Source organism: Phasianus colchicus, chromosome 22 (genome assembly GCF_987193195.1).
Source record: "Phasianus colchicus chromosome 22, bPhaCol1.hap1.1, whole genome shotgun sequence".
Lineage (NCBI taxonomy): Eukaryota > Metazoa > Chordata > Aves > Galliformes > Phasianidae > Phasianus > Phasianus colchicus.
In genome coordinates, this window is record NC_143457.1 from 4,240,448 (window position 1) to 4,351,091 (window position 110,644).

The 110,644-nt window shown below is 47.7% G+C and overlaps 5 protein-coding genes and 1 long non-coding RNA gene across 8 annotated transcripts; 4 read left to right on the forward strand and 2 right to left on the reverse strand.

The window, feature by feature from the left end:
* Positions 1–5,914: 5,914 nt before the first annotated feature.
* H6PD (hexose-6-phosphate dehydrogenase/glucose 1-dehydrogenase) lies at positions 5,915–16,776 on the reverse strand. Its single transcript, XM_031613351.2, has 5 exons — positions 16,637–16,776; positions 14,355–15,008; positions 13,072–13,189; positions 11,200–11,469; positions 5,915–10,528 (listed from the first exon to the last, which is right to left on the reverse strand). Exons 2-5 carry the CDS (start codon positions 14,976–14,978, stop codon positions 9,171–9,173), a joined length of 2,370 nt encoding a protein of 789 aa, XP_031469211.2. The 5' UTR covers positions 14,979–15,008; positions 16,637–16,776; the 3' UTR covers positions 5,915–9,170.
* A 1,305-nt stretch (positions 16,777–18,081) lies between these two features.
* On the forward strand, positions 18,082–43,274 carry LOC149915262 (uncharacterized). The gene is made up of 3 exons (XR_016459390.1): positions 18,082–18,204; positions 37,173–37,243; positions 39,137–43,274. It is a non-coding gene; the product is annotated as an uncharacterized LOC149915262 (long non-coding RNA).
* A 9,219-nt stretch (positions 43,275–52,493) lies between these two features.
* On the forward strand, positions 52,494–62,093 carry GPR157 (G protein-coupled receptor 157). Its single transcript, XM_031613250.2, has 5 exons — positions 52,494–52,953; positions 57,667–57,880; positions 58,857–59,051; positions 59,460–59,723; positions 60,895–62,093. The coding sequence occupies exons 1-4, from the start codon at positions 52,577–52,579 to the stop codon at positions 59,679–59,681; spliced, it is 1,008 nt and encodes a 335-aa protein (XP_031469110.2). The 5' UTR covers positions 52,494–52,576; the 3' UTR covers positions 59,682–59,723; positions 60,895–62,093.
* Positions 62,094–65,381: 3,288 nt separating this feature from the next.
* LOC116242475 (solute carrier family 2, facilitated glucose transporter member 5-like) lies at positions 65,382–75,598 on the forward strand. Its single transcript, XM_031613249.2, has 12 exons — positions 65,382–66,462; positions 67,780–67,878; positions 68,337–68,497; positions 68,929–69,053; positions 70,785–70,937; positions 71,022–71,147; positions 71,420–71,607; positions 71,965–72,075; positions 72,370–72,471; positions 72,806–72,881; positions 73,240–73,367; positions 73,746–75,598. The coding sequence occupies exons 1-12, from the start codon at positions 66,406–66,408 to the stop codon at positions 73,977–73,979; spliced, it is 1,560 nt and encodes a 519-aa protein (XP_031469109.1). The 5' UTR covers positions 65,382–66,405; the 3' UTR covers positions 73,980–75,598.
* CA6 (carbonic anhydrase 6) lies at positions 75,596–85,750 on the reverse strand. 2 transcript variants are annotated; one of them, XM_090123026.1, is made up of 11 exons: positions 85,551–85,750; positions 84,843–85,013; positions 82,919–83,003; positions 81,658–81,840; positions 79,393–79,541; positions 79,173–79,268; positions 78,925–78,991; positions 78,660–78,817; positions 77,535–77,658; positions 77,037–77,135; positions 75,596–76,560 (listed from the first exon to the last, which is right to left on the reverse strand). In XM_090123026.1, exons 1-11 carry the CDS (start codon positions 85,737–85,739, stop codon positions 75,947–75,949), a joined length of 1,935 nt encoding a protein of 644 aa, XP_089979152.1. In that variant the 5' UTR covers positions 85,740–85,750; the 3' UTR covers positions 75,596–75,946. The 2 variants fall into 2 exon arrangements, with proteins under 2 accessions (XP_089979152.1, XP_089979153.1); XM_090123027.1 differs by having other exon boundaries at positions 84,843–84,951; positions 85,551–85,587.
* A 761-nt stretch (positions 85,751–86,511) lies between these two features.
* On the forward strand, positions 86,512–98,847 carry ENO1 (enolase 1). Of its 2 annotated transcripts, none has more exons than XM_031613318.2 (12): positions 86,512–86,611; positions 89,568–89,661; positions 90,706–90,801; positions 93,204–93,262; positions 94,154–94,223; positions 94,419–94,552; positions 94,711–94,933; positions 96,314–96,511; positions 96,688–96,889; positions 97,260–97,368; positions 97,800–97,858; positions 98,384–98,847. In XM_031613318.2, the coding sequence occupies exons 2-12, from the start codon at positions 89,577–89,579 to the stop codon at positions 98,451–98,453; spliced, it is 1,305 nt and encodes a 434-aa protein (XP_031469178.1). In that variant the 5' UTR covers positions 86,512–86,611; positions 89,568–89,576; the 3' UTR covers positions 98,454–98,847. The 2 variants fall into 2 exon arrangements, with proteins under 2 accessions (XP_031469178.1, XP_089978964.1); XM_090122838.1 differs by lacking the exon at positions 86,512–86,611 and adding an exon at positions 87,382–87,420.
* The last annotated feature ends 11,797 nt before the right edge of the window (positions 98,848–110,644 follow it).

Here is a 110,644-nt window from a genome sequence, read left to right on the forward strand (position 1 = left end):
TGTGAGAGAGGAGCAAAGGCTAACGTGAATTCATAACCTAGGAAGGCAGTTGCTAATTAGCTGGCTGACAGGAACTCTTGATGCCTAGACATGTGGATGGGGAAATTTCCTCTCACCCTAAGACTTTTCCCTGCCCATCTTCTGTGCCACAGGGCATAACAGAGCAGTGACCAGGGCTAGAAGCCTTCAGGAAGCCCCAGGTCTCACTCATGGGGATTCCAAAAGCAGGTTCTCCTCACTGCAGCTCCCCAGTTGGCTCATCAATTGGTCAGCACAGCACGAGTACCTTGTGCAGCAGCAGAGACATGTCAGCACCAAGTCCAGGAGATGTTAATGAGGTCTGGGAACTGTGTAGAAAACTCAGCAGGCTTCAGCTGCCCACAAATTCAGCTGCTCTGCTGCTCCACCGCAGTGGTGGGAGCTGCCTCCCTGCACAGCACACATCTGTTTCTTGAGGCCTGAATGGTGAAAGCAAGGTAAGAAAGGTTACTGCCAAAGCAGAAAGGAAAGCAAAGAGAAAAGCATGAGGTGTGATGTGATTCCTTCAGCCTGAATGTTGGCTCCCCTGACTTTTCTGTGTTCAGGGTGGAGAGAGCAGCATTCAGAAGCTGAAATTTGGGCCGGCTTCTTTTATAGCAGCTGAGGTGGAGACAGTCTTGTTCAGCTAAACACGGATATTCCAGATAAAAAGGAAGGATCTATGAGCTGTCATACCTTTCTTCTGCAGAAAGAGATCAGGATCAGATTAACTGGAAAAAGCACAATAGGATTTCACTCCGCCTCTTCCCCACAGACAGAGTTTTGTGTCTGAAAAAATGTCAGAAGGCAACTAGTGATTATGGGTCCAAAATTCTCTTTCATGTGGCAAAATTATATAAGTGATGTGTGAAAAGCAAGGTCTTCTAAGGCATCGGAGGGATAGATAATTAAAGCTGACCATTAAATCATAGACCATTATCATCCACAGCAGGGCTGGGCCAGCTCCTCTTGGCCCTTCTGCTTCCAGTGACCTCTGACAATTGTTTTTTCCATCTATGAAATTAGAGTATGGCTCCACACTCGCTGTGAAACTTCTTTAAATATCTTTAGAAACATTGTGGTGCATTATGCACTTCCTTATCTTGCCAAGAGCACATTACATCCCTCACAAGTAGAGGATATTCTTGTTTTCAAACTGAGGGATGACTTGTCCAAGGTCGCACGCAGGGGATCTGTGCCAGCAATGGGAATGGAAGAGAGGTCTCCCAGGTCTCAGGCTGGTTTTGTAAAACCCATTAACCTGTCTGGGGCTGAGCAGGCAGCCTCCCCCAAGCAGATAATAGCCTGAAAAGGGAATATTGAAGTATTTTAGGCCCTTTTCCCAAGAAGAACGTTGAAGATAAACTAAGAGAGAAACTAAGTTGTACCTGCAGGTGGGACTGATGCTCCTCTCACATGAGGACTAATCATCTCACCATGCTCTGAGTGCTGCTCTGTGCAGGATTCTCTTATCCTCTTTTCTTTATGTGATTTCCAATTATGGACACAAGTGCACGAAAACATACCCATGGCAACAGAGTATTTTGTTCCACAGCTAACACTGCTTAAGTTCATCTCTGGTTCACACTGAGGCAGTCACACTCAAGTTTGGGAAAACAGCAGGTTAACAAGTGCCATATGGTGGGTTGTATTGACCCACCCTGTAAATAGAAGTCCGTTTTAGTTTACCCAAGCTGCTGCATCCATTCCACTGAATCACTGCGGAAATTCAGCCTGTTTCCACCAGCACCACATAAATCCTGCCAGACTATTGCAAAGGTGGCTTTCTGAAACACATCTTGTCACTGAAGGGAGTTAGGTTTGATGGTAAGGAAGTATTTTGAGATCTGGTGCTGATGAGCCCAGAAGGGGCACCTGAACTATTGCCAGCTTGATCTTCTTTGTCCGAGGGCTGCCTCACAGTCTCACATGTTCTCGTGTGCTCATTCCAGTTGTGCAAGGCTTTCCTGCCCCAACAGAAATTGCTGTCCCTTAAAGGGATGAGAGTTAATGGGGTGGAGGGGGATAATAGCAGTGGGGAAGCTGGAGGAAACCAGATGCAACAAGTGCTGAAGCAGAACTTTTCAGCTTCGTGGTGGCTTCCAGCCAGATGAGATCACAGCTCCTTCAGAATCTTGTCTCCCATTATTTCCTTAATATTTTACTCTCTTCCTTAAGAAGCAGGAATTGCTAATCATCACTTGCTTTGAATACCCTCTGCATTTGAAGCAAATAGTAGCAGAGGGGGGTGGCGGACAAACGCTGGTGTTTATGGCCTGCAAATGGAATCCCTGTAAGCCTGTTTGAAAAACTAACAGGGGATGAAGTCTGGATTAAAAGAGACTTTTCCACCTCTCATCCCTGTGAATTTATGCTAAGATAAAAGGCGGGCAAGGAGAAATGACTTGGCAAGCCTCTCTTCTTCTGCTCAGCATTCAGTGTCACACATCAGCCATGGGGTCTGGTGGCAGGCAATAAATAGGACTGTTTGAGTATCTGAAGCTAAGCATCAAAATCCTTCCTAAGATTCCTAAGCACAGCTCTCGGCTGCTGCAGGTCTTGTAGGCACACTGTATGGCTGGCTGATAGTAACCTTGCACTAGATTGACAGACCGTGTCCAAAAAGTTGATCCAATTACTCTGCATCTGGGGATGAGCATGAAGACAGACAGGCAGCAACCATGCAGCTTTCTGGAGAGACAGAGAGACTAAACACTGCCTGGAAACATGTACGTGCTACGTGCAGGCTCTGCCTGTGGGAATTAAGGGAGACAATGCGACAGATAGGGAACAATGAGTGTCTGTAATGTACAGCAACAAAGCCAAAGTAGCCCAGTGTGCTGCAGAACAGAGAAAGAGACTGTTAAACAGCAGCCCCATGAGGTAGAAATCCTGCCAAGCTGCTTAGAGGACAATCGACAGGCCTTCCTCAGCTGGAAGGTGGCTCAGTGCAATGGAAAAGGCTGTGAAAGAGTGGGATGATGGAGGGGAAAAAAGCATCCTCGAGGGATCCTTCACAGGAAAAGAAAACAAAGTCGTCTTCCTTTTTGTTACTCTCTTCTCGTGAGTTCAGGCCTCAGCAGAGGCAACACAACACCTCACCCACTGCAACACAGATAGATGAGGTGAGGCTGTTGTATGAAATGAAACCCTGCCTCAGAAACAAAGCAGATTTCAGGTATTTTGCAGAAGGCCAGAAGAGTGTTTCACGTTCACCTGGTGAGCAGGGATGTCTGATTCTCCAAACCTCCAGTTTTATTTGAAGCAACCCTTCCAACACCACCTGGCCACCCAGCTACCTCTGAGCTAGCCATACTGACACAGCTCCATGCAAGCACTCCCCTAAAACCACAGCACCTCTATGAGCTGGGACAACACTTGGCAGTAAGAAGGATGTGGCGTAATGCTCCCTTCGCTTCTTGCACTGAGCAGCACAAGGCTGCGTGTGGGAGGCTGAGCACACATCACAGCCTGTGCACAAGAAGCCAGCAGGAGTGGGGAAGCAGAAAAATTAGTTCCTGGCCATTTTGATGGGATAAAGAAAGGAAGGCATGAAAGCAGACTGAGAAGAGCCAGCGCAGTGCTCAGCCCTGCTTGCTGCAGTCACTCGCAGCGTAGGGGAGCAGCACCCTCTGCTGCTGGCGTGCTGGTCTCCAATGCACTTTTTTTTTCTTCCAGAGACCTAAGAACTACGAGAGAGGAGCTCGGAAAGGAAATGTCCCTCTGCGAGTCAAAACACTGCAGCATGTGGGTGGTTTGTTTGTCAGACGGTTTGGTCATACAGCTGTTGGGAGAGGCGATGCCAGGCAGCATCTGCTTGCAACAGATAATAACGATGAGGAAAGGCCCTGGCTTTGTGCTGAAAAGATTTTGACTGTTGCTGCTCCCTGGCAAGTTCTCTTGCTGGTATTGTTTGATTAGTGTGACTCAACACACACAACAGGGAGCCTGTGGACTAAAATCTCCCCATTCCTCTAGCAGCCTCCCTGCAGCCTCTTTGAAACACCCCACATCCCTGCAGGGCAGCTGATTTATCATTGCTGAGCACTGAGAGGGAAGGGGAACTTGGCAAGCAAGGTGACTCACTTGCAGGGAATCAGGGCAGAGCCCTGCACACAGCTCCTCCGTGCCAACCCTGGGCCAGCAGGACCACAAAGGAGCAGGAGGTCCATGCATGGATAGGTGGGACCAAGCAGGAGCCATGCAGCCACATGAATCCCAGCTGCCCACAGTTTTTTCCCTCCTGTTTGCTTTTTGCTTTTCCCAGATCAAGCTGTTCAATATCAGGTTCATCCCACAAGCATTGTCCCAGATGAGATATGCACACCCCAGGCATACTGAGAGCATTGAGTCTTGTCTTCATCTTTCCTCCCTCTCCCTGCTTGCATCCCTAGCATCCAGCCCCAGGCTCCCTTCCTTTAGGACAAGTTAGCTGAGTGATGCCCACTGCAGCTTCAGTACCCCACAGATCATCCAGATACACAATCCTCTTCCTTTCTGCAGGCAGCAGGGGGGAGTTTCTCCAAATCTTCAAGCACACAAGGTACTCTGTCAGCTCATAAAATACACCCAATGTAAGAAAAGTAACATGCAAAAGAAAAAAAAAAATGCCCAAACCCTGCTAAAAATAGGCAGGGATCTACAGAAAATAACCTCCTTGACTGTTTGTCTTTGTGCACAAGGTCTCATTTCAGCAACGCTGCTCAGAGCCAAACACCGCTCACACAAGACCCAAATTGTTTTGTGGGTAGAGATGCCTACAAAAAGGCAGCCCTGTTTAAGGAAAAAATGAAGCGATGTCTACTCAGAGCACAATCAGGACATAGTCAACGTGGGAAATTCCTCTCCGTAGAGCAATCTGTCAAACAGAGACAGCGGTCCTGCTGCAGGGAGCAGTGCGGGGCCACGGCCAGGCACAGCCTGCAGGGATGCTCATAGGAGAGCCTGTGCTGCATTGCTACAGCACAGCGTGCCAGCATCTGCAGGGAACAGCATCGAGTCGTGCTGCCCACAGACATCTCACAAAGCAGATTGTCTCGGGATCTTGTTTTCAATCCCCACCATCTCCCTTATTTCCACTTTTAAGGTCATCCATTTGCTGGAAAGGAAGCAATAAACCAAATCTCTGCTAAGGAAAGCAATGAGGCTGGAGGCACAGATCCTACTGAGGGCTGCCCTTAGCTGTGGTTGAAGGAGAAGTCAAGAGCAGCATCACAAAATTTGTTTTCAAAATAATTGAGACACTGGAGGTTTTGCTGCTCTTACCACCTGCCTCTGCTCACTGTGTCTGGGGAGGATCCAGCGATGCTGTAACTGCTCAGAGCATCTCTCTACAGTGACGTGCACTGACATCTCAACTAGAATAAAACTTTCTCTAAACTAGAATGAAAGCATTTCTGACCTGGGTAAGAAAACATTGTCCTGGCCCTACAGCACGATCACTAAGCCTCCTCACCTGGACATCATCTCCAAACACAAGGGCTGCCCAGATAATTCAGCATTGCTAACAGCACTGGAGAGTACCAGAACCACAGCAGGACAGAACTGCCAGCTGGAGACTTGCCTCGGGCACCAGCAGGACTGGGCATTTCATGTCCTGGTGCTGCGTCCATCTTCTCACCTTGAAACAGCCTTGGCTGTTCTGAAAAGCCCTGGCCTTGTTCAGATCATACAGACAAAAAAAGACTTGGCCAGTGAAAGCAAATAATTAAGACTCCTGTTTTTAAACTACAGAACATTCAATAATGCCCTCTTTGCACAAGGAGAGCTTTAACACTTAACTCACCAATAGGATTGGGGCATGGGAATAAATCAAGCCCACAGGATGACTGTCAAGCTTTGAAAGAACTTAAAAGACATTAATGCTAAAAAAATATTTATTTTTTTATAAATATAAATCTCTATTCATGACACAACATGAAAGGAAACATAAAATTTACTCATGGGAAAATAAGATTTTACAGCTTGAGTTATAAAAGTTACAGTGAGGAAAAATGAATTCCAGTGTTAGTTTTCTGTAAAACAGTAAATATCACACCAGTGAATCACAGGAATGCAACGAAGAAACCATTTGTCATTAAAAAAAAAAAATTGGAATTGTTATCAATATTCACTTAAGAGAGACAGACTCCAAGCAGTTACTCCATGGATTTGCTTCTGCAGAGAAAGGTTAATACACAATCCCTCAGGAAGGTGCACGCCTCCCATTAATAGCTTTCACAAAATAAAAATAGCACTGCTCCTTGGCCTATAGCCCAGTGGATTTCTACCATTCTTCTCCATCAGATTTGCTGCTGGTTCTGCCCTTCTTCCCATCCACAGTCTCTCTTCCCAGTCACAAACGTTATACATCGCAAAATATTTATTTCTCATTTGGCAAATGCTAAGTATTAAAGAGTTTGAAAGGAATGTCCATGGAAAAAATATATATACAGTGCAACCCCGACAGCTATGCTCACACACAAGTTTCTAATGGATTTTTGTAAAATCAGGATGGTGACCCACTGCAGATTTCCCAAATGATTCCCATCTTCAGCTCTAAAGAACAGCTGCTCTTGGGCTGGCAGTGGTAAGAACATTATTTAGAAGTGCAAATAAACCCCTCTAAAAATAAAGATCAGTGTTTATTTTGAAAGGTATCAGCCAAATGTTATAGAAGAACGTGCAGAAACGAGAAAACACAAATGCCAGTCATTTGTAAAGTAGGAATAGATTCTGCCCTTTGTAACAACGTATTTATTCCCACATGGGTCCATCTTTCACTATAACTTGTTCCCCCACCCCAAGCACACAAGAACTAGATTCAAGTTAACATGGCTACTTTTGTTTAAAGAAGGAAAATGACGTTTAAATTTATGGACATACCAGACCTAACACATCTTCCTCCGCACAGCTGTTTCAGCCACTGTGGTATATTTTAGAGCCAGTGTTTGCTAGCACTCATCCACTTATTCCAGTTAACTTCTCTTATTCCAGACTTCGGTTGCACCAAGGTGCCTGCAGTGCTTGCCTTCCTCCTGCATTTCTATGCTATTTTCTCTTCCCCTGCAATTTATTCTCACCCTTTTGGTTTCTGCTGGTAGTTAAGCCAGCTGAAACCGCAAAGCAGGCAGCAGCAAACGTACTGATGAGCACACAGGGAATAAAGGGATAACCAACCATCCCAGCTGTTAGAGCAGGCCAGGTAAGGCGCTTGTCTTTCTTCTGCAGATGATACAGCTACACCAGGAGAAGTCCTATCCTTTCCCATGCAAGAGCCAAGTGATGTGCATCGGGACAGCTCAGCTCTGCTTAGTCAGCTGCAGTACACAAAATGCCATTTTTCAGCACCATCTGCAAGCTTGGGAGGGGGCTGCCAGAAACCACAGCCAGTCCCTGAGCATTTGGCCTCTTCCTGCAGCCCAGTTTCTGCCAGCTCATGTTCTCCCTGGCCCTGTTTGCCTAGGGACTGCTGACAACTAACAGGCTCTCTGGAGTTTGCTCGGTACTCTTTTATCTGCACAATTAGCAGAGGATAAGAATTCCGATTTCTGCATTAAAATGAGCATTATGCTGAAAGGCAAGGACTTGAGAACCTGGGAGCATGGGCCATTCAAACTGTTCTATGTTCTGCCAGGCCACAGCAATTATTTGCAGCCTGATCTGCATCCTCATTACCAGGATTCAGCAGATGCCCCAGGCAGGGAAGGATTTGAGGCCAATGCCTATCATCCAGCTGTTTCAAACAAAGTCTCCTTCCTTCCACATCCTGTGGAACTGCAGGTCTGTGAAATGTCACCAAACTCCAGGTGCAACTACTGAGGATCCCACTTTCCCCAGGAGGCTACAGGGCTGTGAAGGGTGGCACAGCCCCACGCCACACAACTCACTGCTGCTTCCTGGAGCCCAAGTGCCATTTCATGTCAGCACTGGGGTCCCTGCATCACCCCCAGCCCCACCACCTCCATCCAGAATATCCCAAGCTGGAAGGAACCCATGAAAATCATCAAGTCTAACTCGTGGCTACACACAGGACCATGCAAACATCAGAACATACGACTAGAAGTGGATGTATGGAGAAAATTCCCTGCCATTCTAAGTCAGTGTCCTGGAGCTGAAATCAGCTGAAATCCCACCACCCCCATCCCCAAACATGTAACTACCTTAATGAACAACGTAACAAGGGACACATGGATGGTTTTTAAAGCCGTCTCCCACAGAAATTTTATAAGCCACTGAATGGCATGGCAAGCTTCAGTTCTGAGGACAAACAAACGTTTTAGAGAATGATACAAACACAAAAGATGGAGAAGGAAAACACCGCTCCTTTGCTGGGTAAACACAAATGACTATTCTGAACACCAAGGTTTTCCCTCAATAATTATTGTGCTGCAGGGAAATAACAGCTTTGTAAACTGCCATGTTCCTCACCCTGTCCCCATTACTCTACCAGCCTAAAAAGCAGTGTGGTTTCCTTCTCCATTCCCCACGGTACTACCTACCCACTTAAGAAAAGCAGCAAATTACTGCATATAGACTCAGCCCCTGCTGCTTGGCAACTGGCAAAGACCCAGAACTACAGGGACTTCACAAATTGGTGTCAGCATTTAGGGGACACATGCCATGAAAGCTGCAGGAGAGCCCAACCACGGTCTGTGCTGGCTGCCATCACGATAGGCTGCATGAATAAGACAACAAACTCATGTGCACGCGAGACTTATTTAGCTGAGGCCACACCAATGTCCCAGACAAAGCTGAGCAGAAGACGGACATGTCATTACCACGTCCACCTTCAAACCTGAGAATAAAAAAAGAAAATTTATGGCAGGTATTTAATTTAATAAGTCCCCCATTGTGTCTGTGAGGTAGCTCAGTGTTAACAATCATAAAAGCCTGAGAGGAGAGAACTGAGGCACTTCAAGGTGAGGTAATCTGTCCAAAGTCACGGTTCAGTCCTGGCAGAGCCAGCGATGCCGCACTGGGCTCTTGGCTCTTGCTTAGCTCTGCACACTGAGCTGAGCTCAAATGCCAGAGGCACTGCAGGCCACCAATTTCCCAGAAGGTGACAGCACTCTGTCAGAAACTGCTGCTGGCAACAGAAAAACATGGACACTGTGTAGGAAAATCCAAGCTGTAAGAGCCAGGACAACCACAGAGAAGGGACACTAGGAACATCATCCAAGCAGAGCTTCATAATCCACGTACCACACCAGCTGTCCCGAGCTGGGGCTGACACCCGAGATAGGCCATTTCCTTGGCTCACGGCCCACCCTGCTGATCTGCGTGGTGATGTCATGTTTGCCCTTCCCCATAACTAGGACAAACACCTGTTGGGCCTTGTTGATAAGGGGCAGGCTGAGGCTCATCCTCTGGTGAGGTTTAACAGGGCTCTCAGTCAGCACCACAGCCTGAGCCCCTTCCAGGCCGTTTTCAGAGTGGGGGAACAGTGATGCAGTATGCCCATCAGTGCCCACCCCCAGCAGCACCAGGTCAAAGCTGGCGTTGGCCACCAAGGCCACAATCTCCTTGGCGTACAGCTCTGTGCCTCCATCCTCTTCCACACAGAGCCGCTGGTGCAGGTGCACGGGCATGGGGTGGACATTGAAGTAGGGAACTCTGATGTTCTGCAGGAGGTGGTTGTGCAAGCTGAAGAAGTTGGACTCTGGGTCAGTGAGTGGGACACAACGCTCATCCACCAGCCAGAGGTGGGTGTGCCTCCACGGGAAGTCATAATGGTGTCTTGCCAGCCGTTGGAATAGGGCCACTGGGCTTGAGCCGCCCGAGAGGGCCAGGTGGAACTGCCCAGAGCGTGCCACGGCTCTGCTTGCTGTCTTCTCAACATCAGAAGCCAGCTGGGAAATCAAGTCCTCGGACCACGCTGAGACCAAGGGACTTTTTCGAAATTTCGACTGGATCGTCTTGTAATCACTTGGCATCGGCCCACTGGGGTTCAGCAATTCCACTGGCTCTGCCACCGTGAATGCCAGTTCCCCACTCACCATTTCAAAGTCTAAGAAGTGCTGGTTCTCCACTCCACCAGGGTAGAGGCGTGGGGCCTGGTGGGAAATGCTGTTCAGCAACGGTGTCCAGAATGCCCAGGAGGCCAGCAAGTTCTCTGTGGTTATGAAGAAGTCTTTCCTGCCATGGTAGATGTTGGAGATGAGGACAGAATACGCATCTCTCTCTTTCACAGGGCTGTACACGTAGTAATCAGACAGCAGCTGTCCAAAAATGTGCAGGTCAGGCTGCCCTACAACTTCTCTCCAACTACTTTCTGGCATGATGGGCCTGAAAAGGTTCCTGCTCACCAGCACTGCTGGGGTGTTGAGCACTCCATGTCCAATGTAGAACACAATCTGCTTGGGTTTACACTGGCTGTGCCCTGCATCCCTCAAAGCTTCACTCTGTGTGCAGTAGGCCCGGTTCTTGAAGAGAACACGGACATAACCTACCCGTTCATCCAGAGCTTTTCCAGAAGTAAGGAGGAAAGGAATCCCTTCCCAACGCAGGCTGTCACTGTGGACGAGCACACCTGAAATGACACAGCGATCTCAGCTACCAAATTCAACTTGACACCTAAACAGCAAGCAGATTTGTGAGGAGCTGTCATCTAGCCATCACTCTCCTGCCTTACCTCCCAGAAACCCTGGCACTCACTGTGTCTCTTGCTCCACATTTAGCTCTTTAACCAACAGCACAGGATTAACTGCTCTCCAGGTACCCTCTGTGCTCCCTCCCAAGTATCCTACTTGCTTAACCTCTTTTTGTCTTGAAGGAAAGGTATTTCTAAGCATGAATATCATTCAGACCAAAGCTTTGATGTTAAGAAAACACAGCACAGCTAGAGGTGGCCTGGTGGTCTACCAACCAAAGAACCCCTAATGCTTTATCCTTGAAATGTAGAGAACAACTAGATAAGAAAGCAAAGGAGTTTGCAGGCCACTTCTAAAAATAACACACAGACCTTAGCAAGAATAAAGGTACTTTGCTCTTATGCAGTGCTTCCCATTTGTAGCAGTATTCGTTAACAAAAATGACGATAGTTCCATGTTTTCACAGGTCCAAGGTACCATGTTTGTGGATGCCTGGAGTTATCCCCAAGTCAGCTGTGAGGTCCAGTATCATGGAGTGAGGATTCTCATCTCCTGCTCTCCTTGGCTCTAGAGTACTCCTCCTCTCCAGAACCCAGAAGAGGAAACTCACCTGCAAAGGTTGGTGTTGTGCTGACATAGTTCTGCCCCTTCTGCAGCTCCTCCTGTACATGGCTGGCATACGCCTGATACTGACCCAGCACAGCACTCTGTTTCTCCAGGCCTCGCAAGGACTGCAGGGCCTGCAGCTTGCACTGCAAGACTTCCTCAGCCTTGCTCAGATTGCTTGGGAGCTCCATGGTCAGGAACATCAGGGCTTCAGTGAGGTGGTTCTGCAGCACGTCCCGGATGACGCCATACTGCTCATAGAAACTGGTGCGGCCTGAGGACATTGAGGAGGTAAGATACTGATAAATGAACTGAGTGTTTTGCAGCCCTGCCTTCTGCTTGTGCTACGCACGCGCCCAGAAGACCAAAACTGGTTTGCACTGCTCTCCTTCTGATCTAAAAGTTACCATGAACCTATCAAGCCTCTCCTTTCCCTTCAGAGGGGCTTCTGAAATGCCCCTGCTACCAAAATGAAGATTCCACCCTGGCAGAAAGAGCAGCACTCTGCCTCTTTTCCCCTGATTTTCTGTCCTCAGGAGGCTCTGGCTGGGCCATGCCCTTGAGAGACAAAATTTTGTGCACAAACCTCTGCTTCTCCCCTGCTTGACTGCTCATTCAGAGGAAGAAAGACAATGTACTTTTAACAAACGTGACTCAAGCAGACACCTTTCTGTAATCCTTCAGCAGCAGGCTGCACACTGCAGACTACATCATGGCCATAGGCTTCCCCTATTGACTGATACATTTATCTCCCTTGCTCTAATCCAAAGGCACATTCATTAGCGTAATCAATGCTGCAGACTTGCTAGGAGCCAGGCTGCAGCTGAAGCCACACAGAGGAAAGAAGATGTCAAAGGAAAAATGACAATGTTTTTCAAAGAGGAGAGGGCACAGGGAGTAGTTGGGACTACTCACACACAGCACTGTTCTCCCCAAACCTCTCTGCAGTGCTTTCCTCTCCCAAAATCAGGTCCCAGCTGAGGTCTAGGCTGCCAAACCAAACATTCTGCAGAGCCTGGTAAAGTCGCATTAATTGAGTTTGTGGTTGCTGGGGGTGAGAAGGAGGGAGGAAGGTAGAAGAGGTGGTTGGGGGAGTGGAAAAGCAACCCTGATGTTGCAGAACTGAGGGCACCTGACATCCCAAGAACTGCTGCGGGTGGCAGTCCTTCCCCATTGCTTTATGCTGAGTACTGCAAAGCAGATGCTGCAGGACTGCAGGGAGATTGCAGCCATGTCCTTCAGCAGGATATCCATGCTAGAAACTCTGGACTTCAACTTTCTCCCTGCCAAGGCTCTTAGTATCCAGAGAAAATGAATGAGACAGACAAAACCAGGCTGACCTGGGTACTGACAAGCCAGTTTGAGCAATGACCAAGCAAAAGATACAAGAGCATCTTCCAAAGAATACTAGAAATGTATACTCAGTACTAGCTTGATAACTAACAGGATGGGAACAAAAAAAAGATTGCCAATAAAATGGCCAGATTATCGCATCACTAAACAGAGGTGGTTTTAGATTGATCAATTCCAAATGCAATGCTTCTTACTGAGATCTAAGATCCCTGAATTGCATAAAGCTCCCTGAAATTCCTCCAAAGCTCCATAGCAGAAAAAAGGTGAAGCTTCTACTGACCTGCAGTTGAATTTCAATGGGAATCTTTTCTTGGAAGCAGCAAAACTACCTGGAAGGTGATTCAGTCCCTAGCACAGAAAGTGTAAGACAGTCTCTCTCCATTTCCAGGGAGCAGCATGTCATCCACCTGCACTTTTGTTTCTGCACCAGCACTGCCTCAGGGAGCACTTTCACATAGTCAATAAGCCTGCTAGTTCTCCCTCTCACCTAGCTACCCCAGCTTTGCACACTCGCTCCACGAACCTTTAGCATCCACAATCTCTTTCAAGACGATCTCCACTCTTTCCACATGATGTCGGTTCCAAATCGGATCCAGAAACTGACGGTTCTGATCTCGAAAAGGCAAGATATGGGCTACAGCCTGCAAAAAGAAACATCAAAGATCCAACAAAAACTTACCACATCTCTATCTCCTCCTCATTGCCCATCCAGCACTAGGATGAGGCCAGCTCTAGGGGGCCACACAGCAGAGAGCAGAGTGAGCAAGATTAGGGAAAAATCATCAAGAGCCTGTGATGGTACACAATCACTGTCATGGTACAACACTACTGGCTGTACATTAAAGGTTTTGCTGAAACATTGAGGTTTCATGTGAAAAAGGCTGAAAAGCAAGCTACAGTGTTCTCAGTTTACAACCCTAAAAAGACAAAGAGCTGAGTCAGCCCATCCTGGGACTAACATATAGCTCCAAAGAGCTGAAATACATCAGATCAGGTGCTGAGAACACTAAAGCCATCTGGGAGAAAAAACAGTAAAAAAGGGGAAAAATAGAAAAAAGAAACAACAACAAAACCAAATCAAAACAAAAACCCTCTTAGCAGAGATGGTCTCCTTATATTTGTTCATGCACCTTTCTGAGTATAATCTGGTCACAGGGCCACAGCTGGAGCAAACTACTTTCCAAATGTGCTATTACATTTCTCTAAAACAAGGATGGCACATCCTTGGATGCATCTCCTCTGGGACAATGCAGTGCTGCACATCCTGAGCCATTCTTACAGCAGGCTGGAGCACAGGACAGGATGAAGCCTTCCAATCATCCCACAAAGCTAACGTCCCATCAGCTTCATACCATCAAATTAAAAACTGCTTCTAGAAGAGCCATGGCTAGCAAAGGGCCTGTGTGTAGTGAGATGGAAGAACTGTGAGAGGGAAAGGGCATTACTTACTCAGCAAAACCAAAGCCCTGACCTTGCTGAGAAGACCAGACGAATTCTGCACCTCTCCCTTATGCACACACACAGTTTAACCCTACACCCTGACTTCCCACTAGAGAGGGAACCTTCATCACAATTGGAAAAAAAACCCATCTGCACATTTCCTCTGCTCTGTGAGGGGACAGACAGCAACACACTACAGGGCATAAACAACAGTACAGAGCAACATAAACCAATGGATCTTGGGAGCACATTCAGTGACACTGCCTGCATTTGAGAGGGGACCATCCCTCCCATCAGATGCAGAGCTGATGCACTCTCCCAGCCACCCTCAGCCTTGGAGGGGGCTGAGCATTGCATGCTTCTTACCTGTTTGCCAAGGTAGTGGTCCACCCGGTACATTTCCTCTTCCCTAAAGAAGCTCATCAGCTCTGCAGCCATCTGCTGGGCTGATTCCAGGTCATGGCCAAAAGGTTTCTCCAGCACCACACGCAGCCAGGCACCTGGAGGTGGCCTGCAGCTGCTGTTGATGTGGCGAGCAATCTCTGTGTAGGCAAATGGTGGTACTGAGAAGTAGAAGATCCTTCCGGCCTCTTTCAGCCCCTCCTGGTGAAGCAGCATCTCAATCTCCCTGTTCAGTGCAGTGTAGTTTTCGGCAGTTTTCAGCTGGTGGTATTGGCTCAGCTTCAGGAATTGGTCCTTGAGCACAGCACACCTGTTGGGAGGTTCATCTGGGGGACAGGTGACCTTCTTCAGCACATCAAACATCAGCTTCTGCCCTGGCTCCAGATCTGTCAACGCAGCCCCATGGAAGGTGAAGCTGTGGCCACTGCTCACTTGGTCTATGTAGAGCTGGAACAGACCCTGCCACAAATATTTCTTGGCTAAATCCCCTGTGGCTCCCAGCAAGACCACAGAGATGTGGCCCTGGGACTCAGCCAGCGATGGCAAGGCTCCCACGAGCAACATGGTACACAGGACTCTTCTCAGCATCTTGGGAGAGAGGAGGCAGGCTCAGGAACACTACAGAGAGCAGGATTAAAGAAGAAAATCAGTCAGTCCACATTATAACACTGCAAAACACAATGTGATGTGCCTCTTCTCCCATGGCTCGAAACCCAGGACTTCTGCCTGGATCCCCCACCCAACCACAATCCTTTCCTCCTCCACGATTTGAATCACAGCAGAAAATGGAGCTCTTGGAAAGACTGCAGCCTCTCCTTGTGCATACCAAGAAGTGGAAATCAGTCTGTGCCTAAGATCTTTTAGTAGCACAAGAGTTGCTTCCAAAGCTGAGTTAATGAGGGGATATCAATGTCTTCAGACTGTGAAACTGAAATCCATTCTAATGCAGATTTCAGAGCAGGCTACAAATGAACATACATGCTAGCAAATTCAGGCTGCTGCTTTCAGCAACATCCTGTTTAGGACTTTGCTCAAGTGGCATTATGCTTTGTTGGCACTGCTTCATGTCAATATTGTCAGAGCAGCTCAGAGACAAGCACGACCACTGGCAGGCTCAGTTCACAGGCTCTCCTTTAACACACAGCACTTTCATGACTCATGTGGACCACCACTCATGAACACAGCTGAATTAGGTTCCAACAAGCTTCTGGGAGACAAATGGTCCAATAAAACAACATGGGAAGAAGTAGTTTAGTCCTTAAAACGAAGTCTAGACATGAGCCAGTCTAGATGCTGTCTCATGACAGTTGTGTATGCAGCCAGGAAACAATGCTGGGTTTGTGTTCTGCCAAGTGCAGCTTTCTGTCAGAGAAGAGCATGTGGGCACCCACTCACTGCTGCAGCTGGTAACAGCCAGTCTCCCTGGCCAAAAAAACCCTTTGCTTGTTCTTATTTAGTCTTGTTTCCCTAATTCAAAATAAAGCTCTCTTTAAGAGAAATGGCACACCCAGTTCTTACACTTCGAAATGAGGCAAAGACCTTTGATCACAAAAAAAATCCTGAAATAAGTGAATATACCCACCTGCTCTTCTCATTACAAGTATTAGTTCTGGTCAACAGATTTAGACCGTTTATCTGTATAGGAAAACATACCCACATAGCATGAATGCAGGTAGGAAAGACCTTTAACAGCATTTCCTTAGCATAAGAAAAATGTAGATGGCTCTGTACTGCAACTGTAGTCTCACTAAGCTTTGCACTGGTATGATTACATCATTTTAAAATGACAGCTTCATGAGAGTACAACTGGAAAATGGTCTTGGGAAAGAGAATGAATGCAATGTTCTTATCCTTCTGTGGGCAAGGGGAGACAGAAAAGCATATCCTCAGACAAAAACATTCACAGCATGCCTGAAAACACTTCACTGGCTCTATTACAGTAACAGCTGCACAAACAGAAGCTCTTTGCTTCTACCTGCCCAGACCTACTTAGGATTGTTGTTTCCTAGCTGGAGAAAAAGGCCTGGTCCTTACTCCTCTTGAACAGAAAGGATGAACCAACCACAGATGCTGTCCTAGTTCTGACTGGTTCTTCCACTGGAAAACTCCCACAAAAATCACTATTCCATCACAGAGCAACATAGGAGCTAAGTCAGCTAGAGAATAGCAAACAAAACTTCTGAACATCTCTCCCTAGCTTGAATTGGTCTTCATAAATCTCATGTTTCTCTACCCAGCAGACTCACCTGAGTAACACAGGAGCTTTACAAAAGATGCAGTAGCAAAAGCAGCTGGAAACTCATCTTCCTCACAGCCCCAACTGCAGATCTCTCTCCTCCTGTGGCTGCAGACTCAACGATCAATGGTCAGGTGAGCAGGATTTTGCAAGCAAGATAAGGCAGCTTGTTCCCCTTCTGATAAATGGAAGGAAAGGCTCAATTACAGCAAATAAAAAATGACCAAACTCACAGAGCAACATTCTAGCTCTCAGCCCATCCACAACTGCTGTTTTTGAGTGGGCAGAATGCAGGCAACTCGTGACTCCTCTGCTTTCCCTAGAAACTCCATAGTGCAACTCCTCTGTTGTGACTGCCTCCCCTCTTACCCCTTCCTCTAACCTCCACACATGCACTTAAATCCAGCAAACAGTGGTGGCAGCTGCACAGGGGCAGATGTGTGGCTCTGAAGCTTTTGCCTACGCTAGAAATAATTATCATACTAAGCAGAGGTTTGGTTTTCTTTTACCCACCAGGGGGTTACAGTGTAGATGACAAAGTTCCCCAGTGCAATAGGGTAACAGTTACACTTACTTAACCAACCTTTGCTCCAGGCAGTTAGACAGGCAGCTGCCCAGAGCACAGCTGAGGTGCAGCTACCCACCATGGCAGGGGAAAGGCTTGGGTGGGTCATTCTTTTCCACATAACCAAAGAAACAAGTGAACTAGCCATGGAGCTTGCGGGCAGATTCAGCCACACAGTCACATGGCATTTCCAAGCCAACTCAAAACCAGTTTCACAACACTCCCAATTGCAAAACACTGCTACACAGCCCAAAAGCAGCACAGTAAGCGCAGGGCTGTTTGTTTACTGCTCTTGTACCAAATAATCACCAGAATTCACGTTAAAGAGCAATAACCTTTACGAATTTCCCAACCAAACAGGACCAAGTTACTCAATCAGGTTGCAGGGAAAAGGTGCCTGGGCCCCATCCATGCAAAGCACAGAGGGTTTAATGGGGCAGCATGCCTCAGGGCACCGACCTGCACAACTGTGATAGCCCTGATTTGACAGCAGCTCGTTTTAAATCTCGCATATTATCCCGCTGTTTGCTAAAATGGAAGGGATCTTGTTTGCTACTGCTGCATCTCCACTTTAAAAAGCAATTAACAGATGCACGGCGTGGCCCGGAGCTCCTGCAAGGCCGTGCACGTGTAACGCATGAATTACCGAGATGCTCCGAGAAGCAGAAAAGAGCACTGCCCTCCTGCGTGTGCGGGCAGGAGCGACACCGCCGGCTCCCGCAAAGGTCAGCGGCTTACCGCGGAGGCTCCCGTTACGCGCAGGCTGAGACACGGCAGCGCCCGGCCGAGCTCAGCGCGGTGCCGTTCCCTATCGCAGCGCAACGCGGAGCTCGGGCCCAGCGCACGGACCGCCGCTCGGCTGCTCCGGATCTCCCGGTCAGCGGAGCCGGGCTGCAACGGGAACGAACACCGAGCCCACGGTGCGAGATCCCACCGCCCGACCTCAGCTTCCCGGAGGCGCAGGAAGGAACGACAGGCACGGAGCGGAGGGGGACGGACGGAGCACCGGCGGGGTAAGGACATGGGCTGGGCACGGAGCATCGGTGCGTGAGCCGAACCCAAAAGCACGGAGGATGCTGCGGGAAGCTGCGCTAGGCGCTGCCCTCCGCCTCCCTCCCTCCGCACGGCCCGTCCGGGGGGTCCCGCCGGTTCCGGGATGCCCGGCCCAGCACGGGTACCACCACTCCACCCGCTCCGGGAGAAGCCCTGCTAGGGGCCAAACCCCCCATCTCATCTCATTTTATCCCATCATCTCCCCTCCCGCCCCGCAGAGCCCCACTCACCTCCCGCCCACCCAGGGTTGGCCGGCGGGGCGCGGTGGCGGAGCGGAGGCTGCGGGCGGGCCCGGCACAAAGCCCCGCCCCGCGCTCCTCCCTGCGCTCAGAGACTTTGTGGTTGGCGGCGGCTGTCGATGGTTTTAACGGTCGGGAGGGAGGGAATCTCGGGACAGCTGCGGGCTGTCCCACTGAGACTGGAGAAGTTCGTAATGCACCGTGAGAACAAGGCTTTTACTGAGGCCAGGAGCATCTCGAAACTAGGGAAAACACCACTGTTTTCTTCAGTTTCAATTTCTTGCCTATCTGTATATATATCCACATCCTTGTAGGCCTATGTTTACCTGCAGAACTTGCATTGCTCTGTGTTCTGAAATTACTGTGACTGCAGCGTGCTACCTTCTAACCAGGTGTGCACCCACAGCACCAGTCTTGTATTTTCTAAACAAAGGAGGTACGTCCTGGGGTATGGTGCAGTGCAGCCTGACAGTGCTTTTGGACACATCAGGTTTGAGAAAAGTGGAGTGAAAAGAGACAGAAATGAAACTGCCCCAACCAGTGGGAATGCATACAGCAAAATGCTCCTGTGGAATGTCCTGCTGCAATGCAAAGCTTTCACTGGAATTCAGCTGCTGTCTTCTAATTCACTTGAGTGAACAATGCCATAGGTATCATTTCCCTGGATGGAAATTCCATTAGCATATAGAAACCTGCACAGCTGCTGTTGCTCAAACCCAAGCAGGCTGCAATCAGACTCAGGGACTGCCAGCATTGGGCTCAGTGCTGCACCAAGGCTCTCATTACAGGTGACACCAACTTGTATTTGTGATATAACTGAACTATATTTACTGTGTAACTTCCTGATGTCATAACCTTCTCTACCGTCCTGTTCTGGAGGCTCATCCCTCCTTCTCCATGTGTGTCCAATTCCATAAACACCCTCTGTGGTACTGTGAAGGTGCCAGTGACTGTCAGCAGCAAGGTTAGTCTGCAGGATGCAGGTCCAAATTAGGGATAAAGGAGACTGCTTCATTCACACTGCTCATTGCTTTGTGACTCTTCCTGTGTTACCGGTGCTGCTGTGGGCTGGGTAGAATGCCTCTAGCAGTGGCTCTATTTCTGAAACCCAGCAGAGGGTGGATCACAAGCAAAGCTCGAGTGATGAAATTTAACAAATTCAACTTGGGGAGGGGATAAATAACACATCTGAAAGAGCCAGCTGGACAAAATAGTCTTGCACCAGAAATCTCCCCTAAGTACAGTGTGTGATGTTACTACACAGCATGCTTAGCAAGAAGCTTAGGGGAGCCATGCTATATCCCATAGCTGTGTGCTTAACCCATTAAGGACCTGCTGACAAGGCTGCATAGCTTGCAGGAGCTAATCTGAATCTGGTGCAGCAGGTGGTAGGAAATGGGAGTCCCTGTTACAGTTTGCTCTGTGCCCTGGAAGAGAAAATGGCTTTTGCCATCTACTTGAGCAGAAATGATTGAGGTGCACATCTCCCTTCTGCATGCCTCTGCCACACTGAATGGGACGAACAGCTGAAGCCCTGCTCACTTGAGCCTGCTATTATTACAGATAGAGCTGGAAGTTGTGAGCAGTTGTTTAACATCTTCTGCTGAGAGTCTACAGCTAGCTACTATGCCAAACTTGAAATATTGAAGAAGGAACTGTATGTGGGGGCTCTGCTTTATGCAGTCTTTTTCTTTCTTTCCTTCTGTCTTTCCTTCTTTCCTTCTTTCCTTCTTTCTCCTTTTCTTTCCTTCTTTCTTTATGCAGTCTTTTTCTTTCTTTCCTTCTTTCTTTCCTTCTTTCTTTCTTCTTTTCTTTCCTTCTTTCTTTCTTTCTTTCTTTCTTTCTTCCTTCCTTCCTTTCTTTCTTTCTTTTTGTTAAGTCTCTACAAAAAATGGTGCAGCTATTTCTGAGCTGAAGGTCAAGATAAAATAGGTTTTTTGACCATGTTAAAAATATCTCAGCTTTTTCATTAAGGAGCTCTAACATCTCATAATTTGGGGCAAGGAAGATTTTATCTGGATGATGGTTTGGATCAGAACGTACTTTTGTCAAGAAGAAAGCATGCTTTTGTCAGTGCCTTTTCAGGCATGCTCAGCTGCATGCTCCTTTAAGGGAAGTAGGTCTGGTGTGACAGCTGACACACGTGATGCCAATAAAGGAATAAAGGTTTGTTAGCAAGGAACAGGCTATTAAGGAGCTAGATGTTCTATAAGCAAATAAAAGTGCTGTAGAAATAGGTTCTGTTTGGTCTTGAGAGAAGGTGTTTTAGAGTAGGAAGCAGGGACCTGACAAGCCTGGCTTATCAGTTTGGGAAATTCTTATGTGCTATAGGTGAAGGCTCTATTTGAGTGTTGCAAGTGGTGTTTTTTCATTTTATTCTTAAAGATTGGGAATAGGGAAAGCAATGTAAAACTGGAGTTGAGTGTAGTGGAACTGAGTTGCCTTTCAGTGCTGCTCTCCCAAGCCAATTTCAGGATGCAGAGTTTCAGGATGCTGAACTTGGCTAGGAGGGGGTTTGTGCCTCTTGGAGAGGTAAGGCACGCTTGTGATGATGTAGCCTAAAAGTATACTTAAAAGCTATTGCTCTGCTACTACTGACTTACAGTTAATAACTGAATAAACTCTGCAGATTTTTGATTCTGCAACGCTTCTTATGTGCTGCTCACTAAGCCAGGAGCCCTCCTTGGTTATGATGCTGCAGCCTGGTCTGGGGCTGGGCTGGGCACGTTAAGCCTTAGGAAAGCTCTGAAGGCCTGGCCTGGCAAGCTTGTATTGTAGCAAGGCTGTTAACTGCTGCTGTGAAGCAATAAAGAACAGCTGTATAGCAGCTGGGGTTCTTATTAGAAAATAAAGTTAAACTAGCTAGTGGCTTCTGGAAAACCAGCCTGTGCTAAGATAAAAGTCGTAACAGCAGTCCCCAAACTGGCGTAGGAAAGAGTAAGAGAAGGGGTTTTTGTTACAGCTCCAGGTTCAGGTCAGTGGCTGCAGTACTTAATGAGTTCTGGGTCTGCAGTGCATGGTTAAACATCCTGTCTGGAAGCCTAAAATATCCCTGAAAGAGGGAAATCCCCAAATTCCATTTTAAGAAAAAGCTTAGAGACAGTAATTAAAGCGATGCTGGGAGGCTGGAGGGCTGACCCAGTGCTGCTCACAGCAGCCTGTTGCAGTGAGGACAGGTGTTGTTCCCAAGACCTGGCTGCTCTGGTTCTGCCCGGGTAGCTTGGCTCCTAAAGAGCTTATCATCAAAGCTGAGACACTCCAAGGTGAAAGAGTATTAGAGTAATACTGAAAGCTTCTGGTTCTATTGCTTGTCTGCTCTCCTTTTTTTTAACTGTGGCTTTTAAGCTGCAGAGATCGTGGCCAGTGAGTGGCTCACAGGTGTGCCACCTGAGTGGAACAGCAAAGTGTCTTAATGCAGCTGGCTTGCTGGGAGGCTTGAGTAAATGGCATTACTAGCTAATGCAATTACCTCTCTGCTGCTGTCCTCAGGCAGCCACGGGAATAAAACATGACTTAATGCCCTGCTGTAAGCTTCTGTCACAGACGCCAGGCGAGTCCTTCAGCAGCAATGCAGCACTGCCGCAGCAAGGATGCGGTCTGCATCCCTCAGCAGCCAGGATGCAACTGCAGCGTGAGCACTTCACAGCAGTGAGGAGGGAACAGGAGTTGGTGGGTGAGAGGAGAGCTCGTGCTCCAACTGAATTGGAACAGAACTGATCAATTTAGCTGTGCCTACTTTCTGTTCTACCAAAGTGATTCTCTCATCAGCTTGGTCATCAGATGAAAGATAAAGCGCTGGCACCTTCCCCAGATATTTCTGCTCTGAGATGAGCTGCCTCCAGTCTCCCATTTGGTCTGGGGCTGAGTGGGGCTAGAAAGGGGGCTTGGAATTTGTAGGACGAAATGTTTTTGTTCATTGTAGTGTAGGGGAATATTAGCTTTCTCTTGTGCATGAGGACTGAGGAAATGAGCAGCTTCACCCAGAGCTTTCAGTAGTGGAAGGCTTCACATGTGGCTTCCAGAATGATTTGGAACTCCAGTGTTTCTGAGTCTATACTGTAATGGGTTAAGACATTTTGGAAAGAAGCAGAGGCAGGTAATTTGCTGTGTCGCTGTCAGGCTGTGCCCAAGCTTTTGCAGTGCTCAGCTCCTGAGCTCCTAAAGACCTGGCTGTGCCGTGGTGATGCTTTGTCCACTGAGCAGTGCAGGTGTGCTCTGAACTTCAGGGCTGGGTGTGAGAGAAATCACTTCTGGTTTGTAAAACGTGGGGAGCACTGCAATTACAGAGCTACCTGAAGGTCCCCAGATGTACTTAGAAGTTAGAGTTAGGGTACCTAAAGTAAATATTGACTGGCTGATGAGCTTCTGAAGTCAGCATGCTGATTCCCATTGCTGGTAATCGGTTTCTTTACTAACTAGTATTCAACATTGGTTCAGATTTAAAGCAATAATCACAAATAGTACATAAACAGCCCATTTCTGGTTGATTAAAACTTTAAATTAATGGAGGCTTCCTAAACTAGGCAGATCTTTGCTCTTTTGTTTTCCACATCTTCAGGCCCTTGTTTTTATCAGGACAACAATTTGACTGTGTCCCCTCTTCCATTGGTTTCTCATTGACTCATACAAGGCTTCCTATAGCACCATGGTTACTTTTCTATCCAGGAAGCTTTGGAAACTATTTAATGGAGGCAAAACCACTTTCTAGAAATCACCTTTATGGTTTAACACCAAGAGTGGCCCAGGCAGCACCTGATGGCACAATGCAGCATGGAGCTGTGCTGCACTGCATGTCAAACTGCTGATCAGCCCAGCACTGCTGCACTCAGAACAGCTGAGCTGCATGAACACAGCTGAGGAAAGTCAAAGGTTCTCTGTGCTATCTGATAGCAGCATGGGAAAGCAAAGTCTAAACGATAGCCCTGTGCTCTTATCTCAATGCCACATTACAATTAAGTCGATAGTTTAACGACAGAATCCTTCTTGATCGTGACATCTTTGTCCTCCTATAACGAAATGAAATGCACTGTGATGCATAACTGTGTTGCTATTAATGGACTGCGTTGCAGCAGTGAATTGGCGCAGTGTTGGGATGATGTATGCTGCTCAGTGCATTCTTTGGCATATTGCAATTGGAGCTTTGTTTCATTACAGCAGCGTTTTTGCTCATCTTATCCACTATAGATTAACTATGTGCTGCTGGTTTGAAGAGTGAATGGCCTTGAAGTATTGTGAAACGCTGAAATAAAGCAATGTTTCCAAACCTTGGCAGTGATATGTCAAATCTCAGCAAAGGCTCTGATATTCAGGGGATACTCTTCTTGCTGCTGGTTTTAGCCTTCTTCTGGGTGTCTTTGAAAGTTGCAGAGGAAGTGGTTTCTTTATGCTGAGTATCTCCTCCGTGCTCTGCCATGCAATAATTGCAGTATAATACTGTTAGCAAAGTGTAAGTAATTACAAATACTGAGTGCCCAGCTCTCTCTTTGCTCTTCTGTTGTAAATTGTTGAGAATTAAGCATACATTAGTGTAATAAGCATACAATAGTGGGAAAAAGTAGATCCAGGACTCAGTCCCCTGAATCCTAAGCTAGATCTCTCCTGAGCAAGTGTCAGTGATGCCTTGCATGCTGAATGCAAACCTCCATCTGCACACAGTGCACCTTACCTGGCACAAACAGGGACCCTGTGCATTTGGGTTATGAAACAGCTAGGTGGTCCAGTCAAAAACTAATCCCCAAATGGAAGAGCAATGAAGGTGAAAAGGAAGGGAAAAGTTTTTCAGTTGGTGCCAGGGCTTTTGGATGAAGCTAATCAGCATATCTGAAAACTCGATCCAAAAGCTTTCAAGAGTGGTACCAAAAGGCAGCAGTAAATTTAGTTTGACCCTCGTGTGCACTTGGCATTTTGCTGTGGTGCATTGGAGTATGTGGATGAAAAATTAACATGTTTCAAAACTGTCACTTTGCAACTGGTTCCAGGGCCCGTTCACTGCAGGGCACTTAAATATTACAAATGCTGCCTGGTTCAGCTGTGTCCCCTTGGATATGGCAATACCCTGCCGTAACCTTGAGCGTGAGTTGTTTTCTCTGTCATGCTTAGCACTGGAGCTGGAATAACAGAAGTAGAAACCACCAGAAACTGGGACCTTCAGCAATCTCTTCTCTGGGTTATGGTGCAAACTTTCCCATTCAGGCAACACAAGGAGAATGGACTGGCTTGTGTTGTCTCTGTCATTCGTTGCATCTCTCAGCCATGAAAACAGCAAATCCACTGTAAAACAGGGCTCTTCAGCTCCATCAGAGGTAACCTTCACTGGCTTCATGAGTGGAGTAGTTGAGAGAGAAATGATGCAACCTGCCATCCAGTAAGGGGCAGGAATTAAATTTGCACAGGGCAAGAGGCTTTCCTGGGCCTCAGCTCGTTTAAGGCAGGGTGGCTGCTGAAGTTAGCAGTATGTCTTTGGATCAGGTTTTGCTCTGCTTTACGTCTCAGGAGGAAAATGAGACCTGTGAGATGTTTGTGGAAGCCGTGCGCTTCTTGGCATGTTTGTTAATTTCGTGATAGCTTTTCAGATGTAATACTAATACTTGCAGCTTCTGTCTAGATTTTTGATTTGGTTAAGACCTGCCTTGGCAATATCATAGGGAGGGTAAATCCTCCATTCTTTTTCTCATGTCCTGTCCTTACTGAGTGAAGTTGGGGTGTTCTCTCTGCACCTTTCCAGCTGTTGTCTGCCCAAGGCATTCTGGCTCCTGAATGGGTTCCAGGCTGCCCCCCAAATTCAGACCAGCTTAGATGAGAGCAGAGCACGCTTGAGAGGCATCTGCAGATGTCTGACTCGCTTTTCATTTCTTCCCTTGCGAAGAGCAACATCACCAGGTGAGAAAACCCAGCAGGCAACCAACGAGTCTCTCCTCATCAGGAAATGGGGCTGCACAGAGAGAGCGAGCGCTTGCTTTTCAGACACGATCCTATAGGATCAGGGTTCTTGCAGTGTCAGGGATTTAAGACTTTTTAACTCCCCCTCCCCCCCCCCTTTTTTTTTCCCTGCTTGTCTGAGCAGCTCCGGGCTCCCCCGGCATCGCTTCAATGCGAGGACCCGTCTGGCACTACTTATGCCAGGTCCTGCCTCCCTCGCAGGAGCAGCAGTCTGCAACTTTTGCTGCTCTAGACAGCACTTCATCTCTGAGAAAGCAGAGCTCTGCAGAGTGGAATTGGGGTAAGAGAGGCAACTTTGGAGGGAGGGAAGGAGGGCTTCCTAACCTGGTTTAGCGGGAGATCTTTCCTTTGCATGCTTTTATTGTTGTTGTTTCCCTTTTTTTTAGGAAGGAGGCATTTTAAAGGGAAATCCTCCCTCCTCTCTTGTAATTGATATGAGATTAAACCAAGTCCAACTTATGGTGGGTGACTCCTAATTAAACTTAATCCATTTCATTTCCATTCTACCTTTTTAATTCTCCTTGGGACCGATGCGAGGGAGGCTGAATCAGAACAAATTATGATGATGATTTTTTATTTTTTATTTTTTTTAAATCCGCTTTTTAAAACGATAAGAAAACAAGCAAATCAAACCCACTGCAATTACTCGTCGGGAGCTCTGTTTCTGCATTCTCTGCCGATGGCTCCTCCAGTCAGGTGGTGGGATTTCAGTGCCGCTGGGCTGGTGCAGTTGTGCTGCAGTCCGAGCCCCGTGCTGAGCTGCAGCGCCTTTGCAGGAGTGCATCAGGACGCGCCGGCTCGCTGCTGATGCAGCACTTCGCGAAAGGAAACTTCCTGCATCCCCCTCCTTCCCGCACCTCTCCGCTCCGTCACCCCTCAGCCGGGGGCTGCGCGGCGAGATCGGGGTCGGGGGGGGGGCGGAGGGGAAACGGGAGCCCGCAGGATCCTGCGGCTTTAAGGGTGCGGCGGAGCCGGCGCTCCCCCCGCGCCGCAGAGCCCCGCCGGGCGCCCCAGCCCCGCTCCGCAGCCCCCCCGGCCACCCCCCCCCCCCCCGGCCGCCCTCCCCGTGCCCCGGCACCGGGCTGAGGGAGTCCCGCAGTGCCCGGCGCACACCGCGGCTCCGGCGCCCTTCTGCCGTGTCCTTGTGCTCTCGTGTCTGCTGATCCGGCCTTTAGAAGGCAGCGTGTGAATCCAGGCAGGGTGGTCTCGTGCCCTCTGAGAATGAATGCTTTCAAAAGTTAAATTTAACCTGGAAATGCCTTAGCGCAGTTTTTTGCTCCGGGAATATAACTCGCGTTTCTGGGAGAAATGTGCATTCCTCATGCTGTTTGCTAATGGTGTGAGGAGTGCGTTTATACCTGCAAAGTATAAAAATTCACTTGGACGTGGAGGTGCTTGGCAGCAACTTGCGTTTCCCTGTTTTAAAACCAGCTCTGCTAACTGCAAGGTACCTTCTTGCCAATCCCACAGACTTTGTAGCTGTATGAATTAATGGGGGAAGGGGGAAAAAATGCAGTTTGTGCAATTACCGATTCTGTTGAAATAGCAGTGCAGTGAGCTGTGCTGAAATCCCTGTAGATAGGGAGTTCGTTTTGTGTACCCGTGTCGGGGGGGAAAGCTACTGAGCAGCTGGTTGTTACCGCACTGCCCATGTTAGGTCCCTGGGGCTGCCGTGGAGTTGCTGCTGGATGACATTAGCAGTGCCTGAAATGACCAAGTATTTGACTTGCCCTTTTTTAGTGATGTCCCTCACCATCAGGAAGGGTGTTCTTGGCCCCACTGAGGCAGAGGCAATTGTCTACAATTTTGTTTGAGTGGTAAGTGCGTGTTTACATTGATTACATCTATAATTATGGTGGGTTTTTTATCTTAGGCTTGCACAAGGGCTGGGGAAAGTCAGGCAGATCTATAGGAAAGGTAAGCGTTACCCTCATGGCAGAGGAGGGAAGCTGGGACCAGAGCTCCATCTCTCAAGGTCATGCAGCGCAGGCTGATGGTAGAGGAGCGGCTGGGCATCGTCAGCTGCAAAGACTTTATGAAGTGCAATGAAACTTATGGGGATTCCATCAGAGCTCTCTGGGCTCTATCTTGAGGGTGCAAAAGGAAACAGGTAATGTAAGGCACAAACCTTTGTGTGATGTGAACCAAGAGCTGAAGTGATAGAGAACCTCAAATCGGTTGTGATGCGGATGCAAGAAGTCTCTGCTTGCTAAAGCTGTTACTTACATTTTCCTTACGTCATCATATTAATGAGTTAAGAGACTTCATTTGAAGTACTTATGCCTAAGTTTGGCGTTTTTGAAGAACCGCTCTAACTGCTGGAATGGGAGCAAAATCGTAGTAACTGAACTGATGTCAGGCTTGGTGTAAATCTCTGAGGGCTAAGGAAGGTGATGGGGTGCTCCAAGATATGGGTGCTGCGAAGGCAACGAGCATAAAAGTGTATCAGTCTGAGCCTTTACAACAAAAAATGTTGCAGAAACAATAAACTGCTCTCAAGTTGAACAGAACAGGCTTCATCAGAATTGTTAGAAGTCACAAAAGGGTACTGCCAGGGAAATGGCTGCCTCCTCTGGAGTTCACCTCTCGTAAGTGAGCACAAGATGGTTTTGAAAGGACTCCTTAACAACCTGACAGGATGACTGTACCAGGTATAGAGAGCCAGAATGATCACAGAGGGCAAAAATGAGCTGAATGGAAGCTCGTGCGTTTTGCACAGGAGCCTGTGCTGAAGTGTCATCCTGCAGTGATCTCTTCAGGGGAAGTACAACTGAGGATGTACTACTGAAAGCAAACTAAGGGCAAAGAACCCCTCAGTGCTGAGCAGTGGGAAGACAGGTTGCAAAAGATGAGCCAAGTGCCAGGGAGAGGGAAGGAAGGAAGGAGGGTGTACCCAATGCCCTGTCGTATCCAATGCTGCCCCAGCAGGTCTTGCTTTGCACACCTGAGGCATCTTCAGTACACATTAAATCATAGTAGGAGCTCACAGCACCTCTAGTGCTTAGACTTAGACTTCTGTACCATGCCCACTGTGATAAATATCCAGAAAGAATGAATTTAACATGTCAGTGCACTGAAAAGCCTGAGTCAGTGTATAAATTGTGTTTCTGAAATCTAGATGGTGCTGCATCTGGTGAAAGACTGTATTTTGGCTGATTTCCTCCTTTAATGCCCATCTCTGTTCTGGAAAGCAGTTTGTTTGTTTTTCTGGCTGTTATTAATGCTAGAATGAGTTCTAGCATTTGGGCTGCCTGGCTGCCACTGCTGGTTGTTTGGTTTTTGTGTAAGGTATCTTGAAACAAGTGCTAGCCTTATGACTTGTAAGGAAGATTATCAGCTGCTCTTGGGGTTCGTGAGCTTAAAGATCTGCCACACCAAATTCTTCTTGGTTAAGGCCAGCACTGGCTCAGAGCTCAGGCAGTCTGCTCCACCACGTGCTTAATGAGTGGGACTTAAATGATTTTTTTCTGTTATCCATTTCCAATGGCTGGTATCAAAATGGTTAAGAAAGACTGGGTCAAATGACAGCATGTATTTTTGGAGGAGAAGGTCATGGATTCTGTGTGGTGCTCCACTGCAAAAGGCATGAATCCTTTAAATATTTGGGTATGTCTACAGTTTAACTCTTGCCCTTGATGGTGCTTTGTCAAATGCGGTGTGCTGCAATAGCAGGATGTATGACGGGCTCTACAAATCCTGCTTGTTTCCAAGACAATGTGCTTCTTTTCCCCTGCCCCCCCTAATTAAATATATGCTCCCTGGGTATTATGTAGCACTGCAGAAAACTTGCTGTGAATTGCTTTCTTGAAAGAGGTTTGGTTTTGAGAGTAGAAATTGAGGTAATATGAGGAAGGGTCCCTTATCTGCTACAAAGAGGAATTTAAAAATTGCTGTTGGACCCACCTGCAGAGCCACTGGCAATGCTGGCTCAGGAAGATAACCCTGTCCTTCCTCAATAACTGTCAGGCGTTCAGCACTTCTGCCCATTTTTTTTCCACAAACTTGAAAGATTTGGAGTGGGGCAAAGGAGGGAGGCTGCTTCTTAAAAAACCTCTGCAGATTCTTCCACTTGGCTCTTGCACTGCAGAATGTGGAGTGATGGGGAATGCCGGGGGCGGAGGAGCTGTTGGCTGTCTCAGTTGTGCAGTGTGATGCACCAGTGTATTAAAAAGCCTTACCAGCTGCTGTAAATTGCTTTCAGCCCATCCCCGTCTGACATGTGAACACAAGAATTCCCATGTGCCAGGAATCTTAATATTTGTTGGTTTTTTTTTCCCCTCTGTTTCTATGCCTGGGCATAAATGTCCTTAAGATGTAATTTTTCCAGCTCAACCGTTAGAATTTCTAATTATGCTGGGAGAGCTGAGCTGCAGCAGGCTTGCTGTTCAGCTGCCCTCCTTGTGCCTTTCCCCTGCTTTTCAGACAACTGGTCTTTTTAGGAGGGAGAGTCCCTACTGCTGAGTGAGCAAGAACTGAAATTTGGCAAATCTAAATGGGTTTTAATTTGCATCAATATTCTGCAGAAAATAACTGTTTATAAACTGAGGGTGAAGCTTACCTCATTTGAAAAGCTTACATGTGATGAACAGAAAGTACTCTGTTCTTAAGGAGCAAAATTAATGAAGGATATACTCACTGAAGTTATTCCACGTTTGGTTTAGCAGCAAAAGTTGTTGAATCCTGTGAAAACAAAATGAGGTCTTTGCTCAATGAGATATTCAAGAGGAGCACAGAATTGGCCTTGAATGAGCTGCTGACCTTGAATTGTTGGTGAAAAAAGTTGAGAATACAATATGTGGATTGCAATTTAGCATCAGTCCTAAGTATGTTGTCAGTAGCTTCATTCAAAGAAGATGGAGAGTCATCTGATTAAATACACTTTGATTAAACTAGGGGGGGATAAAGGGGAGAGATTTTCAGATTTGAAGGTCGCTATCAGCCGGGGAAGAACAATGGGGAAGATGTTGGTTGGGGCCATCCCTGAGGTGCTGTTATAGCTCCCAAGCTCAGAAATGCTTCCCTACGCATCCCTTCTCATAGGAGATGCCTAAGTGCAACTTTATGCACTGTGACAAATCCACTTTTTTTGGTACAAGTAACTGCTGTGCCACTGCAGCGGTGCTGTCGGCAGCAGAACATGCAGCCTGTCTCCTCGTGCCTTTGTGGAAGTGCTCGAGTGCCCGCTGTGCTTCAGAGCAACACTTGAACCTCTCCAGGCAAAGATGGGCATGGAGCAAATGTCCTTGAACTAGAAGGCAGGAGGAAACTGTGCACTGAAACCCATCTCTGGGTTAACCTGGGCCGTGAACGAGCTTGTGGGTTAGGATGGGGTCACAGCCATGAGAGAATGGACCTCAGGCTGAATGCTGGGATGTGATCCTGGCTCTGAGGCCTTCTTGCCCATGGAGCTATTAGAAGCAGCATCTCTCAGGGGAGAGGTGCTCTGCAGAGAAGCTGTGTAAATGAGGCTATGGCACACAAAGGGTCAAACTGAGCAGGATCCTTGAGTGTACCTGGAGGAGCTTAGAGGAGGGGTGGTACGAGTGAGACTGGGACCCGCAGACAGGTGAGGCAGTCCTTCAGCCTCCAATTACCACGTGTCAGCTCCTCTGCTCCGGTTAGGTGGGGGAGAAGTGCAGAGGAGGGAACTCTTTGTGGTTTGCTGGCAAGTCACCCTCTCTTTGATGCACTGCAGCAAAAGCCCTATCTGAACTCTTCAGCGAAGGACATTGCAGGGAAGTGGGGGGGAACAACCGAAAGATGCTGCTGCCAGCACTGTGACAGCCAACCCCTGTCCTCTGCTCCCCCCACAGTCATTTAGCAATTGAGTTGGCCAAGACCCTTGCCCTTTGTTTGTAAGTAGAATGCAGTGTCCTTTTCCTGGATGTCCTTCAGTTGCAATGAGGGATGGTGCTGCCTGTGGGCATCTCCTCGAGGGGTTTTATTATAGCAATTTCAGTAACAGCCATGAAGAAGAAGCAGCAAAGCAATGAACTGAACTTGGGTGCTGAGCCACCACTGCAGCATCTGCTCTGCACCTGCCCGAGCCAGGATGCTTTTGTGTTCTGGGGACTGAAATGATGGATGTAGCGCATCGCATAGCGGCATGTTGGTGGTAGAGGAGTGCAGAGCAGGGAGATGGATAACTGCTGATGCAGTGCAGGTGACACTTGGACTGTTGTTGCTGCAGCATGCGCAGGGTGTCTGGACTGAGACAAGAAAAATGACAATTCATGCATCTTATCTACTAGGAACTGAATCTCTTCAATTCATTATAGCCCATTTTTGCCCACCTCCCGCCCCAACAAATATATGATTACTGCAGAGAACGTGGCATCCTGCAGGCCACACGGTCAGAATACCTGCTCTGCCCCTCCTAGAAGAACTGCAGCTGAAGCAGCTCAGGGTAGAAGATGACCCCAGCGCTCTGTGGGCCAGCTGCAGTCTGCGGAATTCTGGAGTGCTCTCAAAGGGGATGTCCTACTGTGCTGCTTCCAAGCTGGACCTCCCTGCGGCACAGCCTGCGGGCAGAGCAGCGTTTAGCCGCCGTGCTCTGGAAGGAGTTACAGGAAGGTATGGTAAGGCCTTGGAATGGTTAATGTTAACCTTTAACTCCTCATACTGCAGTCATTATTGAGATAGAGAGGGGACACTTGCTGAAATTAACTTCTGTGCAGTTTGTTGCAGCGTTAGTAAAAGAATTGCTTATCATGGGAGGAACAAAGTTTGCAGGGGAGTTGAGATGTAGGAAAACTTGCAATAGCAAATTTTGCCTGTTCTGACCATTCCTGTACAATGTCCAAGTTGAACACGTATGCGATGAATGTATTTCTGCTGCTAGATAGCATTCATGATATTAATACTTAGCTGATGTTTATTTTCAGGCTCTCTATTTTAAGAAACTGACTCAGATTTACATGGGATGAGTGCTTCTGGTAACAAAGCTCTTAATGCAGAGCCCAGTTACTGGCAACGTTGGTGTGTTTTGTTGTATAAACAACTTGCATGGCACAATATCTAAAAACAGCCACTAGAAAACTGTGAACAAGGCACTGGCATTTGTGTGCCCGTACAGCTTGATTTGTAGCTGAGCTCTTTCTCTGCATCCTGAAGGGCTGCAGTTGCAGCCAAGAAGGATGCAAACACCTTGCATGCTTTCAAAAGCTTTGAACTGCTGCAGTTCTGTTCTTGATGACTGCTCTGTGCAGTGCTGTCTGGATGGGCTCCAAGCTGCAGAAATGGGTGGGGAATTGAGACAAGGATTGATTTAGGAAAAGCACTTACTGCATGGGAGTCATGTCAAGAGGAGTCATGGTACTGCAGCAGTGGTAGAGGAAGTGTGGCCAGGATAAAGAGAGATGTGTCATCACTGCTGGCCCTGTGCAGTTGCCTATTTGTGAAGGCAGATGCTGCTGCACGGACTTCCCTCCCTATGCAGCTCTGCAGCCCAGGCACCCGAACTGGACCCCATTGCTGGCTGGCTGGCAGTTTCATTTCTTCTGCAGATGTGAAGCACGCAACAAAAATAAATACCTGCAATCTGAGAATCTAAAGAGGGAGGAAGAAAAGATCTCTTGAACAACCTGAGCAAAGTGTGACCGTTCACCTTGTGAACTGGTAGGAAAAAGCATGATGAGCAACCCCTGCTGTGCTTCTGAAGGACTCCTGCATCTGCACTCATCCTTACTGCTGCAGCTTTGTGACCCTGAGTGCCTGCAGCCCTGGTGGAACATCTGCCATGGAATGAGCATGCATGTTGTGATGCTTCAGGGGCTGCTGGCTGCCTGTCCCCCAGCAGAGGGAGGCAGCCGTATGCGGAGTTGCATGCATGCAGCTGCTCTGTGCTCTGTCAACCTTCCTCTAATTAAAAAAAAAAAAAAAATCCCTCACCAAGAAGAGTCATATCTCTTGCTGCTTAATGATAAAGCCTTTGAATAGCAGAGATTTGCTACCTGTAATTGCTCCAGCTAATCCTACCAGCAAGCACTGTCCTTCACCTCGACTACTATTCTTAGTTCAGTCCCTGTTGGATGCTTGACAGGGTAAATGCTAAGGAAAGATTAATTGAATGAGAGAATTTGAAAGTATTTTCATGTAAAGCCATGCAAGAGATTGATGGAGACCCTGCTCTCCTTCTTTTCTGCAGGAGGTAAGTCAAGTATTGATATGCATGCTAAGAAAGCGGAGGAAATGCTAACGAACTTAGTGACCTGTGGTTAGCCCTCACCCTACCCAAGGGAGTTGACTGAATGACTTAAGTTTCTTGTGACTCTGCTCTCGTGACCTTAGGACAAAAGTCTGCCATTTGTCATCTTATGTTTTTTTAATCTGTTGCTGGATTTCCAGCTTGCTGCTCTTCATCTGCTCCATCAGCTTATAAGCAGGATCCGTGTGCCACCCAGGCCCTGCCCTCATGTGTGAGTGCAGCACTGGGAGGAGAGACGTGGTTCTGGAGGAGATCAGAGGCTGTCTGAAGAGTTGTCTGCTGTTACAGGAGTAACATGACTGCTGTGTCATTCAGCTTTCCTGCCTGAGTCTACAGGGACAGCATTTGCACTGCAGGAAAGTAGAATATGTCAGAGTGCCTCAGTGTTGGGCTTTTGCCTGGCTGGGAGCTTCAGTGTCTCAGTCCATCTGGCACAAGTCCTTTCTAGCAGGGCCATTGCAAGCCATGTTGATGTGTTGAGGTATAGCTACACTTAGTATTTATTTCTGCATGCCTTTTGCTGTGTGGCATATGGAATGCTGGTAGGTGTGTGTCCTTGCTTCAGTTTATATCTGATCAGCAGGCAGAGGGACAATCAGAGGAAAATCCTGGTTTTGCAACTGGTGCATGGCTGAGCCGGGCCACCAAGACACCAGAGTGGATGGGGTGCTTCAGGTGGAGCAGTCAGATGCTTCAGTCATCACTGGAAACACTCAATGGCCTGCATCTTCAGCCCTTGCTCTGTGCTTGAATTACTGTGGGTCCTTCTGCTAATTGTTCTGCTTCTGCAAAACAGGGAAATGTTCACAGGCTATTGTGAGGCCTAATTGTCCACCAAATGCAATGAATTTGCTGGTGTCCTTGGAGACAAGGAGCTCCTGGGAGATGATGCTCTTGGTGATGTTTGAACAGGTTTTTGGCTATGTAATGAGGCAGTGCATAGGTGTAATGTACCTGAACTGCTGCGTTCTGATGGGGGAAGCTAATTAGAATGTGGTAAGTAGGGGTAACTGCTACATTAGTCCATCACCTGTGAGGTCATCTTTCGAATAAAATATCTTAAATATCATATTTCTTCACTCTGACACGAGATATGCTTTCATAAATGACTACTGAGATATCTATGGATACATTCCTCCACCATGTTCACTGATTACTTGTCTATTTAAACCCAGCACAGCTGGCAATTGCAGTACCATCTGTGCAGCCAGACGTGGGCAGCCAGGACACGGACTGAGGAGGCTCACTGAGCTCTGCCTCATCACAGTCTTACTGTTCTTGCTGCCAGAGCTCCAGCAGTTCATTTTGTTACTTTTTCATTGTATGTGAGGCAAAAGGAAACCCAGCACTGGCAGGTGTGCTCGTTCTATGTGATTTTTTCCCTCTGCTCTGAAGACAAAAAAAGTTGTTTCATACTGGCTTTGTTCCGTGGCAGTTAGGTGAACGTTGTGCTCATTCTTCACATAACCTTTTCTTTAAAGAAAACACTTACTGGCCCCGGAAATACGGAGAAGGTGACTGTTGCAAGCCTATTTTTGTCTGCCTATAACTAGAACCCACACAGACTTGAAACATGAATGTAAAATTTAAAGCAAAACTGTCTGGGCATGATGCTCTCAGGGTGACAGCAGCCTGTGTGCCAAAGACAGAGAGGAACAGTGCTGACCTCTTTGGGAGCTGCCCCCTTCCACTCACTAATACCTGATTGCAGGCTCAGTTGTTTCCTTCTTCTGATGTCAGATGCTCACTGTTAGATGTTTCAGCTCTTCATCTGATTCCTTTTCTCCTCTAGGCTTTTATGAATTGGAAATAGGAATATGTTTATATGCAGAGGAGGACATGGGAGTTTATTCAGACTATAGGTACAGCTGTAATTTCCTGTGGGGACGTTTCTTGGGTTGCAAGACTATTGCTGCTTCCACGCAGTTTTAGATCTTGAAAGTCTGTGTTAGCAGTTTTGCAGCCAGAGAAAGGATGTAGGTCTTTCTAATCCTGAATCTGGTTTCTGTAGTGCTCAGGTTGTTCTTTAGCTGACATTATGTGAAATGGTATGGAGAATAGAAATATGTGGCATGGCTTGCTGGAAAGCTTTCTTTAGGCTTGCAGGAAATTGAATAATAGAAATGATCACTGTGCTACTCCATGGCTTTTTCTCCCATGCTAGCTTAGCTTTCTGCTGCAGCATAGCAGACCGCTTCACTTTGAACAGCTGTTTAGCATCCCTAACAGATGCTCTTTGTAGAAGCTGTTACTTAGACTGAAAGAATTACTAAATGTTTCCTCAGCTTAAAGTAGGCTTCATGTTTGCACTGCTCCAAGGGTAGTGGTGGAGGCTGTGCCTGCAGTGCATCTGCTGAGTAGCAGCATCTTCACTGATACCAGTCGCTTTGCTCTGGATTGATGGCTGTGCAACTGAAGAGACTTTGCCCCCATCTCATTAGCCATAATTACCCTTTACAAAGTATGCATATGCACGCATGTGCACCTGCACCAGCAGACAGCCTATAGAGAAACAGCCTCCAAAGGAGCTCAAGAGAGCTGGATCTGTGTCTGAGCTGCCAGGTCATTGGGTTGTCCTCCTCTGGCAGCTTCTCTTAGGCTTGTGTTCGAGTTCTGGGTGGTTAAAGAGTCCTGGTCTCCAGCCTTCATCCACTCAATTGCTACAGGTAAAACTTCAGCAGTGAGTGCAGTGATTGTATGCTTAGACCCCAGCTGTTATTTCAAGTCCAGCTGGCAGAAGAAATGTCTTCATGCTCTCAGACAATGGCAAATAAAGTGCTATCTGAGTCAGGAAGCACACCCTCACTGAGCTGATACTTGTGTTAACTCCTGATAACACAGGCTATGAGCTTGTGCACACAGACAGTTAATCCATCTCTGCTGAAGTATGGTGAGATAAACTGAGGGCACTTGTTCAAGCATACGATGCTGCACTTAGATGCCTTTCCCATTCACTTGCTGAAGTTTCCTGACTTAGACTCCAATCAAGATATTTCCACAAAGGCAGATGTAAAACAGGTTATTGTGGTTTGTCAGGTTTGTATGAAGACCTTGAGCTATGTTTCAGCCATCTTACACTTAGCTTCTGGGAAGTGCTCATGAGACGTTGCCAAAGGGCTTGTTGAGTAAGCATGAATTCTTTATATAATAAATACAACTGTGAACACAATAAATGCTGTTGTACATGCAGTATTTATGTCTATTACCAGGCCAATGCTGCATTGAAGGCAAATGGTTTCTATGTTTGGCAGAAGGGGACGTTTGCAGAGTCCTGCTGTGCTTACCTGCTCTTCTGAAGAAGACTTGGGAAAGTATCTTGGGGAAAGCTTGAATTCTTTACCTGCTTACCAAAGACTTTGTTGCATATATGTTAAAGGAATGCCCTTTTTAAGGGGAGAGATATCATGTGTTAGTGACTTCTGAATCTGTAGTGGTTCCTTTAGATGGGATAGGCTGGAATGGATGGGGAGCAGTTGTGATCTTAGAGAAAACAGAGATAGTGTGGAAATGCAGCCATCTGATGGTACTGTTTTGCCCTTGGCAGGTGAAGTGGCAGCGTGGTGCATCACGTCTTGGATACAGGATGGAGATCAACAAACTGGCACTCTGGAGAGAGTAGGTAATCTCCCTGTACTTACATATCTTACATAGCTGGCACTGAAACCTACTGCCAATGTCTGTACGCAGTACAAGTTTTTAATTAATGCATGATACTGTGATTAGGGATAAGTGTGAAGGTAATGTATGAGTTCAGGTAAATCTCCTTTTGTATCATAGTTCTTTGGAGTTTGAGATGGAAGGGATCCACTGAAGTAATCTGACAGCTGAACAGCAATAAATCATTTGGCTAGTCTAATAGCTTGCTGGGTTGAACCAGAATGCTGGAAAGGTGAATCACCTTGATTTGAAGATTAAATAAACCACTATTAGCTAGCTACTGAATTTCAGTCCCTATCGTCCTGTCAGAGTTTCTCTGTTTAGCTGAAGCTGCATCTCTGCAGCTGGCCTTCAGCCGGGGTTTTTCTGCCTCCATCTGCTGCAGTTGTGCTGTCATGGAGCAGCAGCATGCAGCGTTTCTCTCTAAGAAGTGCTTCCTACCCTGGAAGCAGGTTGCCTGAAGGCAGCTTGGTTTAGCAATAAGGGCACTCGCTGTCAGTGAGATGGGTTCAAGCCCTTCTTAACAGTCACAGGGCCTTAAACTCTCATCAAGTGTAAGCTGAGCTGTAACTACATCTGTTAGCTGCTTTCTGAGCTCTGGAGAGCTTCCACTGGTGAGACCCATCCTTTATGAGCCTGGGAAGGATTATGGCTCTGAAGTGGCGACAGCTCTTTCAGGGTAGAGGCAACAGTTCCCCCTCGTGGGGCAGGAGGCCAGTCTGCCTTCAAAAACTGTTCAGCCGTGGTGCCAGCATGCCTGTGAGAAGCCTTGCATTGCTGGCTTCCAGATACGTGCACTTTAATGAGGTTGTTAAGCTTAATCTTTCTATTCAACTATGAAATGTCTAAACTGTCCAGGCAGCCATCAGAATTCCCTTGTTCTGTGGTGGTTGCAGATAAAATGTATTCACAGCATTTAGACCTCCTTGGGTTATGTCAGACTAATACCCACCTGTGCTTGCCAAATCTCAAGCATTTGGCTTCAAACCCTGCATTCAGAGGTAGCTTCCATGCTTGCCTTAACCTGTGGCGATACCCTAATGCCAACCCCAAGGAACCAGCATGCAGCCTGGAGTTGCTCAGCCTCAGGGGTGCCCCTGGGGATGCTCCTCTGCAGCTGCAGCCTGGCTGAGGCGATGCAGGGATGGATGGCTGCTCTGCAGGACCAAGGGGGATCAACAGCACAGAATGGTTGGGGTAAAGTAATTTCATGCACATGAGTAGAAATTAATCCAAGCTGTCTCGGTGTGGTTCCCTCAGCCACCTTTCATCTTTCTAGCTATTGTTGCCTTTTTTTTTTAATTTATTTTTTGAAAGCTTTCTGTGCTCAGTTGGGCGATCAGAAGCAGCTCTTGCTGGACACTGCCTTGCTGAGTGGGGGCACTTGACTTCTGGTGAAAGCTTTGGTGTTTGTGGCACTTTCTAAATTGAAGGTGCAATCAATTGCTGTTTGTAAATATGCCAGCAAGTAATTTTGTTTATATAAAAACTGAGGGAATTGTTGGCTTAGGGGCAGAGATAAGACGTTTTTCATTCCTTGGCAAACCGTTGCCTTGCTAACAGGGAGATGCTGGCACTTCAGGGCAGCTGGGCACAAACTTTCTCCTACATTCAGCCCTTTTCTTGCTTTTAGAACAGACTTTTTCTCCCTATGCTCGTCACTCTGGCCAAGAGGACTTAGAATCTAAGAGAGAATGGTAAATATCTGGGCTTGAGCCTGTTTTATAAACACGTTCCAGGGCCTCAATGTCTTTCTTGCATTTCTTTCTTGCATGTCTTTCTTGCAACATTTTTATTCTTGCCCCTCTTCCCAAAATAGGGAACTTGCAAATTTCTTTTCCTAATGTACAGACTGAGACCAGGAGGCCGTGCAGTGCCGGGGAAATACAGCTCAGTCAGTGGAGCCTGACAGGGTCTAGCTGAGCTTGCAAGAGAGTGACTTGTCAAATTGAATTCCTTTTTAATAAATGAAACCTTGGGAGCAGCCTGCAGACCAACAGCGCAGCGAAGGCTTCATCTGGAGGAACTGAAAGCAGCAGGGTTGAGAGGAAGCAGATGCGGGACGTCCTTGCATCCACTGTGCAACAGCAATTAACAGCTGCCGGGGATCGAGGCGCAGCCTCGCACAGGAGCCGGGATCGCAGCTCGGGGCGGGCGGGCCGGCAGGGGAAGATTCGCCCCCCTGCGGCCGGTGGCTGCAGCACGAGTCCCGTAGTCTGACCACGGACCGTGATGCGACCGAAGCTGCGTTGCATTGCGAAGGGAGAGTCCCGCGTTCATCCCCACGTGGCTTCCCTCGGGGGAGATGAAAGCCAGCCCTCGCTGCCATGCGTTGAGCCGGGGCGGGCGGCGGGGCTGGAGCCGTGTGAGCCGGCAGCGTGGGGGAGAGGCTTCCGTGGGACTTGTCTGGGCTTGTTCGAGCCTCGGCCCGGCCCTGGCCGTGCGCTCGCAGGGATCGCATCGCTCGGTGCGGATGAGCCCCAGGTGCGGGCGGTGCCGGGCTGCCCGCCTGCTCTGCTGCGCGGCCTGCGGCTGCCTGGGCAGCGGGATGCGAGCGCGGCACGGAGGTGAGCTTCCCGAGGTCCTGGGGTCTCGCAGGGGCACGCACGGGAGTGTTACTGGGGTGTGGTGTTGGCTTGGCGCTCCCTTTGCTTTCCCTTCGTGTTGCCCCTTCGCCCGCACGCTGAGATGCAGCGCCTGCTGAGGGGTCCTAAGAAGAACCGGCGCCCATAAAAGCAGCCGTGCCCTGTTTTGTGCCCGGCTCTTCAGGGAGCTGCGGCTGTGCTGCTCTCACCGAGCGCCAGCTGTTCTGTCCGTCCTGTTTCCAGTGCTGCTGCTGGCTCTGTAGGCTGTTCCCACAACCATCTTGTAATGGAAGGGGTAACGTGGGGAAAGAGAGCCCTACTGCGTGCTGTTTGATCGAGCAGCAAGGAGCACCTTAGCCGTAGCTGCCTGTGGCTGCCCTGCGCAGTGCTCACCTGTTGGGAAGTTCCAGGTGTCTGTGCAAACAGCCCAGCACTACTGTCCTGCCCAGTGGGACTGTCTGGTTCTATCTATCCGGGCAGCTATTGGATTACACGGGAGGTGAGGGCTTGCTGGCTCAGATGAGAATGGAAGAAGACAGTAGGAGTCACTTCAGATCAGAGGTAAGCCTGTAGCAGCCCATTCGAGCTCGCTGAAGTACATCTGTGTGCACAGCACAGGCCTTGCTCTGGTGTTCGGTGGTGTTTCCCATTCTGCCCATCTGGGACGTTTCAGTGAGGTGCATGGATGTGAAGTTTTTCCCCTGTATTTTGAAGGGAGGGCCGTGCTTAACTTTTTCACCCATGGTACAAAATCATGTAACCTGTAAGCAAGTTGTACCTCAATGTGTACAGTCTGTTTTGGTATTTTATATGCTGTGTGCTCGGTTTGCTTTGGAGTTCCCACTTAGCCAAAGAGTTTGGTTGATTATTGACTTAATAATTTTCACGTGGCGTGGGATGCTTTTTAATTTTTCATGTAGCAGACTAGAGATAAAGTGGGTTATTTTGCAGGAGCTGAAAGGGAACATGTACTGCTTGGTTACAATTGCCTTTCTAGGGTAGCTTCCCTAGCTGTGCTGCAGGCAGCACAGTGCCCATCCCCAGCCTTGCTTTCAGTGTGCATCTCATCTGCTCGCACAGATGGATAAGCCAGAAAGTGCTGAAAACAATCATCACATCTCCCCCATGGTTTGGTGGTGCATGGGGAGCACCTTTCAGCGCAGAGGATGATGGCAACCTCTGTCTGTCTGTGTTTGGAAGAGAGGGAAGAGGCAAGTTCAGAAGGAGGTTGAGAGATCCTTCATTGTTCTGGCAAAGGAGGAAGCTGTGCTTGACAAGCAGGAAAGGACAGAACTGCTGTGACAAAGTGAAATGTGTGCCGTGAGTCACACTGGCGTTGTCTCCTCTGTCCCAGCAGATGGAGTTGCAGGGGGCAGGTCAGAAACTTCTTGATTTGGTTAACCTTGTCTTTTCCCAGGCTGTAAAACCTGGGCTTCTTGACTGGCATGCGGAGTAGGCATGAGCTGCTGACAGCTCTTGAATCCGGGTTTATGATCTATGGCTAATGCTCATGCATTGCTTGGTTAATGAGTCATGGGTGCTTAGGTGTGGTGCACAGCCCTGAGAGCTGCGGTGCACTGTGCTCTGCCCGCCTCACATACTGAATAAGCAGGACTCCAGGACACAGCCTGGTGTGCTTTGCTTTGCTGCAGAATGGAGCCAGCCAGGGGATGGAGTAACTTTGCTTCCAGGAGCTATTTTAGTGTTACAGCCTTGGATAGATCTGTCTTTTTCAGGAGTCACTGCTGGAAAGCATTCTGTCCGTGCCACGTTTCCAGAGATTAATGCCACTTGTGTGGATGTGGGAGCTAACTCAGCTGCTAGCAGAGCTCTGAGCTGTTCCTGTAAGCTCCGAAACAGCAAATTTGTAAAGCTCTTCTCTGAGATTCTATGCAGGAAGATCCAATGTTATGGCATTTGACAAATGGTCATGGAGCGTATGTGTCAGAATGTGAGCTTCTGCTAAAGTCTTTGGGTGATGAAATTCAATTTGTGTGGGTTTTGTTTAAGTTAGATAAACTTTGGGAGTGAAGGAACGTTGTGTAAAGGAAGGGGAAGAGATAATATGTGGGAAGTTTGGTGTGTGAAACACCAAGGTGTGTCAGCTCTCTTGGTAACACAAGTGCTGGCTGTCCTGACAGTGAGACTGGGCTGTTTGAAGGAGATTGCCATTGCAGTGAAGATGTGAGTGCTGGACATCTCTGAGCTTCTTTAGGAAAGAGGAAGCAAGGCAATAAAATGTTCCTTAAATGGTGTTTGGAGGTGAAGAGCAGGCTATACCAGGATGCAGAAATAGTGAGCATTTTGCTTCACGGAAAAAGTGAAATCAAAAAATTAGGTGCACAGAATCCTGGAATGGCTTGGAATGGACCTTAAAAATCATCCAGTCCAGCCCTTCTGCCACGGGCCTCATTCAAACTGTGTGTGGGGCATCACAGCTTCCCTGGGCATCACAGCTTCCCTGGGCATCCTGTGCCAGCCTTACCACCTCTATAGTGAAGAATTTCTTCCTTACTTCTATTAGAAGTCTACCTTCTCTTAGATGAAAGCTGTTACCCTGTCACTGTGCTCCTTGGGAACAGACCCTTCCCCAGCTTTATTTTAGGCCCCCATTAGGCTGCTGTAGTGTCTGCTCCTACCTGGCAACTGAATTGCTTAACTCTGCAGTGGAGGAAGGTACAAGTCCAGTGCTTTGTGTGGGAGGGTTCCTCCTGCACTGTGTGTGGAGGAGCTCAGTAAGCAAGGTGTATGTTAATTCCATGGCTTTTTCTTGTTTTAATGTGGGGATTTAATATTGCATAAGCCGGTGAGATTAGCAAGGCCCAGCGAGACCTGCAAGTGAAGATTGATTTGGATGAGATGTGGTAGATTTTAATTCCCATGTCTTTTAAGGGGTGGGAGAAGATTGTTACTCTGAAGGAAACGTAGGGGTATCCTTAACACCACCATGCTGTGAGAGCATTACTGTCTGTATTGCTGGATGGATGAGGCGAGGTGATTCTGGCTGATACACACAGCTGTCCTGTAGGTCGGAGTAATGTAACCTGCACTGCTTTCCTCAATTTTCTCTACTATATCTCGGTTTTTGTGCTTGTCACAGTGCAGAAAGGTTTGCGGGAAGAAGCTGCTGAGGCAGATCTGGCTTCTATCTGCAACACGATCAGGGGCTACAAAACTGCAGCTTGTTCCCTGCTCACCTGCAGTAAGCGAGCCTGTGACCAAAGCTGCGTTGCTGTGAGCTGAGGGCCAGCTGAAAACAGGAGGGTTAGGAATGTGGCAGCTGGGGCTCTGCCTTACGCCCATCCATCTGCCTGCTGCTCAGCCATCCTGGCAATTTTTGCCTGTCTCTGTGCTTTACAGAAAGGAGTTGGTAGCGTGCTTTGCTTTCCCTTAATTCTACTTTGTTTCAGGCAGCCTGTGACTCACTGCGAAGGTATTGCCCTGTGTTCCTACAGCCTTGAGGCTGGCCTGGTGGCAGAAGGTGGGGTGGAGTTGCAGCTCTATCAAGAAAGCCGGAACTGCCTGAGTTAGCAGTGGCTCTGAATAACGAAGCAGGTGTCTGCACCTCCCTGGAGCACAGCGTCCCAGCGCCGGCAGCAGAAGGCTGGAGTCTGTCCAGAGCTCCGATGGACTTGGGGTGCTGCTGCCTGCAGGATCGCCTCCTGCAGAACTGTAAGGAACAGATAAATCTCTCCTCGAGGGCTCTGTCAGTGCATCTCGTAAGGAAAGCTTCTCCCGTGTGATTAATTGAAGGCAAACGGGAGATGTTAAGCTGTTTGTCTTGGGGGATTAATATTCTGTAGGAAGCTGGGAGATGAGAAGCGACAGAATGATTGTGTTGAGCAAGCATTGTAGGAGTTGTAACATAGAACTGTTTCGTGGACAACTTCTTTGCAGCCCCCAGGTGTTACAGTAGGAGATATAATAGAAACTAATTTGTAAAATTTAGGAGAAACTAACCCAAAACCCCAGATCTGCGTATTGTAGGGATATGTGTTAAATCAAAGTCAGAATTTGTCAAATGTATTATCTTAAAAAGAGGAACCTGTCTTTTAAATTTTAAATTACAAGTCAGAAAAACTATTTGGAGAAGTAAGATGTTTTTACTCTTCTACCTGAAGGCTGATAATAGCAAAGCCAAGCAGCTTTAGGAGATGGGACAGAATTTGCTCTTGTTCCGCAGCCGCTGCTGGAGATTTACTACAGCTTGAAGATGGTTTTTCTTGGCATGGCAGTTCATCCTAGTCAGCAGAATAGGCTCAGCTAGACACAGCTTTTGAATCTGTGGTGTAGAAATGGACAAGGTTGCTGAAATAGCTGTATGGAAAGATTGAGTATCCTGATCTAGTGTAGAAATTAGCCTTGCTTTAAGGAGGCAGTTGAACTGGTTGATGTGCAGGAGTGTCTTCCACCATAAATATTTCTGAACTTTGGAAACTGTCATTTAATCTTTTCATTTGGGTTTCCTCCTGTTGCTGAGTTTCACCCAGAAGTTTCACAGGTGAAAGTTGAGCTTTGCTTAGCCTTAAAACAGGAGTACTTGAATCCCCAGTGAGAGAGGATCTGTTTGCATCAGGCTTCCAGCAGTTGTTTCCCCCTTCAGAAGAACCCTGGGTAGTTGTTCAGATAGCAGCTGAAGGCTTGCGAATGGGTCAGTTGCAGCTTAAAAGTCCCCTTGACAAAAGGAAGATGACAGTGGTGGGAGTGAACTTGAAATAAATGTGCTTGATGAAATGCAGCTTATGGTATCACATAGCTCAGTGATGACAGTGATTCTGCAAATCTCACCTGACTGGACTTTTTACCTTTCTTGGAATGCAGCATTTCCGTAACAGGAGAGAATTACCGTCCTCCACACCCTCAGCTTGTTTTATGGTGGTGCTTTCTTTACAACCCAATTCAGTGTACTGTTATGTGATCCAGCAAACTTGTTCCTGTTGCTTTGTCACCCACAGGGTAACACTGAGGTCAGTGTGAAGTGAAGCAAGTCTTGTGTTATCTAGTCTAAAGGGGAAACTGCCTTTCGAGGGGGAATTTTAGCCCTTACCTGGTAAATACAGGTAGAAGTGTGATGTGTGAGCTTCCAGTGACACCCCTGGCCTTGAAATTGTCCTCCAGCATGCTAAGCTGCTCTGTGCTGTCGTCGTTTCCAGTCCCAATTCACTGAAGCAGAATGCTGTCCGTGTGTACACAGTAACAGTAAATTTGCTTCATACTTGGACTAAAGAGAGATGAAAACGATTTGGTGCTGCACAAACTGCTGAACCAAGAGAGGTCCTCAGCTGATTGACCAGCATTTTTGTACAGTTCTTTTCCAGCTCCAGGCTAGCCAGACTGTTTGGTTTCCCTGTGAGACTTCAAAGCTAGCTGTCCATGCCCTCCCACAGCAGTAGAAAGTTTCAGCTGGTGTTTCATTTGTGCTTTTCCTAAAGCACTGGAACTCCTACAGGTAAGAAGCAGCAGAGGGGATGTCAAATGATTTGAAAAATTAAAAGCAGGACCACCGCCTGCTGCCCAGATACAAAGCTGTTCCCCAAAGCATCTTTCTCTGGCCCTGTTGTGCTTAATTTTTAGTGGCTCAAAAAAGTTTTACAGTTCCCAGAGCAGCCAATTCTGCAGTCTCATTTCTCCCCAGAGGAGGATGAGAGATGAAGGAGTATCTTCTTCTTCTGTACCTGATTGCTTTGCTTTTCTGTAGCTGTGCTTGTCCCTGACCTGGTAATTGCCTTTGAGGTAGTCTGGTTTGTTCTGATTCTGATGGGAAATGCTGGATGGATGATTAGGTCATTGTTTAAACAGACAGCTAGTTCCAGAGTGGGACACGTTTTCAGGGCAAGAAAGAAGGGACTGTTGTCAGGTCTTGATTCTGATGTTTTGAAATTGTTTGCTCTCTTCCTCAGGATGAAAAGGCTTACAGTCAAGAAGTGATTTGTTAATTAATCGCCGCTGTCTTCTGGGACACAGGGAATGGAGCTGCTGTTGTGTTATCGCAGTGCCTGGTGGGTATCTGTTCTGTGCTGTACTGTTTGACTGGTGTGCAGTTGCAGTTCTTCATTTCATCTTTGTCAGTCACCCCTGATAGCACATAAAGGGCACGAGATTCCTCTGTCAACTACGCTGCCATAATGTTCAATGGAAGCCACTGAACTTCATCTCTTTGTGATAAACCCAACAGCTCAGCCCTGGGTTACTGTGTGTCTTCTGGAAGAGCACGTATGGCAGACGTCTTTCTGAAGGCTCAGTGAGAGCCAGGGGCTTGGGATTTCACATCTGTTTCTCATTTTGAGATGTTGCTGAGTCTTGCCTTTCAGCTGCAGCTCCTGCCTTTCTCTGTGAGATGGAAGGCTTCTGATACTTGATGCAAGGTGAATCAGAGCGGGAAAGAATTTTGTGGTGCTGTATCTTGCTATCCAAATGCAAACTTATCTTTGAATTTTTGGTATTCCTAACATGGGGAACATTAAGGCAGAGAAGGCTGAGATGTTTCAAAGTATGTATGGAGCATTACCAGAGCCTCACTGAAAGGAATAGAAGGCTGGTGAAAGCCAAAGTGAACTTCTAGTCATGCAGCATATTTTACCTTTATATTGCAGCATCACACAAGACTCCATAGGAGTAATAACCTGCTTGTGAGGCTATGATGCAAGAGTTGAGGAACTGCTTTGCCCTGAAGGTTGCCTTCTCAGATGTCCAGATGTTTCCAGGAACTGAGGAGTGCAGGATTGCTAGATAACACCACATCTAGAGCATCTCAGGCCGTTCCACATGGATGATAGGGAAGTCAAATGGCTTTAATACATGTGAGTATAGGTTCCCTTTTTCATCTATTTTTCTGCAGATGGTTGTGTGTTCAGTGAGTTCTCCTTCTAACACCACATGTGACATAAGAGCAAAGCTGTGCAATCAAGTGAACCCAGCAAGAGTTCAAAACAGTCTTGTGCTTTAAACTATGAAGCATCTGGAAACACTTCATTGTTCTGCTGTCTTGCCTGAACAGTGTTGTGTGAAATTTGGGAACTGAGATAAGGATTGCAGACATGAAAACTGGTTTATCTTGCTAGTATTTGTAATGCAAGACTGGTGGTCAAGAACAGAGTATCTGTCAGCTTATAGCTTTGAGCCTCTTCTCCCTCGAGAGCTGTTTCTATTAGTACTGTTGCAGTTGCATCACTGACTCTTTCTTTGTCCCCAGACTCTTGCCTTCTGTGAATGAGAAGAAAGGAGAAGACTGAACATGCTGCCCTAACTTCTCTCCTTGCGTGATGCCAGCTGTGAGTGTTTCTTTGGCAGTGTCTTAGCTGGTTGTTGTGAGCAATAGTTAAGGAAGCAATCAGCAAGTATACTGCCCTAGAAGTGCTACACATTGTTGGGCCTGCCTCAGATCTCCCTGGCATGAGAGGTGGATGGGGATCCTGGTTGGGTTGCTGCCCAGATGTACTGTGTTGCATGGGAGCTTGGGTTGTCTGAAAGAACAGAGGGCTCATGTAAGAAATGCTGCAGGATGCTTGATGTGGCCACTGCATCAGGCACAAATGAAGAAAAGAAGAGAAACACGTTGCAATTTGGTTTGCTATTCCTTTTTTCTTTCCACATGAATATTACTGAGAATAAAATTCCTGCTACTAACACTGCAAAAAAGCAATACTGACTATTGGGAGAAGGGCCTGCTTTTAGGGAGAATTCATCTTAGCTTCAGGCTCAGGCTGGTAATGTCAAGTTGTCTTTGAGCCTGCTATGGGAACAACTCACCTGTAGTCATTATTTCTGTTGGCTGCTGGTCAGCAGGTATGTATGGCAAGTATATGCAGTCAGTGGTCAGGCACCCAAGAACTTAGCTGATCTTTCTGGAGAGGAACTAAATTTTAGTGATGCAATCAGCCATTTCTCCTTACCTTGTCTAGGTAGGAGTGAGACTAGGGAGATTTCTGGAGAAGACAAATCTAAGATGATAGAAGTTATTGTGTGTGTGTTGGGGAGGGTGGGGGGTGGAGCTCCAGAAGCTCAGAAGAAGGCAAGTCCTTGCCAAAATCTAGTTGAAACTTACAGTACTTGTGCACAGAAAGAGAGTTTTCATTAATTCTGATGCAGAGAGATTGGCTTTGTTTGATATTCTGTGGTTCCTGCTGACTTGGCTGGGTGTCATAATCCAGGGATGTCAAACCTTAAGCCTTTTTTAAAACACAAGCTATGACTTTGGTTGCCTACACTTCTGTATGCCTTCTTTTTTTTCCAGACATGAACATAATTGCACCAATTACAGGGAGTTGTGCAACTTTACGAACTGTCTATAAAAGTTCTGCACTTAGAAGATGGGTGGCCAGAAGGGAGCAGAGTATCCTTCTGTTGCAACTCTTCTGAAACTTCATCTCTACCAGGGTGTTTGTCATGAGGCAAATGTTTTGAGCCAGTACACCAGCTTTCCTGACCAGCTATTACTTTTGATGGCTTTTTAGCTTTAGGTTTATTCTTCATAGAGCAAAGATAGCAGTCAGTCCTACGCTTTCTGGGGAGAAGCAGGATGTGGTTCTGCTTTTTAACTTTACTGCATTATAGGTAATGACTGGCCTTAAAAAATCACTGCACTGCAGAGTGCCTCTCTGTATTCTCTGTAAGTGCCTTTTATATGCTCTTGGCCAAAACAGTGCTACTCCATATGATACAATGACTGGAATGTGGTTGGGGCGATGGTCAAACGTTTGGGGCTCAACCTGTCTCACTTACTCTGTAATTCCTGAGCAGCTTTGTGTTACTAAAGTTAGTAGGTTTGAATTCCAGTATATAACAATGCTTTCAACCTTAACTTTGGTGTGGAAGTGTTCAAACCAGGATGGATAGTAGTGTGTGTCTGACAGTGTGGGTGTCATTGCAAATTATATTCCATGTGCTCTTTGCTACCTTGGGAAGGAACCCATGATGCAAACAGTGTCATTGATGTGATGTGGCTGATTCCCTGGTTAGACACATGGTAATAGCTGCCCACAAGTGTGAGACCTGAGCAGTCAGCATCTGCACATGGTTTAAATGCACACGTTTTGCTTGGCTCACTGAAGGAGGGTGAGGAGTACAACGTGGTGCTTTACTGCATGTTTCCAGAATCTGAAGGTGACTCTGAACTGTAGTGGTTGAGTGGTCTCATGTGAATGAAAGAACCAATCTCCTGAGCTCTGTTTTACACCATTTCCCCTCAGCAGAATTCTCTCTTTGCTGCTTTGCACTTCAGATGACTTGTGTGAAGATTTGAATAAGGCTTCTGGCACAGGGACCAGAGAAGCTGGCAAACCTCGTGACTTCCACTTGAGGGGACTTCTTATTAGCTTTTGTATCCTTGTCTCAGCTGTGTTAAAACCACAGGCTCTAAGCAGAGCTTTCTGTTGTGTGATTTCAATTTATGGTAAAGGTTGCACCCCCCAGAATACAAGTGTTTGGCCTATTTTCTTGTTGCTATTGTTGTCTTCTAAGAAAAACACATGGACAACAACTCCTACATCTTAAAAGTGGTATTTTTGTTTGACATACTGTTAGGCTGTGAGTGCCTTTATTTTTGTTCAACCACAGCAAGCAGGAACATCCCATATTAATCTCCTAATTTAAATTTGAAATGAAAAACTGTCACAACACTGGGGCCATCCTTAATTCATGGATTGTGCTGGCTGCATTCCAGCAGTGGAGCTAATTACATTCTGCCCACATCAAACTGTCCTTGCTGCGGTGGCTTTTTTTTTTGTCAGTTGCTGGCTTGAATTTTTCTGTAGTCTCTGCAGCCTGACTTCACATTTTCAGTGCTAATGGAAAGCTGCTTACAATGACTAAGCATCTCTCCCTGATGAAAGGGAAGCCCTTGGGTTGCTGGGCAGAGCCAGCACAGAGCTGGGCAGCACTGAGGTATGGTAGCTGTGTGCACCCTGCTCTGTTGCAGAGGAGATGGAGCACCATGACTTCACATACCACATTTGTTGATCACCAGAGGGGTGGGATGCAGGAAAATGATGGTGTTAACCTGGAAGAGGAGGTCAGTCTTGCATAACTGGGATAAAATGGGCATTCACATAGCGTTTGTTAATTCCAGAACTCCTGTAATTAATTCAGAGGAACATGCTAGAGCTGCCATTTGGGGGCAGAGCTCTCCTGTAGCTGTGTTAAGATTATTCCTTCCATAAGGGTCACCTGTGCAGGGCCCTCCACAAAAACTGCCTTCCTGCACAGGGAGTCAGGGCACACAGCACACGTGGCTGTGCAGCTCCTCACTGCTGTGTTCTGTGCACTTCTACACGTATTGCAACCTTGGTTCCAACAGAACTGTTCTGTGTGTAACAGCCTCCCACTGTGCCCAGCTTCCAGCATGACCTTACACGTGTGAATGCAGAGCTGTTTGATCCCACTATTTGCCAAGTAAAACCCTTCAAATCTCTGCAAGCTGCTTTTTCATCTCCCCAGAAGAGCTGCATGAGAGCTGGCTGCAATGTCTGCACCTGTTTGGCTGTGCCTGGTTGGTAAGTGTTCTAAATAGATGCACGGGGAAAACAACTCCTCCTTCATCTTGGAGTTCTGCAGACTTTTTACTTGAGTCTTTTAAAGCTGTGCTCTGGGAGGGGCGGCTGCTGAGAAGCTCTGAAGGCTCTGATCACCATCTCTGGTCATTCTGAAGTTTCTTGAGCAGCACTGAGTGTTTTCCATGTAGTGAAATCCTGGGCTCTGCCTTGCTGCCAGCTCTGCTGGGGCGGCTGTTGATGCGGGATTTGGCAGCCTGGAGCGGCAGTGACCCCTGGTGGGCAGAGGGATGGGGCTGGGAGCTGTGCAGCTGTAAGCGATGCTGAGTCTCCTTGCACGTGTGTTGTCGGAAGCTGTGATGCGGTGTTCGAAGTGTTCAGAGCAATCGTGTTTTCTCAGCCCTTGGTGAGCGCAGAGTTGATGTACAGCTGTGTCAGAGGAGCTGGAAAGAACCCAGGATTTCTGCTCAGGTACTTTTCCCATAGTGTCGAACTGGCACCAAGCTAGGGGAGATGCACAGTGCTGTGATCTCAGCCCCTAGGTGATGATTGAAAGCTCTGAGTCATGCATGTGCAGATGTCAGAAATCTTTAAGAAATGATCTGCCTTCTATTACTCAGTTTTGAAGCACTAAATCTGCACGCCCTGCTACTGAGTGATGTCTTGAGTGCACAGATTAACTGTATTCCTCTCCAATCAGAAGAGATGCAGCAAAAGGTCCTGTGCCTGTGCTGTGGATTTCTGATTGCTGAGGGCAAAATGCATCTCTCAGTAAAACTGGACAAAATCAGAATTTTGCGTTTCCAATTTAATTGTCAGATTCCAATTTAAATGTCAGGTATTCCCTTCTATGTGATTTTAAAAGTTTAAGAGTTGTGGGAATGAATTATCTTGCAGGACTTCTGAATGAGGCTGTACTGTAGAGCTACATCCATCACCCCAAAAACCCAGTGCTCAGAAGCAGGGGCTGGAGATGGAGTGATCTATCTGGATGTTTGCTATAGGAGCGCCTTGTTTCTTTGGTGCTGTAAAAGTGGAGGAAGGAAAACCAAAAAAAGGAGGAAGCCAAAAAAAATAATAATTTGAGAGCAACCACTGGGAACGCAGCACTGACAGAACTTTGTCATGTGTGGTTTTTCTTTTAGAGTCAGATGGTAGCTAAAGAAAGTCTGGAATAGCATTTAGTGAGAGCTTTGGTGTCAGACTGTGCTCAGGGGAAAAGTGAGTCTGCATTGCTGCAAGTTCCTTTTCCTATGGAGATCATGCAGAGGGCGTCAGGCTCCAAAATACATTTCTTCTAAATGTGGGAGCCTGTTTGATAGCTGAGTGCTAAAGGTGAAAGATGTATGCAGGGGGATCTTCAGGAGGAAGGAAAGCACCTGGCTGGTGCATTGAGGCAATTAGAGGCACGTCAAGCCTGTGTGGAGCAGAGTTTGGCCTTCTCCTAACTTGCAGGGAAGTGCTGGTGCAGCTTTTCCTTGGATGTGGATCTGGAGCAGAAGCAATGAGTTTGGAATGCAGGAAAAGGAACTGTGAGATGGCTTGCATTAAAATGCCAATAGTGCAAAAAATAATCATCATAAAAAAAAGAAAGCAGTTCAGTACAAGTTACCCTGAAAAACTTGGATGTAAAGTTGTTAATGCAGAACTGGTCAAAATACAAGAAATAAAACGTTGTGGAGCCCCTTCTAAGTTTGGAAGATGGGGATGTAAAACTGAAAGTGCACTGTGGCAGAAAGCAATATGCAAATGCTGGACTTGTTTTTGAAGATCTTTCTGTCAGAGATGGATGTACCTGGTGGATGGGTTCTGGTTGCTGAGAGAAGCTGGGGGGGGGAGGTGAGACATCAGGTTCTATGGGTCAGAATAAGCCGCGTTAAAATGAGCGCTGGGATGCTCTGCTGCTCTCCGGAAAAGGATTAAGGGAGCGAGGCACAGAGCAGTAGCGATCCCCGCTGGAACCCAAGCTGAAATCGAGGGAATCGCTTTGAGGCGATGGTTTGTTGCGGTGGGCGTATCGCAGAACCGCCCGTCGTGCCGTGCAGCAGGCGCTCCCGTGGGCTTTGTATGCGAAGAAACGAGCCGGCTGCCGGCTTCCCGGGGGCGGGGCGGCCGCTCCTCCGCTCCCGGCCCTCCCCGCTGCCCTCCTCCCTCCCTCCCCGCTGCCCTCCTCCCTCCTCCGTCCCCGCACTGCCCGCCGCCCGGCTCCGCAGCCCGGCATGCCCCAGCCGCTGCCCCCCACGCAGCTGTACGCGGCGGAGCGGGCGGCGGTGCTGACCTCGTGCGTGCTGTCATCGCTGGGCTCCGGGCTCCTGGTGGGCACCCACGCTCTGTGGCCGGAGCTGCGGACCCGTCCCCGGGAGCTCCTGCTCTACCTCTCCTTGGCCGACCTCCTCTCCGCCCTCTCTTATTTCTACGGGGTGCTGCAGGACTTCGACAGGACGTCGTGGGACTGCGTGCTGCAGGGCGCCCTGTCCACCTTCTCCAACACCAGCTCCTTCTTCTGGACCATGGCCGTTGCCCTCTACCTCTATGTCACCATTGTGAGGGGCTCGCCCACGGGCGCGGGCTTGCTCTACTGCTTCCACATCGTGAGGTGGGTGCTGTGGGTCCTGCGGGCCCCTGCTCACTCTTTAGGGATATGGTGCCTTCCTCGACTTCCTTTGGAATATGGGGTTTGCTGCTTCCCGACTAACCCACCCCACTCGTTCCCTGCTGCCACATCCAAGGGAAGACGTGGAGACATTCAGATAGTTGGCTTAAAGTCACACAAAAGTGTGACAGCGACTCAAAATCCTGGCTTCTTCCCCTCCACTGCCTGCTCTCTCATCCCAGCAATCACACCCCAAACTTATTTGCAATCCCAGCTCTGCTTGAACTCTGTTTCCCAAATTTCCCTCGTGGCCGGTCTGTCTGTCTGTCTGTCTCCCCATCCCTGGGCGATTGCTGTGACCCAGCACTACTGAGAGCATCGTCCATGAGCAGCATGCTGCAAGGAGAGCATGGAAGGTTGTTTTGGCACATTTGGTTGAAAGCACACAAAGCAGCCCACAGTGGAGCTCGGTGTCTTGGTTTCTGCTGTTCAGAGAGCTGATTTTCCACATGGTGTTTAGTAAAAGCCTTCATTATGCAATTTAAGCTTGGGTAATCATGTGCTACCTCTGCGCTGAGCAAAACAGTGATCCTTCAGTGCTCTGTGCTGCCAGGCTTTTGCACTACGTTGTGTGAGGAATGATTGGGTTTAAAGGAAAAGAAAAAAAGCATCAGATTAAGGAAAGCAGTGCATTTTCTTCAGTCTGCTTCTCAATGGATGTCAGCTTTTGTTTTCAACCACATTACTTGGGAGCTGGTGGGATTAGAGTTGAGTCCTGGTAAAGGTGGGCCAGTGCAAGACAGCAAGGCGAGGTGGGAAGCTGGGAGGAAAGGTTGAATCCTGCCCTGCCTGTCGTAATCACTGCTTGATGGTGAGGTCTGCATGTGGGGAAGCCCAAGGTGCCTGCATGGTGACATCTAATTTTCTTGTCCGCTCATCACCCGCTGTATGAACTTAGTTGGTGCTTAAACTTCTCCCTCTGGTTTAATGTCGCTCAGCATCCTTGGGCTTCTTGGTGAGTTTCCAGGTTTGCCTTCAGATCTTCATGGTAAAAATAAAATAAGATACCACCTTCAGCTGAAGGTATTATTCAGCTCTGCTTGCTCCGTTCAAAAGGCAGCATCCATAGCTTTCATGTAAGCCCTATTACCAGGTTTTGCTTCATTAATAACTCACATTATGCACAGAGCTCATGTTTGGAGCATCTTCCTGCCTTATGATGTATGAAAAGCAGAGAAAACCATCACAGGCTTGTCCTCTTCCCATCACCTCCTGACACATCCTCCTTCCCCTTCCCTGCATTTCCATCACAACCTGAGAACTTGGCCATAAACACAAAATCTGGGCATGGTGTGCGATGGGGGCTGCCCCCACACGTTCCAGTGCTTCAGAATGCAGCCAGGAGGATTCTGTGGTTACGGCTGGAAAATCTTCTTGTGTTGCACAGCCAGGAGCTGCTGCAGCTCGCTTTGCAGGTTGCCAATGCAGTCATACAGCAACCATTGTGTGAAGAGCTGTGCTGAGACACACGCCTGGAAGGGATGGGAGGCAGGACAGGATTCTGTTGGACGTCAGCTTCTCAGTCCTCACCAGCAGTCCCTCACTGGGGCGTTTGTAGCAATGAGTGTGTGTCAAACACTGAGCATAACCAAACACTTTGCTCTTAGAGCTGGGCAGAGCCAGCTAAATATCTGCTGGAAGTCAATACCTGGAATTTTTTTAGGGAAATGAGCACGTTGCTAGGATGAAACCTGATCAACAGGTTTGTTCCTTGCTGAGTCGAGTCATGGGAATGCTTTCACCTCTCCTGGAGCCACACAGGGCAACTGCAGGCTTCACTTTGGTTTTAATTTTGTGTTAAGCTCAGATGAGCTTTGAAAACAAGTTTACAGTTTGCTTTGAAAATATTCATAGTGCTTGTAAGATGCAAACTGTGGGATCCAGAGGGTGAGTTTCCAGGCAGCCTCATTTCTTCTGGGTTTCTGAATCTCAAAGCATCACTTGGTTGGGTAATGGTTTCTCTGCTGTGAGAGCACCTGATCCAAACTGAGCAGATCACACCTTGGGACTGCTGCTGGCTTTGTCTCTGATAGCAATTGCTGTTGACCTCTGAAGTGTTTATGCTTTGTGATAGGGCTCTGCAGGTGTTTATAAGCATTGAAAGAGTACGTAGGACTCTTTTTGGGTCTGAGACCTCAGAGGGCTGTTTCTGCCCCTGTGCCTTGCCTCAGGTGCACAGATCTCTTGGTGGTTCTGTCTTTTAGTTTATAAAAGCTGTAGCTCAGTGCTAAAGCCAGCTGAAGGGAGGCTGCCTGGTGACTGCGGTCGGCTTCTAACATCTCTCAAAAGAGCCTGCTTGGTCTCAGCAGGTGGTACTTTAGTACCCAGTTAATGTTTGGGTTGGAAAAATGCAGAAATTGGAGCAAATCTGGTCTGCAGTTGTGTTTACAGTGTGTGCCTGAACCTCCTGAGCTGGGCTTGGATCTTTGGAAGCTGACTTTTCTCTCTCGGAGAACAAAAACTCCGCTCCCCTGCTGGAAGTGCTGCATGTTGCTGTAGGATCTGACCTGTGCTGCCTGACAGCAGCAAATCTGTCCTGCTTGCAAGAGCCAATGGTGGGGGAGAGACAGAAAAAAAAAAAAAAAAAAGCACCTGTCCAGAGTAAATCAAAATGTGGTGTTAAGCAATCTGACCCCAGGCATGCTGAGGACAAGAAAACCAGCAGGGTTTAAGCCGTGAGCAGCTGCGATGTAAGGGTTCTTGTCTTAACTTGCATGAATGCAGTACTTGTTAGTCTGGAACGAGATGCTGGATTGTGTGTGTTCATATTAATAGATGTGGGGTGCTGCATGAGGGGAATAGGTGCTGTTGTGTCTGCCTTGGGGATGGAGTTGCAGCCTGTTTTCCCTTTTATCTCCCACACTGATGGCATTTAGATCCAAGGTCCAGCTTACATAATTACCCTTAGAGGCTCCAAGCAGAGTTTTTGCCTCTTTGTGCTATCTTGGATCCTTTCAATTCCAATCTTCAAGCATATTTTGGGTGTGTATATTGTATACAGATCTGATTCAGATCAGTGTGAAGCACTGGTATTTTCCAGTATTGGTAAGCTGTTCTCTAGGGGTTCTTAAGAAAAACCTAAGCATGAGTCTGTTCTCCTTTCTACTTTAAGTCATTTCCAAATAAGCTGGAGATAAAGAAGTTCCTTGAAATGACTGATTTTTCTCTAGAGTCCTTCTAACTTCCCTTTCAGTTTGTCATCCTTGGTACTTGTGATAGCCTTCTGATCCCAGTATGCTGCTGCAGTGATAATGGAAGCACACAAATCACGTTCCTGATGTATGGCAGTTCTCCATTTTTCCTTATACTGGTTGGATACTTGATTTCTAGTGTTTGTTTTTTTTTTCAGACCCTCACTGGCTGTCTGCTGTTCCATGCTGTAGCCTCTTAATGTGTCTATATATCCTCACACTGCTCTCTTTTACGTTTATACCTAATAATTTGACCCAGTTTTATCTTCCTGTATCATTCTCTTTCAGTTTCAGGTCACTGTAAAGACAATTATTTAAGCAAATTAGTTTCTTAATACATTTCTTTTTTCCTTCATGCATCTGGAGAGACTGGGAGGATCATGCTGGAAGCTCAGTCTATGCTCTCCGAAGCATCTGTCACCCATTGATAAACTGCCTCGTAAGCCTCTGCAGAAGCTTTTTGGAGGGTGAATATTGGAAGGGCAGGAGGTGTGCTCAGCTGAGAGCAGGCCAGTGTTACAGCCACGAAGTGATGTGAGCTGTAATGGGCCAGGGCAGGACTGTAAAGTCCTGGGTATTTACAGCAGCTGGAAAAGGGCTTGGGTGTTTTACATTTGGCTTTGGGGAATCTTTTGGTGTTTGCTTATGGCTTCTTTGTGGGCAGCCTGAGATGCTGATTGAATTAACCATGCGTGTAGCACAGTTACTGTTCTGCTAACTGCTTCCCTATACCATCATCTGCTGTCAGGAAAGAAGCTGAAGTCAAAACACAGCTCCAGTTAATGTGAAACTAGCTCCTCTTGGCTTAATTCAAATCCTGTTACCACCAGTGCTTTCCCTGTGCAATTCTCCCTTTGTCCTTCACAAACTATTATTTTGCTCTCAAAGTATCGACTACACCCCCTTTAAAGCCAACAAAAAAATCAATACACCACTACCATCACCAACAGTAACAAAAGAAATATTGCAGAAATAATGGAATAAAATGGTAGATTTCTTTGTCACCTGTGCCAAGCATCACTTATGAACCAATGTAGGATTTGACTGCTTGTGTTTTGAGAGCTGTGAATGGGCCAACTTGCTCCTGCACTGCTGGGTCCTGCAGGATGATCACGTACAGATTGCTGCATCTTGAGCCACCCCAGAAGGGGATGGGAGGAGTGGATGGGATGTCTCCTGTCTTGCTGCACCCTGACTGCTTGCTGCAACAGGCCAGGTTCTAGTTCTGGTCCTCATTATGGAACATCATTATGTTTCTTTCCTTTGTGTGTCCTCTGGGATGAGAATCCAGGTTCCTAGAGTGAATTTGAAACGGGACTGCATGGGCTTGCATTCCTCATGAATGTGCTGTCAGATACTTGCTTGTTGCTCTCACTACCCTTAGGCCTGATGCTCTGTTTCTCCTAAGCTGCATGGGGACTGCACTGAGTCCTTGGTATGACCCTGCTGCTTGTTCTTTCCACAGCTGGGGAGTCCCCCTTGCCATTACAATTGCAGCTGTGGCTCTGAAGAAGATTGGCTACGATGCCTCCAATGTTTCTGTGGGCTGGTGTTGGGTCAACTTGGATGCAGAGGATCGAGTGCTGTGGATGCTGCTGACGGGGAAAGTTTGGGAGATACTGGCCTATGTGACTTTGCCTGTGCTCTATATCCTCATCAAAAGGCACATCAATAGGGCGGTGAGTGCTTTGCTGCTTGCAGCTCAGATTACAGGCTTATTATGTGATTGTATCCTCAGGTGCCCTGAACATTTTGCTGTGTTTTAGCAGCTATGCAGACAGGAATTGCTTCATACACTGCTGAAATGTATCCTCTGCTGATTCAGCAGCCTGTAGCATCGTTCCACAGTGACTTTGCTCCAGAAGAATGTAAAAGCCTCTTGAAAACCTAAGCAGTTATGGAATGAAATGTGAATCCTGCAGTGGGAATTGGAACTGTGTGAAGGACAAAATTCTGATCAGTCATCCATACAGTTCCACTTGCACCAAGCCCCTGGCCTTAACTAACCAAACAAAAAACCATCAAAATCAGATGATGTACTGAAAAATGTTGCCAGTGCACACCTTCTTGGTGTGGTGAAACCATAGCAGTGAGAGTAATGGACAAACACAGCTCTGGTTAGGGTAGGATCCCCCTGACAAGCTCTAAGACCACTGCAGTCCTGAACCTTCCCAGGGGAGCTGGGGCAGGTTTGCTCGAGCCTGTCACCACCAGCAGACACAAAGCAGACAGGACTCAATGTTCCAGCAGCTGTTGAAGATAGCAGTGTGACTGCCTGGAAAGCTGATCCTCACCAGCAAGGCTCACCCTCCTGCCCTGCCAGGGACATGCTCTGCTCTCCCTTTCACGCTCCCCGTCTGACCCTGGTGGGAGCAGTGCTGAGAGCCACTTTCAGTGATCATAGCAGGGTCTGAGCAGCTGCACAGAGAGCCTTCTGGGCTGGAGAAGCCTTTTCCTATGAGGAGTGCGTGCTCTTAAGGAATAGCAGCACCAGCCAGAACTGGGTTTGGGCTCTGTTAATGGGTTTTACAAGGGTGGTTCTGGCACAACCTGAGAAATGGTGGAAGTGCTGCTATGGGGGTGGCATACAGTATGCACTCAAGGGGCTTTCCAGCTTTTTGTTCATGTTTTGTCTCTCTTCCATCTCCACAAAAGCATGCAGCTCTCTTAGAGTATCGTCCCATTCTCTCAAGTGCACCTGCTCTTCAGCCATGGACTTCCACAGCAGACAAGAAGTTGATTCTCATCCCTGTCATCTTCATCATCCTCCGCATCTGGAGCACCGTGCGCTTCATTCTGACACTCTGCAACTCCCCTGCAGTGCAAAATTCAATCCTGGTTGTCCTGCATGTAAGTATTGTTGAAACAATTCATTAGAAGCAAAATCTTGGAGGGGAATAAATCCCTGTTGCTCTTAATACCACGTTTTGTGCCAGGATGCAGCAATGGCTGGCAGGAGCATCTGCTCTGGGATGCTCAGCAGTGCTGTTCCAGCAGCATCTAGTGGGCACTGAATGTAGCTGCAAGCGGTGTGGCTGCTAGGAGAAGGGAAGCAGAGCAGCAGCACTGGGTGCCTGTCCTGCAGCAGTCAGTGCTGCTTTTGGATGCAAGGCTGTAGTTTCCTTGGTGGAAAGGAAGCAGCTTTCTAGATGGAAGTTGCTGACTCACAGTACTGCAGCTGGTCTGCCCAGACATGTGCTCTTCTCTTGGAAGTGCCAGTAGGAATAGCACTGCTTCATTCCTTTCTTGCCCTTGCAGGGAATTGGAAACACGTTTCAAGGAGGTGCCAACTGTATTATGTTTGTCCTCTGCACGCGTGTGGTCCGGGCTCGGCTGCTGTCCTCCATTTGCTGTTGTCACCATGATGATGTGGGTTGGCCTTGGCGAAGCTCAAGCAGCAGCCGGCAGCACCCAGACCCTGCTGAGAGCGAGGACGTGCCGGACCCTGAGCGGACGAAGCCCCTGCTGCCCAGCACATGAACCTCACCTGCCTGTGTCTTGACACTGATTGCATCTTTCTGGGTAACCTCCCTGTGCGCTGCTTCACGATCCAACGCAAGGGGTTGGGAAACAGTAGTTGGCAGAGGGAGAAAAAGGGTTCACCTGTGGGACTGCTCTTGATCTCACGTGCTGTGCATGCATCTCTTCTCTACTATCTAGTTGAGATGTATTTAGTGCCCCAGGTGTGGTAATGCAATCCCTCTACTGTGACAGGGAGCCAGAGGATCAGTGACTCCTCTAAGCTTATGTAGGAAATGTGCAGAAACAGAAACCTGGCAGCAATTCTTTGTGGTTTCAGATACACAGATGGATGCTGTGTGATGTCCTCGCCTTGGTAGGCAGTGAGCTGGGCTGGGCTGCCCAGCCTCATGGAGAGAAGGTTGAGGGGTGTCCCAGCTCTGTGAGCCATGCTCTCACGTACTCCTATTTCTGTTACTTCTAGCCCACAAAACCTAGAGGAAAACAAGAAGGCAGATTTTTAATTAAAAAAAAAAAAAAACACAATTGTTTGTATTTTCTATAGCAAACATTTGCAGAAAGAGCAGCAGGCTCATGAACTGCCTGGGGAGAGAGGGCAGCTGTCAGGCTCCCGCTGCTCCCAACGCCCAACTGTTCAAACTCTACTCTTGTTAGTTTAATTTTAGTTACGTTAACAACATGCAGAACAGGTGAATGATACAGTGAGCTCATGGAAGTAGGCTAGCCTCTTATTTTCTGAGTGAAAACTTAGCATTCTCTTGGTTAAGACATGAATGTATTTAAGCCCTTTTGTACATCAGCCAGGGAAAGAGAGACGGCCAACAGAGAAGCTCCTCCTGGTGTCTTTAGTTTACCACTGAAGCTGATCACAGCAAAGCACGGTGGTGGGACGTTTGGTGAGGAGGGGCTGGAGATGGGGTTGTAGAAATACATGGCTGCTCCTGGCAGGTCCCCTTTGGTACTAAGTGCACAGGCAGGGAAAGGGTTGAGGCAGTGTTCCCTGCATCAGGTGCCCATGAAGATGACTTAGATCTTCTATCAAAGCTAGAGCAGTTCTGTTCTGAGCTAGTTGTGAAGGTGGCTGAGCTTGGGGTACCTGGCTGTGCTTTAGGAATGGATCCTCCATACCTGTTTTCAGCTGTGTAGGGGATGCCCCTCGAGTTCCAGCCTGTTGTCCTGACTCTGGGTTTTAACTGTTGTGCATTTCGTGTAGGTGTGGGATCATCCCCGAGCCCCACAGGGGGAGCTAAAGCCTGGGGAAAAGCACTGCTGGAGCAGCCGAGTACAGCGAAGATGTTCCACTCCTGTGGGTTCAGATCCCTGCTGCTGCAGTCTTGGACTTTGCTCAGGATCCTCTGGAAGATACTGTGTGGCTCACTCCAGTTTTCTTGTTTTCTTCCCTCCTCTCGTTCCACCTTAAATTGTTTGGAGTTTGGCTTTTCAGTCTGACAGGGCAAATGTGTTGTGAGTTGTGGGGTGAACAAATGTGGGTGTAGGGATACTTTAGTTGCTGCTGAATAGGACTGCCCTGCTGTGGCTTCCAGTCCTCATGTGTGAGCTCTGCTGGGGAGCTCAGGCCTGGCTCACACTCTTCACTTGAACACAGACAACAGTGTGCAGACATCGGTTTAGTGGTGGAGATGGATGGTTCCTCTTCATGCTTTATTCCTCCTCTCAGTGCTCACGGGTTGTTTCCAGGGTTTGTGGTGGCTGCATGCTTACTGCCTGCTGGGGATGTCTGAACTCTGGGGGCATCTGGGTGTCTTCTTACAACAGGGAGGGTGCATCTGCTGTGCTCTGTTGTTGGCATGTGGGTGCTGGATCAGAGCTGGGAAATGTCAGTTTGTTGTTTGCTGTTTGGAGGTGCTGTTTGAACCTATTGACAACTCCTTGCTTTTGATTTTTTTTTTTTTTTTTAAGTATTTTCTCCAACTTCTCCAGAATAAAGTTTTGTTTCTGTACCGAGGTGTTGTTCAAGCGTGTTGTGGGTGGGCCTCTCAGTGCCACGAAGATCCAAAATCTTTCTTCAGGTTTCTTGTGTGTCCCTTAAAGGTTGTGGAGGACGAATCTCTTGTGTCTGTGCAGACAAATGTCTCTTCATATCTCTTTTGTGTGCATAGCATACAAAGCCTTCCCGAGCTTTTATCAATTTGAGCAACCTGTTCACCATTCTCCATTATGTTTGATTCCCACTGGCCGATTGCTGTGAACTGTGATAAGATCCAAGTGTGTGGGCCTTGCTTTCCGTACATGCTGTTGACCTTATGGGCTGTGACTCTTCAGCTATGCGAGATTACAAACATTATCTAATCGTGAAAATACAAATTGAATTTCCTCCATCTGAGGCCATGCTGTAAAGTGTGTGGGACTAACGCTGGTGAGAGCTGGAGCTTTCCCAGGCTTTGTCCAAATAGAGAAAGTTCAGATTTTTATGGGGAAAAAAAAAAAGGGGGCAGGCTGTCAGCTGAGCAATGCTGTGTAAGTTGTATGCACTCCAAGCAGTGACAGAGCTTTTCTTGGCTGAAACCTTCATCCATCTCACAGGACTGGGAGGAGCTGAGCCCCAGTGCAAGCAGTGGTGCAGCTCTATGGCTATTTTTACAACCGATTGAGCAACTGTGTCTGTTTCTAGGGTTGCACAATGCTTCCCATCTGAGATATTTGCTTCTCTGTGGCTTAGGATTGTACCCCAAATTGATCCAGAAATGTTCTCTGCTGCAGGGCCAGCGAGGAAATGAGTCCAGATGCTGCAGAGAGCAAGCAGAGGGAAGGAAGCTTGTTTGTTCTGCAGTGTTAGAAGTGATAGGCAGCTCCTTGCAGTGTTTTGGATGCTCTGTCAGGGGGGTTTGCTGACAATGCTCTGCCTTGTGTCTACAAGCCTTTGAAAAAATGTTAGCTTGCACTTCAAGGGTTGTCTTTTAGTTACTTTATCCTAAATACTGCCGTGACTTTGCCCCTTGGAGCTTCTCTGCTCAGCTGCTCCAATGCACAGACCTGGCCTTGGTGTAAGAATGCAGGCAGGAGCTGCGTGCTGGCTTCCACCAACTCTTCTGGGGGTCTTAGAAGTTCACAGAGTGGCTTTGAAGATCTCAGGATGGAAAGAGATGTAGGTGTGGAGTGTGTTGTCTGCCTGCTACGGACTGGAGGAGTGGAGCCTGGTGAGGAGAAGGAAAAAAAGGGCTGCAGAGAGCAGAGCTTGTTAAACAAAAAGAGCTGGAAGGCAGCCAGGCAAAAGATGAAGATGACTTGGGGTGGTCGCAAGGAGAGGATAAAAACTCTCATCCATGCAAACCTGCAAAGAGCCACAGAATTGGATGCAGTAGCACGAGGTGGCAAAAGACAAGTCTTGGCTGGCACAACCCTGCTTCTGTCCTGCACAGAAATGCAAACCCACTGAAGTTCAAGAGGGCACTGTGGGCATTTGGGCAGTCAGGTGGTTCTGCTGAACGAAGTGCAGGTGGAGCTTTAATATCCAAGCATTCCAACCCTTTCTGAAACATCTGCTTCAGCAGACAATCGTGCCAATGGAGAAAGGACTGGATGGTTCTCAGAGCAAGTTATCAGGGCCTAATGCGGTAAGTTCACAGATCTGCCTGCCCCTCTGTTCTTGTCTGGGGGATGTGTGTGTGGCTGAGGATCTTCTGAGGTGGTCTGACAGTTGCCATGGAAAAGGAAGAAAGCTGGCAGGATGCCTCCCACTATTGCCTTTGTGCAGCCAGGGTAGGGTCTTGCTTGCCTCCTAGTTGCAGAACTTCTTGTGTGCTGCTATTATCTGCAAAATGGGCAGTTTTATCTAGAATCTGCTTTTACTGTTGCTAGATGTTCAGATTGCCAGTCTGTGTCTTGCTTACCTGTCCAGAAGCCACTCCACAGCTAATAAAGCAGTATCTGTATGTGACTTGTTTGCAGGTAAATAACTTGTTTGCTAAATCACGTCTCACTTTGAGGCTCCAGCTGTAGCTCAAGGCTACGTGTGGTGCTGACTTACCCCTTCTATACATGCAGCTCCTTCCCAGACTGTGAGTGAAAGAGCTGCCCATGTCACTCATGGACAAGCTGTGCTGTTGGAGTGCCTCCTAATGAGACTCCTTACCCCAGGCACTGCAGCTCCCAGCTTAATGGCAGCTTTTCCACAGCTTGCTGCTGCTGTTCTTAACTGCATGTGTTGTCAGCAGATCGACTGTCTTGGAAGGTAAGCCTCATCTTTTAATTATATTTGCCCCTTTTTTGGCAGAGAGAGCAGGATGTTGTAGGGTCTGGCTGTGAGCTGGGTGTGAACAGTTCCTGCATGCTGGCGTGGGAGCTCTGAGGATGCAGTGAACAAGTGCAGAGGAGAGAAAATAGCAGTGCTAGGTTAATGCCTTCAGGCAAACACACTGTGTTCTGGCAGCCACTGCCTGGCAGATGATCTGCTGAGAGAAACGTGATAGTAAAATTCCTATGAAGTTGGCTCTCTTGGTGCTGGCTCTGCTCTTTGCTCCAGTCCAACAGGATCTGAGCAGTTGGAGGCAACAGTTATTGCCCTGCAATTACTGTGAAAGTTCAAGGAGATTTGCTCTCCATCCTGTCTCCCTTCATTGACATCTCCCAGGCTTGATGCTGATGGGCACCTTAGGGATGATGCTGCCTGGATCTCGCTGTGATTGGCAAATACTCAAAGCATTCTGCTGTCATAAGCGAATATTTATGCTCTGATGAAGGACTTCTGGTGGCAAATGCATCTTCTTTTTTATTTCTATCTATGTCAAGGTTATTTCTTTAAGCTCAGGGAAAGAGTTTAAAAACCATGACGGAAAAGTCTTGTTTCACAATTACCAAATATTGGAGTAGCTGTCAGCAGCCCAGAGCTCCTGGAAGAATGGCACTCTTCAAAGGGAAGGGATTTTTTGTGAGAGGTTTGTCCTCCTTGCGAATTCCCCACCCTTGAGGCAGAATAACTCACCTGTCATTGCCTTCTTCTAACTAAAGATCTATGAAAGTGAGAACTACAATAGCTGCTGTAAGCTGTCCCATTTATTTTGGGGCTCTTTGAACAATTCTGGAAGGCAGGATGGTAAGAGCTCCTTCAGTATTGCTCTTATACCTGCTGGCTGCAGACCCCCAGTAGGAATACTGAAGCTGGGTGAGAGTTGTTGGTGCAATGGATGTCCTGTTTGCATCTCTGTGCAGCTAAAACCCCAAGGGATAGATATGTGGGAGCAGGTTTCTGAAGGATTCAGGAGTTTTCTTAATGTGAGCCACTGAGGACAGTGTCCGTAAGAAGATTGTTTGGCTTTTGTGAGTCCCTTCCAACCTGGGTTATTCTATGATCCTATGAACTTGTCACAAAATCTGACCAAACAGTGTTGTGGAGGTCGTTGTATTACGACAGTTCGAGGAAGGGATGAATAGCAGAAGTCTTGGAACTGTGTTCCCTGCCCTGAAGCAGAAGGGCTCTGTTCCCCTTTCGATTTTTAGAGCCTTGCCAGTTTCTAAGCTTTGCTTACAGTACGAGCTGACAGCCAGTTAGTCCACCCTGCAAACACAAGGCCACATATATCGCTTCCTACTGCCAACTGAACGTTTACATAAGCAGCTTTAGCAACTACACCTATAGGAAGCAATGCCTGGCTTTGCTCCTGCTGAGCCCTCACTATTCCTACTGCGCGTTCTTTGCCCTTTAAAATAATATCTATCCAGAAATATTACTAATGGCTGCAAAAAGATGATCAAGGACAAAAGAAATACGCTGAGTAGATTGTGTACCTGATGCCTCCATCAGGTGGGGAGGCTGCAGCCAGCTGAGGAATGCATGCAGGACGCATGAAGCGTGTCTGGCTCGAGACTGGCGTTTCTTTAACTGGGTGTTAAAGACAGCAGGGCCGATAATGTGGTTTGGTTTCAGTTACTGTGGCTGCCAAGGGTATCTGTGAACTTTGTATTGTGCTGATAAACTCTAAGAGTTGTAATTAATGGTTAACTAAGTCCCGGACTGCTGTAGGTAGTCTCCTCGTGTAGGAGGCTAATGCTGTGCCGGCAGCACGGTGCACCTTGCACAGAGCAGGAAAGCAACTGTTATGCTTTGATATAAAAAGCAGCACGTTCTGTGTGTTGACAAGAACGAACCCAAGAAGGTGGAACCTGCAGTCTGCAGCTGTGCCAAAAGCAAGCTGCTCTGCAGGGTGGGACCAGGTGTGGTATTTCTGCCGGGGGGCAGAGGTGTGCAGGGTTAGTGCAGCTCAGGGTTATCGCTGACCCATGGCAAAAGCCTTCTCTGAGGTTCCGTGGAATGTCCTGTTTTTGCTGGAAAACACAGTGGTTGCCAGGCAGTGGCTGCAGTGAACAGCAGTTCTGTTGCCGTCAATTTGACTGCTGTGCATGCTAGCGCTGGGGGAACGGCATCTCTGGGAGCCTTGGCCAGAAGTCCACCCTCCTCCTGGAGCACATGAGGCTGCTTCCCCTACAGCTGGCTCTGCTTTGAGTCTGGATCTGGCCCAAGAACATCTGACATTGGTGACATTCAGCAAGAAAAAGGGAGAGGAGACATGCAGAAGAAGACGCACAGGATTGGGAAATGACCCAACAACCATCTACTGACTTTGGCAGATAGAGCTGGCCATCCATTGGGCACTTCCTTCAACGTCACGGGGCGGGTTTCCTTTCCAAGGAGGGTGTTTCCATCCCCCTGTGTCGTCTGTTTTGGCTATAAAAGTCTGGACTCAGCATCTGCAATTCAAACACCAAAATGGAGATGAACGGAGAAAAGCAGGAGAGCTCCAGCGTGGAGGAAGGCAGGAAGGGGGTAAGCATGCCAGGCTGTTCTCAGCTCTGCCTCCCATGGATGCTGAGTAAACTTTGGGCTGTGAAGGTCTGTAGTGGAAGGGGACCAAGATCTCCTTGTTGGGCATCCACTGAGAGGGAGAGCAGAGATTTGTATGTTTTTGAACCCGGTTTGTCTGCAGCACAGCCTTGCAGTGAGTCTCCCAATTTGCTCTGTGCATCTGACCTACCGTGCAGCTCTGTGAAATTCCCCTTCTGTCTGCGTGTTTTCTATCCTGCTTCCTAATCCTTTTTAGGCTGCAGAAGTTTCTGGATGAGGGCTGCCTTGCAAAGCAGCGTTTGTGGGTTCTTGCACAACGCGTTGCTCCTATGTGCCCAAGGTTTTCCTAAAAGTGGTGTGTTTATATAATTAACACCAGCAGCTCTTCTGTGCTCTGGGGATTTGCTTAACGCCAGCAAAGCAGCCTGCTTTTCATCACCACTGCAAGTGTATCAACAGTCTGCTGGTAGAAAGTGGTGCTGGAAGGCTCTGCTTTCTCCTGCTGCAGATCGATTGGCTTTTCCACCTCCTGCAGCCCCTGAGAGTGCAGAGCTCTGCAGGAGAGCTGCTGAGGAGCTGGAGGGCGATGAGCACCAGAACTGTAGGGCAAATGTTCAGTGAGGGCCATGTCAGCTCCTCCATGTGGGACCTGTGCTGTGTGCTGGGATGTGCAAAATTTGCAGGCGTTAAGGATGGGGAAAGGATAGAAAACGGTACGGATGAAAAGTGTTAATGAAAGTGGTTTTATTGCAGCAGTGGTTGTGAGATGTGTTGGTGAGCTATAGTAAAAAAAAAAAGGCAGCTCAGTCAACAAAGCAGGGCTGAGGCTGGAACAGTGGCTGAATGTTTGCAGAAAGCCTCTGTGGTGTGTTGATATAACAGTGGTGAGGACAGTGGGCAGGAAAGGGGCTTGCTGCTTCACCTTGAACCTTGGCTGCTTAAAGCTCTCCTCCAGCAGCATCCTGCTTTATTGCACCAATAACTTGCACGTTGGAAAAAGAGTAATTGCATGCAATTCCTTTCTCACTGCAGGGTGGTATTCTAAGTGTAATAACTTGAAAATTGTTCATCATCCAAATGATCCATCAAGAGTAGAATGAATTACTGTAATGACTGTGTGCAAATCAAGCAGAACAAAGAGAGTTAGGATGAAAGCAACCAGTCGGACTTTCTTTGTAGGATAACACAAAGCCAAAAATACGACTGGTGAGGCAAAAGGTATTTCTGTGTTTTTACACAATGCCATTTATGCTTGAAAGCCAAAGCTGATTCTGAGGTGCCTGTGTTTTCCCTCTGCAGAGACTGACAATTCCACTTGCGCTGGTAACGCTGATCTCTGCCTTTGGATCATCCTTCCAGTATGGCTACAACGTGTCTGTGATCAACTCTCCAGCCCCGGTAGGTTGGGATGTGGATGGTGATGGAGGAGGAGGTTCGATAGCACGGGGTGGAGGAGGAGCTCGGTTACAGGTGTCAGGGCAGGCATCTGAGCTCCTCGTGCTGCTCCACGTGTGGGATCACTGAGCACTGGGGAGCAATGGTCCTGGCAGAGGATATGGGTTGTGCTGAGGCTGCATCGTGGCTTTGTGCCCAGCAGTGATGGGGTGTGGGGAATGCCTTCGCTCCTGAGAAGCAGGCAGATCCGATAAGGCAGGATAATTTGTTTCAAATCCGATAAGGCAGGATGACTTGCATAAGGCAAGGCTTCTCCCACTCTCCCTTGCATTCTTTTTCTGACTCAGCTGTTCTGGTCTTATCAAGACACTTGTTTAAAGTTTTATGGCATTGATTATTAATTAGCTTTTACAACACAGAAGTTCTGCTTGCTGCTAAGCACGCTCCGTATTTCATTCCAGTACATGCAAGACTTCTACAACCAAACCTACATCAACAGGCACGGAGTCCCCATGGACGCGAGCTTCCAGACACTGCTGTGGTCCCTCACTGTGTCCATGTATCCGTTGGGTGGCTTCTTTGGGTCGCTCATGGTGGGACCTCTGGTCAACAACTGTGGCCGGTACGTGACAGTGATGTGGCTCAGATAAAGCTGCCCTCACCGGTTGCTCCGGCTCACCAAGCTGAGCAGCATCGCACCGCCTCGATCCTAAAGCAGTCAGCCCAGTGCTGCACTTGGGAATGTGGTGTCTCTCACGTGTAGGAGAACTTATTTGATTCCAGTCTGGTCAAGGCCAGGCTGCGTGCTGGGCTCTGAGCCAGGTGGGCAGCAGTGGTGAAAGTCCTGGGAGCTGCGTGCAGGCACTGGCTGCTCATGTATCATGAGCTTTCTTCATTACCTGCAGGGAAAAATGGGACAACAGCTGTTTTCTTTTGGCTAGCATTTGGGATGGCAGCTCCTCTGGGTTTTGAACAGCATAACACAATGGAGGGTCTGTCTGCTATGGAGGTCTTAGAGAAATAAACTGATTCTGTCTCTCTGTTACTTTGCAGAAAAGGCACCTTGCTGATAAACAACCTCTTCTCCATTGTTGCTGCAGTTCTTATGGGAACCTCAGAGATAGCAAAAACCTTTGAAGTAATCATCATCTCCCGTGTTATCATGGGGATATATGCTGGTGAGTGAGAGGTTGGATGCTAAGGGAAGAGCAGTAAACCTAATATTCTTTGCTACGGAAAGGTCTTTGCACAACAGGTGGTTTCACAGGTAGCATATTTTAGCCATATACCTGCATAGCAATTCTGTGCTTGCTTGAATAGCAGTTCTCCTCTGCGTGTTGCAGAAGTATCAGATCTCTGGCAGACAGGGCAGTGAGGCTGGGCTGTGGGCTGTACTGAGATGTGTGTGGCTGCAGTCAGCATCTGCTCAGCACGAGTGCCATGGAAACCTGCTGATGCTCATCTGTTTTCCCAGATGTTTTAGAGCAGATAGGCTGTTTTTAAACATAATAAAAAACAGAAGAATCCTTCCGAGCTCAAGTCATTGAATAGGATGCCAGATCCGGTAATCCACTCCTGGAACTGGCTGTTCTTCCTGCAAGGGTGGAAAAAAACATGAAAGTGAAGGGTGCAGGGATTTACTGCAAGGCCAGTGAGGAGCCAAGGGGCAGAGTGTGAGTTGGTTTGGTGGCTGTGCTGGAGCTGCAGTAACACACACCTGACAGGCATGGGATGGCTGGACACCCTCTGCTGCTTTGAGCTCCTGCTAAGCCACACTGATGAGGGTCCTGACACCACTCAGATTTAATTAATTGGCTTTGGCTTAGCAAGACTGATACGCTGTGTAGTTTGTTGGTGAGTTTGGGTATCTGAGAAAACAAACTGGCACAGGAAAACAATGCCATCTATAACGTGCCCCAGTTGCAGTTGTTGATCTAAGGCAGGAAACATGTCTAGTCTGTTTTGTTTTGACTTTTTGCTCTCTTAAGCCCAGCAGCTGCTCTTAGCATTGCTTCTCTGACTACAGATGGAGCTGGTAGGAAGGATTCCTCCAAATAGTTTCGATTATGGATAACTGACAGAAGAATCAGGACTGCCTGGGGAAAGGAGGCTGCTGAATCAAGCCAGCCTGGGGCTCCTTTAGAATCCTGGCATGGTTCTTCCTTGCAAAAGGGACGGCCCTGCAGCTGGGAGGAACACCAAGGGCCTTTCTGTGATGGGCACTGATCAGCATAATTCTGAGCAATCAGCCATTGTTAATTGGAGGCACAGGTCTATAAGTCACTGCTGGCACTTTTTTTACGAGGGCAATTAGAAGGTTTGTTGTAGTGTCAACATTAAGCACTACACCTCATGAATTTAATTTTATAATGTTTTTTAAGTTGTGTTAATATTTTGTTTCTATGCCTTTTGGCCTTCAGATAATGTCTTGAACTCCTTTATAACCTCTAGCACTTGAAGGCTGGGAACTTAGTTACCAATATAAGATAAGAGTTGTTTGGTCATTTGACTTCTAGAGTTTGGGTTCTGCATGCCAAGATTTACAGCATACAGCCGTAAGATTTACAGCATAAGCATGGGAACTGGCAGCTTTCAGGGTTACTGCAGCTAACAATATACTGTGCCCCTGAAGAAAGCAGAAATTTCTCTTCTACCTTTCAATTTGCTTCCCAAACATCCCCCTGAAGGGAGAGAAAAAGAGCCATTGGACACAGCTTCTTTGCTTGACATGGATAACATTAAATCTTTAGCCAGAGCAAAGGAGTTCAAGTGTGAAGCTTCCATGTATCCTGCAGTCTAGCAGGGATGACTTTGCTCTCACACGTGAGGGAAAAAAAGCATCTTACTGCAGATGGTGAATGTGCTGATGTCAGGCAGCTGCAGGACTGACCTTGTTCTTTGCCTACCAGGTCTGGCCTCCAACGTTGTTCCCATGTTCCTGGGAGAATTGTCCCCTAGAAATCTCAGAGGTGCTATTGGGATAGTACCGCAGCTCTTCATCACGCTTGGGATCCTCGTAGCTCAGATCCTCGGCCTTACCAGCATCCTTGGGCATGTTGAAGGTAAAGCTCTGGCTCAGGAAATTCTTTGTCAGCTCCATGGGGGAAAGATCTCTCCCAGTCATCATCTTGTCTCGTTTGCTGCAGGCTGGCCGTTGCTCCTGGGGCTTACTGGGATCCCATCAGCATTTCAGCTCCTTACATTGCCCTTTTTTCCTGAAAGTCCCAGATATCTGCTGATACAAAAGGGCGATGAGGATCAAGCACGACAAGGTATGGCATCTCCTGTTGCTGGAAGGTGAGGTGAAATGGCAAAAACCTGGCTGTAGGGCATGACAGACAGCAACCAACAACAAAGCAAGAGAGCATGAAATCCTCAGTTGATGTGTTGCTGGCTTTTTGCAGCATTGCTCCTTTGCTTCCATGAATTTCTTACTTCCCACCCTGGGAGCAGTACTACTGCCCTGGTTTTGAATGTTGTAGTGTCTTGATGTAAAGCAGGAGAGCTTTCTGGGGTCTGTAGCTCATCTTCCTCTCCCAACCAGCTCTGCAGCGTTTGAGAGGCTGGGATGATGTGGATGATGAGATAGAAGAAATGCGCCAAGAAGACAAATCAGAAAAGGAAGAGGGACACCTCTCTGTGTTCACCCTGTGCACCTTCAGAGGCCTGCGCTGGCAGCTCATCTCTATTGTTGTCATGATGATGGGCCAGCAGCTTTCAGGGATCAATGCAGTGAGTAACAGCGGGCTGGGACTCAGTTTGGGGCAGCACTGGTGTAGGAGCTGGAAACTAGGAGACAGGGGTGCTCCCTTCACCAGGGACATTGGTTCTGGGTGATGTTATGGGGGAATCACCCTGACCTGTACCAAACTCAGTATGCACGTGATTCTGAGTCCAGCTGTCCTGTAAGGGTAGTTGGGATGTTTTTGGAGGTGAGATGCTTGTGTCTGGATCTTAACACCAACATCTCCAGTACTGAAATAGTTTTTGAATTTCCTGCGTTCCACTTCTAGGATTGTAGAAACAACCAGAGTAGGATTCCTGTGCTCTGCTTCTGGCCACATTTAAACACAATTGGTTTTGCTGCAGGTCTTCTACTATGCAGACAGAATCTTCCTGTCAGCAGGTGTGGAGACCGACAACGTTCAGTATGTCACCGTGTCCATAGGTGCCATCAACGTTCTCATGACTTTCCTTGCTGTAAGTTTCTGTTGGGACTCTCTGAGCCTCAGTGGTTTGGATGTTTGGTTTTCAGGCTGCTCTGCCCTCCTCTTGCCATGCAGTGCTCCCCTACAGCTCTCTGGAGCTGGGTACCAAAAGAGGCATGCCTGGCTTTTTGCAGTTCCTGGGTGCAGTTCCTACTCACAATACATTAGCAAATGGGGGAAATTTCACTGCATTTCTTAATAGCCAAATATTACCTTAATAGAACTGGGTAGAATAAAGCTCTGTGCTTTGATTATTTGATCTCTTACCCTCTTCTGTCTCTTCCAGGTTTTCATTGTGGAGTCCTTGGGAAGGAGAATCCTGCTGCTTGCTGGCTTTGGGTTGTGCTGCGGCTCCTGTGCAGTGTTGACTTTGGCCCTCAACCTCCAGGTGTGTAGCTGCATCACCCTGGTGTATTGTGGAGTTGGTGTGGGAGGTCTCTCAGTACCTGCATATCTATCCAAAGTGAACCCAGGCAGAGCCATGATGCTGCTGTGTGAATGCTTCTCCCAGCCTATTGTGTTTGTGCCTGTTGCATCCTGTAGCTGGAAGCAAAGGTGGTACACAGAGCATGTGCTCAACAGCTTGGCTTGTCAGCTTGGGCACAGCTGGCAACAGGGGCTGACTTCTGAACACCCCCAAATCTTGTATCAATTAATGCCTTGAATGTGTTGGTGGCTTTGAGTTGAGAACCAACTCTAACTCCTGATTATATTCTTCACAGAATACTGTCTCATGGATGTCTTACCTCAGCATAGTGTGTGTCATCATTTACATCATTGGACATGCTATTGGAGCCAGTGAGTACGCACAAGCTAGCCCAGTCCCCTCCACAGGTTGGGTAAAGGCAGGCATTACACTAAGCATCAAACTAAGAGCTCTGTGGGGTTGATCTAAGGAGGTCAAATTTGTCCTGTGCAGCCATGCACCTGGCTGATCGTCAGCTAGATTGGTGCTCCAGTGATCGGAGTGCTGTGCCCATGAGGCAGGGGAGCACCTGGCTTTCAAAAGGAAAAGCCAAGGCACAACTGAGTTTGTACTGAGATGTACAGTGAGACCTCGAGCAAAGCTGTGTTGAGGTTGGTGAGACCTATCAGCTGCTGTGTGCTTGCATCTGTAGGGATGCCTTTGGGATTTCCATACATAAAATTCTTCCAGGTCCAATCCCCTTTGTGATGATCACTGAGATGTTCCTGCAGTCGTCCCGGCCTGCTGCCTTCATGGTTGGTGGCTCTGTGCACTGGCTCTGCAACTTCACCGTGGGACTCGTGTTCCTCTACATGGAGGTAAGGTGTGAGCAGGGGATGGCACATGGCTTTAGCTCAAAATTAGTGATCTCTGGGTCACCAGTTCACACCGATCCTAGTAGAAGTGACCCATAAATTGCTATAATGACTGATTTTTAGCCTGTGCAAGGGGAACTGGTGAGTTCACTTGAATTTGTGTGGCAGGCCCTCACCCTTAGGCACCTTTTTCAATAAATCCATGGTAGTTTCAAAAAAATCCATCAGAAGCCAGCATCCTGAATCACCACTAGCTTTGAGTTGTTCCACTTGAAGGGATGTTACTGTGGCTGCATGTATAGCTATTGCAGGACTCAGCATGTACTGACCACAATTGCAGCATTGCCCTGACTCTTGCTCTGTCATCTTTCATTGCTTCAGGCTGGTCTAGGGGCCTACAGCTTCCTCATCTTCTGTGGTATATGCCTCGCCACCATGATCTACATCTTCTTCATTGTACCTGAGACGAAGAACAAAACCTTCATGGAAATCAACAGAATAATGGCCAAAAGGAACAAGGTGGAGATTCAGACGGATGTAGAACAGATGATGGATTTGCAGACTGTTCCAAGTGTGAAGGCAGACAAGCCAGAAGTTTTGGGCAGTGATCTGTGACACAACCCAGTGCTTGGCCTGGCCCAGGTGTTTTCCAGCATCTTATCAGTGGAAGAATACAGCTCAATTCTGACCTTCATTCAGACTTTCTGCACAACTCCCACAGAAGTTTTCAAATAAGCCTTTATTCTGTCTTAAGGTTGTTCTCACTCTGAGTAATCAGTAGGACCACTCTGCTTTGTGGCATGGTGAGTTCAGGGACAAATTTCCCATTCCTTGTATTTGTCACTAGGAAGGGGCAATGCCTGCAGTCAGCTCAGTTCCTCTGATCAAGGAACTGATGTCACAGTGTGGTGCATGCCCTTTATGTCCTGAGTGAACCATCTCAGGTGACATGGAACAGCACCTGGGCTGTGTTTTGGTCAGTCATGTGCAAGGAGCGCATTGTATTCCTTGACCATTCCTTGAACATGAATGTGAGGGTCCAGCATGTGTGAGGACAAGCCTTTGGTGCTTGGTATTCTGAGTGGAGAGCGTGTCAGATGCACCAAGGTGCTCTGACAGATGTGTTCTAGTGGCACGTATCCTATCACCTATAAAAAAGGACCTTAAGACTGGAAATGCACATAACTTTAATCTCACCCCCACCCTGCTCATCAGACAGACTCCTGGAAAGCTAACTTTGCTGCTGAGTCCTTCCAGAGCCTTATTCTTGAGCTTAGGAGCATTCCATTGGCCCTGTGCTTATTCACGGGCTGCTGATACACAGTTGTTCCTGTGGCACTCCAGTCTTTGGAAATAGCTCCTTTCGTTCCTTAGTGCTCACATAGAAGCTGCCAAAGAGTTTCAGCCCCTCTCCTAATCCTTTAATAGCCCCCAGAGGTACAGTCTGTGTATATGAGCCAGGTGGAGCTCATTCATTCCCAGAGATGTGCGAACTCGCTGTGTGCTGGGGTCAGGTTTGGGCAGATTCTGTGCAGTGACCGCGGGGCCGTGTTTCCAAGCATGTCCAGATCTGCCTTTAAGCACCTTGGTGTGAGACACTACAGATAGTTTTCCAAGGAATTCATTTCTCAGGGACCCGGCTTCTTGAAAAAGTTCTCAGGTGGTTTAAAGCTTGGTCCTCGAATGGTTCTTTCTGGTTGTGTCCCTAAGGGCACAGCTCCACCTGAAGGCTGAACTGGTTTGGAGGAGCCAAGACTGAAGAACCAGAGATGACTCACCAGGGAAATAAAAGTGCACTCTGATAAATAGAGGATTTATTAAAGTATTTATTAGTGTAAAGGATTTTAGGGTTAACTCTATTATTTGACATGTGGAAATAGAGTTAATTGTGCAATGTTGCTGCTTTCTGTTGTGGAAAAAAAGCAGAATGGTTCAACAGCCTGGCATGGACTTTGGTGATAACCCTTAAGGTGATGCACTTCAGCTTAGGAGATGAGCTTCATACAGACCCCCAGTCTTGTGATGTGCACCTGTTGGAAAAGAAGCTGCTCCCATGCTCTGTCTCCATCCATTCACAGCAAGGACTTGTCATCAAGTGACTGTGTGGGAGTCGCACTGCCCTTGCATACACTTTCCTATGTGATACACCTACAGCAGTGGTGACTTGGTGATAAACGGGAATAAAGCATGGTGCAGGAAAGGCACTGAAAATGGAGATGGGATGTTGGGAAGTGAGAAAAGTTCAGCTTGAGAGAGCTGTCCTCTAACCAAAGAGAGTGGCATGTGGGTCCCTGGGTGGAAATCTTAACCTAGGAGTGGGAGGGATGTGCAGATACAAGGTGTTGAACTGTGCTTCGTTCTTTGCCTCTGTCCCACTGACCAGTGGAGGCTTTGCCACCTCGTACCTGCTTGGAAAAACAACCTGGAGCACTAAGCAGTGCCTAGTGACCCTACATAAAGTAAAAGAGGAAACAGGCAATTAACCTAAAACAAGCAGATGGAGCAAGCTTTCCTTCCTCAGTTTCTTCAGCAAGAAGTTTGGATTCTTCAGCTGCTTAAAAATATATATATGTATATTGGGGTCACTGACAGCTGGTGTCAGCCTCCAGCACCACCCCCCCAAAGAGGGTCATGGGGGTTTCCCCCCATGCAATGACATCTCCCTTCAGCTTTCCTGCTTTGCACTGTGCAAGTGCCCGAACGTCTGCAGGGCTGAGGACTTGGCTCCACAGGTTCACATGCGTCATCCACCCTGCAAACCCATTGGAGAATGTCCCAAGAAGAGTGTCTCTGTCCTTCCCAAGGACAAGCATCCCTCCAGCCTGGCTCACATAGCCTTTCTGGATGCTCTTTGCATCCCCAGCAGCTCCATTGAGCCACAGAATTGCTATTCCAGACTGGGAAGCCCATGCCACGCAGTAATGCAGCCAGTCCTGTGCCTTGGGGTAGAGGGGGAAGCTGACAAAATGGCCTCCTATCCACAATCCCACATCTGTGCCTGTGGTCATCACCAGCTCGTTGTCCCTCTCCCGTGTGGAGTAGGAGAGAACAGTCTGAGTGCCCACGTGCTGGGCTTGCGTCCAGAAGCACAGGGTGAAGGCTTGGAGAGACATCTCATGGCTGGGACGGACCTCCACAAAGCTCTCAATGTTTTCCATGGGGAAGTAGAAAGCTGGGAATGTGCTGGGTGTAATACCTGAAATGATTGAGAAGCCAGCTGTTATGTCTTCTCTGGTGCTTGCAAATGAGCCCAGCTCCTACAGAATACACCCACAGGGGCTGCCTCAGCCATGGTTGTTGGCTTGGCTCCCTCACCCAACTCTTTTGGGAAAAATCCTTTTTTTTTCCCCTTCCTTCCTTTGTTCCCGTCTTTAGTAAAATGAAGATAATGATTATTTATCCTGGGGGAACAATGAGCTTTAATGCTTCCCTGTTTGTAAACCTGTGCTTACATGTTGCAGGACAAGCTGCAGTTGCTGGGAGAGGTGCTAGATTTGGGCTGGGTTTAATGATGCTGTAGCTCGTGGAAGTCTTCCAGTTGGCCTAGGCATGGAACAAGATTCTACCTGCACGCATCAGTGCCAAACCTGTTGATGATGTAGGCCATCAAGAACAGCAGGTCTGGGCCATCCTTGGAAGGAAAGCTGGACTTGGAAACAGAGTGTTTCTTACCTGTGTGGCTCGCTCCATTCAGGAACTCTTTCTTCATGTCTCGGAGCTGTGTCTGGATTTGTTCCAGTTTGAGGCTGAGTTCTTCTGGCTGGCATTGTTCTAGAGCAATCAGACAGAGGGGGGCTTACTGAGAGCCAGGAGCTACGCATGGTAATTCTGCTTGCCAGTTTGCAGGAGGTTTGGAGGAAACCTCTGTTTTAAAATGCAGCGCATCGCCCTGATTACAGCACTTGGCTCATTAACAGAGCTGTTCGTACACCGGTTCGTGTGCTTCACCCATGCAGAGGCAGGCACACTCAACATACTGCGTGTGTGAAGCCACAGAGCAACACCCATCCTGGGCTGTGTGACACTTCCAGTGCACCAAAACGCTGCCACCCATCCTGCCACGCCATCAGTAGCAAGATGCACAGCAGGGACGCAGCTGTTCTTGGGGATTGCAATCACAGTTTTACCTAATTGAAATGGTTTGCAGCCCAGCTCCTTCCTGCACTGTACCTTGTCTGGGTCTGGCTTGGAAGGAAGCCTCCACCACGCGGCCGTGCAGGGGCTGTGCGTGCCGGTAGTCGTTGCGCAGCGTCCTGTTGTGCCAGTCCAGCAAGGTGTTCTCCAGCAGGCCGATCTGGGGGCAGGGCAGCCTTGTTATAAGGGCAGCGGGATCGAAATTTTAGCCTAGAAGTGCAGGGCAGGTCCTGCAGCTGGGGGTTAAACACAGTTGTTTGTGAGAGGGTCTCTCCCCCAGCATTGCCAAGGGAAGGGAACAGCACCTCAAGGCTCTAATCAGCAAAGTCGTGCTGATGAAGGTGTTTTGCCTGAAGGATGTAATTCTAAGTGTTATGCGTGGATGCAATTATTCTGTGGTATACTGCCTAATTACAAGTGCCCGCTAATGCCTTCCCCACCACAAAGTATTTCACTTTTAAACACAGACTGTCCTCCACTGCTGTCATCTCCACTTGACCCCGTTCTCCTGGAAGCAGTTTGATGCTTTTTTTTTTTTTTTCATTACAGAAGATGAACTGCTCTGCAAGACTCACCCGTAAGCTCACTTTACTGCTGCTATTTGTTCTCTGCCAAAGCCTTTGTGCTGACAAGGCAGATGGAGGGCAGAGCTGGGCATCCTGCCGTGCAGCAGCATCCAGCTGCTGGCTCGGAGCACAGGGACCTGCACACAACGAGGTCCTCAGCAATAACTCAGCCAGAGCATGGACAACCCCCCCACTGCACAGCCAAAATGCAAAAAGAAAAGAAATACTCCTTTAGAATTGTGCCAATTGTTCTGCAATGATTTTAATGCTCTGAATGGCTCATTTATGATTTTTTTTTTCCTTCTCTCTGTCTTTTGCAGTACTTTTCACCTTGTTGACTCTGGCTGGTCTCTTTAGTACTTCATCATGGCTGAACAGCTGAGCAGAGCCTTGCTATTGCTCAGCAGACCTCAGGTCTAACAGCCACCAGTCATTCCAGTTGCTTTCGAGTCTATCCCTAAGGCCCTATGAAAGACATCCCAGTAGTTCTGCAGGCTTTTCTCTTAGGTCACTGGAGAATGGAGAATGAAACTGGAGTGGAAGGAAAGTGTGGAGGAAAGAGAAACTGCTGTGCTGCTGAGCAGCCCTCAGGTACCTGTGCATGAGACAGGATGATGGGAGAGTCGAACACGGTCCAGGTGACACTTTCAGAGCAGGGTGGGGTTGTGAGCGAGCCCTGATACCTGTAGAAGTGTGAGAGGTTTTCTGGCAGCATGGCTTGGACGTCCAGAGAGGTGAGCTTGGTTGACTGACCTCAAAAGGAAACAGAAGCAGTGTTAGCTGTGAGCAAACCCAGCCCCACTACGTACGTGGAGGCTTAAAGAGCATCGAGTATGGAGAAGGGCAACCCCAGCTCTTACCTGCAAACCTGATTTTTGCCAATTTGGAAATGAATTCACTGTAGTAGGTATTCTCCAGGTGTCCTTCCTAGACACAGCATAGAGAGTTGAAAGGTTGCTGAGCTGCCCAGCTCTCAGAAGCACTGCTCAGCCTCCATCTCTTGTAGGCCAGGCATGCAGCCCTACTGCAGGCAGCTGGACCATTCCCAGTGTGGGATGAATATTGACCATGGGCTGTCATTGCTCAGCTTCCCAGGGGTCAAACCTACCACGTACAAGAAGGCAAGCACCGCCAGTCCATTGGGTTTGTCTTTGGCTTCTTCAAAGCTTGAGTAGTCTGCAGAGTTATAATGGACGATGTGCAGCTGCCAGGAGAGAGACAGGGCCATACAGCAAGAGGTGACAAAAGATTTCCTCATCCTCATCACCATAAAGGACTGTATCCCAACCTCCCTGCCTCCCCATCCCTCCAGCCTCCATTGCAGGTACCTCTGCCACGTATCTCATCCCATCCAGCGTGTGCTCGGAGCCGCTGGTCTCCAGGTCCAGGCCTCCCCAATGCAGGTGCATCTGCACTGCGGTGTAGGGGCGCGGGAGCCCACGGGAGATGGACAGGGTGGGTGGCAAATCGATCTGGACTGAAAAAGAGGATTGGAGATGGCCATAAGTGTGGAGCTGGCTCTGCTAGCTGTGTCTGCAGGGTTTTTCCCAGCTGGGCAGCTGTATATTTTGTTTTTTGGTTTTTTTTCTTCTCAGGCACCAATAAAAATGCTTTAATGTTTGTTCTTGGCATAGTACATCACATCTTGCTGAGCTCTGCATGCATTCATTAATGTCTTTATTCCCAGGCGGAACAGAAGAGTAAGAAATCAGCCAAGTGACCTGGCCTCACCTAACCTGTCACCATCACTTTCCATGCTCTGGGATGTGCATCTCCTTGGGACAGCCGTGCAGGGCCAGAGCCCATGAGCCTGAGCAGGCAGAGCTCTTTGTTTCTCTATGAAGGGTATTCACAACGGGACTATAAAAAATTAGTTTTCTGCTGGTGTGCTGCCACAAATCATATATTGTGGTGCTAAACATGCCGAACTGAATACTGCAAATGGAGAATTGCCTCATCCAGGCGAAAGCCCAGAGCACGTTATAAAATAGCAGCTCTCCTTGCTGAAGAGCACATCGTTACTCACAGCTTGGGTTAGAGGTTTATTTGTTTGTTAGCTTTTGACAGGCAGACAAGATGGGAACGCATTTCCATGTGATATCCCAAGGGATCAGCGGTGGAAAGTAAACACACACCTTACTTTTTACATTAGATTCCTGCTGAGTGCTTTCCATTAGGAGTTCCTTGTGGAATACTGCCATCCTGTCTTCCCTCACCGAAGTCAGTGGGAAAACCAAGCCTGCTTTTATGGTATCTGTGCATACAGACTGTCATCTGCCTTTATCAGAATGCCCCACACATCACTGTTTTGATGTTAGCATGAGGATGGGGGAAATACACGCATGCAGTCAGAGATGTGAATGCTAAACCTGCAGAACTGGTGTGCAGGCAGTTGGGCAGTGCTGCTATGGGAGCTCGCTAACGCAGGGTTTGTGTGGGAGACAAACAGGAGTGCTGTTCATGACAGACTGTAGAAATATGATCACAGCAGTCTCTCTCTGAAGACAGCATCTCTCATCTCTTCAGCTCCTTGCTCTCCCTCTCTATTGATTTCTCTCTGCAGCAGAGAGAAAAAAGGACCGCTGGGGGGGGAGGATTAGAGACTGACGGGGCCCTTCGTGTTCCAAATGCCATGAAAGTGCTCAGTCCCCCTGAAGCAGTTGTTGGCCAGTTCTTCTCTCGCTGCTCATCTGTAGTCCAAAAGCATTATCCCACCACCACCAGCTGATGAATTATTTAGGTAATGAATTACGCTCTGGCAGCATCCAGGACCTCCTAATGGCAAAGCCTTGCTCAGAGGCCCTGCGTGACCGAAGGCAGGGCACTGAGCCTGGGCTGTGCTCCAGCTTCCCTTCCTGAAGGCTGAAAACCAACCATTGCTCAAAGGGAGGACGACTGCTCTGTCTGACTGTATGGAACACAACATCAGATGCAAGCTCATTGCTGGGCTGCAGATCCGTCCCATCACTTCTGCTTCCTACTGCACAAAGGCAAAGGATGCATTCTATGCGGAGAGGAGTCAGTAAGCCCCAAACTTGCTCCTTCAGTGCTGCAGTTGTCAATGCACTGAAAGAAGGGGCTCATGTGCCGTGCTCTAGCTGCCTTCCATCCCTGTTTGATGTCTAACAGACAGTACCTTGCAGAGATGTCACTGCCTTTCATTTCTCTGGTTTATAGATGCATTTCTGGAAAGCTTTCCTGTGTGACTGGGGAAAAGAGCAGAGCTTGGAGTGCAGGATGAAGTGAGATGGCAGAGCCAAGGAGGGCAAGTTCAAAAATGAACAGCATTTTAAATGGCCAAACCCAGCAGTCTATTCCTGCAATGGTGTGAGTCTGATGTTCTCCCAGGGCATCTGCTCAGCAGGTGCAGGACTCTTACAGAGGCCTAAACAAAGGTTGGGGCTTCTGGCCAGAACTACCATTAACAACATCTGTGTTTTAAAAACACGTGCCTTGGCTTTGCTGCCAGCATCTCCCAGGTCACAGCAGCAGTGTGTGGGCTGGGGAAGGAATTGCTGCTGCCTGCAAAGTGCAGCTGAAGGGAGCTGTGCATTGCATGTCCTCCAGCACTTACCATGCTCCTGCAGCCTCACCTGAGTGCCCGTTGTTGGTCATGGTGAAGTCCCCCTGCAGTGGCTGGCTGTATCCGCTCAGCTCCAGCTGCAGCAGCTGCACGTTGTGCACCGCCTTCTTCCTCTGGATGTCAATGGGAGACTGCTGCTTGCCAGCACATGCAGCAAAATGCAACCCCCAGTGCTCTTCATCCAGCTCACCCTCTGTGTGGAGGAGCAGACAAGTTATTAGCATGTGGTGGGAGCTGCTGCTTGCTCAGGAGTCAGAAAACGTACAGTATTTTGACTGCAGGGCTGCTGAGCTGCAAAGTGTGAAGCTTGCCTGGTGGTAACAGCACAATGCCTCACCTCTCATGCCCACCCATGGAGGAAATGAGTGCATGGCAGAGCAGGCATGTGGGCTCCTGTCCTTCCTCCAGTGGCTCTGAGCCTGCTAACCCTGACTGCAATCCTTCCTGCAGAGGTCTGAGCGCTGCTGGAACTGCTCACAGCTGCTTGAACACAATGGGGCTGTTTGCACTCTCCATAGTGCTGTATTTAATATCTTAAGGCTGAGCAGCAATTTTGATGCCATGTCTGTCATGGCTGTGACAGTGACTGGGGTGACTTTCTCACCTTACATCCCTCCAGCATTGCCACATACCCATCACTGTTAGAGTTCTGTCTGTCTGAGATAATCCATGCTACAGCCAGGGAATCATCAGCAAGTGACTGTGCCCTCACTGAGTGCAAATCCTGCAGTGATGGGTTGGAAGGAGAGGTGATGGTGATTGTTTGGAAAAGAAAGTAACTTAAGGCCCTCAGCAGCCCCCAGCCTGGGCCCCAGCCACAGCGCAGCCCTTCGCTTCACTGAGCTCTGCTAATGAGCCCCTGAAACAATTAACAATCACATAACATTCCCCAAGATCTATAAATACAGAGATGAGCCCCTTTTTTGTGACCTGCACAATAAAACAAGGAGCGAGCAGTAGGTAGCACTTTTCCTTCCAGGATCGCCCTGAGGGCAGCTTTTACTCTAAGATATCATAAAGGTTTTCCCCCTCATCTGAGCCCATCCATCTGCCAGCCCTGACACCTCACGGCTCAGTGCAGCACAAAGCCAGAGGACCCCTTCCAAGATACACAGTCAGCAATAAAGCGGAATGAATTGGCTGCTCGCTGGAGAGCTGCTGCTAACAAAAGGAGCAGCAAGCTGAGTGTTGCCTCTGCAGCACGGCAGGAATGTGAGCGCCTCAGCAAGCTGGCAGCAGCAGCCATCCCAAAGCCTCCTCCTTTGTGTTACCTCGGTAGGTCCAGTGCACGGCGTGGGAGCAGCTCAGCAGCTGCAGCAGCAATAGGGCCGTCGGGATGAGCATCTCTTCCTGCATCTGCAGCCAGATGGAGATGGGGAGCACTTGTCTTTAAGAACACCCAGGAAGCAAAAAATGCCCATTTCCTCCCAGCTGAGCCCCTCCAGCACCCATCCCGCCCCACGGTGTGCTGCAGGCACTTGGCTCCTTTGAAAATGATTATCCTGGAGGTCTTTTCCAACCAGAATGACTGTATGGTTCTTACAAAGCCCCAGTGGCTGTTAGAGGGATTCACATCAGAGCTGAGAGGCTTTGGGTGCCCCAATGCTCCCGTGGGCTCCTGTAGCTGCTCAGTACATTGCCAAATGCTTGCTTTCCCCAGCCATCACTGCCCAGCAAAAAGCAGCCTTGCAAGGCACTCGTGGTTGGCAGTTTTGTGCAGCATGTGTTTAATGTTCGGGAACTGCCATAATATGGAGTTAATTAAGCAAATGCATACTTTTCCTTCTCTCCCCTAAAGAAATCATTTATCTTGACAGCTGCACTGAACTGTGCTGGGGCTGAACTAACCAAACGTGCCCTGCGATGCACTCCCTAATCCGCGTGGATCCGCTTGGGTAAATAAGCCTTGAAATCCGCTGAGGAGACACTTCAGTGTTCATACCTGGGTGCACTCCTGGATTCCAGACGGCAGCACGGAGCATGAGCTGCACCAGGAGGGTGCAGTGACCCCACAGCTGCCCATCACCCTGTGCGCTCCATTGATTGGCTTGGGATAAAAGCAGCCCACAGTGAGCTGGGAGTTGGGGCTGGCAGGGAATTCATCCTTAGTGGAGCTTTTGCAACGTGCTGCAGCTGGGATGTTTCACCTGACCTCAGTAAGGCTGCAGGTGCTCTGCACTTCCCCTGCTGCCAAAAATGAGCTGCACGGGGTGCATTGAGCAGCTGTGACATCCAGTGGCCAGAGGCAATGCAGTGAGGTTTGGGATGAGCCCATCCCATGTGGAAACAACAACAGAGCCCATCCACTGCACTTTGCACCTCCAAAGGGCTGTGCAAGCGTTAATTTCCTAACACTGCACAGCTTGGTGGATAGATGGGTGGGCAATGCCACCAGCACACCGGGAGAGGCTGCACAGTCCCACTGCCATCACCACGGCCTGTGCAACAGGAGCTGAGAGCATTTCCCATGAGAACCTGGTTGATTTTTAGGGCAGGAGAGCATCGAGAAGGAAATGTAAATCCTCCCTGTCTGTGCCGTACCTGTTCTGCAGCAGAGAAGCCTGCTTGATAACCTTTTTTTTTTGCATGAGTGCTGTGCACTCATTCAGACAACAAAGGAGCTGTTATTTGTTTCACCCATACTGTCTGCTGGCTCCCATTCTTGGTTCAGTACCAAACACCATCTCCCAACAGCAGCTGACCACTCGCCCATTAGCAGGATGACCAGACCAGGGCTCAGGTTGCACAGAGCTTGGAATTCACATCCAACTGCTCCAAAAGCTTCCAGTTTACCCTCAGATCTCAATCTCTGATGGGTAGCTGCTGGGAAAGGTGCCCTGGTAGCATCACCCTGCTCAGGCTGAGCAGCACAGTTGGGCAGTGCCTGAGGTCAGGAGGCTGAGACCATTCCCAGGGCACCCAGCAGCCCATCTGCCAAACCCCAGGAGGACAGAGGAGAACTGGAAGAGTGAAGCTATGCATTTTAAGAAAGACATCAGTCTGTCACCTCCGGTCATTTTGTTATTCTCATGCCTAAAATCGGCAGTGTTTCATCACCCAGAGGCTGCAAGGCTAAAGCACGACAGCAGAGGGGGATGAGAAGGTAGAAAGTCAGAAGGAGTTTGGATTACCTGGAAGAGAACCTAAGAAGCCATGCAAGATCTGCAATAGAAGCAGTGTTGGCAGTGCTGTTACCTTTCCAGCGACCGCTCCTTGGAGCCCCCAAGGGCTGCGGGTGGGAGATGCACTCAGGAAGGCCTTGTTGAGAGGCTGCTGGTGCACAGGGCTGCTTTTTGGAAGAATCCTATGGAAATAGGGCCCAGATGGTAGAGCTGAGCTGATGAGCACTTGCCCTTCAGCTGTGCACTGAGGAAGGAAGAGAGATTCCTGCAGTCTTAAGGAAACGCATGCACAGAGCAAAAGCTCACGCCCTGGCAGGCAGCCTGTTCTGCATGGAGCTGCTGGGGTGTATGACTGAGCTGGGGAACAAGTCCTGGCCTGCAGAGGTTCCATTCTCCAAGCATCCTGGTGGTTGGAACCACGAGCTCATTGCAAGCAAGTGGAATAAACTGCATGCACTGCATATAGCGCATCGTGCAACCCGGCCTTGCAGCGCAGGTGGGTTTTGCAGTGCTGTGTGGATGCCCAGGAATGTTCTCCCTCTGCCCCATCGGTGCCCAGCACTGTGTGTTGGCGTGGGGCTGCTGGGCTGTCAGGGCGGATTACAGCTGCACAGCTTTAAGGTGCCAAAACGTGTTCCTTCCCAGTGTGCCCCATTGGCCACGTGCCCCCCCTGCCAAAAGTTCTGCTCAGGATAGCATTAAGCAGTTACAAGCCCGGACTGCCACAGGAACTGCTGCCAGCCAGACAGCTCATAGCCTCGGGGATGCTCTCATTTCTTACAGAGGGAAAGCAGAGCCAGGCTGGGTAATGGCTGAGAGCAGCCCGGACCTCCGCTTGCCTCCACGTGGCACGGTGCAGCTTCACCTCCCGGCTGCCGCAAGCAGGAGGATGCTGTGCTCGCTGCTGCCCTGAGCGCGACACAAAGGCTGTGACACAAAGGCTGTGACACACAGCTGTGGGGGTTGGCATGCAGCGAGAGATCTGCCTATAAAGCAGCAGTTCGACTCCAGTTTGGGTTTTTTATTGTTTTTTTTTTTTTTTTTCTAAACTTCCTGGCCAATATTGCTGTGCATAATATTCTCTGGGCAAATTCCTAACGCCAGGGCTTGCTGTTGGACCCTGCTCTGATGCAAGGTCCCCAAGCACGTGCCTTTGGGGCATCAGTTCCAGCCAGAATCTTTTGTTCCCTGCAGCCCTGGGGGCTGGGCTGGACCCCCTCCTGTGCATGCATGCCTTTACCTTTACACCCAGTGATTTCAGGGGCAGTGCAGCACCGAGCCGAGTCCTTGCAAAAGGTTTGGGTTTTGCATACAGCGCAAGCAAAAATAAACACCCCCAATACCCACGCGCGCGGGGGAGCACTTTCTTTTCACGCATAAAGCTGCAGAAAAACCCTGTGCGTCGATGTCCCTGGCTTTCTGAGCAGACGTGCAGTGGTTTGGTGCACCAAAGCTTTGTGCACACGCAGCTCCCGTTCCTTGCTCCCACGCCTCTCCCTGCAACACCGCAGCTTCCCGCGCTCAGCGCGCGCCCGCCGCGAACCCGCCCCCCCCCCCCCCCCCCTCGGTGGGATTTTCCACGCGCCGTGTGCACAGCCGGGCAGGCCGCCTCGGCACGTAGCGCACGCCCTCTGAATCGCCGCTGGCGCGAGGCGGTGCCTGCCGACAAATGGAAGAGCAGCATGCGTTAGGATCGACCAATAGAGAAACAGTAGGTGGATAAACTGGCCAATAAGAGATGGGAGGCGGGCAGCTCATCTGCATGAGGTGGGTATAGGCTGGCGTGCGTGCGGCAGTCCGTTCTCAGTCAGCGTTGAGCCGGGTGCGGAGCGGAGCGTAGTGGTGAGCGGGGGGCTGGGCTGGGAGGAGGGCGGCGGTGGGCACGGCCGGTGGGCTGAGCTGCGGAGAGCTGCGAGCTGCTGCCCGGCTGGGTGCTGCGGCACACCCGCCGCTCCTCTCACACCGGAGCTGGGCGGTCGGTGGGCCTGCAGGCCCTGTGCCGAACCGCTGGGCTGTGGGGGGCGGCAGCGCGGTGCGTCCGGGCGGCGATTAACGTCTGTCTCTTAATGATTAAACAGCACGTTTCGGACGGTGAGTCGCGCTTTGGACCTTTCCCCTCTTTAGCGGCGCTGGATGTCCTTCAGCTTCATGTCAAATATTGAATGTCTTACGTCAACGCCTAAATCTGGGCGCTTCGGCTCTACGGACGGGATTCAATCCCGGTTATCTGCGGGGCGCGGCCCCCCGTAACGCGATGCCCATCTGTGGGCAATTCGTGTACGGAAAAACCGCGGCTGCAGTGAGGATCTTGGCCTCTGTTCCGTTACACGCGGCTGAGTCACGGGGCAGGGCTGCAGGAAGCGGTGCGGGTGATCGCACAGCGCGAGGCTGCAGCTCCAGGCCTCCATCTTGGTGAGGGAGGAAGGAGTCGGCGAGCCTTTGAGTCATTCCGTGCCGCACGGTGTTGCGTTGCATTACACCGTGCTGCATTGGTGAGCCGGCACCACGTGGGACGCAGGAGTGAGAGCAGGAGGTGCCGTGTTCGGTCTGAGCGTTTGCTAGGATTTAAACCGGTGAGGTCAAGGATTAATGAGCAGTAAGGTTATTTCTTTTTTCAGGGTGGTCGTATGAGAGTTGCAGACTTGAAGCGTGTAAGTGTCACTGATAACTGCATGGCAGCTCTGTGATAAGCACTCTAAATTAATTAGGCCAAACTACTGCTGGTTTTTGTTCTCTGTACTGATTCTGGCAGTGATGTGTGAAGAGAGATGCACGTGTTAAGAGAAACGTGGTTGCAAAATAGCTTCCATGCATTAATCTCTTGGTAATAAAATCGGCAGTGAGCTTGCAAATCACTGTAACTTCAACTAGAGCAGCCTGCTCTATTGTTGGAGCACTGCATTCCCTGTGCAGAGCACAGCATCAGGGAGTAGGTGGTGACTGATAGGACTCGATGCCTTGGCTGTAAAGTGGCCTTGGAGGAAGTAATGACATGGCTGCTCCCAGCCAGGCCTGGGAAGCCAAAGGGAGGCTCTGACCTTGCCAGCAGATTAGAGTACAAAACAAGGTTTAAGGCAATATGTGCATAAACGACCCCTCTGCTATCGGTGTGTTTGACTAGCTCCATCACAAAGTACAAAGGTCTGGAGAGGCCACACAACTGTCCAAACTTGTGTACGGTTTGCCTTTCTGCAGCTAGGCCTGTGTGTGGGTTCTCCATCTAGCTGCATAGGTGGAGGCAGAACGCATCTCCATAGCTTGTGGTGAGCTGAATGCTACCAGCTTTACCCAGGGGAAAACTCAGTTGGAAAACAGTTCCTTGAATACAGAAGTGAGGGGACATGAAAATGAGGGGACAAAAAAAAAAGCTCAGGGAATTCTTGGAATGGTGCAGTGCTGTGAAATGCCTCCCTCTGAAAAACAGGGAGGGGCCATTGGGGAGGTCATTTCCAAGGACATTTGAGTAACGTCAGACCTGGGTTACCAGTGGAAGCTCCAGCAGCATGTATTGCTGGGGTGACACCTTTGTGAAGGCGAACAGGCAGTTCTTGCATTGCACTAAGACTTCCTTGTGAGCTGCCTGTGCTTTCAGAGAACAGAGCACCTTATGTCTTGTAGCAGATCTGGTTCTGAAAAGGAAAGCAAGGCACAGCAGGTGCCAGCAGAAGCTGCAAAAGCCTTTTTCAGATAAGTGGGGATTGTTGCTTGGAGAATGTGGCAAAAGGCTGTATCTGTATAGATAAGACTCCTAACATGGAAGTTGCAGGGATTTGTCTCTAGTTTGTATGTTCACTGATTTAGTGACAGCATGGAGGGCAGTTGGAGCCAGCTTGCTCTGCTTAGGACAGTTGTATCATCTGTCAGGGTGTGAGTCTTACAGTAGGGCAAATGGTGTCTAGAATGTCTGAGCTGCCTTGTACAGTCAGCTGCTCAGAGGCAAGGCAGTTTGAAGGGCGCTTTGTTCCAGGGGGACAAACTGAATGGCTACCTGAGTCTGTCTTTTAATGTGGGGGAAGAAAACTTTCCTGTGGAGGAAGAAAGGTTGTGAAACTGCCTTCCTCCTGTGTTGGTACAAGCAGCAGTACTGCTGAGAGCCTGTCATCTCAGTAACTGAGGGGAGATTCGTGACCATTCTGTCATACAGAGCTACCACCCACACGGGCATGCCAGGAGCTGGCTTCCAGATGGTTCTGAGGCTGAGCTTTCTCTGCAGATGAACTAGTTTTGGTGCTGGTCCATGGCTTACAGGCATTCATCTGACTTGATTTTTCAAGTAATATCTGAGCTTACATAAGGCATTCCTTACTGCAGTTTTCTTAAGTGTAGGAATGTGAGATGGGGGCAGGAGGAAGTAAGTTCTCAAAGGCTGTGGTGGTCTGTCTTCCCTGTAAGAGGAAAGGCTATTCCTGTATATATTCCTTTTAAGAAAGGGCATAACTGTTAGTGCTTAGTTAGAGCTGTGGGTGTCTGTTTCTATTTCAAGACAGGTTATGCTGGGCTCTGGACAGCTGCTGTGCATACTAAGAGCTGTTGCCCTCGAGTCTTCTAGTAAAAAGAATTCTAACTAGCTGCAGAAATTTCCTGTATTGGGATTACTTGACTGCTTTTATATGCTGAGCATATAAACTTCTGGTTTTAGATGGTTCTTCCTGCTTAGGCTGAGGTTCCTCTCCTCCTTGTGTAATGCTCCGGTCAAATACTAAATGTTTTCTTAAAGTGTAAAGCAGTGTTTCTGAGTTGTTCCCATGACTGCTGGTGATACTGCTGGTTATGAATTAATGCTTAACTCTTTTGGCAGGTGTTCAAGATGTCCATTCTTAAGATCCAAGCCCGTGAAATCTTTGATTCTCGTGGAAATCCCACTGTTGAGGTAGACCTCTACACCAACAAAGGTGAGTCCTTAGTAGGTATTTGTCTACATTGCACAAGTGTTAATGCAAACAGTGTCATGTGCCTCCCTCCCCTTGTCCTGAGCTTAACTTCGATAGCATTGGCCAACTCAGTTAACACCTTCTTCCTGTCCCTAAGCAGTTCCTAATGAGCTTAGTTTTTCCTGTATTCATTTGAATCTGTTTGACAGCACTTGAGATGTTTAACTTCTCAAGCTCTGTAATGAAGGTCTTCTGCTGTGGAATTGGATCCTGGGTAAGGTTTTCTTCTCTGCATAGGTAATCAGGCAGGACCAAGCATCTTCTCTAATTGGATTTTCACATATAACATCTTATATTTCTAATTACTATGATTTTTCCTTGGTTTCTGTTAGTTGTTCATACCATATTTGATAGGATCTGACAAAGGCATTGTACAGACACAGGCCAGTGTGATTCAGTGGAATGAGCAAATACAATGGCTGTAATACACTAACTAAATAGCTGATCTTTTTGCCTCAAAAGATTAATGCAGTCATTTAATGAGATTTCCCTGCTAAGCTCTTGGCCTAAGTGGGATAAGGGAAAGGCAGGAGATGGAAGGCTGGCATCTTGAACAACAGGCCAAACAGACTCCAATTTGCTCTTGAAGTTCAGCACTCTTAATTGGAAGAATGTGTACTCTGAAGAGCTCAGATGAGCAAAACAGGTCCCTGAATTGTGTCATGTGCCACATCTCACAAGAGCTTAAGAGCTCAGTGGCTAGACTGGTCTTAAAAAATAGATCCATTGAATAAACTTACTGTATCTGCAGGTGAATGGGTAGCTTTCCCAACACACAGTTGAAATTCACACAGGAAGAGAATATATATTCGTTTGAGGGAGCTAAAGCTTGCTGTGGGGAGACACTGTAGAAGCAGACAAATCATGTAGGATCAGTGAGATATGATTTAGCTATGACCTCCCCTGCCTCTGTGGGTGGAAACACCCAGTAGGTTGGGATGATGTGTGGGTGAAGCATGGTTGGTGGTTTTCCACGTGCTAAGGCAATTTTTTTGTTATAAACAGGCCTGTTCAGAGCTGCTGTTCCCAGCGGTGCCTCAACTGGAATCTATGAAGCTCTGGAGCTTCGTGACAATGACAAGACACGCTACTTGGGAAAAGGTAAACCTGAATATGGGTGCCTGGCTTAGCTTGTTACAGTGGAAGCATTGCTGCTGAAGTTAGGTTAGACTGTATTAGAAGAAACCTGGGCTCCTTTACTGCTTCCCGTAGCCTGTACAAGGCATGGCAATGAAGTGAAAGTGATGAATGGTAAGATGTGCATACCTGCACTTAGGCTGTGCAACTGGAGTGAAGGTAAGGCACAAACTGTAGGGTTTCCTAGGGGCCTGGGCAGAGTGACTGCTTCCAGCAGTGTGTGTGGGACTCAGGTGTGCCAGCTGGCTGAGCGTGTCTGTAGTACTGCATGCTGAGACATACTTAGTTGTTGCACTCTTTGCTGCCTTACATGTTGGTGTAAGGTACAGAGAGTGCTTCACTGCAGCTAGTCACCAGATCTCATAATAGAAAATCTCAAATTTCCGATTTGTTGTTAAATGTGTCTACTGTAAAACTTGTTAGATCCCAACATGCAAAGTCCTGAATTTGTAGTTCATGCCAACTGCTGGCAATGGGAAACATGCAATGCTATGAGAGTAACCACTGAAATGCTTCCATTTCAGGCTGCATCATAGCTAAGCCATTTGACTTTTGTCTTTCACTGTGGGTAGTCATAATACTGAAGCTTGTTTTAGTTACTGTATTTTAATTGCCTGTGGACTGATGTCCTGGAAAGTAACTAACCAGTCAGACTGGTGTAGAAAGTAGCACAGAGGGAAATGAGTAACAGTGTCCAATTGCTACTTCCTAGTAGCAATTCTTCAGTTACTTTTAGGACTTGGGCAGCAGGACTCCACTTCAACTTGCCGATGTAAAAGTATTGGTGATAGTTTCCTACCCTATGCAATCAATTCTCTCAGTTGTAAGGTTAATTGTCTTTACTCCAAACTTTTCTTGCCAGGCAGATGAAAGGAAGCTGAAATATTTTGTGCCTATTAAGAGCGAGCAGCCAGAGTGGGTAATTACTGCTTAAGATCTATGATGACTACTGCAGTACAAAATAAGCTGCAGATGACTGAATATACCTAAGAACAGAAGAGCTTCTGCTATCCACTCAAGGCATCTTTTTCCCTGAGCAATATAAATGTGTACTTAGCTCAGTGTGCTAAATGTGTGTGTGCTTAGAGCTGCTAAACCTGATCCTGTAGCCACTTCTTCATGGGCAGTTAACTAGACAGCATAGTCTGAGTGTCCTCAGTAGGCTGTCACAGCTCAGGGTTTTGTATCACCTGGCAAGTAACATGAGTTGAAAAACACCTCACCATATGGAATGAGTTACAGATAGCTGGAAGGTCTTCTGTAATATAAATTTCTAGATGTGAACTGTCTGAAAGGCAATTAATGCAGTTCAGGGTATGCTTAATCAGCGTTTATTGGGTTCTGAAGCTTAGGTTTTCAGGGATATTTAAATGCTCTGCAGGGGTGACAGCATTCCTTAGGCTGATGTTGGTAGCTGGTAACTGATCTGTGCTTATGGGAAGGAAGCAAGTTGATGCTGGAGCTCCTGTGGACCATTGCTAGGTAAAAACTAAGACTAAAAAGGTGCTGTGTTCACATGCTCTTGCTGTGGTAACAGCCCACTTGAATTCTTATATCTGGGTACAGGCATTGTATTTTCTTTGGCATTGCATCAAGTGTTAAGGTGCAACGTGTTAAGGCGATGCTTCAGGAGTGCTATAAAACAATGACAAATAAATCCTGAGCTTTTGCATGCTTAACTTCCAGGGAAACCTTTTTCCTTTCCCCCTACTCATACAGTCTACCAATGGGTAGGAGTAGGCTATCCTAAAACTTATTCTAAATGCTGTCACTTGGCCACTCAAGGTTTGGGTCTGCAATTGATTTTGCAGTATCAAACCATGGTGGGAAGAACAAAAACACAGCCTGGCTGACTGCTGCACAACTTCCTCTGCCCTCTGAACTCTTTTGTTTCTGAACTACTGCTCAGTGTCAGACACCTGGGGATCTGTAGGTCTGTTTTCCTATTTGTGACCTTTGCTTTTTCTTGCATGACTGATTTTTTTTTTTTCTTTGGCTGTGAGCCTTCATCTCTTCCTTGATTCTCTTGTCCATTTCGCTTCTGTCAGGTGTATCCAGAGCTGTTAAATATGTTAACGAGTTCCTGGCGACAGCATTGTGTACACAGGTAATGGATGTGCTTTTAGTGCAACCTTGTCACTTGGACAGACTTCTCCAGTGCATGGTCTTGCAAACTAACATTGCAGCAGGCATTTCTAGATGATTACTTCATGCAACTTCCATTCAGTTGAGATGGTGTCTTTGTGTTCAGCAGTGAGCGCAGGTTGAACTGGGATTTGAATAGCATGAGATGGTATTGAGATCATCTACTAATGCCTGCATAACAAGTGTGGTTGACCAGTGTCTGATTTGCTTGTTCTTTCCAGGTGTCTCAAAAGCTGTTGAGCACGTCAATAAAACAATTGCACCTGCACTGATTAGCAAGGTAGGAGCAATCTGTCTTCTGCTAACATCAGTTAATGCCAGTCCAGTGCATCCTACCTGATGTGTTTTCTCTCTAGAGGCAGTTACAGGAACTGTATTACCTGGGGGATGTTAGCCTGTGTATTGGAGTGCATGAGAAAAAAACTGACCTACAGTAATTGCTTCCCTTAATGATTGCATCTCTAACACTTAATCAAAAGAATTTCCAGCAGTGTGCAGCAGCACTTTAGCACCTGGAAGTCTCAGTGGAGTGCATTTAAGATGCAAGCTGCATTATGTTTAAAAGGGTGGCTGAATGGGGTGGTGAGAGGGGGGGCACAATGATGGTGGCTGGGTTTTGTCCAGGCTAATTTGGAAGGTAGTCTTAAAGGAATCTTAGTGAAGTTGACTTTAGAGACATCTGTGCTTTTTGTAAGCACTAAGCCCTGGCTGCAAATGATGGGGCAAGATGGTGATAATGCATAAAGTGATTGCATGTCCTCAGCTACAGTTCCTAACAGTATGTATTGAGTTACAGATGGGCTTGTAAGCTAGTTGTCTTTAAGCTTGCAGTAAGGGAGCAGAGATCACAAATGGGAGCTTTCCCCCGGGTCAGGCTCATAGTAGTGTAACTCTGTCCACAGTTAGGCAGTCTTGAGAGCCTGGCCTTGTAGCTCTCAACATGAAGAATAAAAGAAGCTTTTGATGTGTCAAGCTTAGGTCAGCCTTGTGATCTGTTGGAAGTGACCAGAAGAAGCTGCTGTTTGATAGCAGTAAGAACTAGGTTACTGTTGGTAGTTGTGCTTAAGCAGTTCCTAATGCCTGCCAGGGAAATAAAGCTGCAGTGGGTAGGTGGGAGTTCTCTGAGCCATGTTGCTCTTCACACAGTGTTTTTGCCTGTTTCTCTCTGCAGAATGTCAATGTGGTGGAGCAAGAAAAGATCGACAAACTGATGCTGGAAATGGATGGAACAGAGAACAAATGTAAGTGGGCTTTGTGTTGTATTGAGGCATGAAAAACTGAGGCTGTTGTATAGGTCTAATGTACTGCACATCCTTTCTGGTAAGGTAAGCAGCTTATGATGTGCACTTAGCTAACCAAGACCATGATTGTGCTGATCCTGCTGAATCTCTTCAGAAGAATGTAATGTTTCTGTAAACGGTCTGTTCCTATTTCAGCTAAATTTGGTGCCAATGCCATCTTGGGTGTATCTCTGGCTGTTTGCAAAGCTGGTGCTGCTGAGAAGGGTGTCCCTCTGTACCGCCACATTGCCGACCTTGCTGGAAACCCTGAAGTCATTCTGCCTGTTCCTGTAAGTTTCCTTATAAGACTAGGCTAGAGACATGATCTGACCAAGTGCTTGCAATGTCATTTGGTCTTGGGTAAATCATCTTGATAGTGGAGTATCTCTTGCTGTTGTCTGCTCACAGTGAAATATGTTAAATGACTTTTCCTTTGGATTATTCCAAGGCTTTCAATGTCATCAACGGTGGCTCCCACGCTGGCAACAAGCTGGCTATGCAGGAGTTCATGATCCTCCCTGTGGGTGCTGACAACTTCAAGGAGGCGATGCGCATTGGTGCTGAGGTCTATCACAATCTCAAGAATGTTATCAAGGAGAAGTATGGCAAGGATGCAACCAACGTGGGTGATGAGGGTGGCTTTGCCCCCAATATCCTTGAAAATAAAGAAGGTAAAAATGATCTTAGTGTGGGAGGAGACCTAAACCAGTTGCTGCTGTTTCTTTGCTCTGCTTCTGCTCTGGAGATTTCAAGATCTTACATGGATGTGGTCTAGTCTAGGTGCTGTGCCTTCCTCACCGCTTCTGTACTGGCTTGAAGCAATTTTTGCACTTTGTACTTGAAAAGGGTGGTAGGCCTGTCAGTGTACCTTTTGAGTTTTTTAATGTCAGTAGTCACAGTTTAGTGGAATTGTTGTGGTTTCCTTTTTGCTGACAAAGGAGAACAGTTTGAACTGTAATGGGTAATGTGTGAGGCTGCATTCAGGTCAGCTTGGGAGGCTGAGGCATTCACTGCCTCCACAGCCAGACAGTTCTGTTCAGAAGCCTTCAGGGAAACAGGGACACAGTCTGTCTTATGGGAAGTCAAATGCTTGTTCCTACCAAAAAAGTGTGCATCAGAAAGGGCTTATTTTCTGCTTTCTGTGTGGAGCTGATAGTAAGCCAGTACAGTACTACAACTCTGTAATCACTTGCATGGTTTAAAGCTGCTAGTTATATTGTTGGCCTCTGAGCTGCAGTTGCCTTTTCTGATACTGAAGGTGAGGAGCCAGCACTGGAAATTGGTGTGTTTGAGTTCTGCAGGAGCATGCAGGTTTTACAAGGTCTATACGCTAGCAGACTTCAATGAAAATGACTTTGGATTACTATTACAGTCCAAGGAATCTGTGTTGCTGGTAGCAGCTGCTCTTGCAGCTTGTATGACATATTAGTATCTTTAAAAAAACACTTTATGTAAGCTTCCTACTGTAAATAGCTTGGCTGACCTGACTGTTAGGCTTGGAGTTGGGAATGCTTGAAGAGTCTTCCTGGTTGTGAACGTACTGGATTTCATTGCTTGGACTCTGCTTAAAGCAAACAGTAGCATAGTGGGTAGTATGGAGATACTTGTACTGAGGAGTTATATTGCCAGTTGTGTACAAGAGAACAGCAGATGGGAAGAGAAGGAGCACCTGTGCATTGCATTTAGGTGTGTTTAGGTGTAACCTTCTGTTACCTGCACCTGATTGGGGGTTTAAAGGGATTTGAGTATGGTCACTGCTTTCTGCCCACATTTGTAAAGCTGAAAGATGTAGTATCATCTAGTCTTCAGCTTTTTGGACTGTACTCCAGCCTGAAGAGATTAGCAATTGCTGTCTCAGGGGTATTAAAATCTGAGCCCAGCATTCAAGTCATACCCTGTTCCAGTTATTTCAGAAGATCTTTTTCTGTGTGGCCCTCAGGGTTTTTGTAGGGAGTAATGGAAATTCTTGCCCAAGTGAATGTGCTGCTAGCAAAAGAACGGCTTTGTATTAAGGTGTTCAACAAGATCTCTGTTATCTTGCAATGTTTCAGCTCTGGAGTTGCTGAAGACTGCTATTGGCAAGGCTGGCTACTCTGACAAGGTTGTCATTGGCATGGATGTGGCTGCCTCAGAGTTCTACCGTGATGGAAAGTATGACCTGGACTTCAAATCCCCTGATGATCCCAGCAGATACATTTCTCCTGACCAGCTGGCTGACCTGTACAAGGGCTTTGTGAAGAACTATCCATGTAAGTTCCAGGCCCATATTAGTAGCAGATAATAGGGGTTGATTGCTGAAGGAAGAGTTGAGGTGCAGCCTTCCTTATGTGCAGATCAAGAGCAGCGTGAGCTTCCTGGAAGTTGTAGTGGGCAGTGCTTGTTTGAAAGCAGCCTATTCCCTAAAGCTCCTTCTGTCCCTCTGCAGTGGTGTCCATTGAAGACCCTTTTGACCAGGATGACTGGGCTGCCTGGAAGAAGTTCACTGCCAGTGTTGGCATCCAGGTGGTTGGCGACGATCTGACTGTGACCAACCCAAAGCGTATTGCCAAGGCTGTGGAGGAGAAATCTTGCAACTGCCTGCTCCTTAAGGTCAACCAGATTGGCTCTGTGACAGAGTCTCTGCAAGCGTAAGTTCTCCCTTTTCTACCATGCTAGGATAAGGGATCCTGTGTTACATAGGAGATTGTATAGCTGAGGGGGCTGAGAAAAGTCTAGTAGAATAGAAATCTGATGAGGCATTTGTGAAGGGATGAATAATCGTTAACTCAGAATATTGGCAAGTAAAACGTGTACCTTCATCTTTCAAATCATATATAGGCATGTCAGATGCTGGGTGTAAGCACGTGTAAAAGCAGCTCTGTGGCACTAAGCTTTCACATGTACTGAAGAGCAGTTCTGCCTTGCCAAATCTGGGAATACCCGGTGCTTGGCAGTCTCACCAGAGCAAAGGCTGCTATGCAAATGAGGATGATGTGACACTTTGCTTATCTCTTCCAGTTGCAAGCTTGCCCAGTCCAATGGCTGGGGTGTGATGGTGAGTCACCGCTCTGGAGAAACAGAAGATACCTTCATTGCTGATCTGGTGGTTGGTCTCTGCACTGGTCAGGTTTGTATCTGTAGCTGCTGTAATCAAGCCTCCTTGCTTGATTAGATGATGTGATGGAGCCATGATGCATTACAGGTGGACTATTCTGTGACTTAAGGCATGAGGAGTTCTGCTTCTATAAGCAGGAAGATCATCTGCCTCATGGGAATGTGACACTGGAACGTATTATCTTGTGTAAACCTTACCTTTAACCAGGAATTTAAAAAAAAAAAAATCTGAAAGATATTTTACCATTGGGTGTGTCAGGATTTCCAGGCAGTGGATCTGTTAGTGAATGAACACTGGCTACTGCTTCCAAACTCTATCTTGATTGAGTGTACAGGAATTCATAGTCTGATGCTGAAATGAAGCTTGCCATTGTGTTGATTGCTCTCTTTGCATCTGTGGCCTTACTTGCTGTAGTTACTGATGAATTTTGGTTTCCCTTTCAGATCAAAACTGGTGCCCCTTGCCGATCTGAGCGCCTAGCCAAGTACAACCAGCTGTTGAGGTGAGACTCACAGTGGGGAAAAGGATTGTGAGTTAGGCCTGACATAAATGCATTAGGTCTGCATTAATGCATTTGGGTCCAGCTTGCTCTTAAGCTGCTTGGTTTCTGAGATGCAGAAGTGCATAACTGACACTGGCAGAGATGTTTCTGGGTTGGTGGCTGGTTCAATGGTGAGTTGGATTAGTTTTTATCAAAGTGGAGATAAAATAGAAATGTTATACAAAGCATCCTGTGATATTATGTGCCTGAGAAATTGTCCTCCTCTCTGCATGAGACATTTCCCTTGGACAAGAGGTTTGAAGTACTCAAGCAGGATTACTTAGGAGATAGCAACTGATGAAGTGGAGTATTTGTGAGTTCTGAAGTTATTTGGAGGGAATTGACTTGTGACTGTGTATTGTTAGTAGGACTGTATTTTATTGTTTAGCACCAGGCAGATCAGGTAGTTCAGTGTAAGGCTTGCAGCTGTGCTAATGCAGCTCTACACTGACTGCTCATACCAGCATTTTGTTGCCTTTCCATCAGAATTGAAGAGGAGCTTGGCAGCAAGGCCCGTTTTGCTGGAAGAAACTTCAGGAACCCTCGTATCAACTAAGCTGTTTGGATCATACAACCCTGTTCTGGTTTAAAGCACTAGTCACCTGTTTAGATCACAGTTTCCTGTATTAGAAAGATAAGGGCAGCTGAAGGAAGAAGTTAAGTTTGCAGGTCCTCTCCCTTCCCCCTAGATGACTCCTTTACCTAGTGTTCTCACCAGCTCTGATCTGTTACTTGTAATGCTCTACTGCTTTTCTAGAACAGTCTCAGTGGGGTTTTGTGTGGTAAACATCTCTGGAACCATGACCTTCTAACACTGGGCGTAAACACTTCTCTGCCTGTCTGTTCTTCAGTGTTTGGAGCTGTGACTTGCAATGCAGTAAGAGGTACCTGCAAACAGAAATAGTAGTGTTTTTACATGTGACAAATAAAAGCATCCAACAACCCAACAAGGTGTGACTTTGAGTTGTTTTGGAAGAGGCTGAGGAAGATGGATACCTTCTGTTAAACGTGTCCTGTTTAAAGTTGTGCTGACTGAGATGGACTGTGGCTGGGAGGTGGATTTAAATTGCTTTGTGACCAATAGACAATTAGTTGAATGTATGTCTGTAATCAAGAAGTAGCCTTAAGGATATTTAGTTGTGTAGAAGTAGGACTAGGAGTTGGTTTTTAAGAGATCGATTACAATCCTGGAGGGAAAGAGGAAAGCTCAGGACTTCCTTAACATAGCAAAGGGGGAGTTGTGTCCTAGCAAGTCCTGTGATTGACATTTACAATAGGCTGCTGCAGATGTCTGCTTGTTAATATCTTCGGTAGTGAAGAAAATCAGTGATAGCCTTGATGTATAGCAAGAAGCTGACAGTGATATTGCAAGTGAATTTTGCAGCCTCAGTTGAATTGTGGAGCAGTACTGTTGCAAACCCTTGCCCCTTGGAGTGGAGGTGGGTGGTAAGGTAAGGGAAAAGCTATACATGAAATAAGTTAATACAAGGATTCTGGAAGGTTGTTGTGTAGTTTGTAAAGATTTTTATCTAACAGCACAAGAAAATCCAATAAGAGTGGGGTGCCATATTGAATTAAAACCTTAGCTAAATACAGCAATTGGTTTTATGTTTGTTAATAGCATTGTAATACTAGTTATAATTGAAGATGGATGTGATAGCTGCACTTAATTTTTACCCTATTAGCAGCTAGGTACAGTATTTCACATGGAGGGGAGGAGCAGGAGGGAAGAAGACTTCAGGGGCTTTCCAGCTGTTGGAGAACAGATGGCTGTAAACAAAGACTTTAGGAAATATAAGTATTAGCTCTTAAGCCTTTGCTTTGTTCAGGTTACAGCTCTGCTGCTTCAGTGGGGAGAAAAGTTGCAGAGTACAGCTCCTTCCCAGTCAGTGCTGATCTTGGAGATGAAGAATACCTTTTTGTCTGAAGAGTGCCACCAGTGCTGTTTGGGTGAGCCTTTGGCAGGGAGGAGTTAGAATGTTAAAACCTTACCAGACAGGAAAAATGGTGCATAATTGAGGGAGGGGTTGTTAAAGCCAACTCTTAGGGCTTATGATATTTTCCATAATGACTGATTTATGAGGAAGAGATGAATTTGATTCATTTCAATGTCTGCTATTCAATTTCAAATAATCAAAGCACCCATGGCTGGGAATCAGTGTTGTAAGGAGCACAGCAGTGCCCCGCTGTGGCCACTACCTGTGTTGCAGTGCTTCATTTTGTTGCAAATAATTCTATACCTTCTATAGTTCTAAATCAGTAAGGAGGGAAATGGCACACTTAATGCCCCTGATGTTGCAAGGTGCTTGCTACCAAAACCTCGATTTAAACATCTCCAGGTTCAGGTTGGGGAAAACAGATTTGATTTCAGAAATGATTATGAAGAGTACAATGCTACCAAATGATTTGTGAGGGCTGCAACATCCCTAAACAAATCTGCAGCAGAGGATAGGAAGAAGGGTACAGGCCTGCCAGTACAGAGCCAAACAGACAGCTGTGAGTTGCCAGAGATGTTAGCTGTGCCTCATGCTAGCATGAGTAATGGCTGTGATGGGATTTAGCACACAGGGGACTGTTCATGGGCAGGCCTGGCTTCCATAGTGTCTATTGATCTATGTTTTCTTACTAGAAAGACTCATCTGTTGTTGGCACTTGTAAAATACCTCATTTGATAGGAAGACTGGAGAAACTGCAAGTTGCAAAGAATGCTAAACACCCCTCAGAAAGAAAAGGATTCTTGGCATCTTTCCTCTAAGGGGAACTATGGAGGGAGGAAAATGATGTCTTGTATGATGCAGTTTTTTCCTGACACAAGTAGCCCCTGTCAAAGCTGGGCTCATAGGGCACTGTGGCCTGTAGCCCTACCACCTGCTCACTTTGACAGCAGGGAGAGCCTCTGTGTTTGAGTTCCTTTGGTCCAGGCTGTGTGTTTGTTTGGAGCCAGAGCTGTGTTTTGCAGAGTTTCAGTGAGCACAGACCAGCACTTGTGGGGTCCGAGGTACGTTCCATCCCCAACCATGGCTTTGGCTTACCCTGGCCCTGCAGCCAGCTCAGCAGCTGGGCTTTGAAAGCAAATGCAGGCACAGCTGGCTGCTGCAACAAAGCAGCAAAGACAATAACTGGTGCAGCAACAACATGCCTGCTTTGTTGGGTGGCTGGCAACTGCTTCTCCTTATGAGATTTGTCTCCTCTGTCAAGCCCTTCTTAAGGAGAGCTTTGCTATAAATACCAAATTTACCAGCTGCAGCTCAGTCCATGGTAAATGCTTCCTCCTGTGCAAAATTGTCCTTTCATGAGGCATTGGTCTAAGCTGGTTGCACTCCATGCAGATTTGAAACCTGGTGCACTTTTCACACACAGCTGATCTCTGAATTAGACCTGTTAAATGAATATACCAGCTAATTACACACAAATCCTATCAAGGGATTTTATTTCTTCTGTCAAAGCAGCAAGCTTGTAATGTATGCAGAATGGTTTAGAAAGCTTTTTAGCATAACTGTGTTAGGAAGCAGCAACTGTAGTTGTTTTTCACCTGCTGCTCCTGAAAGTGGATTCTCAATTCCCAGCCCACCTTACCTGGCCTCAGTGTTTACACCTGGAGGTTTTCTCTTCATAAGCAACAGAAAGCCAGAAATTACAGTTAGGAAAGCAGCTCACCAGCTGCTCTGAGGTGACAAAACCCTGCCTAGCAGTACATCTGTGATGAGAAAATGCACACAAGCACTGGCTGGTCTTTTGTACTTGTGTATGGCTATAGAAATCTGGGGGAGAAAAAGTGAGTTCCCAGAGCTGGAATGCTCTTCTGTTCAGGTGAATGTGTTGGACCCAGCTCTGTAAAATGAGACTTGTATTGATAAAACCACACTGGAATCAAAGTCTAGGTATTAATTCATCATCATTCACACTTTGATATCAGTTGGAGATGGAGAACAGTTTTAGATGCAATTACTGAATGTTTTGTCTTAAAAAAGTCGCACGTAAAAGGGCAAGGTTAGGAGAGCATTGCTTGGATTCTAATGTCAAACACTATTAAGTCAAATGCTGTTGAGCTGTATCCTCTTTTCTGCACTAGCAACACAATCTCACAATGTCAAAGGCTGTGCTTGCCCTGTCCCATCAGACCAGAGCTATATAAAGCTTTCAAGTTAAATCAGAGTATTTGGGCCAGATCAGCAAGGTGCTTCCAGCTGCAGGCAATTCAGACTGCACCTAATGAGGCTATGGCATTGAAAGGAGTTACTTCTGAAGGAAGAAAAGAGACCAGAATAGCAAAGTGCTGGAACATGGGACTGTGGTTTATAGATAAGAATTTAAAGTGTGTTAGAGGAATGTGAATGATCAGTAATTTTGTGTGTGTGTGTTTGGAGTGAGGGGAATAAGTGAACAGGGAGCATGATTTGATGGCAGAAAATCAAAACCTAAACCTGTAGTGCTGGAGAGGAGGAAAGCTGTGACTGCTCCTTAATCAGGGCTCAGTCCTGCTGCATAGCTCCTCACTGCTCTGTGCTGTCCCCACAGAGCTCCTGCTCGAAAGGCTGTTCTTTATAACAGAGTGCAAATGTAGCACAGCCAGTGTCTTTATTACTGTAATAATTTGCAGGGCTGGCACTCTATGGAGGAGGAGGCGTCAGCTTAGCAAACATGGATTGGGAGGCTATTCTGAGAATAGCAGGCAGCCTCAAAAGCAGATCTGCAGTGAGAAGCAGGCAGAAGAGATGACTGATGAGCAGAGGGGAGAGGCAGGTGGCACTTCAGGGAGCTATTCAGGTAACAGGATACATAATGGAGTGATGCAAAGAGCAGGAGTGGGAAAGATCTCCCATTACCCACTGGCTCTATTTCTAGGTTCACAGAGGTAACTGCCCAGCTCTTATTAATCATTTCCCTCCAGTATCATGACTTCTAGTTCCTGTACTGGCCCTGTAGCAGAGAGCTTGTTGTGGACAGAAGGGAATGGTCCCTCCTGCTCTAATTGATAGGAAGCTGAATGTGTCAAGGTTTTCTCCCAAGGCGTTAGCCCCTGGTGGGGAGTCAGCACATCATTCAGAAACTGAAGCTGTCAGGGCAAGGCATGTTTTCTGCTCATCTGGTTTTCTGATTTTTTTTTTTCTTGATTCTCACTTCTGTTTTGCATGTAATTTTGCCTGTGAGTCACGTAATTGCTTCTGGTGAAGCTGCTGCAGGGTGCTGACTATCCAACTGCCATCCTGCAGGGACAGCTCTATCCCTAGAGCAGGGACCTGGCTTTATATGTGTTCAGAACACAACGCTGGCTAGGGTGATATACTGGGTTGCTCAGTGCCCATGCTCCATCCCTGTTACGTTTGTGCCCCTTTTTTTTTCTTTGCTATTCAAAAATGTGAGATTTTCTTCCCAGACCATTGATTTTAAAAAGAAATAAAACTGTAATTGAACAGCCAATTGATTCTGCTCCCTCCAGGAGCTGCTTGGCTCAGTTGAATCCTGGGACTTGCTCTGATTTTATTGCCTCTAGCACAAACAAGTGTTTTTTCACCTCCTGCTTGCACCTGGCAGGATGTTCCCCAGCATCTCTGCCACAGTAATGTCTGTGTCTCACCCTGCATGTGCAGCTGCAGTGCAAGCATCCCTGGGGATTCTGTGGTGAGTGCTGCCCACACCATGCCCTGCTGCATCCCTGGAAAGGGACCTTGGCCTGCCCTGCTTTGTCTCCCCAGCTTGGTGAGGGGCTTTTGGTGACGAGCCATGTTTCTTTGAAAGGAACTTGCTGGCTGCGTCTGCAGCCATAAAAACACGTGTCAGCACCCTGAGCCAGCAGCTGCAGGAGAAGCTGCAGCACAGTGAGCATCAGGAACATGCAAAATGGGAGCTCAACAGCCATATTCTGCCTTGTGTGGAGGATGCTTCGCTCTCCTGCTGCTGTTTGTGCTACAGGGGTTCATGGTGGATGCAGGGAGTGGGTTGTGCAGGCAGTAGCCAGCCCTGCCTGCCTGCTGCAGCCTCGTGCTCCCTCTCACAGTTGGGTTTAAAAGCCGTGCCAGGCGCCAGTGTTGTCCCACCGCTCCCTTGGAAAGTGTTTATTACTGTTCTCTTTGTATTGTTGGGTGAGATGATTTCCTTGTAGATAGGAGCAGCGGGTGGGTGTGGGAGTGAAATGCCAGAAGCCTTGCTGCTACAGCATTCCTCTCTGAGCAGGTGGGAACTGTTAGGAAGAAAACCACCAGCTCCAGATCATCTCCTTGTGCCATCCTGATGTTTGAACTGTGCGTGTGGGAAAAATCTCCTGTCTCTAATACAATGCACAAGCTTAGCTCTGTTAAGCAGTGCTTTCAATCATCTCGGTTGGCAGTTACAGGCTTAAGTTACAGGGGAGAAAAGCAACACAAACCAGTCCTGCCAAACAAAGAGCTGGGACGAAGCCCAGGCAAAACGACACCTTGCTGACAGTGGTGCCTGTAGCAGGCATGCTGCCCTCCCCTTGCCCATCCTTGCAGCCCAGCCACTGCCCTTGTAGTTCTTCAACAAGGAGCATGAGGTTATCTCAGTTGTCCGAAGAATAATTAGAGAAAAAGAGTCCTGTGGTGGAGAATGGCTTTCCCTCTGGCAGTGACTGAGGGCATCACCCCAGCTGGGGCGTTCTGCAAGCAGCAGAGGTGCTCTCTGTGGTTCCTTTGCACAGATGGCTGTCCTAGCAAGCATTGCTCTGTGCTGCACAGAGAGGATTTTTTCAGGAGCAATGTTTCCTTCCCTGCCCAGAGCATCCCTTCAGCCAGCTCCGCTCATGCTGGCAGCAGTGATGGCAAAGCTGGCTGCTGCCCGCCTGGAACTGCTTACAGACTTGGCAAAAAAATGATTTGAACTCCAAGTATTATTCCTGTGATGCTGTGCTCTGTGTCAGCATTTTGAAAACAAAACATTTGCCCTTTCTTTGTTTTCAAGAGATGTTGCTTTTGAAAACTCCTTAGGAAAGCTTTCAAAACAAACTAACAAGGAAACCAAACGCTTCCTGCCAGATAAAACATTTTCTTTGCTGATGTTCCATATTGCTGAGTGTCTCTGTTTCAGGGTGACCTGATGAGGTGTGTGTGCACACAGGGAGACAGAAGCTTGCATTTTGTGTGCATTTAGCTCGTGAGCTGCCTGACCACCTCACCCCGTGAAACCAACATCTACCTTTGTTGCTGAGTCTCTGTGCTCATTGTGAGCATTTCATGATGTGTTTTAAGCTGAGGAGTCATCCTGGCCCACCAGCTGCAAAATGCCTGGCCGAGGCACTGATGTCTTGTAGCAGCTGCATTATTCAAAGCAAAGGGCACTGAGAACTCCGTACATCAAGATGCCAGTGTGCCTTGGCTGGTTGCTGTGGACATTATCTCTGTCTCATCGTACGTGCTTGTCCTCACTCCCTGAAATTTTGCAGAGGGTTCTTGAATAATATATGTTGCCTTTAGCAGGCATCCAGTGCTGAAAAACAAGAGGGCTGACGCTGCTAATTCAGCTAGCTGGGCAGCTTTTAAAACCAAAATGCAGGTTGAGACATCTGTGTTGTCTTTTTGCTTCCCTCTCGCTGTGATGAGAGTCCTCACGTTGTGAGTTACGTGCAAAATCAAATAGAAAAAAAAAAACGCAGGGTATGCTGAAGCTCCTAAGGCAATACTTTGGAGGGTAATCCGTGCTAAGTCCTGCTCACTAATCAGAACAGAGCTGCAGGGCTGCTGTGGAGGCAGGTTCTAGGCTGTGCTCCTACCTCCACAGTTTTTTAGTGTTTATTTCTGTCACTGAAGCAAATGAAAGCTGAGGAAGAAAAGCTCCCAGGCTGCTGCCCTACTCTTCTGTTGCAAAGCTGACCGGTCCCTTTTGCTGTGGTGCCTCAAATAAGTCCCAGCCCATGGGTTTTGTGCTCTGTAGCCTGCTTCTTCTCTTCTACCACGATAACAGCGATTGAAAGGAGCATATTGTGCCTTCTCCATGGGCTGTAAAACCACTGGCAGTGGGACTAGCTGAATTCAGAGCTGAAAAGCCCATTGTCACATCAGCATCTGGAAAACAGGTGTTTCTAGGCATGTGCAGCCTGAACAGGAGAGGTATATGTCCATAGGCAGACCCTGCTGTTAAGAACTTCTCTACTAATTAACAAGACCTAAATCCTCTTGTTTGAGATAAAGAAGAACAGGGCTGTGCTCCCCAGGTGGGTGACAGTGGCTCATGGGCTCCGGGCCATGGAGCTGTGCTGGGATTTGGGGTTGTGTCATCTCTCCATGGCCCACCTGCCCCAGGGGATGGACAACTCGTTGCAGAGGTGGGCAGAATTCCTCACTCGGTTTTGTGTAGCGCTTTGAAGACATCAAGTGCTGAAGGGAAAAAGGAGGTGGTAGCAGCAGAAACGGTGCTTGAAATGGAAATTTCCCCATTTTCATCGCTATTTTTTCTCTCCCTTTAGAAAACTATATTGAAATGTATCATCAAAGGTAACATCCCTGCAATGCCAGGGAAAGAGCAGCTACAATGGGAAGGCAAGAGCCAGAACCCTCCTCCTGGAGGAGCAAATTTGCAGAAGGAAGGACAAAAATGCAAATCTGAAATCAATCCATCTCTCTGCCTCTTGCACGTTGGCCATTTATAACAGTTTAAAGTGAAGTCAGTCGCTGAGGACAAGAAGAGAAGCTTGTAAATCCATTTACTGCTTTCTGCACTAACGGATAAGCAGTGAATTTATAGTGGAAATGCAGTAAGTGCATGGATGAGGTGTTCCACATTAGCAGTAGAGGATGGCTCGAAAACATTGGAGTAAACCTTTGAGCAAACAGCAAAGCCTTGGATGCAGCAGGCAGCAAGGGGGAGCTGGGCTCTGTGCTGCCTTACTCTGGGCATGGAGCTGCCAGCACCACATCTCCCTGTGCTCCCCATCTGCTCGTGGTGACCTTGTGCAAAACAGGCACCGTTCTGCTTGTAGGAAGAGGATGAGCCTGCCTCTGTCCTTCCTGCACGTGGCTGTGGGAACAGATCTACAAATGCCCGTGTGTTTGGGTACATGCACGTGCTCAGCTGCCTCTCGTACACAAGGCTGGGGTGCTCGGAGGTAAAAAGGTGCATTAACACACCACAAAAACACACTCCAGAAGATGCTGCTTAGGATCCTCTTAGCAGTACTCTGATGGCAAGGATTACCTCCAGTTTGGAATGTTATCGGTGTGCAAAGTCACTCGGTTGTATTTTCTTTATTTACCAGGTCTTGTAAGGAGAGTAATGGCTGCGTGGATTGCCTGGTGGCCGTGCCCTGGTTTGCAGAGGACACAGCAGTGTGCCCTGAGGGGTGATGCAATTAATCCCGCTCCGTGCCATTATTCACTCGCAGCTTCGGCACCGGTGACTTTCAAGGTGTACAAATCTCTCTTTAGATACATCCCATGTTCTGCAGATGGCCATTTTGCCTCCTCGCTGCGTGCACTGGAACATACCCAAGGATACAGAAACGAGAGGAGAGATTGTTAGGGCTGAAATTTTTTGTTCATTTTCAATGGGATTTTTTTTTCCCCTTTGCATGGCGCACATCCTGGGCTTTGATAAATGAGTCTCACTAGACACTGTGGTAAGCCAACCTCTGCTAATATTCATTATGCAGAACCCACCAGGAAATGGTCTGAGTCAGGGAAATGGAAAACCTTTAAAAGATAAAAAGAAATATATATATATATTTCCCCGAGGAAACTAATTTATAACACTTAACATTTCTAGAGATGTTTCAGAATATTTAAAAATAGACATTTCAGAGCTGTGTGTGCTGTCAGCGCATCCAAAACTTCACAGCAGGGTCACAGGGACCGAGCCACGTGCTGAGGCTCAGAGCAAGCCCTGTGAGAAGGAGCACGGAGGTGATGTGGGAGCCCAGTGTGACACAGTGGGAAAGAAGACACCCAATGGAGATGTGCTGTGTGCCACCAGGGCTGTGCCTTCCTGCCTTCCTCCCATGGTGAGTTCACAGAGCGCTGGCATCTGAGCGCATGAAGAGAGGCTGGGTGGGAAGTGTGGAGTCTGAGCAGTTTGTTGTCAGCTCTTTATTTTGCCAACAGCCAAATATTTTGGGAGCACTTTGTCAGTTGTTACAGTAAAAGCTTTGACAAAGACCAAGAGGGATACAGACCCCGATTCAGCAGTTCATCCATATTCAGCAGGATTGTTTCTGAATCAAAGCTACAGTCCCAGAGAGCTCAAACCCAGGGACAGCAGGTAACCAGCACAGGCTGAGCACACATCACTGCCTCCTGCAAACAATTGGAGAAATGCACGTTTTTAGAAAGTTGTGTCAGACTAACAAATAACACCATTCTTTTAAACCGATTCCGTTGAGCTACTATAATTTTCTGCATGCTTGAATGTGTGGGAATGTGCTCAAATTGATGCAAATCTCATTTACAGGACTTTTGCTTTCACTGCAACCCATGCAGCCAGTTGTATATGGAGATAACCGTGTCTGGAAGGGGTTCCCACCCACCCAGAGCATTGTCCTTAAAGCAGTGTGAGACGTCCAAAAAGCTCCCCTGTAATATGAGTGAAAATGAGATGTGAAATTCCTGAGATTTCTACCGTAAGCAACACAAAACAGAAAAAGCCCCACAGCGAATGGTTTTCATTTTAAAGGCAGGTTTTCAGATATTACAGAAGGGAAAGAAAGAATATAATCCTGTTTGTGAGTGGAGTTAGGTCATCTGTAAAAGCCTCTCCGAATATTATCTTCCTGGCTAATCGCTGTATTGACATTTGCCTGTTTCATTAGAGCTGAGTTTTTACTGCATTGCTGAGGTTGGAACCTGGCTCATCTGTCATGGTCAAGACTGGTTTGGAATTTCATGACTGTGGCATAAAAAATCTCTCCCTGTCTCTCCTTTTTGCTGGTTGGGGTGAGGCAATGTTTGCAGATTTCCCAGCTCTGGTGTATTTTTATTCGCTGGCTCCTCGTCAGATATTTTTCTCAGAGATTTTTATTTCATTCAGTAACACTTATTTAAAAAAAAAAAGAGCCATGTTAGAACACAGTTGTAAGGAGACACTTTGAAGAAGTTAAATACACCGCATACACTGACATATGGATGTCAGCTATAAGGGCTTGCAAAGGGAGGAGAAAAGAAATGTAATCTAAAACTGCAAGAAAAAACAATCCAGGGCAGAACTAAGTCAATTATCCATGTAATAAACCTCCATGGCTACTGACCGAACAGATAAGTTCATGGTCTCTGCAATAAGCTGACAGTAAAAGGGAAGTGCCAGGAAAGTTTTATGCACATGCAGGAAACAGATCAGCATCTGAAAGGGGACGAAAGTTGTGTGCAGAACCCTCCTTTGCCCAGGGTGAGAGTTGTTCTTGCATCACTCTAATGAACCCAGAAACGCCTCGCATCATTATTATGTAAATGTATTTATTCCCTTCCAGAGTGATTCTCAGGTTTGCTGGCTGCACTACAGGTACTTTTCTCCATCCACGTGAATGTTATCTGGATTTGGCAGCGAAATTGTCATGAAACACTTTAACTCTTCACGCATTGCTGACCTATTTTGTCTGAAAGTGATTTTCCTTTTGCATCAGTTTGGCTTTCTGTTCCTCCACAAAGTGGTATTTTGCCACTGGCTCTTTGTTGTTTTTTTTTTCCCCCCTAATGAAGAAGATGTGTGTTTAGGAATACGGATAAGTAACACAAAACTCAGCGTGATTTTTCCATAATGTAACAATAACATATGTGGTTTCTACTGCATCTTTGCCTCAGTGGGTGCTGAAGGCAGGACTGGCAGAGCAGGGCTGTGCATTGAGAAGCTGAAGGAGCTGGCACAGCGATGGGGTTTGTGAAAGCGTGGAAGATGGAAAAGCAGCAGGCGAAGCAGGGCATGCTCCAGCCTTTTCCTGGCCAAATGTCCTCACAAGACAGAGGCTGCACGGCCCCCTGAGCAGGCAGCAGGGCCAGGCAGCCCCTGTGGGGCTGGGAATGCCAATGGGATGGTGGTGTGACCTTGCCTGCAGTTGAGGCAGAGGCATTTCCAGCTGGCCGCAGTGCTTCGGATCCGGCGTACACAGGGAGCAGAAATGTTGCTGCATCAGATCTTTAGAAATATCCAGGGGTGAGGAACAGGATTTTGAGGATTAACATTTTCTGTGTAGGTACCTTATGTAGCATGCTGGAATTTAAGTCTCTGTGTGGATTTAGCCAATTAGCCTTTCTCTGCATCAGCACTTCTGTACCTCCCAGGAGTGCCAGGGGATAGACACAGGAAACATTGCAAGGATGTCAGAAAATGCCTTGTTAGAGACCTGCTAGGATCTCACATAGACAATCCATGTGTGTTAAAAGTATTTTACGTGTAGGATATGCCTGGTAATTTCATCATCAATCTCTCTCCAGAGGGATGTGAACCATGCAAGTCTGCAGCCACCAGATAGGGAGACAATGATCTCTCTGCAGCATTTGGATCTTCCTTGATCATCCGTGTTGACTAAAACCTCGTGCCACTTTAGCAGGACAAGGTCTGTGGCTTTGTTTATTATTGTCCACACGGAGGGCTGCGTCTTTGCCAAAGAAAACTCTCCAAGTGCTATTCCTGCAACAATCCTCTGGCTAAGAAGCAAACTTATAATTGGATCAGTTGTGCGTGGTATGAGGATGTGGGGCTGCCCGCTGTAACTGGCTGTGAATAATCACCTGCTCCTGCACTTCAGCTGCCTGTGAGGATTTCAGGAGGACACAGATGTTAGTTACACAACATCCACATAAGAGGAAATCC

Bases quoted from the DNA above. Each gene is read 5' to 3' on its own strand.
- H6PD (XM_031613351.2), bottom strand. From the start codon at position 14,978: ATGCTGAGAAGAGTCCTGTGTACCATGTTGCTCGTGGGAGCCTTGCCA. The intron at 11,470-13,071 runs GTTCGTGGAGCG...CAATGTCCTCAG, and splicing joins AGAGATTGTGGATGCTAAAG to GCCGCACCAGTTTCTATGAG. The intron at 10,529-11,199 runs GTGAGTTTCCTC...GTGTCATTTCAG, and splicing joins CACAACACCAACCTTTGCAG to GTGTGCTCGTCCACAGTGAC.
- GPR157 (XM_031613250.2), top strand. From the start codon at position 52,577: ATGCCCCAGCCGCTGCCCCCCACGCAGCTGTACGCGGCGGAGCGGGCG. The intron at 52,954-57,666 runs GTGGGTGCTGTG...TTCTTTCCACAG, and splicing joins TACTGCTTCCACATCGTGAG to CTGGGGAGTCCCCCTTGCCA. The intron at 59,052-59,459 runs GTAAGTATTGTT...TTGCCCTTGCAG, and splicing joins CAATCCTGGTTGTCCTGCAT to GGAATTGGAAACACGTTTCA.
- CA6 (XM_090123026.1), bottom strand. From the start codon at position 85,739: ATGCCAACCCCCACAGCTGTGTGTCACAGCCTTTGTGTCACAGCCTTT. The intron at 79,269-79,392 runs GTACCTGCAATG...CTCTCCTGGCAG, and splicing joins GGATGAGATACGTGGCAGAG to CTGCACATCGTCCATTATAA. The intron at 78,992-79,172 runs GTAGGTTTGACC...TGCTGTGTCTAG, and splicing joins TGCTTGCCTTCTTGTACGTG to GAAGGACACCTGGAGAATAC.
- ENO1 (XM_090122838.1), top strand. From the start codon at position 87,397: ATGAGAGTTGCAGACTTGAAGCGT. The intron at 90,802-93,203 runs GTAAACCTGAAT...TGTTCTTTCCAG, and splicing joins GACACGCTACTTGGGAAAAG to GTGTCTCAAAAGCTGTTGAG. The intron at 94,224-94,418 runs GTAAGTGGGCTT...TTCCTATTTCAG, and splicing joins GGATGGAACAGAGAACAAAT to CTAAATTTGGTGCCAATGCC.
- LOC116242475 (XM_031613249.2), top strand. From the start codon at position 66,406: ATGGAGATGAACGGAGAAAAGCAGGAGAGCTCCAGCGTGGAGGAAGGC. The intron at 71,148-71,419 runs GTATGGCATCTC...TCTCCCAACCAG, and splicing joins TGAGGATCAAGCACGACAAG to CTCTGCAGCGTTTGAGAGGC. The intron at 72,472-72,805 runs GTGTGTAGCTGC...TATTCTTCACAG, and splicing joins CTTTGGCCCTCAACCTCCAG to AATACTGTCTCATGGATGTC.